The following is a 144,179-nucleotide window of genomic DNA, read 5'->3' as shown; positions in this document are numbered from 1 at the left end:
AGCCATTGGATCTTGCCATGAACACATCCATCTATGCTAGAGTATTTTTAATCTCAGGAATTTCTTCCACTTGTTCAGTTTTGTTTTTCTTTTTGTAGACAAATTAATCTTAGAGCAGCACACATAAAAATGCACTAGAAGCAAGTTTGCAGCAAATTCCTATGTAACCGTGTCAATATAACATTTCAGATTTTTACAGTCCTTAACTTAAGGACACTGGTTGGCTGACACAATTATATTCTTGATCATTTCAAGAAAATTGCTAAATGGTGACCAGACAGAAAAAAAATTATTATGTTAAAATATTTCCATTTCTTAAGAGTATTGCATCTGTTGGAGAAAAAAAGGATCACCAGCAAAGTGCAAATGTGTATCTCATAGCAATTAAAGATCAGAACAGCTGTCAGAAGATTTTAGAGTAAATAATAGACCCTTTTCAAAGGGATTTTATTGTTAACTGCTTCTAGTACTTTACATACCCATAGGGGATCAGTAGATCAGTTTTCCTGGACCCTTTTCTTATATATTTTTTTATATATATGTATATATTATATATGTTCTTATGTATATTCTTATACATAATGAAAGATAAGGAAGAGCAAAAAAGGGAAATTTCCCTCTTAGTGAATTATTAATAGCATTATCCAGTAGTGTTAGTATTACTGACTTCCTTACAGGAGAAGGAAGCTTCTCTCTTAAAGAGCAGTTTCCTGCATCTTTAAGGAAGCAAAATGTTCCTGTAGATAATTTTTGCACTTTCCAAATTCAGAATGGTTTCTGAAAGATATATTGGCAATAATCTTAATAAAGATTCTAAAAATTATTACTGTTGATGTAAACTTAGACATATTTAAACTGTTTCTCTTAATTCTCCTCTCTGTCTTCTCTACGCAGGTTGTCTGCTGTACATTTCTAGTTTTCAATTTATTGCATCATAATAGTGAACAAATGTGTCATTAATGGTTTTTTACTTAAATGGTTTCCATCCAAATCCTTGCCTTAGATACTTAGAACTATCTGAAATGCTTACGTTTCTTTTACATACTTTATATTAGGTTTATTCAAAACTAGAAATACTGAACAATGTAATGCATTTGGTTAGGTAATAAAATATCACAGTTTGAATTAGAAACCATATATTTAAATTATTCTTATAAAATGGTTTGAGATAACTGTTAGGTACTTCATTTTGGAGATTCAATATACAGTTCTAAAAAAATCACAGGGTTTCTACTTGTTAATGTTCCCCTCTTTGCCTTCTAGTAATTACTTTTCAGTTTCAGCAGTTTTCAGTTCTCCTAGGTGGTTTTTTTTTTCCTCCTGCCTAGAGTTATTTAACTTGTGCATTCCTGTGAAGGACGGCATTTGCTTTTTCAGCAGTTACAGTAGACATGCAGCTACATTGCATTGTGCTGAAATGAGAGCTAGAGTCTTGAGGTTTGTTTTCCAAACCTTTTTTTTGCCCCATTCAGCAGAGTTGAATCTTCTCTACTTAAACAAGTCCCACTATTCCAGGTTGTATTTCAACAAAACAGTACAAAGGATTGAAAGTCCTTGGGTATCTCTGGATATTTTCATTTAAGTAAGAGATATAGGGAAGTCTGCCTCAAATCCACGCATGACAGGGGATGCCATTATGAGTCCCTTAATCTGTGCCTGTGTGTCACTAAGATCATTGTTGTGCTGTGTCAGCATAACATTTGGGACTGTGAATTCTAAAAGAAATTTTAATTTGTTGTTTGAGTTTGCAGTAACACTATATCTGTCATTAGAAAAATGAATGCCTGATTGAAAGGGCTTGAATAAGTGCTCAATGCTGTGTTAGATGATTTTCTTCCTGTGTTCATATTATTTATCTTCCAAATTTTTGCAAGTTTCATCCAAGGCAGAATTCCACTTGTTTTCTTTTCCTTCCAAAAGAAAATTAACATTCCTTGTTTAATGTTTTCATGTGCTGTTACTCATTTTGATAATAGAATCACAGAATCACAGAATGGTAGGGGTTGGAAGAGACCTCTGGAGATCATCTAGTCCAACCCCCCTGCTGGAGCAGGATCACCTAGAGCAGGTTGCACAGGATCACGTCCAAGAGGGTTTTGACTGTCTCCACAGAAGGAGACTCCACAGCATCTCTGGGCAGCCTGTTCCAATGCTCTGTCGTGCTCACAGTAAAGAAATTTTTTCTCATGTTTAGGTGGAGTTTCCTGTGTTCCAGTTTGTGCCCATTGCCCCTTGTGATGTCAGTGGGCACTACTGAAAAGAGCCTGGCCTCATCCTCTAGGTATTTACAAGTATTGATGAGATCCCCTCTTAGTCTTCTCTTCTCCAGGCTAAACAGACCCAGCGCTCTCAGCCTTTCCTCATATGAGAGGTTCTTCAGTCCCCTCATCATCCTCATAGCCCTCCACTGGACTCTCTCCAGTAGTTCCCTGTCTGTCTTGAACTGGGGAGCCCAGAACTCCAGATGTGGCCTCACCAGGGCAGAGTAGAGGGGGAGGACAACCTCCCTCAACCTGCTGGCCATGGTCTTCTTAATGTATCTCAGGATACCATTGGTCTTCTTGGCCACAAGGGCACATTGCTGGCTCATGGAAAGCTTGCTGTCTGCCAGGACTCCCATGTCCTCCTCTGCAGAGCTGCTTCCCAGCAGGTCAACCCCTAACCTGTATTGGTGCTTGGGGTTGTTCCTCCCTTGGTGCAGGACCCTACACTTGCCCTTCTTGAATTTCACTTGGTTCCTCTCCACCCAACTGTCGAGCCTGTCCAGATCTTGTTTAATAGCAGCGCAGCCTTCTAGTGTGTTGGCCGTTCCTTCCAGTTTTTTTATCATCAGCAAACTTGCTGAGGGTACAGTATTTCCCTTTGCCCAGATCATTGATGAATATGTTGAACAAGACTGGACCAAGTACTGACCCCTGTGGAACACTGCTAGCTACAGGCCTCCAACTAGACTCTAAGCCACTTATCACAACCCTCTGAGCTCTGACATTCAACCAGTTCTCAACCCACCTCACGGTCCACTCAACTATCCCACACTTCCTAAGCTTACTTGTGAGGATGCCATTAGAGATGGTGTCAAAAGCCTGCTGAAGTCAAGGTAGACAACATCCTCTGCTCTCCCTTCATCCACCCAGCCTGTCATGCCATCATAGAAGGCTATCAGATTGGTCAGGCATCATTTCCCCCTGGGGAATCCCTGCTGATCACTCCTGATAACTACCTTCTCCTCCACATGCTTATTGATGGAATGAATGAGCTGTTCCATCACCTTTCCAGGTATGGAGGTGAGGCTGACTGGCCTGTAGTTTCCTGGGTCCTCCTTCTTGCCCTTTTTGAAGACTAGAGTGACATTGGCTTTCCTCCAGTCCTCAGGCACCTCTGCTGTTCTCCATGACCTTTCAAAGATGATTGAGGGCGACCTAGGAATAACATCTCCCAGCTCCCTGAGCACTTGTGGGCACATCCCATCAGGGCTCTTTCCTCTTTCTGATTTTTAATTTTTTATTAGATTTTTTTTTTTTACATTTATACAAAGAGAAAAAAATTGTCTGTGGAACACTTCTTTGCATTTGTATTTGTTGCTTTGGACAACAAGGTTAACAAGACAATTAAACATTTTTACAATGCCTTTCCAAGATCAATTAGGTAAGAAATTAACTGCACTGTGTGGCAGTTTAACTTAAGTCGGAAGCAAGTTAATGATTTTTTTATTTTTTTTTACAATAGCTAATACTATTTTTTTTTATTATTTTTGTTAAGAATTTACAAGTTTCTAGGAAGAGCTGTTTCACTAAATAAAGTAAGGCATGGAGTTTGTAAACCAAAAGATGATGGAGTGATAACTAAAGAGACTTAAGTGAGTTAAATTTATGACTGTATGTGTTGTGAATGAATACACAAAAGAAGTACGAGGTGATAAAATATGGAGGAAAGTTTGAGACCAGAAGTAAATGAGACCAAGAGGATCACTGGGAAGCTTAAAAGATTAAAATTGATGAGAAACTCTTGTATCTGTAGGGATGAGGAAGATGAAGTGGGGAGGAAATGAGAACTTCGCACTTCAGTCTCCTCTTGGAAAAGGGCAGGTGTCTAGACAGAAAGGAGAATAGGAGATTTGTGAAAGGAGTCATACAGACTGTATCACTTTAACTAGAGAAGTGGAGGTTGGTCAATGAACAAAGAGAAAAACCTAAGTTATAAAAAGCGTTCTGGACTTGACGTACCCACTTGTGCAGTGGTGGTGGGACTTTGGAGGGGGCAGACAGTATCTCACAATGTATGGGTATGGAGAAGGAATTCAGAGTGGAAAGGACCTTGGAGAGATTAAACTGTTCTGGTTTATTGCCTTCCTACTTAATGCCAGCTCCAGTCAGCCCCACCACACCATCTCTTTGGGATGGTTGGTATAATTCAGAAAATTACTTTAACTTCTGCAATGCAGAACAGCATGGTTAATGTTGAGAAATCACGTTTAGGGAGCTATACAGCTGTTCTGAGTTGGTAACTCTTTCTCTCTGTCGAAGAAGAAGTGATGCACTTCACTCAGAGAAGCAACAATATATTTTATTTATCTGAGTCAACGAAGTTCAGTGGTAAATACAACAGTGGTTTAACAAGATCTGATGTCAAAGTACACTTGATTATTTACTGCATAGAAGACAGGGTCTGACAAAACTGTTAGGGAGACCCTCCTGTTGAGTCATGAGGTTCAGAGAGGACCCCCTTGTGTTCTAAACTCCTTCTCAGAGAAGAGTCTAGATGTGGCTGGATCCATACTTAGTCCTGGACTTGGTCAATGGTTTGTATCTAAAGGATTATATATGCACAATCAATCCTTTATGTCGCTATCCTGGTTTCAGCCGAGAGGGTTAATTTTCTTCATAGCAGCTAGTATGGGGCTGTGTTTTGGATTTGTGCTGGAAATAGTGTTGATCCTATAGATATGTTTTTGTTATATGGACCCGTTGATGTTGAGCAGTGCTCACACAGAGCCAAGGCCTTTTCTGCTTCTCACACCACCCTGCAGCGGGATGGCTGGGGGTGCACAAGGAGACGGGAGGGGATACAACTGGGACAGGTGACCCAAACTGACCAAAAGGATATTCTGTACCACATGACGTCATGCTCAGTTTATAAGAAGCTTGGGGAAGGGGGGGTGGCAGCGTTTGGAGTGATGGCGTTTGTCGTCCCAAGTAACTGTTACGCGCAACAGAACCCTGCTTTCCTGGGGATGGCTGAACACCTGCCTGCCCATGGGAAGTGGTGAATGAATTCCTTGTTTTGCTTTGCTTGTGCGCGCGGCTTTTGCTTTATCTATTAAACTGTCTTTATCTCAACCCACAAGTTTTCTCAGTTTAACTCTTCCGATTCTTTCCCCCACCCTGATGCAGGGGAGTCAGCGAGTACCTGCATGGCGCTCAGCTGCTGGCTGGGGTAAACCCACGACAGTCTTTTTTGGCACTCAACATAGGGCTCGAAGGGTTCGAGATAACAACAGATTTGATTGGAATATGCTAGATTGAATTTATAGCTGTTATTAGCTATTTAGTATTAGCTATTTAGCTATTGATTGGCAAGCTCCTGTGCTTGCCATGGGGCTTGCTTGCCTTACTGTATAGTAGAGTCTAGTGCTTGTTAGTGGCTGCTTTTTGCTTTCGCCGCTCGCTGTACTGCTGTACTGCTTATCACTTGACTGCGCTGTGCCTGGGAACATTTTGATAACAGCAATGGCGATGAGCCTGGCCTGGCAGATGGCCAGGGCATCGCTGCTGTTTCTGTGCTGCTGTACTGGACAGGCTGGAACTCCTGTGTGCACTCGAGTCGAAGGGACTGTGACCTGTGGATGATTCCACGCGGAAGCAGGACAACTGGAAGTGTCTGTGGCCGTGGTTGTGTCTGTGCCGCAGCAGGTATATCTCGAAGTGTCTGGGGCCGTGGTTGTGTCTGTGCTGCAGCAGGTATATCTCGAAGTGTCTGGGGCCGTGGTTGTGTCTGTGCTGCAGCAGGTATACTCCTGGAGGGATTGTGAGCCAAGGATAAGTCCATGCTGGAGAAGGTACACCTTGAAGCATCTGTGGCAAGGATAAGTCCATGCTGCAGCAGGTACACCTTGAAGTATCAGTGGCTGTGCATGAGGTCATGCTGGAATATCTCAAAGTGTGTGGCCATGGATGAGCTCACGACAGGGCAGGTTTATTTCTGAGAGGACTGAAGTGACTGTGACTGTGGGCAAGGCCACGCTGGAGCAAGTATATCTATGAAGGCATTGTGGCCCATGGAGAAGGCCATGCTGGAACAGGTGCACCTTGAAGCGACTGTGGCTGTGGATAAGTCTATGCTGCAGCACATATACCCCTGGAGAAACTGTAGCTCATGGATAAGGCCATATCCTGGGGTGCATCAAGCATGGCATTGCTAGCCGGTCTAGGGAAGTGATTGTGCCACTCTACACTGCGCTGGTATGGCCTCACCTTGAGTACTGCATGCAGTTTTGGGTGCCACAGTACAAAAAGGACATAAAACTATTGGAGAGTGTCCAAAGGAGGGCAACAAAGATGGGGAAGGATCTAGAGGGGAAGACGTGAAGAGAGACTGAAGTCCCTTGGTTTGTTCAGCCTAAAGAAGAGGAGACTGAGGGGACACCTCATCGTGGCCTACAACTTCCTCACGAGGGGCAGCGAGGGGGCAGGCGCTGATCTCCCTCTGGTGACCAGTGACAGAATCCAAAGGAATGGAATGAAGCTGCAACAGGGGAGGTTTAGGTTGGATATCAGGAAAGGGTTCTTCACTGAGAGGGTGGTCAGGCACTGGAACAGGCTCCCAAGGGAAGTGGTCACAGCACCGAGCTTGACTGAGTTCAAGAAGCGTCTGGACAACGCTCTCAGTCATATGCTCTGATTCGGCTGGTCCTGTGTGGAGCCAGGAGTTGGACTCGATGATCCTTATGGGTCCCTTCCAACTCAGGATATCCTATGATCCTAAGGCTCCACTTGGAGCAGGTACTCCCTTAAGGGGCTGCAGTCTATGGATAAATGGAAGCTGGAGCAGGGGCAAGAGGAGGTTTTCATTGCAATGGTAAGCTTGATGGTCTGACTCGAAGGGTCCAGGGCTGGAGATTGTAATGGCAATACCTTTAAATTGTTGTAACCCATGATTTGAGTTGCATGTTATAGGAATTACTGTAGCAGAAATCACCTGAACCAATGGAGAACAAGCCTTACAATAAGCAGTGCAAGTGCAGCAGTGGACCTGACCTGGTTTTGGTGCCCAGCAACTCCACGCATCATACCACCTCTCCTGTCCTGAGTGACCATCATGGTGGATGGAGTCCAAGGTTATGGACTGAGTGAACCCAATGGACATTTTATCGATATTTATGGACATTTTATGGACATTTATGACAATCACTTAGCTAAAATTTCAATGTTTCAGCCCACTTATTCCCAGTTCACTTACCGAGTATCTGACATGATAGGAATCTCTCAACCTTGAGAAGTAACCTTGAGAGGTGTCTCTACTTAAGGTGAGATTATGTGCAACCTGCTGCTGTGCAGGAGAGCTCAACGGGCCCTGTGCTATCCACTATTTACGGAGTAAGGTGATTGACTTATAATCATATTTGCATACCAGCAAGACGTCGGAGTCTCTGTGCCAGACAGCCCTTGGCTACTGTGTTGCTATTGGTTTCCCCAAAGTCCAGCTTAAGCAGGATGCAGCCATCACGACCACCACTGATGGTTATTGCTTAAGTGGAGGCAGTGGTGTGGGATGTGGAGGGAGCACACTGCCACACTCTTTGAGTTTCCTATTGCCAGATTGGGAAAAAAATGAAGGTGACATACAGCTAACTAGGTATCTGTCTGAAAATAATGGAAAGCCTAACAGGCCAAGAGTCAAAGCAGGACAATAAATGAAAATATATTTTTCCAATAGACTTATTTACCCTCTGACAGCTATCTGATAACCCCAGGTTTGGTGGGTATCACCTTCCCATTGTGACACATTTTCTGTTTCTTCTTATTTTGAACAACATACAGTAGCTCTCATGTGCCCAGATACTTCTAGTTTTAAAAAGAATGAGGGAAGAGAAGGTGCCAGTAACAGTGTAAATATTTTCCCTTTTGGTTACAAGATAAGAGGTTCTGCATTGTTAAATACATGAATAACTTGCTAGAATCAGTTTTATTTCAGTTTTGTATTTTTTTCTCTAAATTCTAGAATATGTGTCTCAAGGGACTTTAAATACCCTAGAGTGCACTGATAGTTTGAAAAAGAAGCTGAACACTGACAGCAGCCTTTCCAGGAAGTTTCAAATATAGGAAGCAATGTCTTGTCCAAACGGACTATAAACAACTATGTACCACAGATACAGAAGATAAGTCACTGATTAAGCAACAGATAGCTGTGAGCATTCTTATTCCATGTCACTAGTAAATATTCTCATAAAACAAAACTAATCCGATGTTTATTATGACGTACAGTATTGGACTTTTGGGCAGCAGGCCTCTAAGTAACAAAAATTTAAATGAAGAGATCGTACTGAAATTGCGTATATCAATAGTTTAAATGAAGTAATTTTGTCATTCAAAAACAACAAACCCCCCCACACACACACACAACAGAACAGAATGAAAAAATTCTTGCTGTCCTAGGGAAAAAGTTATTGTTTCCACAGATAGAGACTTGATGACTTTTGATAAATTATGTCCCACTCAAAAAATTTTGCCTTTGACTAAATTAAACCAAGTTTTGCCTGTGGGAGAGGTGAAAATTCCTTTTGATCTTTTTTAATAACAACCAAGGTTCATATATCATCTTTCTCTTATTGCACATGATCATTAATGCCACTTTAATATCAATACCCTGTCTACTGTGGATGGTAACCTAACACTATGCTGTACAAATCCAGGCAATGGTTAGTGACAGGTAATGGCTGGTGCTGTATACCAGTGTCCTATCCTCTTTAGCTTTTATTTAACTATTATATTACTATTATATATTTACCAAAAATTCAACTTGAAAAGTAAATCAGAATGCTCATATTACCAGTTTGAAGATGTCTCCTGGACAGCCGAATAATTGAATTTTTTCTCCTGTCAATTGTGTTTTGTAGATTTTTTCTTTCCCCCCCAGACAAAGTGCCATATTTATTTCTGGAATAAGTGTTCTTTGAAATTATGAAACCAAATTGACAAACTATATAGGTGCCGCCTCCCTAATTCATCTCAGTAGTTGTAATAGCTTTAAAGCTTTTTGTAACTAATGGCTCAGTCTACTGAAGTAGACTGAGATAAATATTCAAGATCTCATGACTTGTTAATGCTCCTTAAGTAAAGTTGTGCATCTGTCAAGGGAGAAAATATAGTTCTTTTTTTTGGGCATTCATTCTGTTTCGTATTTAACCTCAGAGCTGAAATAAAATAAGATGTTCATAAGCTAAGAATGATACATGATTAGTAGGAGAACTTGGTTTGAGAGAGTCAATAAACTGAAAACTTTCTAGATGTTATGCTGTCATAAACAATAGAAAATTAGAAATTATATTTATAAGGATGAAGTAAATAAAATTAAAAAAAGATTTTTTTTAAAGAAATAGTTCTCTGAGTTTGTGGAAGACTTACGAGTTTATAGGATGCTAATTTCCAGTGCATTTGTTTCTTCTTGTTGATTGACTTTTTAAGCTAAATTATACTAAAGATTTAGTGTGCACTCACGCTTCATTAGATACAAGAAAATGCTCATTCAGGAGAGATGATAGAAATGTCATAACACAAAGAAAAGTTTCAGTGTGGTGGGTTAACCCTGGCTGGGGGCCAGGTGCCCACCAGAGCCGCTCTGTCACTGCCCTCATTCACCAGACAGGGGAGAAAAAGTATAACGAAAAGCTTGTGGGTCGAGATAAGGACAGGGAGAGATCACTCACTAATTATTGTCACGAGCAAAACAGACCGAACTTAGAGAGGGAATTCATCTAATTTATTACTAAGCAAAACAGAGTAGAGGAATGAGAAATAAAACCAAATCTTAAAACACCTCCCCCACCCCTCCCATCTTCCCCGGCTTCAACTTCACTCCCGGCTTCAACCTCTGCCCCCCTCAGCAGCACAGGGGGACGGGGAATGGGGGTTACGGTCAGTTCATCACACGGTGTTTCTGCCGCTTCTTCATCCTCAGGGGGAGGACTCCTCTCATCGTTCCCCTGCTCCAGCATGGAGTCCCTCTCATGGGAGACAGTCCTTCACAAACTGCTCCAACGTGAGCTTCTCCCATGGGGTGCAGACCTTCAGGAACAGACTGCTCCAGCGTGGGTCCCCCATGGGGTCACAAGTCCTGTCAGCAAACCTGCTCTGGCGTGGGCTCCTCTCTCCATGGGGCCACAGGTCCTGCCAGGAGCTTGCTCCAGCGTGGGCTTCCCACGGGCCACAGCCTCCTTCAGGTGTCTCCACCTGCTCCAGCGTGGGGTCCTCCACAGGCTGCAGGTGGAATCTCTACACCCCCTCATCCTCCCTCCATGGGCTGCAGGGGGACAGCCTGCTTCACCATGGTCTTCACCACGGGCTGCAGGGGGATCTCTGCTCCGGCACCTGGAGCACCTCCTGCCCCTCCTTCTGCACTGACCTGGGTGTCTGCAGAGTTTCTTACACCTTCTCACTCCTCTCTCTGGCTGCAAAAGCTCCCCCTAACTGTTTTTGTTTTCCTTCTTAAATATGTTATCACAGAGGCGCTGATTGGCTCGGCCTTGGCCAGCGGCGGGTCCGTCTTGGAGCCGGCTGGCATTGGCTCTGTGAGACACAGGGGAAGCTTCTGGCAGCTTCTCACAGAAGCCACCCCTGTAGCCCCCCCCGCTACCAAAACCTTGCCATGCAAACCCAACACATTCAGTAAGCATCTCTTGTGACACAATCAGACGTATACATTCGTACTGCCATTGCCTGCTAGGTGCCTCACTGTCCCCTTCCTTTTTGATGCATAAGCTAATATTGTTTCCTGGAATATGAATGATTCAGTATTAATCACCTTTTGCATAACCTGTATATCTTTAATTCTTTTGGGGTTTTATTTGTTTATTTCAATCTAACATGCAGATCATACAGCTTCCCACTCCATCTCAAAATCTTCTGACATTATAGGGATTTTTTTTTATATGTGTAGTACTGTAACATTTTTCTACATGACATTTCATAGATCATATGTGTATGTATTTGTATGTATATAACCATCTTATATTATGCACATTTTTTAAAATGTATCATGAAATAGATTCTTTGAGAGAACTTGTGCATTACTGTGATTTCTTCTGTAAACTGCCAAATGATACATAGCACAAAAAAGTGATCTGTACATACGTATCTAAAAGACTTGAGAAGAATAGAGAAATACCTTGAAAAATTATGGCAAATCTCCTCTGAACTATTTAAGACAAATTGTACATACAGCTACCCGTGTTTTCTTTGATTAAGAAAAAGTATAGCTTATTCAGAAACTTTATTTTACTTTCTACCTTGTCACTCACCTAAAGGGTTTACTTTAGTTAAAAGTATGTCTTTTTGGTTGTTGAAAAGCTGTGAGTATTTTCATCTCAAGATACATAGTATGTACTTATCTTCAGTTCCTTACTGCATCCTGGTTTGGTTCAGTTTTTAAACTAGAAATTAGTTACTGCTGTGTACATAATCATCCTGGCCCAATATTTTTTCATTCTCTACTCTTTCATTTAACTGGTAAGAGAAGGATAAGACCAAAACCTAATAAGAGTTATATATAAAAAAAAAATGGTCACTCTCACAGACACTTGCTTCCTCTTCCATTCTTGATAGAGAAAAACACACTATACGTCCTCTTAACCAGAAAATAAGAGATATTGTGTCTGTATCTGTTTTATGTAGGACTCACTGGTGTAACAAATACTTAGCCATATTAACAGACTTTTTTCACCTGAGTCCGAAATGGAAGAGGCTTTGGGGCATATGTAACCTAACCCTAACCTATTGTATGTGCCTGCAGGTATCCTGTATGGCTGACTAGTAACTTGGGGCTCTGGGAATAGTAATTAGAGAGTTACAGTTACAGAAAATGTCACATCTATAATAGTTTAACACAAATTTTGTAAGTTCTTTTGCCATGTGGAAGCTCTTTTGATTGTGATTCACATGGAAAAGTACCAGCAACTAAAATTAGAAACGCCCTGCCATTGTCCTGAATGGTTCATTCACTCACACACAAGAAATAAGCCTATATTCCCTGGTTATTGATTTGCTTATGCGTTGCTGGAGAGAGATGGAATGATTTCTGCACAACTTGCTTAGACTAGACATGTTCTATTTCTTTAATTCAGTGTATAATTGAGATGAAGACATTGCCTAATTTTGGTTAACATGTAAAAGTTTGACCTTCCCATATTATAACAAATACCTCTATTGTAATGTAGTTTCCCTCTTTATGCCTCTTTGCTCTTCTTTTCCACAGGTAAATATATAAGTCAAACAGAAGTTTTGAAGCAGAGACTGGATGATGGTTCTTCAGAAATGAACTAATCTATGGAATAGAGCTGTTCCTACTCATGGACAGTAGATAATGAAAGAGATTTTTTTAAGGATTAGCTTGCAGCTGGTTTTATGAAGCTGCAATGAAGAAGTCTTTATGAAGACAAAGAATGTTAAAGACTGCTTTCTAGATTGAAAATAAAGCTAAATGCAAATTTCAGAATTTACAAATAAGGCTGAGATCAATACATTTTGAAATTATTAAAATACACTACATAAATTACTGTTATAATGAAGCACTGTTTAATTTTGCTTTCCATCACAATATATTCAAGGTTCCTTTTTGAAATCTTCCACGAAAAGTAAAGGGTTTTATTTTTAAAAACATACCATATTAGAGATGCACACAAAACCAAAAAATGAAACAAAGTAGATCTCGATATGGCTGTTCACTTAGGTGTATGTTCTCAGCATATCAGAAGGAAAGTCAGTAGGTACATGACCTAAATCTAATATCTCTGTCATATGATAGAGATTAACCTTCAAGGCTAACTCTGTAGCAATACCTGTCATCTTTTAATAAAACACAATGTTCTTGCATCTCTCAGTTGTTATTTTCTCCAAATCTGAAGGGACATTTCTAATTTATACCTTGAAAGTAAAAGATACTGATTCTAAAAGGACAGAAACTTCAGAATATGAATGTAATCTAAGAGTGTTGCTTTTGATATTCTGGGTATTTTAACAAGATTAATTTCTGTCTTTTATATCTGCAAAGACTTAAAGTGAGAAATAGGGAATTAAATCCAAAATGCCTTTGAGATATTGCATGCTGTTATGAAAGAACCTAATTGTACCTTGCCTGTATGATGTGAAAGGTAGACCAACAAGGCATACTGCTTTCTCTGGAAAACCTGACTTTCTGTTAGCCTGACCCAGAAAGAATGCCATTTTGAGAAAAGCAGCATGTCTCTAATGAACACAACAGGTGTCTTATTTTAGATTTCTTTTTGCCTTTCTGGTGATCCATAGCAGGATTGTCTAATCCTAACTTTGCAGTGAACTCAACTCTGTAGGCTAGAATGTTTTGTGTTTTTTTTTTTTTTTTTCCTTTTCCTTTTAGCCAGTATTTCCTACCTATATGTTTCCTGACATAGTGAAAAGTTAACTGCTGCTCTCTGCAGGCACTGTTTCCATATCTCTCTGTATAGATTCTCACTGTGGAGTAAAGAGTGTTCTGGAAACATTCCTAGGTTCTGGGGGAAATCTTTTGACATTTCAGTGGGGGTGGGGACCTTTCAAATTTGTCAAATTTACTACAAACCTTAGAATTGTTCTTCCAGCTCCAAATGAAACAAAAATCTCAAAACATTCTTATAAAAATATTATGTATTTTAATACCCTTTGTAAAAAGCATATACTCATTGTAAGTCATTCCTATTTATTTCTATTATTGTTAGCATCCAATTGCTTTCTAATAACATGGTACAAACATTAGCACACACTTCTTACAGTTCTTGGGAAAGATGAATAACAAATAAATAAATTATTATTTGGTAGTATTTACTGAAGGTATTTCATGTTCTTTCATGTAAACTGACGCATTATTTCCCATTATATTTCTGCGAATATTTTGTGGAAGGTCGTTAGGAATTTGTGGATATGTGTGGCTGGCAACAAAAGTTTAATTAGTTAAAAGCTATATTTACCCAATTAAGGGAAAAACCACAGTGTCTTACATGTTTCCAGACAAGATTAGCCAGCATTGCATGAGTTTCAGTGGAAAAAAAAAATTGTCAGCTGAGAAGTTGAGTGATTATGCAGAAGAAATGCGAGGAAACAGTAAGGTTTGCATGAGCACTTTGCAAATTGAAGGTGAAATATATTCATTCTGTAATTAATATCTTCATCATAGTGATGAACACAGATAAATGATTGGCCAAAATTCACAAGAGGCGTTGATGATAGAAATGGAATAGAGGTGATATGGACTTGATATGTATACTTGCTGTTAGACTAGACAGCCTTTACAGTTTACAAGCTATTGTATAATACCTATAGAAGTCATTTTCTGTTGCATCAGCTTCTTCCTACTCCCATTTTTTATTGTAGCAAATCCATTAATAGTGAGCAATATCCCATGCATCATCTTATAGCTTTCAGAGTTCAGTGTTAAACTTTAGATTTTTTGACTCATTTAAGTTACGCCAATTTTTGAAAAATTCAGGAATGTGCTTTTCCTCACAGTGAAACCTAGGAGCAGTCATGGTAGTCTCCTTGTGTGCACTGTATTTTCTGCTCAACTGTCCTAAAACCTATATTTAAAGAAATTTCACACCCTTTTCCTTTTCCTTTTCCTTTTCCTTTTCCTTTTCCTTTTCCTTTTCCTTTCCTATCCAGAGCCATAGTATGTTTAAAATGTTATACAATTATATTCTGTCTTTCAGGGGTTTGGTTCTGTTCTTTCATCTGCATCTCTTAATTACTAATTCTGCATATGACATTTATAAAAAAATAAATATTAGAAATTATTTGCTAGGTCCTAAAAAAAACCTGTGCTAGTAGTCTCCTGTAGGCCTTCATTATACCTTATAACTTCATGTTATACTGTGCAGAAGCATAATTAAAAAATGCCAGAACTTGGAACTCTCAAATACTTGCTTTCTTGGTGATGAGAATGTAGCACAACAAATGACCTAACAGGAGAGTGTACCAAAGCTTCTTGCCTGATACCCAGTTTGAAGATTAGCTGTAAAGGGCTGTTGGCTGTTTTGGGTCTTCCTTGTTTAAGGTGTGTTGTTGTTGTTGTTAGTTTTGGTTTGGGTTTTTTTAATGCTACTGTCCTGAGGCTAGAATTTTACGGGCTTTTAGAAAGCTGTATGCAAAATTCATTTCATGCTACATTGGGACATTTTTGAATGAAAAGAGAGAGCATTAAATGACTGAAGTGTGAATCATTGTTTCGAGGTTTAGGTTACTGTTCTTGCCGTAAATGCCATATTGTGATGAAATGATGAAGGGTCAGAGCTTGAAGGTAAATTCACTTCCTATAACTTTAAGGTCACTTTGTGATTCCTGCATAAAAATATCTCATGAAGAGGAATATGTTTCTAGAAAAGTATATATTTAATTTTAATCAGAATATTTCCTTTTATGTATCAGTGATTTTTCAAAAGATAAGGAATAGTTGGAAATAGCATTGTGATAAAAAATATGCATATAAAGCCCAGAAAAGTTTTACATCTACGTTTGGAATAATATCAAAGTAACAATTCCTAAGCTTCAAGTAGTAATGAAAAGAAAACAATTCACATCTGTTGTTATCAAAATATCTAGAAAAACACAAAAATAACACTTTTAATTTGCTTATGCCTGGAAGTGTACAATTTTATACCAAAAAAGCATAAAGCTGTACACAAAAGTAATATACAGTCATCTTAAAACATAGGTTTAACTGTTTTATTATATTATTTGCAAGAATTTTCCCTTGTCTTGTTGTGACTAGGCCATGCAAACCAGAAAGGAAGCAACACACTGTGTGTATTAGCTTTCATTCTATTTAGGGACAACTAAATATATCAGATTTATTTATTTATTAATTTCTTTCTTTCTTTATAAATTTTAAACTTATCTGATTTCATAGGCAGTTTTCTGTGCCAATGGTTGTTCATCCATATTTCTTTTGGCATCAGACGTTATGTTGTCACCTAAGCAAGTCTCCTTTCTTTTTCTGTTGAGTCTGCCAACAAAGTTGCTACTCTAATTAGTACTGACAACAATTTTTATGTGTGCATATTTATGATGTGGATACTTATTCATTGGGCAGTTGTCCATGGTAATAAAGTGATTTTATATAACCCAGTAACTGGACATTAAATGATGAAGATTTCTCATATTTATTAACTACAGACTAAATTTTAGGATAAGGTGCCTGCATAGTAATGGCCTCAGTTTTATATTTTGCCTATTCTGATTATGTCCATTTCTAAAATGAGACTTGCCTGTAGCTATCACATGATTTTGAATTGCAATGTAATATGCTGTTTGTTGGCTAAAAGTTGTTGTTGTGGTTTGACTCCAGCTGGCAACTAAAGTCGCTTGCTCACTTATCCCCAGTGGGATGAGGGAGAGGATCAGAGGAAAGTGAGAAAACTCATAGGTTGAGATAAAGACAGTTTAATAGGTAAAGCAAAAACTGTACATGCAACCAAAGCAAGACAAGGAATTCATTCACCACTTCCCATGGGCAGGCAGGTGTTCAGCCATCTCCAGGACAGCAGGGCTCCATCACGTGTAACGGTGACTTGGGAAGACAAACACCACCACTCCAAACGTGTACCCCCCCTTCCTTCCTGTTCCCCCAGCTTTATATGCTGAGCATGACATCATATGGTGTGGAATATCTCTTTGGTCAGTTGGCGTCAGCTGTCCCGGCTGTGTCCCCTCCCAACTCCTTGTGCACCCCCAGCCTCCTCACTGGTGGGGTGGTGTGAGGAGCAGCAAAGGCCTTGGCTCTGTGTGAGCACTGATCAGCAGTAACGAAAACATCCCCGTGGCATCAACACTGTTTCCAGCACAAATCCAAAACATAGCACCATGCTAGCTACTATGAAAAAAATAACTGTATCGCAGTCAAAACCTGCACAGATGTCTTATAACAATTAACATATTTCTTTTTTGAAAAGCTTAATGATGAAAGTTCTGCACACATTTGTAGATGCTGATCTTTTAGCCAGAATCAGTAAAGGACAGACTGGCTTGAAAATGAAACATTATTTCGGTGACACTTCAGTAGGATTCTTCTCTCAATACAGAAAAATAAGATTTCAAGGCTTGAGGAGGGGAAACTCTGTCATCCAAACATGGATGGGAACAACAGGTAATTTGCCCCTGGGGTTAGAATTGAGCACATACCTGCACTCTAAGGTCTTTCCTGCCAGGTAAGGACAGTCATTCTTCTGAAGCCTGGAGTTCTGGAGTCTCTTTTGGACCCCACTGAAATAGTAAGAGCATGAACTCTAAGGTGCTCTTTCATACCTAAATCCCTGCCAGTCTCCTGACTGATCTGTCTCTGGTCTTGTATTTGGAATAGAGGAGCTGATGATTTGACTAAATTTTCCAGGGGAAAAAAAAATAAAAAAAAATCAAGTTCATACAGAGGTTAGAAAACAAGAAGTTCTGCTCGATGATGGTTTTGCAAAATATAACGAGTGGGTTTACTTTGACTTTCTCCCTTCCTCAGAGAAAGATACTGCTATTCCTGTAGCAAAATTGTTTGCTTACCTGAGGAAGTTTAAGACATGGTACCATAAGGGTAAAAAAAAAATAAAAATGCTGTGTGCAACAGCATCTATGTTGCTTTACAAAGATGCAGAGTTTCAGTGAATTATCTGGTGCTTTTTTTTTTTTTTTTAAAGCATAATCCTATTTTATGGGAGCCTGTTGTTGGGCTTTTTTCCCCTTAATTCCAAGTAAATCATACAGATGAGAGATTTGGCTTTGTGATTGAGAACTTACGGTAAACTTCAACGTTAACAAAGGTGTTCTTTTTTTTTTTTTGTTTTTAACTCTGGTGCCTTGTTTTCTTTACTACAAGAATACTAAAACTGCCTTCTGCTGCTTGGTACATGTCTTTTAACACCTATCTATGCAAGATATAATTTTTTGGTTTAGAGTGGGACCTAACTTTCCTTCCCCTTCGTTTTCCTTTACTTCAAGTCTAAAATATGTCAGTAGCATTGTATATTACTCTTCTCTTTACAGCATTCACCACTAGCCCAAGTTTTCTGCCTTTATGACACTTATTTATAGTTTATTGGTTTTATTTATTTCTATTTATTCTGGGATATTATCTTTGAATTTTGATTTAGAAATATTATTTAGTCTCTCTTGCAAGCATAACTTCTCTGGGATTATTTATCCTACTAGTACAAGTGCAGAGGAAACTGTAGAGAGGCATATGTAGTGAAAAGGACAGTTCCAGCAGTCTGATGGGCCTGATAAGGCTCTTCCTGATACTGTCATGGTCTGACCTAAGGGCAGAGCATTTAATATCTCTTGCTGCTTCAGCTTCTTGAAAGCCAGCAGGGACAGTAATGGCCTTAAGGATATCCTTCTGAGGAGAAATTAATCATTACCTGTGAAAAAGTCAGATCACCTGACAGTCCAAGCAGAAAGGAAGAAGACAATTTGTAGCCTTTTGGATTAGGAGGAAGTTGTTGTATTGCCAAAGTGCACCATCATAGGCAACAGAAAATTCAAATTATATTCCCAGTTCTATCATGGACCAGTTTTACATTATTTCTTTTTCACCTATTGTCTGTCTTGTTTCTTTGCAGACTATCTGATTACATTTGGGGTCTCACACAGTGCTGTATTAGCTTCTTGAGGTCCCTGTCAAAATGTGAGCAACTTGAAAGCTTATGATGATGAAGTGAGAAAACGCTGAAGGTATTGTCCTGGCTGGGAAAGGTATTGTATTAAGACAGAGTAGGCCAAAGTAAGAATATTTGGTGGGATGGAGATGGAAGATCTGCTCCAAGAATTCTAATAAGGGATGGCTACAAGATCAGACCAAGAAATAGTCAAGAAATAGTTTTCAATATGACAGAATATTGGAGTTTAATGGAGTCAAAAGTATAAAACCTGTATTTGTCTTCCAGTAGGAGAAGAGAAACACACATCCACAATATATTTATATTAGCTTGTTTGGTTCTGACATACTTATAATTAAAACATAAGAAATCAATTGTTACTGATACTTTCTGCCTCCCAGATGAATGCTTTAAGCACAGAGATAAAAAATTTCTAGTAATAATTACGCATTTCATTGAAAACAGCTCTTGCTGAGCATCCTGACTGCTTCCACATTCTGAACATCACATTTGTCAGAATCTGATTTTGCACTGAAGAAAAAAAAAATATAGTTTCTACATGAAGCAGTACTTCCTCCTCCTCTTTAACCCTTTTGTTTATGCAGTGGATCAGATCCCGTGAGGTCGAGGAGCATTCTGACACTGACAATAAGACTACATGTGCATAATCACTACTGTCTTATTGTACTCTAAGAGATGTGTATGCCATTTTCAGGTACTTGAGTAAAATACTTTTTAAAAAAGAGTTTCATTGAAGTTCTACAACATCCCAATTTGATTTATACTTGATATATGTGCATATTCTTGTTGCTTGGATTTTTGCCAAAAATTTTTGGCTTTCAATCTGGCAGTTCTGAAATTCATGCTAATACCATTCCTCATATAGAATATGTGAGTCTTGAAATATAAAATTGAACCTTCAATAGTGATGGTAACAATTGAAAGCATTCAAGCTTTGCTTCCCCAAATTAAAGGAGAATCATATTTGCTGTTTGTACCAATAGTCTAGCTAAGCATAAGTTTTTATCTATTTCTGCTTTTCGCTATCTAGACTTCACCAGGAGGTGAAGTTAAGTAGGTGAATTTACTACCAATCTCTCAGTCCTTACATCTGGATATTGGACTATGTCTTGATCAGTTTGTACACAGAAAATACTTTGTATGCATAGGTAAGCTGTGGGTTTGTGCCTCCAAAAAAAATTTGCATGAAATACCTATAACCAGAATCTGGAAGTATTTGATTTGCATGTTGTTAATCTGACTTGCTTTTGGTAAAGGTCCTACGTTTGGTCGTATTGCTTCTGTACTTTTTAAATGCGTGTATTTTAAGTATATGATCTGAAACTCATGGTTTTCTCTTTGAGTTATATTACCGAATAAGAAATTGTATAGTGAAGTCCCCCCTACACTTATTGTCAAAAGTAGACTTAATTATTGCCCAGATTATCTAAAATAGAAATATTGCCTGAATTATTTGGAACCAGGGCCCAGGTTGACCTTGTATCCTTCAGGAGGGGACTTATCATTACTGTTACTTTTGGTAGGACATGAAACATTAAATGCCATATCGCTTTTCTTTTATTAGGCAACTTCTGTCTCTCTAACCATTAAGTTTATCCTTGTGCAATTATAGATACCAAAAAAGAGACTGAAAATGCTTAGGTTTGCTAACCAAGAACTGATACATCAATCAGTGCTAATAAGAAAAGAAAAAATATTTTGCAACCTCTGCTGTTCCATAGTTTTGTATTCTCAGTCATAACATGAATTCTCATCCAGTCCCTAGTCTAAGCTCTACTAAGGAGGTGTTTCAAAATAAAGGTGGAGTACAAGCACAGGGCTGGCTGCAGTTAGGAGAATTTATAGGTGAAAACTTAGAAGGAATAGAAGAGACTACTAATAGGACTTCCAGACATGCTAGTTGCAGCTGGACTTGGTAGCTGCAAATCATTTAAGATCTGTTAGGAAGGAATTGGGGATAGGGGAGATTAGGTTTTTTGTTGTTTTATTTTTTCTTCATCTACTTTGTGCCCAGTTAATGTCACTCTCTGTGAGACAGGTTCATTGGAAAAAAAATTTTCTCAAGTGTACTGCTTTGCACATTGGAAGCTTGTCTCATATCAGTGACAGCATGAGAAAGAACAGGTCCTTTCTTTGTATCAGTTCTCTTCTGCTATCCTAACTTTAACCTGTACTTCTTGATAAATGAGAAGGTAGCACAAGAGTAACACTTTTCATAATCTGTTAAAGCTGAAAAGAGAGTAAATGTACATCCTGCTAATTGCATACGAACACTTCAATGAATAAGGAGTTTAAAACATCCCTAACACACTCTTAATCAAAGTGTGATATATCAACAACATATGAGAGCTGGGCCCATGCAAACCTCATGAAGTTCAACAAGGCCAAGTGCAAGGTCCCGCACATGGGTTGGGGTGACCCCTGGTATCAATACAGGCTGGGTAGAGAATGGATTGAGAGCAGCCCTGAGGAGAAGGACTCGGGGGTATTGGTGGATGAGAAGCTCAACATGAGCCGGCAGTGTGCGCTTGCAGCCCAGAAAGCCAACCGTGTCCTGGGCTGCATCAGAAGATGTGTGACCAGCAAGGTCAAGGGAGGTGATTCTCCCCCTCTACTCCGCTCTTGTGAGACCCCACCTGGAGTACTGCATCCAGCTCTGGGGTGCCCAACATAAGAAGGACATGGAGCTGTTGGAGTGAGTCCAGAGGAGGGCCATGAAGCTGATCAGAGGGCTGGAGCACCTCTCCTATGAAGGCAGGCTGAGAGAGTTGGGATTGTTCTGCCTGGAGAAGAGAAGGCTCCAGGGAGACAATATAGCAGCCTTCCAGTACCTAAAGGGGGCCTACAGGAAATCTGGAGAGGGACTGGTTACAAGGGCATGGAGTGATAGGACAAGGGGTAATAGCTTTAAGCTGAAAGAGGGTAGGTTTAGATTAGATACTAGGAAAAAATCCTTTACTGTGAGAGTGGTGAGAAGAGGTTGCCCAGAGAGGCTGTGGATGCCCCCTCCCTGGCAGTGTTCAAGGCCAGGTTGGATGGGTCTTCGGGCAACGTGGTCTAGTGGAGGGTGTCCCTGCCTATGGCAAGGGGGTTGGAACTAGATGATCTTTAAGGTCCCTTCCAACCCAAACCATTCTATGGTTCTGTGATTCTATACACATGTTGAAATGTAGCATTTCTTTGTATTTTTGTCTTTTTTTCTGAGCAGGGTTATGCTTTACCATCTACTTTTGTCTACAAGTGTAATTTCTGGTATTATTTAGACTGAAAAAGTATGTTGAATTTGATTTTGTTCTCTCCAGAGATACAGCTTCTTTCAAGTGTGAGCAATTGATCTAAAGCTGTTTAGCAGTTTAGCTGTTCTTAAACATATCACCATCACACTTGCCAAATGCAAAATTGATACATTTAATCTGTGTTCTTCCAGATATTTTAGCAAGGGAGGAGGGATTTCTTCTGTATTTGTTCATTTATTTGCAATCGCATATACATGCACATTCTTATTTAAGTGTAATGGAATGGCACTAAACCTCCTGACAAATTTGCATAGACAGATATATGTATAACAGCATTGGTATAGGATAGTAAAATTAGAACCATGCAGCTAAAGCAAACATCTGAATAAACCCAATGTATAAAAATATTACTTGTGAATGCAGAGAGAGATGTTAATGTTAGATGGGAATCGAACAACAAGTTGCTGGAATTGTTCATAACATTTCTGGTGCAGTTATCACTGAATGGAAACTAAGAAACAGTAAGACCAAGGAAAAGAGAAGATCCAGTAACTTTCACATTGCTATTACTAAGGACATCTTGCATAACTGTGTTGTGTTTACACAGTGTAATGACTTACAGCTGCAGGTAAACTTTAACAATGTTTAAGCCAGTGCTAACAGAAAAATAACAAAGAATCAACTGACTTGAAAAGGGGAAATCCACAGAATAATTTTGGTGAAGTCAAGTAAAGACATTTTCTGTTATATTTATTTTCATAGAATTATAAAGAAATAATGCCTTTTGTCCAAAGGTAGATATCTGTTCTATCAAAGGTAGTTATCTGTTCTATCAAAAGGCTTCTGCTTGGTTGAATTAATATGGCATTATTTCCAAAAAGCACCCTGTCCATGCTGCTAAAAACATGATAAGCGATTTGAAAAACACTACCAATAAATCATAAAGATTTGTCTTTATGGTTGTTTTAATTTTTTTCATAATCATTAGATAAACCATAGACAAGTTTGTATACAGTATAGATGTTTTGTTGACATCCTTCTTAGTAATTTAATCATTTGTCTGTGTAGTCTCTTGTATTAATACTTATATTTGTATTCCACATTAATTGTTATATTGTATTATTTATTATTATTTATTATATTGTATTAATATGAATATTTGTATTCCATTTATACCATGTTATGGATGTTTTCTAGGTAACTATAAACTTTTTTAGTTTACTGTACTAAAATTCACTTGTAGCATCAGAACATTTGAACGCTCAGATACAGGAGTAGGAGGGCACATGATTTATAAAAACAAAAGAGTTTTAGCAGTGTGTTGGGTTTGCATAGCAAGGTTTTGGTAGCAGGGGGGACTACAGGGGTGGCTTCTGTGAGAAGCTGCCAGAAGCTTCCCCTGTGTCTGACAGAGCCAATGCCAGCCGGCTCCAAGACGGACCCACCGCTGGCCACGGCCAAGCCCATCAGCGCCTCTGTGATAACACATTTAAGAAGGAAAAAAAACAGCTAGAGAGAGCTTTTGCAGCTGGAGAGAGGAGTGAGAAGATGTAAGAAACTCTGCAGACACCAAGGTCAGTGCAGAAGGAGGGGCAGGAGGTGCTCCAGGCACCTGAAGGAGGCTGTGGCCCGTGGGAAGCCCACGCTGGAGCAAGCTCCTGGCAGGACCTGTGGCCCCGTGGAGAGAGGAGCCCACAGCAGAGCAGGTTTGCTGGCAGGGCTTGTGACCCCGTGGGGGACCCACGCTGGACCAGTTTGCTCCTGAAGGTCTGCACCCCGTGGGAGAGGCTCACGTTGGAGCAGTTTGTGAAGGACTGTCTCCCGTGAGAGGGACCCCACGCTGGAGCAGGGGAACGATGAGAGGAGTCCTCCCCCTGAGGATGAAGAAGCGGCACAAACAACGTGTGATGAACTGACCGTAACCCCCACTCCCCGTCCCCCTGTGCCGCTGAGGGGGGCGGAGGTTGAAGCCAGGAGTGAAGTTGAGCCCTGGAAGATGGGAGGGGTGGGGGGAGGTGTTTTAAGATTTGATTTTATTTCTCATTGCTCTGCTCTGTTTTGCTTAGTAATAAATTAGATGAATCTCCTCTCTAAGTTCGGTCTGTTTTGCTCGTGACGATAATTAGTGAGTGATCTCTCCCTGTCCTTATCTCGACCCACAAGCTTTTCGTTATACTTTTTCTCCCCTGTCTAGAGAAGGAGGGGAGTGATAGAGCGGCTCTGGTGGGCACCTGGCCCTCAGCCAGTGTCAACCCACCACAAGCAGATACCAGGATGTGTGCACTTTGGAATTGCAAAGAATGAAAGAATGGGTAGTTGATTCTTTGGAGACAGCTATGTACTTATGGCTTTTAATAGTTGGAAAAAAAATATGTGTTTGGGTTAAAATGAGATGCCAGAAACTCAAAGAACTCAAACAACTTTCTTGTTTCTTTTTTTTTTTTTTTTTTCCATTACGATAGATCAAAGGAGTTTTATAACAGAGGTCAGGGCACTGCAAGGCATTGCTGAAACTACACGGAGAATTAGAGGAAATGGTGTTATTGTCAGAGCAGGAGCTGCACCTGGTATGAACATTACTGAATGGAACGGAGTGATGATGTTACTTTTAGAAGAGTAACATTTTGGACTGGGTACTGCTCTGTTGAATTTTTTTTTTTTCCTTAATACATGTACTGTGAAATATTTTGCTCTTTCTTCATTCATCAACAGCCTTTATCTGTGTGTTCCTCCACAGCACTTATGCTGTTTGACATGGGAGCCTCTCCTCCTTTATTACCACCACCTCCCCTCTACTATCTGTCACTATTATTTCCTGTTTAGTTTTGGTTTTGGTTTTTGTTTTGTGGTGCTTTTTTTTTCACTTAGCCACCTTTTTATGTTGTGTCATACATCCTTTCATGTCTTCTTTTTGGAGAAAATCCTCCTGTGAGGGATCAGTTGTTGTTGTATTTTTGTCTGTGCAGTCTCACAGAATCACAGAATGGTTGTGGTTGTAAGAGAATTCTGGAGGTCATGTTGTCCAACTCACACTTGCTCAAGCAGGGCCATCTAGAGTCAGTGGTCCAGGACCATGTCTAGACAGCTTCTGAGTATCTTCAAGGATGTAGACTCCACAGCCTCTCTGCGCAACCTGTGCCAGTGCTCAGTCACCTTCACAGGATAAAAGTGTTTCCTGATTTTCAGAGGGAACCTCCTGCATTTCAGTTTGTACCCATTGCCTCTCGTCCTGTCACTGGGCACCACTGAAAAAAGCCTGGCTCTGTCCTCTTTGCACGCTCTCTTCAGGTATTTATATACATCGATAAGATCCCCCCGAGTCTTCTCTCCTGCAAGGTAAAGAGTTCCAGTTCTCTCAACCTTACCTCATATGTGAGGTCGTCCAGTCCCTTAATCATCCTTGTGACCCTTCCCTGGACTGTCTCCAGTATGTCTATGTCTCTGTTGTACTGGGGTACCCAGAACTGGACCCAGCACTCCAGGGGTGGCCTCAGCAGTGTTGAGCAGAGTGGCAGGATCCCCTCCCTTTATCTGCTAACAGTACTTTGCCTAATGCGGCACAGGATATCATTAGCCACCTTTGCAGCAAGGGCGCATTGCTGGCTCATGTTCAACCTGGTGTCCAACAGAACCACCAGGTCCTTTTCTGCCAAGCTGCTTTCCAGTTGGTCAGCCTCCAGCATATACTGGTGCCCGGGGCTGTTCCTCCCCAGATTCAGGACTTTGCACTTCACCTTGCTGAACTTCATGAGCTTCCTGGCAGCCCATTTCTCCAGCCTGTTGAGGTCCCTCTGGATGGCAGTACTACCCTCCAGCGTATGAGCCACTCCTCCCAATTTGGTGTCAGCAGAAAATTGGCTGGGGGTACACTCTGCCCCACCATCCAGATCATTAAGATGTTAAACAAGACTGTACCCAGTATTGATCCCTGTGATACACCACTAGCTAGTGGCCTCCAAATAGACTTCATACCTAGGTACCTAGTACATTCATGGTCACTTAATGAATAAATAATAAAATTTTCAAATCCTGATGTGCATGCAGTCATTGTGAAAGAACACTACTAAGATTTCAGATTCAAGCTTGCACATTATTACAATGCTGAATGTTTTCCAAACATTAGCTTATCATCTCAGTAAGTGTCTGATGTGGGGCCATGATATTTACCCTTTTCCAAAAAAAAGAATTTGAGGCAGAGAGAGAAACCATGGTCAGAAGTACAAGCTGACTTAGTGACAAGACACAAAGCACCAGACTTCAGTTTTACAATTTTTTCTCTTACTGTAGCACAGTGTGTGCTGAAACTGTGAGTGTTCAGTGCCTCTTTGTATATCAGACCCAGCTCTTCAGTCAGAAACTTAGAAATAATAGGACATAACAGGAAAATACCCATGAATGAAATCTGGTTCAAGTGACATGCTCAGTGTCATAGAGGCATAGGTGGCACAGGATTAGATATCGTCTAGTTCAAAGGAGAATGTTTTCATTGTGAAAACTTATATGTTCCTCTCCATTCACCTTCATTCACTACAAATTTTCTGGCTTCTACACCATAAAAACCAATTTTTTTTAGACAACCAGTGCCATGCTGTGACTTACCCATAGACCAGTCCATTTTGTGCAATGAGGAAGGGTACTTTTGGGAGTACATGGGGGGAGATGGAAATCAGTTAGGAGACATGTATAATAAAGTGGTTTCTTTTCATATATGCAGTGTAATTTTTATTATTTTTTTTGTTTGTTTCCATTATACATAGATAAACAATTCTGGCCTTTGTTAATTTTGGAGTACCCGAGTTTTATTGTTAGGTTTCTGTGTACAATTTTACAGAGCTTGAAAATATATCAAACATGGAATAAAAACAACGAGAAACAGGTTCATCAGGTTCCATACAGATCATTCTAGGTTTGGAGTCTTTAAAAACATCATTGATCACTACTTCATGAGCTCATGAAACACCTCATGTGCTTTCTTACTCCATGTGGGCCAACACTGTGGAGAGATTTCCAGTATGTTTGACAGACATTTGCTGATAGTGATACTTTGGAAAATGGGGTCTAATTCCAGATTTTTTCTTTCTTATCTTTCTTACACCTCATCATCTTCCTACAAATTCAACTGTTGGCTTCTGGGATCTCTGCCAAGTTTGTAACCAGAAATGAAAAGCAAGGAAAGCATCTCTGCTGTAGTCTGAGTAGGTAGCATACTAGACCTATCGTTTCAGAGGATATTGCCTATTGAAGACAGAGATGGCAAAAAGCAACCCCACAGCCCCTGGTAAGGTCTGTATCTCTCTTTCTGACTTTTTGCCTTGTGTGCTTCCTTTTTTAATAGTTTTTTCCTTTTCCTTTTTTTTTTTTCCCCACCCCAGGTTTCCTTGTCAGTCTTCATGAATTTATGTCTTTACACCTATTCTGCCACTGTTTCTTCCTCCTTGTTTCTTTATCAGAAATATGTTTTTTTTTTTCTCTACTGGCCAAGAAGAATACATCTTCCAACCTCCACTCCTTCTGCTCCTACTACTCTTCCTTTATTTTAATGCTCCTTGACCTAATCTGTCCTGATTGGTAAGCTGCTTTGACTCAAAGGCCAGCTGTACCCTGTGGAGTTTCACATTCTGCCTTCAAAGCATGAAGGTTGTTTTACTCCTGTGAGAAAATTCCAGCTGTATAATTTTTCCTCGTTCTCTAAAATCTCGGTATCGTTTTGGCTGAAATGTTTTTAAATGATTTCTGCCTGAGGCAGACCATCAGTGTAGAAAATTTAATTCTAAATAATTTGTTTGGTAAATTTATAAGCAACTATAAAAGGACTCTTCTAATGGGAAGTATTAGGCAGTGTTAAAAATAGGTTATGATGCCACCTTGTTTTAAAGTTACTGTCATGTATATGAATAAGTATATGGTTGAGTAACTGTTTTGCCTTAGATACCCATATGCTATCACCATAAATAAATACTGGCTTTTAAATAGTTGACCATACTAACAGAAACAGGAGTTAGTGACAAAATATGGCTTTTCTAGAGTTAAATCTTAACTCTCAAAGTTAGTCCAATTTAAGAGTGCAAGTGTGACTTGCAGTAACTATGCCTGAATAAATTAATCTCTCTCTAGGATAAGATTGGTTTGTTCTAGCTGAATAAAACCCTAGGAGAAATATACCAAAATACTCTGCAGAAAAGGGCGTAAGCACACCTTTAGTGACTGAAGTTCTTGTTCCTGAATAATTCCACTGGATCATTTTCTTTGACTTCAGAATTTGGTGTGGGTTTGTGCATGCATGTATCTGTGTGCACATGTGTAGAATAAACTTTTGTATATGTACACAAATTGTCATTTATTTCCCACTTCATGGTTGCAACTTAAATAACAGAAGACAAAATATTAAAAGGAACTGAAGCTTTTAACTTCATTTTCAACGCTATTTTGTTCATCACCCAGAAAGGACTCCATCTTTAAAGAGCTACTTCCCAGCCACGTATATACATTTCCACATATTTGTGTCACCTTTCATTATAATTTAATATGTCTCTATTACCAAATTGAAAGTACAACTTTTATTCTAAGACAATCTTTAGCTTTCTACTATAGGGTCCAAGCCTAGATCTAATATTTTAGGAAGCAGAAACACAGTTGTACAGCCAGAAGAGAAAGTTGCATGAAGTTTACCTTCAGATCAATGCGAGAGGATTTTCTCAAAATAAGAGAATCTTACGCTTCCAGTTTTGAACAAACAAATGGGTAAACTTGGAAGACAGTGCAGATGTCTCAATATTGTCAGTTCCACATGAATCACTAGGAACTGTGAATGTATCTTTACATAGTGTAACATCAAATGGTGTCAGAGATTAGGAAGCTTGAGTTTGATTCTGCAGTCTCCTTTCCTGTGAAAGGACTGAGAATGAAGGCCTTCAGAAACCAGGAACAGATGGACATACGGCAGTTCTAATTTTTATATTGATACAACAATGGGAAAGGGAGAAGGAAAGCAATGGAATTTATTTTACAGATGTGTTATGCATTGCACTGTGTATTTATGTGCCCAAGTACAGTCAATGCCAATGAACTTAACTGCCTTTGCTTGAAAGATTAAAAATCTATCATGGTAGATAAACTTTTCAAAACCAAATCATTTCATATATGGTAGTGAAAAGCAATTCCCCCCCACTCCACCCCCTGGCATTTTGCTGCTTTGCTTCTTTCTGTCTCCAGATGATGTGCTCAAATGCTGGTATAGCATGTTGCTTGAACGCTGACTTGCTCATCTGCCGAAAGGTTGTGCTAAGGTGGTGGGCCGTTTCTTCCTACGGATGGTTACAGATCTGGGAAAATGGCTGCAGCTGGTTACATTGGGGAGTGATACTAAGCGTGATAAGGATCTTGCCTTTCTTTTTTATTTTCTTTTCAACTGATAGTTAGCAGCTGAAAACAAGCAAAATAGTTACCACTGAGCAGCATAACAACAGCCAGTGATCTATCTACTCCTGTATTAGATTTTTTAATAGTGAAATAGTTACTTACTTCCTCACTCTCAATTACAACATTTTCCAGCTCCTGTTTTAAGAGAATTTGGCTTTTTTTTTTTTTTTTTACAAAGACATTTTTACAACCAGAGAAAGTCCATTATGACACTTTTTAGATAGAGCAATACTGACATCCATTGGTTTAATCTTATGTGACTGTTTGTTAAATCTCTCCTAACTAATGTACACATAACCCGCTACAGTATCACAATGAAAGGATTGGACTTGATATGATCCAAGGAGGATTGTGCTAAGTCCAATTTGCTGTATTAGAAACATGAAACCAACACAGATTACCGTGATGAAAAGGAACACATTGCATAATGTGAAGTCCAAATGCAGTGACTGAAATAAAATAAAACCAGGCATCGCAAGTATCAACTGGGGAAAAATATTAATAGGAGATTACTAGTGATGCTGACATTTTTTGTTGATAACACTGGAAATATGAAAATACCTAATATTACATGAACCTGTCTTGTTTTATATTAATCACAAAACTGGTGAAGCACAAGGAAAAATGTTTCTAATCTAATAGCATAAGCAGTTCAATGAAGAAAATAACTACTCTCTGTGGCTTCATCTGAGCCCTCTGAGGTTGTAATTTAAGTTGGCACCATGCTTTTTTTTTTAAAATCTATATATATATAATTTTTATAAACATTGCTGTAAGATCACTGGTGGTATAGGAAAGTGGTTATATTTCATCAAGAGAAAAAAAACCCTACAAAAAGTGGTGGTGTTTTCAGTATTTATTATCACGACAAGCTAAGCAGATGAGGCTGATTACCTTAGACTTCAAAAACAGAGAACCATTCTGTCAGCGAAGGGAGGGCGACAGGCTTTAACAAAAAAAAGCTCTCCGTTTGCTGTACCCTCCCACCGCATTCACTTGCAAATCGCTGTGTGCTGGGAAAAGCCTGCGCTTCCCCACTCTCCAGCCTTCCCAGGGTAAGTGCTGCGGCTCCATCAGCAGCGCCTCTCGCTCCCGCTCTCGTCCTCCCAGGGAGAGTGAGTGTGTGCGTGTGTGCGTGTCTGTGCATGAAGGGGGGTGTGTGTGGGGGGGGGGGTGTGGCGGGGGGGGGGTGATGGTGGTGTTTCTTTTTTTTTTAATCAGGAGCTCTGAATGAAAGCCAGTCAGAGGGAGAGCTCCCCCTTAGCTTTGGTTCCCGGCTGTCCAGAGTTAAGTGATGCTGGGAGAAAAAGCCTGAGTTAGATCCAAGTGGGATCAGTCTTAGAAAATAACAGGAAAAAATAAACAAAAAAGGACTCTAATAGCTCGCTTTTCAGTTTTGTTGGGGTGGACACTACTTCACTTTCTCAGAAGCAAAATAGAAGGTAGGAGCCTTTCTTATTGTTATTTCCTTAAGCTCTTTGTAGTTGGTGTTATTATTATAATTATTATTATAACATGAACAGTATGGTGCCTAATGCAATGCATAGAATTGTTCTACTATATACAACTTTTTGCATTTTATAGATATGCTTTAGGAGTAATGAGACAAGGGATAGGAAATAACTGCTGTGTATTCTCTCCTCAAAGTAAACTGATATAATATTTATTCAAGATTGAAAAACTAAGCATTTTACAGTTTGGGGGTTTTTTTTCCTAGTAAGCAGGCTATCTTTTTGAGCAGCAGTTTCCATCTGTATTCAGTTCTTGCACATTCCGTGGGGGGGGGAACAATACAACTTGAATTGAAAAAAGCACAATGTTTCATAGTGTAACTGTTATGAACATAGCATGAAACATACACATATGTGCCCTCACTTTCTGTATACCAGTGCAAATCTGTTACAGCTTTCACTGCCATTCATTCTACCCTGAAATAAATTTCAGAATAATTATACACACTTAGAGCAAATGCTTCTTAGGAAGGAAATCCCTATGGAGATGGATAGCAGGGTGGCAATATTTCAAATATCTGTACAGAGCTATAGACATACAAATGGGGAAAATATTGCCAGGTTTGACATTTCAGTAAAGGGGAGGGGGGGAGAAAGGAAAAGGTGGAGGGAAGAAAAATATAGTCTGCACCTGTGTGAGCATTTACTGTCACTGCTGCAATAAAATCCATATTTGATGTGGTGTTAAATTAATGCAGCACAATGCAAGTCTAAATCCATATTCCCAACTACTATTGATGGCTTTGTCAGCTGCATTAGAAATTTGCAATAGCCTAATACTGCACATGATACTAGTTGCAGCCCTAAAAATCTAACAGTCCTTCAGCTTAAGAGAATGCATCTGCACGTGCAATCAGTGACAAATAGCAACCAGCATTTTAAAACTGACCTATCATCTCTGTTGCTTCCACACAAATGGAGCTGTTGCCTATAATCTTCATCTTTCATTTCAGTAAAAGCCTCTGTATTACCCCAACTGCACACCCGTTGCTTTTAAGGTATTTTTTTTTTAATTATACAACTTGTTGTGTATGCATATGTGAGTGTGTGCACAGTGTGAGGAAGCTGGTTTGTAAAAAAAATCGTGTCTTTTTTTTTTTTTTAAACTAGTAGGCTTTAAATTTACATGGTGATATTACTGGAGGGGGAAAGCAGGGAGTGGGAGACTGCAACATACTTCTGAATCTCTAAATCTTTTTTAAATATGTCATTTAGGAAGAATATTATGAGGCTAGTACCAGCATTTATTGAGATTTTCCAGTTACTCAAACTTTTATATTAATTGGTTACTTCTTGAATGTAATCATAGTCTGTGCTATTTTAGAGGAGGAGATGAAAGAATGAACTTAGGGAACTGGAAAAGGCAAGTAGAAAAGATAAGCTATCTTTCTCAAGAGTTGAAAACCAGCTTTTTAGAGTCGATATGGGTTTACATCAAGAGAGGAATACTTCTTGGATTATAAACTGCCTGAGGGATTCTTCTCATATTTTTGTAAAGTTTGTTAAATAAAAGTATGAATGAAGAGGTCATTTCTGTAGCAGTTTCTGTTAATTTTAGTTTAGCTTTATGCCCATGATTTCTTTGTGTGGTGTCAAGATGATTTGTACACTTAAATAGGAACTTTGTAACGTTTGAGGAGTGTTGATTATAATACAGATATTTAAACTTGAAGCTGCTGATGATTTTTTTTTTTTTTTTTTTTTTTTGTTACTTTGGGTAGCATTGGAGAATGTTCTTGGTTGCTTGCTTTGCCAAAAGTTTATATTTATAATGCTTTGTAACAGTTCATGAAAAAGAAAATAGCAAAATATATTTTCAAGGTGTACGCAGGAATTTGTATATTCTTAAATGGTCTTGTTGGCTTTGCATTAGAGCAAATGAGTGTAGATATGCTAAAACTTCATACTTGCATGTTCTCAGTAGACAAAGGATCTGTGAAGAAACGGATGAAATACTGAAATGTGCTCACAGTAAACACTGTGGTTACTGTTCTTTTCTGTGGCTAGCTGTAGTTGAAAAATGCATAAAAATAATGTTATATGTAAAAGCAAATGAGCTCATTGTTAATTAAATGTAGAGAGATATTTATAAGATACACACCTATACATGCACACCAGCATACAAATTTCAGCTAAGTAATATTTTTTCTTTGTTAAATAATTAAATGTAAAAGGCAGAAATGGTTAATTTGAAAATAATATCTATCTCTGATTCTAAGAAAGTAATCTCCTGATCTCAGTACGATTTCCCAAGGAAACAAGTGACTGAAACAGAGTCTGTCTCATCTGGATAATTCTGTGCAGGTGACTTAGTTTCTGTATCTGTTAACCATATTTATAGCCAGGTTGCAGGTGATAACACACTGCCCTCGAATTAGTACAATTTTATACCTCATCACACCACTAGGTTGCAGCACTAGTGCAGGGGGTTAAATTAAGATTGAAATACTGTTGAATGGTAACAATGGAGTGAAGTTTCTGGCTGTTATCATAATATTATTTTTAATTCATTCATTATTATCACTCGAAACCAAGTTTGCAAACACCAACGCGTCTTAATTGGACTTCACAATATGTCCTTGTTCATAGATTTGAAAAAATCTGCTGTACACTCAATTCTTTGATATTACTTGATAGACAGTAATGGAAGGAAAACACTGATTATTTTGGCAAGTAAATAGGCAGAATATAAAGGTTTAAGAAACATTTTGTGAGTGCCTTTAGTGAATCACATACAATAGTAATACAGAATATATATTTATTTGCTATGGGCTTTTTAATAACATAGTAATTGATGTATCATTTATTATAAAGGAGGAAAATTGAAATTCAGAACTAAAACTTCTTTTCTTATGAGCAGTTTAAGTATGCCACAGTAAAACATTATGAAGGGAGACTTCACTGCACAGAAGGATGCTGTACCATAGCACACTTTCAATTGCTTTGATTAGTGTGCAGCTATCAATGAAAGCTCGTGCAAACTAAAGGTACCAACCTTGCTATGATACAACACAAACACTGCACATCTTGCACCCTCAAATCTGTTAATGTGAGCACTTGTTTTGGAAAAAAAACACCCCTACTGTCCCCTATTGTCTGGAAAAACCTTGAAAGTAGGAAACAAGAAACAGTGGAATTCTGAATTCTCTCTTGAACTAAATGTTTGCCAAATCTCTCATCAGGCCAAGAGGAACTCCTATGTTGAGTGTTGCTTGCTTTTTTCCCTTTCTGGACTTACAGCTCTTCAGATTTGAGTCCTTGGCATGGTGACTTCTGTAACTTGCCTGTTTCTGTGGGTTAGCAGGTCTACAATAGAGCAATAGAAAATAATCCTCATCTCTGGGGAGCTGAGTGTGTTACAGTTATCAGGCTGTATTACTACACACAGAAAAAAAAATCAACTAGACCTGAGCACTGTTTTTTTTCTTTGTTCTGTTTTCATCTGGTGGGAAGCCAGAACACCACCCAACCAAAGAGCTATTGAGCTTATACATTCTGTTTACTGGCTTATCAATCTAATTTTTAGTATGTGGAGGATCTGCCAAAAACCTGCCAGTTGAAGCTTTATATGCGTTTCTTTGTACATGCAGTCTTCCTGATTGTTAAACATCAGAGCCAGTTACCTCAAGAGTGTGTGTGTGTACAGTAGAGGCAAAACAGGGGAAACCTTTGTCTTGTACAGGGATTGCATGCTAGCAAGCAGAATACTGTACATTTTCTTTCTTAATTTATATCAGCTTTTTATTACTTTACTTGTTCTGTAAGTCCCCACTGCCGTTTCTTGCCTCTACTAACTTATATGAAATAGATAATGTTTATCAGTTTTTTGCTAAAGAAGTATGTCCAGCAGGAGGCATAAAGCTATAGCAGTATCTCAGAGGTACTCCCCAGCTTGTACTGTCACAAGGCATCTCAGCTGGGATATAAACTCAAGTTTGCTAGTTGGAAGTGTGTAGTACTATGTCTGTACCAACAGGCTGCATCAAGGGAATACAAAGACTTAGGAAGTTAACTGCATATAATGAAAAGCAACATGGCAGGTGTCCTTTTTAATGTTGTTCCCACATGCACATCATTCTTTGCACAATAGTCTGGGTTTTTTATTTGTAACTTTATTATGGCATTTCTTAATAGGATTCAAAGTTCCCTTTGAGTTACAATTTCAAACAGTAGGAAATCATGTAAAGAAGAGAGCATGTGTATGTGTGTTTATGTAAAGGTAATGATTCAAAAAATGAATTGAAAATAAATGTTTCCAGAATTCTGTTGCTCAAAAGCTAGAACCGTGGTGTTCTGAGTTTTACAGAAATAATAATAAAAAAACTCTCAAAAATATTTTGTCATGAAAAACTGTATATTATGTGATATGTATATGTATGTTTTATGAGTCTACCATTAATATTCTTTTTACTTGCCACATTAGAGATTGGATTTATTGTATTATCCTATTTCAGTGCTTTGCATTACAACCTAAAGAACATGACATACCATCACTTAGTCCGATCAGATCATGATCCTTAGAAATTAATGCAATCCTTATGAACTCTTTGATGCTATAATATCCAGATTTTTAAGACATAAAGAATAGGTACCACTGTAACTTACAGCACCGTGAGCAAGGCTCAAAATGCAATGTCCAACAGGACTGGTAATTTTTTTCCCCCAAATTAGCATAAAATTAGAATATGTATAACCAAACTGTTATCATGTGCTTGTGTATACCATACTTCAGTAGTTCACATGATATTTACATGTGTTTAATGAAAGAAAAGATTATCTTGTTAATTGTTATGCTATCCTAGTAGTAAGCACAAATAAAACAGACATGTCAGCCTCTAGGAAAACTAGATGCTGTGCATTCCATCATTGGTACCTCTAAGTATCACAAGTGTACAGCTGATTTTTACTTCCAGTAGAATCCAGAGAATTTTGTATGCAGATTTTCTTGAATATGTTTCATATCTTGCACATAAGACAAAATACATGGAGAAAATTGTTGAGATTTTAAATGAAGGTGAGAAAAGAGATAGGAACCTAAAGTATTTGTAATTATTTAGAGGTAATATTCAGAACAGATGGTCAAGTTTATCCTGCATATAAGATTTTAAAGTAAAATTATCCCTGAAATTTATAAACTCCTTTCTCTTGCAAATAGTCACCTGCCATTTTCCTGATGCCTTTTCTATGGTGAGTGGAGCTGGGATCATAAATGCATCTAATGTCCAAGAAGCAAGACTCATTCAATATCAGTAATACAGTGCTAGCATCCTTGCCTCTGTCCCCTGTTCTGGGGTGGTGGAATCACCAGTGCCAAGGCTTCTGGAACCCTGCAAAGGTCTTTGTACTGGTACTGCTACCACAGATGAAGTCTTCTGAAAAGGGATCTGAACACCTTTTTTGAAAATAGTTGAGGACAGATGGGGACAAAGAGACCCCTTCCTCTGTCATGACATTGAGATTTTCCTGACAGTGTCTGCGTGGTTTAATAGGCATAATATAATAATTTTTTTTTTTCTTGATATGGTTATCATTCTCATAATGTTCTTCTTACAATGCTGTCCCTTGCTAGACCTTAAAATGCTGTTGGGTATGGCCTTGACAAGCATATGGGCTTCAATTATGAATTGGGACTGCCACGTGTTTTATCTACAAGTTCCTGTTTTTTCAAGGGAAGGACTGTCATCTTTTCTCTATGTATCTTCACATGCCTTTGGCAGAGAGAAAAAGGGGAGAAACATATACCTAACCTTCTTCTAGGCTTCATTGAAAACTGTGGATAATATTACTGTACTTAATTTGAAATTAAAAATTGGCTTCTTTCAATCCACAAGTTCTTTTCTTTTATTTTTTTTAGATACATGCACTTATGTTCTGAAGTTTCATTATTAGAGAAATATCTGAGCCTAAACATATGAGACAAGGTGTGAATCTAGAAGTTTCTATTTGGGTCCCTCTCTGTTTTATGTACATGAGAATATTCCTTGAAGACCTACAGATCCATTTTATCTGTGTGTCATCAGCAAATTAGTTAAAAGTAGACTTAAATGTCATTGATTTCTCTACATCATGAAGATTCTAAGTAATACATTCACTAGAGGTGGACATGTGCTAAATAGGCGAATAAGATTTAATTCTTAAAATAATGTGGGGTGTTTGGTTTTTTTATTGTTGAGGCTACTCAGAAGATGACCTGGATTTTCAGTAGCAGATTGTCAGTTGTTACAGATAATTGCAAAACAAACCCCAAGAAAGATAGAAAGAATACAAAGAAAGAAAAAAAAAAAGGCACAATGTGTTTAAAACAAAAAATCCCAAAAAGTGATGAATTGAAGCAGGAGAATGACAATATTTCAGGTCTTATTTTCTTACCACCTGTAAGAATAAATTGTAATAGGAAATTATGCAAATAACCTTTCACAAAAATTTTACATCATGCTATAAATCATATTTTCATTATCAGTAAAGATGCCTTCTATTTTTTTTATTTCATTTAGTAGGGGGAGGACTTTTACATGCTAGTACTGTTGTGTATTTTTTTTCTTTTCTTTTATTATAATCTTGATCCTGCAAAGTAAGCTATGTAGAGCTACTAGCCTGCCCTCACAATTTTCTGCTACAAAAATCTAAACAAAACCAGTTAATTGAGCTAACTAACCCTTGGGTCATCCAGTACTGAATTACAGTTAAATACATAGTTTAAAACAAAAACCCATCAGAATCTACAAAATCACTGCCATAGAATAAGGGGAGTTTCTGCAGAGATCAACAGCATTCAGCCATTTAACTGATGGTTAAATGTGGTCTTTAAAAGTGGTCTTTAATCAAAATAGTCTTGTATTAAATGGTAATGGTGTAGACCTCAATTTATAAATGAGTTACTGGGCTATGACCAGTCATTTTGCAGCTATATGAAAAAGTTTGCTCATTTCTAAGATTAGGGAAGTAAGACATTTCATTGTGACATGAAAGATAGGTTAAGATCTGCTTAAGCATATTACATCCAAGTTCCCTAAGTATGCCACTGCTTCCCACTTCCCAAGGCCAAGTTTTAAACGGTATTTTTCTCTGTTACTTCTGTTCCCCTTTGGGATAGTTTCCGCAGGCTTTTGGCAGAAATCTGTACTGTCCGTAAAAGAGTAGGACTTAGAACACTATTGTGAGTACCATTTTAGGGAAGTGTGATTTTTTTATTATTATTATTATTATTATTATTATTATTATTTTCCCCTCTGCCAGATGAAGTTTTTTCTGTCATTAATATGCCAAGATGTGCTCTTTCCCTGGAGTAAAAGTATGGTGCTCATGGTCAAGATATCACTGAAGCTGACAGCTTGATTAAAATGAGTGAACCGAGCCCCAGGCATATTAGGTACATTTGGTTCTCTCCATGACTTAATACTTGGGGGCATTTTATTGACAGTTTGTGATTAAGAACTTAAAAGCTTATGTGTTACTAGATCTACTTTTTTTTCTGGTACTTACCTCTGAATGGCAGATGTACAGATACAGATAGATGGAATTTCCTGTGTAATGTTATTTTTTTACAAAATATATACTTTTTTCCTTGCTTATACAATTCCTTCAAATGTCTCTTCCTAAGTGGTTTCAAATGAAGTAGTACCCTGATTTGACTAATTAATTAGAGAAAATCTTTTTTAAGGTGGATGTGTATTACTTTTTTATTTATATTATTGAGACAGCCTTTAAGCATTCTGATGATGAGAAGGAACTGATCTCTTTTCTAAAATTTGTGGAATATACATACAGAATGGAAAATTAAGACAAAATCATACATTTCTTCTTTTTCCAGTCCTTGACTAGAAAGGCACCTGAACCCACTCTGAAAAACATGTGCTATTTCTAAATGTATCCTAATTGTGGCTTGGTTTCATCTAGCTTTTTATTTGAGGTCAGAATAATAAGAATTAGAAAAGAATGATGAACTAAGTGTGTTATAGTAATAATCCCATTAAAGTTTTGATAAGCATAAATCTTTAAGAGAATTTAGGAATCGATAATGTGAATAACAAAGGTCACCAGGCTTGAGCTATTCTAAATAGGATACCTAAAAGCTTGTGACAAAGAAGAAGAAATTAATTATTTCAGTTCTGAAATGCAAATTTCTTTTAAAAAAGTAACAGTATAATTACAATTCGTTACATTTAGGGGTTTAAACTATACTTGTTATGTTAGTGGTTTAGAGCAGAACTTATAAATAGCCATCTCGTCACAAATGAGTTTTTTAGGTTTTCTTCTCTCACACTCACTTAGCTGGAGTTAAACACAAATGGAAAAACTCTAAGTAGTTTAGCCTTCTAATTTACAGGACCAAAAAAACCTTGTTAATACAGCAGAGACTTCTTGCTAAATTTGGGGTTATGTACATTCAAGAGAGGAAATACCCACCTTTTCCTTCTTCCATGGTTGCAGCCAATAAGATCCAACCAGTAAGTGCTTATGTACATAGGTTCGGAGGTGTTTTGCCACTTGGACAGCCTGTGAAAGTCAAGTGTAATGGGATTGGGGCAGCCTAGGTGGATCAGTCCCACAGCTGCCAGTTAAATGGTTCCAGCTCAATCTCTGGAAAAGCACCCAGTCTTGTCTTACAGGTATACGTGACTATGGGGTCATTTTAGCGATGTGACTGGCTCCTTGTTACTCTGGGTATGCTGGTTGGAGTCCATTTCTAGCTCTAGCATATTAAAATCCTTCTTTTCATTCAAAAAGGGCACTGAAGTAAAATCATGACTCTTCTGGACTAATTTAGAAACTATTTGGTTAACATTATAGTGGATTAAAACTAGACTATTGGTTATCGGGACAATAACAAAAAATGTGTCATAATGGCATGATTAAACAAAAAAAGAATATTTTAAAGGATTAAATTCTATTTAAGTAAACAGAATTCATCTCAATGATTCTAATGTGTAATTGAGCACCGACTACTCAAGGGTAATCCATTAGTGCTTTAAAATGTGTGAGCTAAAATGAAGTGCCGTACAGAAAAAAAAAAGTTTGAAGGTAGCTTAATAAGTTTCTGTACAATCAGAAATGGTGGCAATGAAGATCAGGATAGTACTGACACAAATAATTCTTTTATAATCTTGACATTATTCAAGGTCTTTTTAAAGGCAACAATTATAGTGACTTAAATAAATTTGCCAGTGAATTAGTAGTTTTATATTCTGAGATGCTTGGTTTCTTTGCGGCTGAATGCTGTGAACATGTTTTTAGTAGTTGTTTTGTTGGGGGGTTTTAATCACTAAATGAAATGTACTACGTGAAATAATTGCCAATGCAGTAATTACGAATTTGAAATGTTTCCTCCCCCACAAGGCTTTGGGGTTTTGTTTTGGTTTTATGCAGTTAGTGCACTCTGACCTGTTCCTATCATATCATACTGTTCTCTGTGAAGGATGAGGTTGTGCTATGGGAATAGAAAAGCATTCATTTGACAGTGAGTCATCCTGAGCTAGAAATATTGTTTCTTCAGTATTTCTCACATATGCCATGCAGATTTTTCAAGAGTTCTCCAAATTTGAGATCAACTATTTTTTTTCTTTTTTTTTTTTTTTTTAATTGCAATTGGGAGGGAAATTTGCATGGACTAAAAGACAAAAATCTTAAAGTATAATGTGTTGAACTTTGACAAAATTTCCTTTAGGACAGACTATAACTTGTTGATGGGTTTGCAGTTATTTTTTCTTGTATCTGCTTAGTTTGTGTTCATACATTTGCATATGTTCTCACTTCCCTGTCCTAAAAAGGAAATGTATCACTCTCTAAATGTTCACTGCTTGTTCTTTGCAATTTGTAGGAAACTTAAGCTTTAGTAAAAGATTTTTCTCTCCATATTCATTAACTCTGTGGTAAGTCTCAGCATTTCAGCAGTTTGTCAAAGTAAGCAGAATGATGTTTATAACTTGCTAACCAAATCGAAAGTAAAATGTTGATGACATTTCATGTGCAATTACCTGAAAAGTTTGTTCATTTTTTCAGATGGGAACCTTAGGAATGCAGATATTTTTAATCTTTTGGTGCCATCTTGTGGCAAGAGGACAATTATATGAAACCAGGAGGTACTCTAGCCCACAGTTTCTATGCCTACCAGCAAAATATCTTGTTTTGGTGATAGATATGTGTTTATGAATTTTTATAGTGACTGTAAGATACCAAACCAAGTCACGCATAGGACAAAGCTCTCTGGTTGCTGCACTTTTTTTTTTAATCTTTTCAAGTTCATTACTATAAATATTGATTAGAGAAATCTCACAAAAATTGACTATAATTACCACATAGAAATAGATTTTAAGTCTGTAACGCATTAGATCTCTGTAGAATACTTAACTAGTTCAAGGCAATTGTCAATAGATTTTTATTGTATTAGCTTGTTAGATCTCTGTAGAATACTTTATTACTTAGCTAGCTCAAGGCAATATTCACTTCAGCATCCTGTAATGTTTAACAGAAAGCCGAGGTCTGTGCTAGCATTCTTGTTTTTTTCATTTTATTTTCTGGTTTTCCTTGGGAAAATTCATACCAGCCTGCATCCAAAAAAAAAAAAAAAAAAAAAAGGAATAACAGCACAGGAATGCTGTTTATTTTCTTGATATTTTCACTGGGATTCAGCAAGATGGGTGTTTTTGGTTCTGTGCTAAATGACTACTAGTTTAATACCTGGGTTTTTTTGATGATGCTTGTAGATGTCTGCAATCAGTACAGATCACATTCTTGCTCAATTTCCTGAGGAGTTTTCTATGTGATAGTCCATATTTGCTTACTTATTTATCTCAGACTTCCAGTCATGCTGAAAGCCTCTAGATGCAAAAATATTAGTCCCTGTCAATAGCTGGAAATCAAGATGTCAGTCCTGCTTTTACTTAAGCCAGTGGTTCTCATTCTTTCAAAAGTAAGGACAGGGGTGGGGGGTTTTTTAATTATTATTATTTTTAAAGATATTTATTATAGTCTGGTCCAAATAACATCCAACTATCTCGTAGTCATTAAATATCAATCGCAGATTATAACTTTGAGTTATTATAATACTCTTTTTTCAGACAAGGAGCATGAAAGCATATGGAGATTAAAAGTCCTCATACCTCAGGGCTAGAAAACACACTGAAATTTTGAACTTCAGTCTAGTACAATAGCCATAAAAGAAAAAAAAAAAAAGACGGTATTTTTGATAGTATTTCCTCCTTCAGTCGGGAGGATATACTATCAGTCAATATGGGTACCAAATGAGAACACTGTTTAAGATCTCACCTTTGAAATGGAAGTAGTATTCCAAATGGATACACTTGCAGTGGCAGATATTTCCATCACTTTCTGTACACGTGGGCAATACTACCTCGTTGTGTATTATATTCTTTCTAAACTTATACAGAAAATAAATATATGATAATGATCTTAATACAAGATAGGTTTTCTAGCAATTATGTGGTATATATTAATATGTTGGTCACTAGAATGTGATTTTTTTAATAAGCCATCACTAGCTGAGGTACAGTTGTATGCTGCACCAGCTTGTGACTGTGATAAATCAGTCAGCAGTTGAATGATTCCTTTTGGATGGTTAGAGATTGGTGATTTCTCTGATTAAGGTTAGCTGGGCTAGGTAGAGATAAAACTCTGTTAACTATCAGCAGTAATGGAGAGAAGAATCACAACATTAATGTAGTAAGAAATAGAACTTCAACAGTTTTGAACATACATGAGATGATGTGTTTGTTACAATTTTTCCTCCTGATCCCAGTAAAATTCTCTTGACAATTAACACACTTGAATGCTTCTCTCTCTTCCTCTATCTTTTGGTGCCTTCTATAGTATGCTTTGCCTACAAGATTAAAGTAGTAGGTGAATTAATTAAAGAAAGAATTGCTCATTCCAGAGAATTCACATGGTGTGAATTCCCTTACAAGGAAGACAAACCTAAATATGTGTCATACTCTTTTTGAGAGAAAGGTGTGAAGCTTAAGGCATGACTCTAAATAATATTAGTATAAGTAAAGTTATGATACTATGACATATATAATATGCTAATAATAATGAAATTGAAATCCAAAATATAATTTGTATCTTTTGCAATCCATATAAAATTAGTTTCTACATCACTCTATGATTTGCTTTCTAGGCCTAATAGAGACACTTTCTGTCTAGTACCATTTCAGAATATTTTTTGGAAAAAAGTGGAATTGCTAGAATTTCTTCATCTCAGTTGCCAAATCCCTTGTATGCCCTCTCAAAAATTACACCTGTTGAATAGCCAATTTTTCTCTTGCAATCCCAGTGTGCTTAATTTAGTTTGAATTTTAGGTAGGTAAGTAAATGCATTATTTATACTGGAAACTGTTAGATCCTGTATACAAAAGGGAGACTAAGAAGTGTCTGTCACAGAACTTGTCTAGATGATCAAAAGGAAAAAACATTTTTTAAAACTGTTTCTGGGGTTAATCCATCAGATAAGATTGATTGTTGATCTATGGAACTTGTATATTTAGTGTGGTGTTCTCCTGACTGTCAAAATTATTTATGTCTAGTGTGACTACCCGCTAGTCTAAGGAACATGCACCTAGGCTATAGCAGTGAAAGAAGAAAATTCATCCTGCTCTACAACTGCAGTAATATATAACTGACATGTTTCAGGGCCTGAGTGCCTAGAGAAATGCTAAACAAGATATAAAAGTCACAAAAGCACAGAATTCCAACAACCATGGGTGCTGTTCTTACATACAAGACATAGGCGTACCATCTTTTCAGACACCTGCAGAAGCAGCCTGAATGAGTTTGTTGCTATGAGGTTGTCTTTTGGAGATTACAAAGGCAAACCAGGAAGTGCTATTTAAATTGAAAAGAGAATTTCTAAAATAAGAGTAGTGACACTGAAATTTCAGTGTCATGTACTTCTCAGCATTAGGTTAAATGCTCTTTACTTTGCCAAAGTGAACTTGGTTGTTTTCTCATGGAGATGAACAGAGAAGCCTATGTATACATTAGCTGCAAATGAAGTAATTTAAACTGAAGTAGAAGTAATTTAAACTATGTCTGAGGTATGAATATACAAACAAACAAAGAATTAAAATGATATTTTATTGGAATGATGTAATGAAGTCTATGTGCTTCAGAAATAAAACTGTATTTTCCTGCAATGGATTTTTATCCATGTCCTTTGATGCAGAGCAAACTGTGAAACGCTTACATGGAGATAGCTGTCACTTTAAGTATTGTAAAGAGCATTCAGAAGATGAAATACAAAAGAAATTGCAGTTGTAGTTCCTTACAAATGGGAGCAAAAAGTCCTGCCTTAAAAAAATTTTAAAACATTTTTTTTCCCCCTGATTTAACAATAATTTGGCAATAGCCTCCCAATGTATTTTGCAGGAAAGAAAAACTTTCAGAGAAACTAAAACCTTGTGTTTCCCGAACTGTCTCTCTCCAATAGCATTCAATCAAGTTTTCCTCAGCCAAAGGAAAAACAAACAAACAGAACAAAAAACAACCCCAAAACCAACACCTCCAGATACTCCAGTAATCTTAAGGCTGTCTTAGACCAGGCTACAGCTCTTCTGTAGCTCCTCAGAGTTTACATGAGAAAGGAATGGTAACAATGATCAGCTCCCCTGCTTTCTCTTAGTTAGTCCACATTGCTATCCACCAAGAACTCTATGGGCTTTGCACTTTGAAAAGACCATACTGGAGTCTTTCTTGCTGCTTTAAATAAATAAATCCTGCAGGACAGTAGATAATTTACACTGCCTCCTTCTGTGTGTTTTGGTACTTTCTCTGAAAGGCATTTTGGTTAACAGCAGCAGTCAGGTGCTCTTGTCAATTAGGCCACGCTTGAAATATTGCCTACCTGTTCACGCGTAAGAGCCGCGCGTTTGAAGAACCAGCAAATGCGGGGGCTGCACGGCACTGCGGAAGCTCCTCGTTGGCAGTGGATTTCTGATGCCCTCTTCCTAATTAGAGGGAAAGAGCTAGCCTGCAGGGAGGATTAAAAGCCACTTCCTACTATGTATTGCAATCTTGGAGGATGTACTAAACTGCGGTATTGTAAGGGCCACAGTATGTTGTTAAACTAATGTGCTTTTGTGCATGGGAGACCCCAGCATTTTGCAAATGACTTAAGCTTGTGTTTAGTTTCCATTACTCTTGACAGGATATAAATATAAATTACTCTTGACAGGAAGTATATATATATAATTTAAGCACATTTAAATTGTTTTTAACACTGTGCAGATATGCACACACTCATGTGCTTTGGCCAACTTAGTCCTTAATCAAAGCTGTGCCTTGTTCTGAGACTTTAATTTCCTAGCAGAAAATAAGAATAAAATGGCTCTGTATGTCTGAGATGAAATGGATGTTAATCATCAACCTTATCTGTCTTTGTCCAGTTTGAACACAGTACTGCTAAGCTCAGGACTTCTAATTTTTTCAGACATTTTATAGGTTTCTACCTAGATCTTAATAAAAGGGCAATTTTCATTCCTCACGTAATTCTTAAAAGGCGGTGATTTTTTTTTCATAACCGTTCAATGATCTCCAGTAAGTATTTGTCAGGTAGTTGATTTAATTGATTTAGAGACCAAGATGAGCATTCTGCTTTAGTAATGAAATGCAGAGGACAGTTGGAATGAATAAATTACATGTAGAATACATGTGATCAGAGCTTGTCCTGGAAGAGAAGTGCAAAACGAGAAGCTATGCTGAGCTGATCATTCCTATTACCTAGGAAGCGCTTAATTGCACTTTTGTTTCAGGGTATATTAAGAAGAAATTTTTACATCCTAAGCAATATATACAATTACATATTTAATAAAATATCAACATGCTATTTCACTAAAAAGTCCACAGTGTTGTAAGTCAAACACTGCCAAATATTTTACAATTATTAACTCTTCAACATAAGACTATGACATAAAATTATAAGGGAAATCAAATCATGAGCTTTCACTTCTTTGGTTTTTTTTATACACATATTTTACTACTAAAATTTTATTGTTTGTTGTGTTATTTTTATGTGTTTCTGTTCATAAACTTTCCAAAATTATAAGCAATGTTTTTGCAATGTTTCATACATCCTATTTTTGCCCAACTGCTACTCAGAACTTGATCACCTGCTTGCTTTCTATGCTGTGCAGGTGCTGGTATTTTGGTGTTCCTTTTATGTGTCATGTTCTTTGCTTAGGACATACTTCTTATGTTCTTTGCTTAGGACATATTTCTTATGTTCTTTGCTTCTCACTTCATATATCCTGACAAGCACGGATGTTTGGCTTTCATCTGTATAATGTAATATAGCAAAATAAAAGTTGAATACTTTGAAATCCTGGTTCTTGTGAACAAGACAGGGGTTCACTGTGACAGGCTAGAAGGAGCCTGAAGTTCTTTGTGAGAAATTTTATTATGCAGCTGAAACATAGAACTTTTTTTTTTTTTAAACAAAATATATTAATTCTGGCAGGGTATATAAAATTTCTGTTCCAGTGGGTGGCTAAGTACTGTGTCATACTTCTTCCAGGTACGATCTTCCTGGGCTGTATCACCAGGATGGAAAAAATAGGTTAAACTTTGACAGACCTAATTTGAGTAGCAATGCCCTGAAGAAACATGCCTCTTAAGAGACAATGTGTCACACTAGCAAGAAGAAACATTAAAAAATTTTTCATACATAAACACTGATGTGATAAGTCCCTTTACATCTGCCCATAAAAATAGACTATCTCTAGGTATCAGTACACACATCTAGATACTTCTTGGATACTCTATGATACTTTGCATATCCTTACAAATAGTTTTTTTCTTGTGTTTCTTCAGACTCTTACTCATTTTTAAACATGAATTTTATGGTATGCTTTGGAGGTTTTAAGAATGTTCAGTGCTATCAACAGTTCATGCTGTACAGCTGTAGTTCCTGGATAATTTTCAGTATATAATGGATATTATTTATGAAGATTTAATTAACGATAAAGAAAAGTCAGTTTTTATCACACATCACATTAGCTATTAATAGGTATGTGAAGTACGGGGGTTTTTCAAGTTGCACAGTGTTTGTACTTAGGCACTGTCCTCTTATCTATTTGTGCACTGCCTGGTTGTTTGCAGAACAGCAAGGGCTTCAGTGTCACTGAAGAGCTTTAGGCCTTCTTTTTCCCCATATAATACATTATAATTAATGAACACAAAAATACCCCACAAACTATATCCATTCTACTTAGTCTGTAGTCCTATTAACTCCCAGATTTTTTTTGATTTATACAGATGATTGGGCAGCGTACAAAGATTATTTAGAGAAATATAAAATAATTCATAATTCCATAACTTTTTTGGTTTTAATCCAATCTGAAATAACAATCAGTATGCAGTCTAGAGAGGGGACACTGCTGTTACCACTGTATACCAAGTAAAACTTAAAATCAAGTCTTCCTGATCATTTGGGCTTATCAAATAATATATAATACAGTTATGAGTGCATAGATATTGGGAATAGCATTCTATTTCAGTTTCATCTTGGGAATTTGTCCTATTAATTGGGCTGCTTTACAAATAATCACTGTGGCCCTTTCTGTGTAAAGACATCCTGGTGGGACTTGGTTATCCTGTTCAAAATCCTTCCATCTGCCTTGAAGTCCTGTGCCACGATACTTGCTTGTGAAAGGATTGGGAGAAAAGTGTTTGTGGCGGAGAGAAGAACCGGGAAGCCTGAACTACTTAATGGGAGATGAAATGTGTAACCCAGCGTATACATAAAGTGTACAGGGGCATATGGGTCTCTAAAGATGTGCAGCTTTACCCATTTAACACTATGCAGGAGTGAAAAGCAAACAAAAACATCTTATTGTAGTGTGTTGGGGCTTCCAGCATTAAGATAGATGTGTGTAAACTGCTGAGTCTAGCTGCTTGAATTTCCTTGCTCTTTTGGAACTCTTTGTATGGAAATGCTGTGGCCTGTTAGAGACTGTCACAGATATAAGGCATCTATCAACTAAGTAGACAAGATTGGAAAAGGCTAGGAGATGGGGAATAGCTCACAGAGGTTTGAAATAACTTGCCCTAACTGACATTTCACATTGCTTGAAGATTTAGGAGTAGAAACTTTCTTTCAGGTTCATCCCTGTCCACTGGCTATGTATCTTATTATGATTAATTAAAAAAAAAAAAAAAAAAAAACCCAACAAAAAAACCCCCAAAAAAACAACCAACCAAAACCCATGGAAATACAAAATAAAAGTAGGAAAAGGAAGATAACTTCCTGGGACCTTTTAAGGCCAATGAAGACATAGTGTACCAATTTAACAAAATGTTGATTGTAAAAAAAAAAAAAAAATAAATTTTTTTTTAGAATTTTCCTCTAAATGAAAAATATTGATTTGTTTCCTCTGTTTCTTCCCGCCACAATCTCTCTGGAAACATAACATTTTATGTTAGATGATAAATGACATACCACATTAGAACTGTGATTTGAAATGGCTGAAATATCTGAAAGGATCAAACATCATATTGGAGACAGGTCATCCTTAATAGCAATGTGATTACACTTTTCATACTATTTTTCCTCTTTCAGACAGCATTTCTTCTGCATACTTGGAATCATTCCATCTTCCTTTCCTTGAAGACACAGCGGGTATATAAGCATTAACCATTGTGTGTTCAGGCCCTTGGGCTATGTTTCCTGTTTCCAGTGATGTTAAAAGGTACTTCTGAAAATCCAGTAGTCTAAAGTGACAACTCTAAAAAAGCAAATGTAGGGTGAGTTACTACTAAACAAAATATGAGTAGGCATTTAGTTTTTCAAATTATGTTTAATCCCTGGAGGGCTGTGGAAGCCAGCCTGCAAATATTACTTATTTTAAGTTGAATCTAGGTTGACAGACCCTTTTATTATTTTTTATTTCACAAAATAGGGTCTGTATGATTAAGACTGGCTAAAAAAATTTGGCTTTCCTACTTTGTTCAGTTACTGTGTGGAAGTGAAAGATGTCTGAAAGTATGTATTATATAATAGCCTTTTATTACTTTTTTTCAGTGTAAATAAAATAAAGTTCAGGGTTGATCTTCTGGGAATAGCATTTACAAGATTACGGATGGATAGAGGTGGAAAGGGAAGTTAATCTCCAAAACAGTTTTAAGAGACAAATTGTACTATGTAAATGTGTGCTAGTTCTGTCTGTAGATGTAATTATCATTAAAGTTACAAAAAAAATTCATTCACTGGGCTGGGTTTTGTGTTTTTTTTTCCCCAGCTACAAATCATCTCAACCATTACTTCTTGTCATATTCAGTAGATGTGGACAACAGATTATCCCCTGTCTCTTACAGAAATCTTACATAGCTGAAAGTTGTAACTTGTTCTCCCCTCACATGCTTTTCTGTTATAACCCAGTGGCACTGGTTTGTTGGCACTTGTTCAAGGATAATCATGACAATTCCTCTTTTACCCTGACTCCTCCACACCTCCCTTAAGATGTGGTGTTCAAAAATGGATCTATTTTTTACCTGAGCCCCTCCCATTGTTGCCTGAATAGAGAAAGATATACTTTTTTTTTTTTTTTATAGGTAGTAATCCTCTTTATATATCAGTTTCTGTTTTGGATCCAGATGATGGTGTTAAATCATATTCGGTGATTTGTTTGGCTCACTAGCATTAAGATGGCTGACATTTACTGATTTTTCTCTGTCCACAAGACATGATAATTATTCAATTATAGAAAGAACTTAGAGTGGAATTGGAGTGGAAAACATATTTTTAAATAAGAGAATGTCTAATTATTCTGAAACTGCTTTAGCCAATTCATGTTCTATACTAATAGTAAATTCATTAGGCCCAATGCTTTAAAAACCTGTAATTTGCAGTGGGCAGAATGAGATGGTTTTATTTTATCAACACATAAACATGTAGATACTGGGTTGCTCAGTTTTCTGAATGTCTTGTCACTGAAAGAAGAGTCACATAACGTAACTGGGTTGCTTTTGTCGTAGCTGCACACCTTGTCCAGTGTCGTTCCACCTCCTTCAGGCGGAGTTCACATCACTTCTGACCATGGAATTGTTTATGGGTTTCTCCAATCTCTCATAGCTCTTAGTTGCAAGCCTAGCTTGTAACACAGCTAATAGCATTGCAAAGGCTGGTGATTCTGATCTAAGTTCTTCAATTAATCTTTATCCTGACTTTTTCCTATTTAATGTTGAGATCATATTATCTTGCTGCCAATATTAATTTTATTAGCTACCTGCTGTAAATTTACTTTTAGAAACAATGCTGCTGAGAAAAGACATTGCATTCTCCAACTTCCTTCATTCTGTCTGTAAAAGCACTATTTCTTCATTGATTATTGAACCAAAGTTTTTAATCTTGCTCCTGTTGCTAATGCTCTTACAGAATTATTTCATCCTACATGTCTCTGACTTCTCATTTTTGCCTCGACTTTGTTCATTTTACCTCTTTCTTTGCCTGCTATTCCTTTATACTCATATTTAGCAATACAATATATTTCATATTTTTTATGTGCTTGCTTCCCTATGTTTTGAATGAAATGTCAAAGTGGCTTAGCCAAAGTCTGTTCTTTACTGCATTTCCTATCCCACTTTTGCACTAGAAAAGCTTTCATTTGTGCCATATGGTTTCTTTCAAAAACTACCTCCTCCTTTGGTCTTCCTGTCTTTCCTGCACATAATATTATCATAATTTTCCGGTCCTATGGGATACTTCACCAGCTCTCTATTATGCTTATTATATGATTTTTCAACTTCTAAAACAAAAGACTTGATGATATTCTAGGCTTGCTCGCTGTGCTTTTTGTATTAATGTACAGATGTCAAAGATGTTTGACAGATGACTAATGCAGTACCTTCTTCATTCTTTCTGACTTTGTCACCTGTTCTTTTTATGCTCCTTGCCCTCAGACTGGTTTCCAGCTATTTCCTGTTTATACCTAAATAACATGTTTATGTTAGCATACCCATGTTTCATCTTACTTTAAAATCCTCTTTACTAAGTTAGTAACTGCATCTTCCTTCCTTATTTCCCTCCCCTGCCCCGTTCCCATAAGAAGGAACTCTTCTTTATCTAGTAGTTCTGTGAAAAATGTCCCCTAAGTGAGGAAGCCAAAGCAGTCCAGGTGACACCATCAGTCATTAATTTATTTCCAGAATATTATTCTACAGAGCTGATGTTTCCTTCCTAATGAAAGGGTTCTCTAAAAGACAGTGAATAAAAGGAGCTTGCTAATGAAAAGAGAACGTGTTACAGATGTTGATACTGTGGACAAAACTTGCATGCCTTGGTACGGATGAGCATTTGTAGCAGACCACATCAGTTTGCATTAATAAAGCTTTTGGGCGACAAAGTTTCCAAATTAATTGTAAAAGGTTGTGAAACAGGATTTGGAAAAATGCTGAGGCACAGAGGCTTCTGTCCGATTGCAGACCAGAAGAAGGGACACATATCACACGTGCAGCATCCATCCGGACTGAGGATGGAAACGACAGCAGCAGTACTGCTGCTGTGATCCAGTTGCTCTGTGACATGACTTCTTGCTGACCTCATTGTCTGCCGGGTGGTGTTTGTCCTCTTACCTCACAAATTGCCAGACAGGTGCAAAGCTTTCAACAGTGTGAGAGTGACTTTATATCATATTCAGTGCGTGGCCACTTTCTAAACACCTGTCTGTCTTCTAGAGCTGGTGTATTCATTGTGGGTTGGGTTTTTTTCTTCACTATCATACAACTGACTGTCTTAAAGAGGTGCATTGAATAATGTGATGAAGACATTGCAAATTGGAAGGTTTGTTTGTAAGCACAGGAAAAAAATTACACTCGAGTTCTTCGATCTTCACTCATAACAGTTATTAGAGATGATATATCTATTTGACTTTATAATAGTGTTTTAAGGAGAGGGAGGAAATCATTGCTTGACACTTTTTCTAAGTTTTGCTAATGTGTGTATATATGTATATATATGATAGCATTGTAGTTCTGTGCTTCTCATTACTTAGGGAAAAAATCCCCATAGTTTCTTTAAATATGGTAATACACACTTTAAATATATATTACATTGTGCTCTGAGTGACACCAGTGAATATCTTCAGCAAGTACACTTCAGTCACTGAAGTAGCTCGCTTTTTGTTGCTGAAACTAAGAACAGATCCTTGACATTCTTGCAGTAACACAAATATAACACTTTCATTGACATTAGATTCTTATGCTTGCCTGGCTTTCTCAAACAAGTGTTTGGAAGAGGACTAAAGGAAACACCAGGAATAACACGAAAAGGTTAGGAAAAGAAGGGATAGCTGTCAACATACCAATGAAAATCTATGTTCAAAATACAGGCTAGAGCAAGTAACTCACAAATGACACTGGGTGGAAATTGCAAAAGTGAACAGGAGTCGTCATAAGAAAAAAACAGTCAATGGGATTTATTTCCATTTAATTGATGTGACTGTTACAGCCTGTTAAGAATTGCTTTTACTTGCAGGCTGGCACCATTGTTCTTGTGGACCTTAATGAATGGATATAGGACCTCAAGTAACCTTCCTCCCATGTTTGTCTAAAGTCCTAAGCTTCTTGTAATTGCTTGCTTTACTGTAAAGCAAGCTATAAACGAGAATAGGAAGCTTTAAATGTTCAGCATTGCTTCTTCATATGCTGACACTTGCATTGGGTCCATGTATTTTTCTTGACAGGTCCAACAAATAATGTTTGTAGCAGTATGACAGAGATTCAGCCTGAAATAAGAAGCGAGAAGCTGGATGCCATTCTGTAAAAATATCAAGGCAGATCAGATGAAACAACAGTAATTCTTTAGCTTGTAGTTAAGTCATGGTATGCTTAGGACAGACATGGATTTGCTTCCCCAGGAGTGATTTTGATCACAGATGGTCAACATTTCCCACATTGACACTTCCCAGAATATTTTTCCTGCAGAAGGTATCCGAGCACATTGTATCTGTATGTGTACTCTTGTATGTGTATCTTTGTGGATTTATTTCCTAGACATCTTTTAGATGATAGTGTTAGCAGAAGATATGAGATTCAGATTTTCCTGATAACTTTGCAACCCAAGAATGATAAGCAGAGTCTATTACAAATAGTTCTGTGATCTTCTATAGTGCTTCCCTCACTGCAAATGATTTGAAGGAATCTGTTGGTAAAAATGTACAGGTCATCTGGTTCTTGTTATCCTGAAGGATTACTTTTATTTATCATAGCTTTCTGTGAGAAAAAAAAATGCCTACCTAACCCTGGTAGGCAGCTAAGCACCACACAGCTGCTCCTTCACTCCCCCTGCATTGGGATGAGGAGAGAAAGGGAAGGATAGAAATGAGAAAACTCATAAAAACAACTTAATAGGTAAAGCAAAAGCTGTGCACGCTAGCAAAGCAAGGAATTCATTCACCACTTCCCATGGGCAGGCAGGTGTTCAGCCATCTCCAGGACAGCAGGGCTCCATCACGTGTAACGGTGACTTGGGAAGACAAACGCCATCGCTCCGAACATCCCCGCCCTTCCTTCTTCTTCCCCCAGCTTTTTATGCTGAGCATGATGTCATATGGTATATCCCTGTGGTCAGTTGGGGTCAGCTGTCCTGGCTGTGTTGTCTGTCCATCCCCCCCCCGCCCCCAACTTCTTGTGCACCCCCTCCCTACTGGCTGGTGGGGTGGTGTGAGGAGCAGAGAAGGCCTTGGCTCTGTGTAAGCACTGCTCAGCAGTAACGAAAACATCCCTGTGTTACCAACACTGTTTTCAGGGCAAATCCGAAACATAACCCCATACTAGCTACTATGAAGAAAATTAACTTTATCCCTGCTGAAATCAGTACAATGGGGAAATCAATTGAGGCATTCAAGTTTATTATTGTTATGCACCTAGTGGGATTAAGTGGTGAGAGTTCTTTGCTTTTTGCCATGGCTGCGTGAATATCTTAAAGTATTAATTGTTTTGCAGAAACATTTTGTGCCTGCCCAAGCTATTAGTTTATATTGTCAAGAAATACTATGGAAAATCTTTGGTATATTCCACATATATCTCTATATATTTCACATATGCAGATTTGAAGGAGTTTGCCTTTAAATATGGGAGAGCTATCAAATTCCTGTTGTCCTAAGAGTAACACCTTTATTTAAGGCAGTTTTCTCAGGGAACTAGGTGGTATTTACATCATTATTTTTTTCACTTATGAACAGGATGGTATGGAAGTCTGTTCATCACTGAGTAGACACTTTGAGTACACTGTTGACTCTTGGAATTAAAGAATTATTTTTCTGCAGTTTCCTCGTGGTTACCTATTTGTGATCTTTACAAGAGAGATTTCACTTCACTTGCTGTCCTAGACCTTTGGTAAATTTACAGAGGGATATTCTGTAGAGAAAAATGTGTACATATTGCCTAAGACAGCATTACTCATTCAGAAATGATATTAAAATGTTGCATATAATACAGCACAAGGTAGGAATAAGCCCCTGTAAAAACACTTTAAAACTTTTTTAGAAAAAATTGCTTTGTAGTCTGTAAGCCTCAAAGATCAATACATCATTAATCACTGATAAATTGTTTTCCGTTTGAAAAAACAGTTTTTTTCAAAAAAACCCTTAAGCTAAATTATTAGCTGTGCACATCATGTTGAAAGTCCTTAATTCTAAAAAGAAACAAAAAACAGAGACTAGATAATAATTGACAGATATAAAGAACTCTGATAATCTAAATGTCTTGTATTTCTCTTGCACAGTTACTATTCAGTCCCTATGTCTGCAAAGTTTATACATACATCCATGCAAACATACACAGAAACAAAACAAACAAGTCACCGCACCCAGAACTGGATAATGTAAAACTTCATCAGCTGTCCAAACACAAATAGCACTTGTGATAAAGCCATGACTGTCTGAAGAGCTCCAGTTTTGTAATCCTGATACCAAAGCCGATCATGAAATTCAGATTATCTCACAGAATTCAACTGAGAAAGAAACCAGTGTAACACTAAAATCTATCCAAAAATCTAATTGTATCTGTACTTCCAATCACTGTTTTATAAATACCTAAAGCCCTCAGTAAAAGTAGAAAAATCCTTTATTTTTTGAATTGTCTATGGTAAAGTAATTGTGTATGAAATTTCTTGAGTTGTCTGCAAGTAATATTGAAACCTCATTCTTTTTACTACAGAATGTTACAAAATAAAGTTTAAGTTTACTGTGCAGATGGTACTCTATGCCATTCTGTCACAAAACACAAACAAAAAACCCCTTAAAAATGGTCCACAATGAAGGTTATATTCTGTTAGCTATTGCCAAACAGTTTAATACAGTCCATTGGATGATTGCTTCAGAGCGATACTAGTGGTCATTGGGGAGGGGGAAAAGGAGGAGAACAGTCTTTTCTGTCAGAAGGATTGTGATCAACCTGTTTAGGTGTCCACAAGTTTAGAGCACTTCAGTTTTCAAGTCCCTAAACAGAACAAGGTGAGCCTGAAATTCATGGATAATTAGAGCTTTTGTGATTGTTACAGAAAAATTAGGTCCTGCAAGTCTCAAAATAAGTTTTCAAAATGTGTTAACACCTTGGAAATTATTTATGAAAGCACTGCTTTATTCAGGGTTTTTTGCGTGGTTCCTGGAGATACTAACTGGTGTTGCAAGCAGAAGGCAAGAGCAGTGAGAGATTGCCAGAATGCAGATTAGCAGCAACTATAATATAATATTCTGCCGGGCTTTTTCTTCCTCTGAGACCTTCTTGAATGGCATGACTACTGGGCAGCTGTCATTCTCTCTTACCTTTTTTTTTCTATGTTCATCAACTATGGAAAAGTCTACAGTGTTGAATAATTTCAGTGGGAGGGGCTGTGAGAGATCCTGAGACCTGGTGATTGGAACAGTCTTCTGGAGAGGAATGGCCTCGGTTAACATCGCTGCCTGATTAGCTGCCATCTGTACTGAATTTGTGAATGATTTTGGAGTTAATGAAGTCACACTTTGGAGACAAAATATGCTGGGGGAAAAAAACAAAAAAACCCCCACCCTTACCTTTTAAACAAATCCTCCTTTCTTGTATTAGCAATTTTTAAAGTTTGTATTTTGCAATGTTTAACCAACACGTAGCACCTAATGGGCTTAATGCTGTGATATAGGAAAAACTCAGGGAAAATAAAAGAAAATTTAATACCATGACCGTAGGTAAAGCTTTTCTTCTTTTAGCTTTTTTTGGTTTTTAATGCATTCTTGGCCACAACAATAAATTCAAAACTTAAATTCAACACCTCAGATCCAGTAGACTTTTCTTAAGGATCTGTCGCTTTTCCTCCTTCAAGCAGTCTGTGCAGACCACCAGAAAAGATCTCAGATGAATGCCAAGATCTCGGAAATTTCCCAGATATTCTCTTCTCTTCCTTTTACAGCTCTTTTAAGAACAAGTTTATCTATAATTACACAGTACTGTTCCAGGGTTTCTTAAGTCAAATCACTGTGTCAGTTTACTTTGACTTACTCTGGAAGATCTTTACTTCCCAAACTAAAACACATAAATATGCATACATACCAATATAGGATAATAATTCCTTTTTAATTGTACCATGAGTCAGAGCTACTTTCCTGCTTGTTATCTGATCCCCCTCCTTGCAAATGCCATTCCTCTGGAATATCTTCATATTGTACACCATGGATGTTGCTACTTTATTAGTTGCTTTTAAGCAAGGTTTGGGGGTGGGAGAGGAGATTAAGAAAAGCTGGGTGCTGATTCTCTACAGCCTCTTTTTCCTCTGACTCTCCGCTTTGTCCTGTTTGCCAATATGTGCGATGTTTTTTCATTCCCCAGACACTGTCAACCACACTTAGACCTTCAGGATACAAGCACTCATGCACTAATTACAAACTTAATAATTAACTTAATTAACTTAATTATTAACTTCACTTAATACTTCATCTGACACTTAGGTTTCTTCATTTGGGGCAGCAAAGCAGACAGTTTTTGGTTACCTGTACATTGAAGGCATTAACTATTTCAGCGATTTCAGTTTTCAGCAACTTTCTGAAGAACAATGTCTCTCCTGTATATCTCTTTAACAGTTCCTTATACATTGTATGATTCATTCTCCTATTATTTATCAGTCCTTGGCATTTATGTTTTAATAGGTTACCAACTTGATCTTTCCATATGTAGTCTCACAACTTTCATGACAGCCAGAAACAAGTTTTAAATTCATTTTATTCATATTTGAAAGTGACATATGGACACCTCTTGGTCTGCACATTCTCTCTCACATAGTAGCATAGATAAATTCTGTAAAACATTGTTAGTCTTCCTAAGGAACAAGGAGATTCTGCTTGTTATTCCATTTTCTAGTTGCTCATCAGTCCACATTCAATTATGTCAATGCTTTATTACTTGAGTTATACAGCTATAATAATTTCAGTGTATTTATAGCTCTTCAGAGCATTGCTTTATCCTACAGGTAGGACCTTACTATTTTTTTTTTTTCTTGTCTACCACACACCCCCCTCACTGAGCAGCTGAATTATTTCACTTGACTAATAGTAAGTCCATTGCTATTCATAAACTTGATGACCTCATCGAACAGGCTTGAAGCAGGATACCTAAGTACAAGATACAGAATAGAAGCCTCTCAGAAGAGGATAAATGAGAGACCACTCAGTATTGCACCTTGAGACTTCAAAAGATGTAATTTGCCTCCTTGCCTGTCATGTATTTGCTCTGTAATCTCAGGTGATCACTATGTCTTTGCCTCAGTTTCTTATTCATACAGCCTAGAATAACAGACTAGAATAATAGGATAATATTTGATTATTGTGTTCTGTAGAGTAATAGAAAAGAGTATATTCCTTCTCTGCATCTTGGATGAAGCCATAATGAATGCCATAAGGACTGCTAGTGTTGCTGTAACTGTAATGATTCGAGGACTGGATGTGTATTTGTTTATTTTTATTTTTTTAATAAAGTCAAAATATTTTACTAGCCTGTCTAGCTGTACTTGGAAAAAAAAAATACATTCTTTCAGGCATAGAGGCCTTTTTTTTTTTTAGATCTGAAATAGAAAAAGTGGACAATAAGACTAAACAAAAGTTGAGGATAATTTCTCTAATTTTAATTAGATAGCTATCAATTACATGAACTCTGTGAAAAAAAATATATATACATATATATAGTTGCCAGCAATGAAAGAGACTAGTATGAGAAGGGTGCTGAAGAGAAAAAAAAGAGATATTTAGCTTTCAAAGAAAAGAGAGAGGTAGTTTATTACCTGCAGACATACAGAGGTTAGAAGGGAAGGGAGAGAGATTATGAAGTTCAGTAAAACCAGAAACTCATTTGAGTCCATTGGTTTTGGCTTCTAGCTGAGCTTTGAAGTTCTGTTCCAGGTTTATCTTTGAAAGGTGTTTTGTTGGTTTCCCTCGAAAACCGGGCGTGATCAGGTCAGAGCTGGAATGACTGTTTAGAAACCCATGTGTCTCCTGTGGCAGCTGGGTGTAGCCCTTCACCAATTGCCTGGGCAAGTTCATTCCAGTGCAAAGTGGTTGCTGATTTCCACCCATGTATCTATCAGAAAAGCTTACAGCACAGTCTGTGAAACGTGTTACATTATGGGAGAAAACACATGTAGAATTCAGTTATCTATTTCTCCAGAGGAGAAGAGTTCCTCCTCACATTATTGAGGTGAGTACTAAAAGTGTTCTTTAGCACATTGATTTTTTTTTTAATTATTTTTTTCCCCTGAAATAATAATTTTTAAGTATTTGTTTTGTCAAGCAGTGTTCTGCATAGATGACATCTGAATGGGAAAAGGATGCATTTCCTTATTGGCTTTCGACACAAATTCAGTAACTGTCTTCAGACGATCTCTGTAATAGTCCTATACTATTACCATTTTCTCAGATGCTATGGTCAACATCAAAAAACATAACCATTAAACTATAACATGTAGAAAATCAGCAAACCAACATATATATCTCTGTAAAACCAGCAACCATGAAAGATATGTAAAAAAAATTTAAAAATTCTACTATGCAAACATGTTCTGAAATACCATCAGATTTGCTCAGAGAATATTTCTGAAATCCACAAGTTTATCTGACTTTTCCAGCTAAGCTTACTAGCCCAATAGAATCTCTCTCACCTTGAAGACTGAGACAGTAACAGAGATTGTGTAAAACACAGAAATATACCGATATTGCAGGAGGCATTCGGAACAATGATACAAGTGTGGAGCCCAGGGTCAGAATGTGCAGATTTCACTTACCTGATCAATGTCTACTTCTATGTTCTTATTCAGCAGTGCCAGTGTATGTATAAAAGATGATGAGCTCTCTGAGTGCCAGTATAATTAGTGCTGGTGGAGTTTTACAGTACACTGAAGCATTCTTAAGAGAAAATTTCCTTACCTCCAAAGTTTCTAATTGGCCCATGTCCATCAGAAGTTTATCATGCCCATATGTGATGCCTTATTGTAAGAGTGATGCGCTACTTAAGAGCAGATATCTCTTTTCAAAGCTAGTCAAGACACATCCTTTTCATTATTGAGATATGCAAAAAAGGTGAATTTTTATGATGTGAATTGCAGGTCCTTATAGTTAATCCTGGTGTAAATCCAAGTTTGAAAAGATGTCAGTTGCAGCCTGCTGTGTACTGTTTTAAAGCAAAGACTGGGAAAAAGTAGGATGTGATCTTCTAATTAGCTCTTATCATTATACATACATCATACAACTGATAGTTTCATACTGCATAGGCAATATCAAATATTATATTGCCTAAATTGAATACCTGATGTTTATCTAGTTGCAATGCACTCTAGATGATATAATGTTAGGCACAAAATGCTACAGATTATTACGCACTGTGCATATATGTGGTATATTCTTAAGAGTTTTCTCGTCATGGTTTAACATTTAAAACAGCTTACAGACAAGTTTTAAAGGAGACTTTATAATTCTGACCCACTAATGATGAAGAAATAATGATAATTTTATCCAGCCATCGCAAACCATGTATACATGTATACTGTACACAGCAGTATAATAAATAACATTACCACTCCCTACATTTTTCTTTTTTTTTTTCATAATTTCAGGTCATCCTGGCCCAACAAACTGCAGTCACCCCATAAAGGGACTTTTACTTTGCTGTATAAACTGAGAGCAATACAAAGAGTCACCATAGCAGGACTTTGTAATATGCTGAAATAATTATAGAGGAACTGAACACACGGTGAAACTCCAAGTACTTTGAGAAATAGTAAAAAATTTCAATTGCATTCCAAATATGGCTTCTTGTCATTCAAGATTTTTTTTAATGCCCAATATAACATTTATTGCATCTGTGAATAATAAAGTAATTTTTTCAATACTTACACTTTTATTCTAATAAATGTGAGAGAGACAATCATATGCTTTAACAAACTTGCTTAAAATGTGATCCTCTCTTACACTTCAACTGTGAGCTTCCATGAGAAATGGTCGTTTCCATTTCTTCCTGTCTGCTAAGAAAGAATGCAATCCTTCTGCTATCATCTAATTAGCAGGAATGGGACTATCCATGCTGCAGGCACAGGCACTAACACAAGTTTGAGGAGCCACTGTGTAGACATCAATGAACATTTTATTAAATTACACAGTTTTCTAAGCAGGCACGGTCTCTCAATGCCCCAATTCTTTATGCTTTAGTGAACTGCCTCTGCTCTCTGAAGCTGTAAGGTTTCAGCCTGAGCTGAAGATATAAACTCCTGATGAGATTATGGTGAGTTTTTAGATATTTGGCACACTTCTGTGCTTATTCTGTTTCTCTAATAAGGCTTAGAGTTTGCTGGCAGGTGAAAGCATTGGATAGCAAAGACTAGGAGATTTAAAATTCCACCTGCCCTGAAGGAAAAGAATGTCTTTGTTGTAACCCTTCAGCATTACTCATTACAATTCATCCTGTTCAGGAAAACCCTTCAGTACAGGGAGAAAGAATATTAAGTCCCCAGGTCTAGATATTCAATGATCTCTCAGTTTTGGCTCTTGGTAACATCCAGACAGAATTTTCTGATCTTTTCATTTCCAAAAAATCATGGTCTGTCAAAGACGGAATGTAATGCATAAGAAAAAGAAAATGGGGTGTTAACAAAATCTCTTTAGTATATGCCCTTTTGTCTAAATTACAATGTTATAGTGGTGCAAATAGATTTACTTTCTCTGATAAATCACTATTTTTCTCCTACTCCCTACTTCTTCAGAGAATAAAACACATTCTGGAACTTGTTCGCTGCTTCTCATTCAGAATGGGTCTTTGTCCTGCTCTCCACCACCACTCTCTTCTCCTTTTCCCCTACCATACATGCTAAAGGTCAGAACAGGATCTTTTTAAATTGTGAGAGGTGGTTTGGGTTTTGGTGTTTTTTCTTTTTAATGAAACAAACAAGGAAAGAAAGAAATGAAAAAGAAAGTATAATTAAATACTAAAAGCTCTAACCGGTTTTGGGTTTGTTTGGGGTTTTTTTTTAGTGGATGAAGTAGAGGACTACCTTCTTTATCAAAGGAAAAAAGTCTGCTAATAATGGAATGTGGATGTTTTAGAAGGCAGCGTGGCAATGGGCTAAAGACAAAAGGGATAATAATTTAGGAAGGAGTACATGGGATGAATTCAGGGTGGAGTAAGATAAAGCTAAATTCACTCTCTATCTGGGAGAACATAGCAGATAATTGATGGGATAAATGCAACTCCAAAACCTTATGGAGGGAGACTCAGAGGATTGGCACAGACTTTATGTAAATGGGAGGGAACTGTTTGGCTAGGACTGCATCATTTGATGTGGAAAAGTATGCCATGCTCGCTGGCAAGCAAGAGAATTTAAGTTGCTTTCAACTCGCAACAGTAAATCTACAGCTGCTTTTGAGATGAAATTAGATAAACAGAAAAAGACGGAGTTGAGCTGGAATGAATAATACGTATTTGTATATAGGAGGATAGGGTGGCCACTGGTAACAGTGGTACCAGAGGTAGGAAGACATAATGAGGAGAAATAATGACATTGAAAAAGATGGGATAGAGTTCTACAGGATGGAGCTTGAAAAGATCTTGAGAAATCCTCTGGTCACACCAGCTGCAGGCAGTCCATTTCTGAAAGCAGTTCTCTCAGACTGTTCTTCCAAACTTCAGTCACATCTCATTTCAGCTGCCAACTACCCCTACAAATATATAGGAAATTTTTCTTAATACTTAACTTAAATCATCGTTGTGGTTGTGTCCTTGTTTCAGCTGAGACAGAGTTAATTTTCTTTCTAGTAGCTGGTATAGTGCTGTGATTTGGATTTAGGATGAGAATAATGTTGATAACACACTGATGTTTTTAGTTGTTGCTGGGCAGTTGTAGTGCCTACACCAAGTCCAGGACTGTTCAGCTTCGCCTGCCCTGCCAGGTGCACAAGAAGCTGGGAGAGCACAGCCAGGACAGCTGGCCCAGGCTGGCCAGAGGGACAGTCCCTGCCATGGGACGTCGTGCTCCTGATGTAACTGGGGGAGCAAGCCGGGAGGCAGATTTGCTGCTCAGAAACAGATTGGACATTGGATTGTTTTCTTTTCCTTTTGCGTGTGGTGAGCAATTGCATTTGTGTATCACTTGTTTTATTATTGTTTAAATTATTATTATCATCACCATCTTTATTATCCTATTAAACTGTCTTTATCTCAACTCACAAGTTTTTTTTCCATTCTCCTCCCCATCCCCTTGCGGGTGGGGAGGACTGAGCGAGTGGCTGCGGGTGTTTAGTTACTGGCTGGGGTTAAACCATGACAGATGGAAATCAATTACTTATACTATCAGTGGTGTGCATTGAGAATAATTTCTTATTTTCAAAAGTGTTTCTGTTTCTGAAAACTATGGTCTTACCACCTTCTTCATCTTTTTTTTCTTTCTGTAGACTATGCAAATAGGTATAGTAGTTCTTTCCTCAAAAATAACACTTTTTCCTAAATATTTTGTTGCTAGCCTGATTTTTGATTATTTACGTGTTGCTGTGATGTTCAAACCTGGACACAGCATTTTCAATGAGGCTAATTGGAGAGGAAGGTGCAGTGGGTTGACCTTTGCTGGATGCCAGGTGCCCACCAAGCCACTCTGTCAGTCCTGTCCTCAGCTGGGCAGGGAGGGGAGAAAATAAGATGGAAAAAACCACGTATGTCAAGATAAAGACAGTTTAATAAAGCAGAAGCAAAGTCTGTGCACGGAAGCAAAGGAGAACAAAAGATTTATTTTCTACTTGCCATCAGGAGGTGATGTCCAGTCACTTCCCAGGAAGCAGGGCTTCCGTATGTGTAGCAGTTGCTCCAGAAGACAAATTTTGTAATAATGAATGACCCTGCTGCCTCCTCCTTTCTCTCAGCTCTTATTGCTGAGCAGATGGCATATGGTATGGAACATCCCTTTGGTCACTTTTGGGTCAGCTGTCCTGGCCGTGTCCCCTCCCGAGCTCTTGCCCACCCCCAGCCTACTGGTGAGGGGGGTGTTGGAGAGACAGCCCTGGTGCTGTGCCAGCCCTGCTCAGCAGGAGCCAAAACACCGGTGTGTTACCAACACCTTGCTGGCTGCCGAGACACAGCACAGCGCTGGGGGGGCTGCGCTGGGGAAAATTAACTCCAGCTCAGCCAGGCCCAAAGCAGAAAGATTATTTCATGCTTCTTAAGAATAATATTCCTGTTCACATATCTTCTTTTCTCCTTTTCTTCTTTTTTTTTTTTTTAAAGATCGTTGTAAAAAATTCCACCGTATCGATATTGTTCAGAACTATTATACACCTATTCCTCAATTATTTTCTCCAGGACTATGCCTAGGTAGTTTCTTCCTATGTTGTGCAACCTATTATGATCTTTCCACTTCTGTTTTGGTTGGTTTTGTTGGGTTTTTTGAATCACATACTGCACATTTCAGATAATTTCTTTAATTTTGGGGGAATATTTTGAATTTTAATTCTGTTTTGGTTTGCTTTTTTTTTTTTTAATTCAGGGGATATGCACTCTATAAATTTAATAATTCACTCTCTAATTGTTCATCCAAATTACGCAGAAAAATACGGGGTTGCTACCAAGATCTGTGAAAAGTTAACTCAGTATATATGCTCAGATAAGAAAGAATCATCTAGAAGTGCAAACAGGATGTAGCAAGGAATGAAATGCTGTGGGGACCTCGCAGGGTACAGAAATAATAAAGATTTAAATTACATTTTCATGTCCATGAGTCACCTACCATTATGTCACTGCTGCATGCATAACTCCTCTCCCAAAATTTTAGGGACAAATGTAACTTTAAATGTGTAAGTAGAGAATTACCATAATAGTGTGCTACTCTCGGTGTCTTGCTGAGAGAAAAAGTGAATTCACTATATATAGAGAGCTAAGAATTATCAGGTATCCAAGTAATCTAATTAATACAGAAAAGCCTCATTAATAAACAGTCAAAATTATTATGCAAGACAAGTTACTAATGTGTTATGTGTTTTTGCTGGTGTTATGTTCACCCTTTCAATGTCCCGCTGTGTCTTAAGACTGAGGGTCTCAGTCTTCCTTGAGAAGAACAGGGAAGGGTTGCGGTGAGGCATGAGGAGATCTTTACAGGGAGGAGGACAACAGTCCCTGCAGTAGTGGAACTGGGAGGAATGAGGTGTTAATGCTTTCTTCCTTCTCTGTTTAATATCTGCTTGGGTTTATTTTATCCATTTTTTGGATATCACTTTTACTAAACTACCAGTGGAAGGCAGACTGAATCTTTAATCTTCCACTTTGAATCAATGATGTCGTGCATATTAACTTATTTTTTTTAATAACAATTAGGATTCGTACTATATAAATATATACTTAAAAATAACACATAAGGTATGCTTCTATATAATATTTCTGTTGCCTAAAATATTACTTAACTCTTGTAGCAAAAGTTATAATGCTCAGTATTTCCTTTTCCTTTGTTTCCTCTCTTGTTTTCCAGTCTTTCTCCTCATGAACTATGAAATCAATATGAAAAACTCTTACCTGAGTGAAGTAGTTTTGACAATTGGGAAATATGATTACTGTTACTAACTAAAAGACATAATTCCTGAAATGTTAGTTGTTTTGGGTTTTTTTTTAGTTTAGCATCAAACTATGCATACTCCGTTCAAATTCCTAAGTGGATCAAGGGTTGCAGGACTTCATAAAGAGGACTGAGTTCTAAAGTTCAGAGGTATAGCTGACTACTTTGCAAATGTTATAATTTAATAACTTGAAGTGTGGTCAATGTGGTGTGTAAGTGTTCCGCTGGAGGTTATGAAATAAGCAGCTTATTGACAATTTACCTATTATCTCCTTAGTTCAGAACTAGGCAATTACATTATGAATGGCTTTAGGCAACTTCATTGGGATATAATAGATAAAGCAAGGAACATAAATCTGTAATACAAGGAATGATGAGATTAGAAGCCATTAAGAACTGATCATTTGAAAGAGCTCATTTGTTTGCTTCAAGTATTCTTAAACACCTTTATAAAAAGTATTGTCGTCTTTTTCCCTTAAGGGATAACTTACACCTGTAAGTTACCCTTACAGAGGGAAATACTTTGCTGTGTTTTCAATAAAAGTTTATTGCAAAGGTGTCTGTTTAAAGTTCTTGCTTCATCATACTATGCTCTAAAGCATTAGAACTTTGTTCCTCTTTTTGATAAAGAGATGGCAAATAAGTTAAAACAGCTAAGCTGAGCTGGAGGCTCTTCTGAGGCTTATTGAAAATACAGGTTTTGTCCACACTTAGCTGCCTTCCTACTTCCGCTTTACTAGCTTGTTAAATAGTTCCTATTATTTCAAAACCTAGCCAGAATTTTGAATTTTGTTTATGACATCATAAGCCGGGAGTCACAGTTCTAATGGAACAGAGAGGCACCTTACTAAGTTATCCGCTTCAAGGAGGACACCAAAACAGCAGCAATTGTGTCTCATCCCTGACGGCTGTAGCCGCTTTGAAAGAGGGTCTGCAGCCTCTGTGGTAGCTCTATACTGGTGGCTGGAGGGGGACCAAAGACTTGGAGAAATGGGGCAGAAAATAAGAAAAGTTTCTCACTGTGGCTGTAAGAATAGCTTTGTTGGTGTCACCTCTGCAGAGTGAGAACAAAACAAGAAGACAAGATTAGAGATGTGAATAGATAATGGCTTCCAACTGAAACAGAAATGGTGAAAACAGAAATCGCATTGCATAACTATCTTTCTTTAAACAAGCTTTTTGAATTGGTATGCAATTAAAAATCAGTTCAAGCTTGACCAAAGTTAAATACAGAACAAAAATCATAAATGACAGCTATCCTAAGTAAAATGTTTTGCTGTTCAAATTTGCTCTTCACAAAAGAGAGAGGTTTACTAAAATTTCTTGAATGAAAAAAAAAAAAGGCAAGCTTTTGAGCTCTATTACAGTTTTTACTTTAAATTTAATTCTTCCAAAAGCAGCTATACATTAATGCAGAAAGACAGACAAAAAGAGGAAATAGTTTACTAAAGAAATAACATCTCAGTTGTAAAAGATCAACCTCCTGGAGCAACCAGTAAATGAAGGTCTGAGAAGTGCATCACTTAAAGGTATTCATGGCCCATCTTATGTGTTCGTTAAATCTCATGAGTTTCAAATGGTATGAAGTATGTTTTAGTACTATTAGGAGGGTTGCATGACAGAGCAAGCAAAATACAATATTTTCCAAATTTTGCCAAAATTATATTTGAAATCACATGAATAGTGCTTGAATTGCATTAAGATGTTTTCTTCAAAGTTCTGAGTGATATAGAAGTGATTAACCTGAGGAAAGAGAGAGCTGCCTAATTGTTTTAAAATTGTTAGCCGAAAGCTAATCGTGAAATGATTAATAGTTTCAGTGATGATTGATCCATCTCCTCCATATTAGAGATTGTTCCAAGAAAACTCATTAAAAATAATTCCAAAACAAAACCCTGTAGAAACAAGAGCAGAGTTGGGACAATATTCCTCTGTAGTAAATTTAATATCATGTAGAAGATTACACAGAAATATGGAACCTTGCACGTATTTGATAGGTTTTAGAAAGCTTTAAAATAGTTTTAATTGTTTGTTTCTTTCTTTCTTTCTTTTCTATTATGGGAAAAAGTTGAGAAGTGATCTTCTGGAAGAAGAAGTAGAGACAGATTTGAGGAGAAAGACTCCTGAAATAGTTTCATTTTAAACTATTGAAAGCTAATTAAAATTATTTTGGTTCTTTTAAAAATATACTTACTTGAAGCCAGCAAAACTGTTACAATTCTACTGAGTTTTCAGACCGTCTTCTAAGATAAGATTTTCACCAATATTTAGACATTTTTCCAATTAGTTTTCCAGGGAATTAAAAAAAATTAAAAAAAAAATATGATAAATTTATCTTCCTCCATTGACTGTTCCATCTCTGACAGTGTAGCACAGAATGCAATGTCTTACAGAACTGGGACTTCTATTTTCTCTAGTTATATATTAAAAGGTTTCCTTAATCTAATTCCCTCCAAATATTTCTTTTATTCTAGTGCTTTGTATTTAATTGTTGTTAGTTCAGGCTGTTTTTTGTTGTTTGGTAGCTTATTTTTAAAGGTAAATGTTATTGCTTTAGTGTAGATTATTATCAAACTTGTTACATTTAAAGCGGGAACGTGAACTCCAAGAGGAGTCTCAAAGGAGGTAGAAGACCTTGCTGGTATGTACATCCATTAAGCAGCCATGCCTGCCAAGTCCATGTGCATTAGCTACTTTTGTAACTTTAACAAATTTCATCTGAGCTTTCACTCTGCTGACCTAATTTAACAAGTAGGAAATTCAATAACAACCCCTAATATTGAAGCATTATTTCCCAAGAGGAATTTAACAACACTTCTACATCAAATAATAATGTGTGAATAATGGAATATATATACTGATGACAACAAGAAAGTGAAAGAAGAACAAAAAAAAAACCACACCAAAAAAGAAAAAAAAATTATATCACCTTTAAAAAAAAAAAAAATCCAATAGCTTTCCAATTTTTAGAGAAACTAATAATATCCTGAAGAGTTAATTTCAAGTTCAAAATTCCTATGGTCTTTGAGAAGAAACATTTCTAAGTATGTAAGAATAAATCATAGTCCTCCTCTCTCACGCAGTATACCTTTGTTTCAAAAGAACATAAATATGAGTTGTGATAAATAATTTCCAAGGTAGAGGATCACATCTCCAGTTTGTACATGCTGATACAATTCAGCATATGTTATTAGTGGTTTATATTAGAACAGATTGTTCTGGATAGTATTCAAAGTTCATAAATCAACTAAATGTCAAGTTTTAGGAGAAAGGAAGGTGTAAATCATAGAATCATAGAATGGTTTGGGTTGGAAGGGACCTCAAAGATAATCTAGTTCCAACCTCCCTGCCATGGGCAGGGACACCCTCCACTAGACCACATTGCCCAAAGACTCATCCAACCCGGCCTTGAACACGTCCAGGGAGGGGGCATCCACAGCCTCTCTGGGAAACCTGTTCCAGTGCCTCACCACTCTCACAGTAAAGAATTTCTTCCTTATATCTAATCTAAATCGACCCTCCTTCAGCTTAAACCCATTACCCCTTGTCCTGTCACTACACTCCCTCATAAACAGTCCCTCACCATCTTTCCTGTAGGCCCCTTCAGGTACCAGAAGGCCGCCATAAGGTCTCCCTGGAGCCTTCTCTTCTCCAGGCTGAACAAGCCCAAGTCTCTTAGCCTGTCCTCATAGGAGAGGTGCTCCAGCCCTCTGATCATCTCTGTGGCCCTCCTCTGGACTCGCTCCAACAGCTCCATGTCTCTCCTGTACTGGGGCCCCCAGAGCTGGACGCAGTACTCCAGGTGGGGTCTCACAAGAGCGGAGTAGAGGGGCAGGATCACCTCCCTCGACCTGCTGGTCACACCTCTTTTGATGCAGCCCAGGACACGGTTGGCTTTCTGGGCTGCAAGCGCACACTGCCAGCTCATGTTGAGCTTCTTCATCCTCCAACACCCCCAAGTCCTTCTCCTTGGGGCTGTTTTCAATCCATTCCTCGCCCAGCCTATAGTCGTGCTTGGGATTGTGCTGACCCACGTGCAGGACCTTGCACTTGGCTTTGTTGAACTTCATGCGGTTCAACCTGGTGTTAAGACAAATGGAATAAACACCTGTGAGTTACTGTGAACAGTCTTGGAGCTTGAAAGCAGTGGCTTTGAGAAGTTCTTTAGTCTTCCAAATGTTGGAGGAGATGGGAAAACATTCTCCTGAGAGAATTTAACTCTGAAGACAAAAGCCAGTTCCTGAACTGAATCTGTTCAGTTATTAACACATACACACACACAAATGCGTGTGTGCACACAGAGAGTCTTTTAACTGTAAGAAACCACTACATTTCATAGGCTTTCCACACTAAACCCCTGACATTTTACTGCAAACTCTTATAATCAACACAGGCTTACTGGAATTATCTTAAGTAGCACATCAATATCAAACTGAAACACAAAAAGAATTTCTGAAAGTTTTATATAGCTCTACTTTGAAAAAATAAAAAATATTTAAGATGATAGTGAGCTGTAGTACAATGTTATTAAAACCAGAGGACACATGGGACTGCTGTGTGCAATGTTACTTATCCATCAAAATCAGAAAAGAATAGAAAAAACAACCCAAGCGTTTTGCTACTTGAGTTTTGTGCCACGTGTGGAAGAATACAGAAGGAGCTACAGCCACCATCTATGCATTTTTTCTGTGGGCATGCTAAAAAAAAACAACAAACCACTCTGATTAAAGTTTGCAGGAACTATACCCAATTAAGATGACAAATCATGGGTTTTCATGATTTACTGAAGGAAACCATTACCAAATGATCTCATCAGCAAAAAGTGTTACTCTTTAAATCCTGGGATGGAAGTAAAGAGAACCTGGCTAAAATTGTCTTGCTGAAATAACATCTCATGGTTCTATCAGAAGGAAAAACTAAAAGAAAAAAAGCAAATCAAAAAAAGAAGTGGAGACAAAACAAAGATGAGTTAGGAGAGGATTGCCTTCTCACTGCAATATCATAGAATCATAAAATGGTTTGAGTTGGAAAGGACCTCAAAGACCATCTAGTTCCAATCCCCCTGCCATGGGCAGGGACACCCTCCATTAGACCAGGTTACCCAACGCCCCATCCAACCTGGCCTTGAACACTTCCAGGAATAGGGCATCCACAGCCTCTCTGGGCAACCTGTTCCAGTGCCTCACCACCCTCACAGCGCAGAATTTCTTCCTAATATCTAATGTAAATCAACCCTCTTTCAGTTTATAGATCACTTCCCATAATGACATTAATTGCAGTACTTTCCAAAATTAGTTGTTCAGGATACTTGCAAAACAAGCCCTCATTTTTTAAATACTTTCTAACATTTTAAGGCTAAGTTTGCATCATTCCATATTGCAAGATCATCTCAAGAACTTTTTCTATTTAAAAGTTTGCTTCTTGTCATGTTGTATTTCTTCTGATGCATATGATGTTCTCTTTTACCATTTAAATCACCCTGGAGAACTGGTGTTTTACCATTTCCTCATTTCTAAATCTACTTTGTGTTGGCTTTTCAGTTCTCTGGCTAGTAAGATTAATAAAACACTGGAATTCTTGTAAATCAAATCGGGTGGAAAATATTTGAAGCAAAGGCAGCAGTATTTAATGTGTAAGTTTCAGCAATATTAATCCCCTAGTCCATATAAAGAACACCCTTAGAAGTTTCTAAATTGAAAGGTTTTAATGGGGAAATAGTTGATCATCTCAGGGCACTCTTACTCTTTCTGAGGAAACGTTTTGACAGCAGCTTCCTAACGCTTTCACAATGTTCTCCCTATCTGGATAACCTTTACATTCCTGACCAGGTTGTTTTCTATGTCATAATGTTTTGTATCTGCAGCGTACAGTAGCAGGGATGTTGACGACTAGGGAGTGAATGCATTTCAACTTATATTGTCTCTTCCTTGTTTACTTTCAGGATTTGGTTACTATGTACAGTTCAGAGATGAGTTGCTGGAAACTGCTTGGCTGCATCAGCAACTAGAGACATAAAACGCAAGTCAAGAAAAACAAAACTGCAGACTCCGTCGCTGACCAGCTTGAAGAGCATCAGCAGTGGAGAACTATGATAATACAGCAAGCCCTACTACTTCTGTTGCTCTGGATGTGGCTGCCACATCCCTGCCACACAGAAATGCTGTTCAGAAGGACTCCTGATCTCAGACCCAAAAGCTTTGGGGGACGTGCATCAGGGAATGATGGAAAAGCAATTCACCGCCAGAAGCGAGGCTGGATGTGGAACCAGTTTTTTCTTTTAGAGGAATACACAGGATCTGATTATCAATATGTAGGCAAGGTAGGTTTCTCATTAATGTTTCTGTATAATTGTCAAGTTTACTTAACTTCCTACAGAGCCCTAGTTTCTACTTTTTATTCTAATGCAGAAGCAGCAGATTTCCAGGTAGTATGTATGCTGTTTGTCCTGCTAGAATCGCTAATTTAATATTGCTAGTTAAAGTTATTCAGAAATATTTGAATGAAACAAATTAAGACATCTTTGAGAAGTTTGTTTGCTTTAGCACATTGTTCCTACTAGCAGCCCATTCAGTATCTCTTCTGTATCAAAACATATTATTTTATCATTCATTATAAAAATCTTCAACTCTTTCTCTTTAAATATTTCATGTTTCATACAAGATAATGCATTCTTTTTCTGTGCTTATGTTTGAAGAATGGAACCTATTCTGAATAAAAATGTTCTTCCTCTTTAACGCTCCCTGAATTTTAATAAACTGCAGTGAGTAAAATTCATTAACAACTGTGTGATAGAAATGAGGTGGTTAGGAAATGAACTCCAATAGAAGTCAGCAGAACTGCACATATGACTGTGTAGCATACTAGATGGCAGTGTCCTTTAAATTGTTTTAGTTGACACTTGTATTTTGTCATGTGATTTATTGAAAAATATAAAATGTTTAATGCCACAATAATAGTCAAACAGGAATTAATTCAAAATGGTAATTCACTTGAAAGTGGAAATCAGTGTCAGCAGTAATGGGTACCAGTTAGCACCAATGGTTGGTGATAAACACAGAAATTTCATTTTCTATAATCCAGATTTTTATTTTTTACATGGTTTTGAATTTGTAAAATACTGCAGAGAAGTACTGACTTGCCGAAAATCACAGAATCACAGAATAGCTGAGGTTGTAAGGCACCTCTGGAAATCATCTAGCCCAACCCCCCTGCTCGAAGCAAGGTCATCTAGAGCTTGCTCAGGACTATGTTCAGGCAGATTTTAAATATCTCCAAAGGTGGAGACTCCACAATTTCTCTGGGCAACCTGTTTGAGTGTTTGACAACCCACTCTGTAAAAATCTTGTTCCTATATTTAAAGAGGATTTCCTGCCTATTGCCTCTTGTCCTGTCACTGGGCACCACTGAAATGAGACCGGGTCTGTCTCCCTTGCTCTTTCCCATCAGGTATTTATATACATTAATAAGGTCCCTGCTGAGCCTTCTCTTCTCCAGCCTGAACAGTTTCAGTACTCTCAGCCTCTCATGTGAAAAATGCTCCAGTTCCTTAATCATCTTAGTGGCCTTTTGCTGGACTCTCTCCAGTAGCTCCATATCTCTCTTCTACTGGGGAGCGCAGAACTGGACACAGCACTCCAGATGTGTCTCACCAGGGCACAGCAGAGAGGAAGGATCATCTCTCTCGATCTCCTGGTGATGTTTTCCTAATGGAGCCCAGGGTGTTGCTGACTTTCTTTGCTGCAAGAGTACATTGCTGGCTCATGGTCAGCTTGCTGTCCATGAGGACCCCAAGGCCCCTCTTGCAAAACTGCTTTCCAGCCAGTTGGTTCCCACAATGTACTGGTGCATGGGATTATTATATTATAGAATACTTCTTGAAAGGCTTAAGAATGTTGGGGGAGGGGGTGAATTATTAAAATTTACAAAATTTAATTACCAAGTAAAAATTTAAGAGTGTAAACTTATGAATGAATAAATTGCCTTTTTGTTTCTACTTTTTATTTGTTGCTTTGAGCCTGTAATTTTAGCAATAGCATTTGAATAATACAGCCATTTCCAAAGCACTTTGAAAGCTTTGTAAATAGTCCTCATATTTATTCCATACACTTATCAAGCGTAAAGTCATGCCTCCCAAGTGTTCCAAAGTATCTACGCCTGTTCCTCAGTCCAGACCGGATTGATAGGTTATGAAAATTGACCTTGCCCACAAAATAAGAAGTATCACTCTATCAAAACACTATACTATTGTATTTGAAAGTATATTGCTCCCAGAAGCAGCAGGAAATAAATAGCTTTGCAGGGCACCCTGAATTTCAAACTATTTAGGCTCCTTCAGAAACCTGCTGATTACTTGTTTTATTGTTTTTGAATATTTATGATCTAAAATCATAAAGTGTGAGTGGTGTTACTTAATAATTTTCTTCCAGTCATGATGAGTGAGGGAAGACTCTTTACAGGGAAAAGGGTTAACACTTTTATAAGTTAACTCATCTACATTAAAGAAAGAGAGAGAGATGTTAATAAACAGAGTACTACTTTGGCTGAGAAAAAAAAAAAAAATAGTGTTTGCAAATGGAAAGTGGTAAGTAAAGATAAGTAAAGCTGCAAATAAAGAATACATAACTGAGAAAAAACTTGAGGAGCAGTTAAGACTGCACTTTCACCTTTTTTGCTCTGGTTAGAGCAAAAAAGTTGTTAATTTGAGCAAGCAAATTTAAAATTAACCTGAGTATGTAAAGTTGACCTATAGTACTTATCTGACAAGTTTGGGAAAAGTGTAGAAAACACATGTAAAATGAAGAATATCATAGCATTGTATTTGCACAGGAAGAGTTTTACACAAAGGAAGCAAAAGGAAAGAGATTATATGTGGAGCTAAAAATTGATTGTTATGGTAATTAATGTTTTAACAGTCTGATAGTCCAAATTCTCAAATTATTAGAGAAAAAAACCCTTGAAATTAAATTCATAGTACATAAACTTTACGTTAGCTCTTTTCCCTGGTGTTGCACTCACCTTTCCAAAGGCCATCTGGGTTGTATAGTCAAAAATGCTTCTGGATATTTCCTTTTATCTGATATTATCCAAAGCCAAAATGATTTGGATAGGTGGGTGACATAAAATGCCACCTTTCTGTTAATTTCTCTGCAATGTATTTGGAGATGGTGTTTGGAAATTGTGTGAGATAGTAAGAGCACAAGTTAGAACTCAATGATTTGTGGTCAATGACTAGGAGACAATGTTTGTCATAAAGAGATTTCAGTCAAAAATTAGAACTAAGTGCAATTTTTAAAATCGACAATAATAGTTAGATGACAAACATGCCAGTGAAAGGATTAGCAGAAATTCCAAAACTGAGGCTACCAGATTCATCTGGATTTGTGATTTACATCTGCTTGCTTTATGAGCTCATGATTGATATATTTTTTCTTGTTTATTATCCTGCATCTATATATCTGTCAAGGGAGCTTGAAAACTGTTGAATATCACATTATTCTTGAAACCAGTGTCTACAATTCACAATGCAATTTATGCATTCATTTATTCACTGTTTAAGTGAGCTTAAGAATGTTCTACTAGAATAATGATGGAAATGAGGTTCAATGAATGAATGGGATATGTAACCCAGTAACAGCTGAAGAGTTCCTTGTTTCAGTCAACCATGCTTGTGAAATGGTGGCAAAGTACATATTGACTGAATATGGACATTCACTAGTTGCTTCAGGTCAGTAATTATTATTATTATAAGAAAGGAAGATGGTCATCCTTTCCTCCATGTAATACACAGCATCCTGAGGGTAGAAATCAAAACAATGTAAGTGAATTTTGTATATGCAGAACCTCAACTACTAATTACAATGGTAGTTTCTAGTAAAGGTTGAAGCCATAAAAAAGAGCAGTGTGGGAAACCAGACCTATATATGTATTACACAATTTATCTTTGAGCTATATCTTTGCAAAAATATGCTAGAAGACGCTAATTCTGAGAAAAGGTCCTTTTCCCAATTTGAGAGAAACAATTCAGGGATGTTCCAAAACAAGATTAAACCTCATATCAGAAAAGGCATTTTATCCATATTTGGCATTAGAGTTATGGTTAATACTTCCTTCACGTCTTTTTCTGCACAGAAATTCTACGTAGGCTCTACTGTTCTTTCCTAACAGACTGAAAGCTGATTCATAATTTTTATTTCTTTTTCTTAGTATATAGTTTCATGGCAAATTTATTATTTTTCAGATAAAGTTGTGCAATTACAAAGTATTATGTATTTTCAAACTTGTTCTGAAAAACTTCAATTTATTTTGAGTATATCCAGAAAAAATATTTTTCTTTCAAATCTAAAAATTATACTCTAATAGTTGTCACCTAAAGGAAGCACCACTGTGTACCAACAGTGTCTTAATCCATAGTCATACAAAAATAAATTTACAAATAAATTCTTCTTCCAAATTAAAGTTTATTTTCCTTCCTTATTGTTTCACCAGATCTTGCCATTTTTTTCATTCAGGCAGATATTTTTCCCACTTTGCTTTCTGAGATAGATAGTGACTTTTGCCAGCAATTTTCATCACAGTATTTTTATTGCATAAAGGATCAACTGATATGAATTTTTCAGCACTTTGAGAGACTGAAGTTCTTAGTTATACTGCAGTGGTTTTTAGTATCTCAAAAGATAATTTATCATATACTTGCACATAAATTTATATATAATTTTGCATGTGCCATATCAGAACTGTTACCAGAAAGGATTATCCTGGCAGTATTCATAAGTGCATGCTTCTAAGTGCATCCATTATCTTTGATGGTGTAAAGAGCAGAAAATGTCAACCTCACTTAGTTCCTCTCGGTTTGAGAACCCCAACATGGACAGGATTCTGAGGAAAGGACTTGGAGTATTAGCAATGCATGCATACACAGTTTCAAGAACAACACACTGGTTCATAACCTATCTTTTCCTTCTAGTAACTATCTGTGTCTATTGACACTGTGGATGATATACCACGGAACTGGTACCTGAAGGAGGGTCCCATGTCCTTAACTCCATAAATCCTGAAAGACAGCTAACTCAAAAGTGACATTGCTTTTAAACACCTCAGTAAAAGCATAGGGCTTAACAAAAGTGTGAATAAAGCCCAGGACAGCTTACCACCCAGTCATAAAGACAGTAAAGTAGGGAAGCCTCAGATGTTGCTTGTAGTCTAGTTAAATGTATTTGTATTGGAATTAAATATACTGTTTTAAGTTTGTGTCCTGGTTTCAGCTAGGATAGAGTTAATTTTCACCAGAAGCTGGAACAGGACACATTCAGGACAGGTGGCCCAAACCAGCCAAAGGGGTATTACATACCATATGACGTCATGCTCAGCATCAAGGGGCTAGTCGGGGAGGGGCAGCATTGCTCCGAACAGCTCCGGGACTGTCTGAGATGCTGTTGTGTACGGTTGTCAGGTCGTCGGGTGAGAAACTGCATTGCATATCACCCATTTTGTATATTCTGTTATAAGTACTGTTGTTGTTATTTTCTTCTCCCTTTGATGTCCCAGTAAACTGTCCTTATCACAACCCACGAGTTTTACCTTTGTCTTCCCATTCCCACAGCAGGGGGGAGGGGTAAGCGAGCAGCCATGTGGTGCTCAGCTGCCGGCTGGGGCTAAACCATGACAGTTAGTATTGCTAGTATTCCTTCATATTGTTTAGTATCGTTAGTATTGCTTCGTATTGTTTCATATAGTCCATAATCAAATGAGAAATACTTTGCATAGAATTTGGCAACATCAGAGGTAAAAATATGCATTTTCCTGAAAGTCCATGTTCTGTTAGCATAAAAGGATGAAGAATAGATAAGATCAGATGTGCATAGAATTGTCACTGTTGGAGAAACAGTCAGCTTTAAGGAACGATTAAACAAAATAATTTCCTGAGAGAAGTGAAAGCCAGAAACCCTCCTGGGCAGGAATTTTGAATGGACTTTTCCTTCTGATGCAGCAACTACCAAAAATACTGTTTTGGAGAAGGTAATACAAAAGAGTATGTTGTCTTGATTTCAAAGGGTTCGTCATCAAGTGGGACAAAAAAAAGGTCCCAATGAAGTGTTGCTGTTTTAGTGGCAAGATGAAGACTTATCAAATCCTTTTAAAAACTTCTGTATTTTGATTCCTGAAGAGTGTTTCTACCATATCTCTTTGTTTCATAAAGACCTCTTGTGCCATGAGAGACTAAAGAGTAGGATTTTGAATTGGAAGTGCTCATATGCAGGCTTAATATCTGCTGTGAAGATCTGATGGAGCATGAAATGCCTTCCCTTTCATGTGACAGAAATCAGCTCTGTGGCAGTAAAGTTCTGTAGAGGTTGAATGTTCAGCTCGAGCAGATTCTTGTGACAGGGATCAATAAAGAATAATGGAAAGGGAGGAATGATATTATGCAAACTGAAAAAATGAATTGTGATCTGCTGTGTCTAGGACTCAGCTGCCAAGGTGAATGAGGACAGCTTGTCCTTTAACAGCTTCCACTTGGGATTTTTTTGTGGTGTAACTCTACTGGATGCAAAAAGCAAGTTGTTCACAGCTGTGCATCTTCTAAAGTCTGATCTAATTGACAATACTGCAGTGTAGTGGAATCAGCACTTGAGGGACAACATTTAGAAAATCATTTCTTTCTCAGCAAGACTTAACACATAGGCTGTGAAGAGGGTTATTTAAGACACCAATTTATGGCAAGGATATAAAAGCTTGCTTTTGGGGGTACATGTGTGGGCTCCTAGATATTTTGGCACAGGTCAAGAGTGTCAGAGCAAAATATGGTTCAATTTCTTTTCTTTTTGAAGGATGTATTCTTTTCTACCTCTTCTTGTAGTCCAGAACACAGGAACTATGATGGTGTCTCAAAACATACGGCACAACCATTGTTCTTCCATAACAGCAAAAGCATCAAAAGCTTCCTGTAAGATTGTCCTGGAGGCTCACTGATTCACAGTGAGTGCTGAGATAAAATTATTTCTCAAACTGTGTTGGGATCCATCTTATTAGGGAGTTTATGACTATAACTGGTTAGATTCATCATTTACTCTAAATCGAAGTGTGCAGAGGGTTTATATTTTCTGTTTGCAAAAGGACTCTTCCTTTGGAAACCTCAGTGTATACTGGAGTCTCTGACTTCTTGCTTCATTAAATAGCAGCAGAAGGTACTGGTGGCAAAGAGCTGACCTGGCTCAATAGGAAGTTTTTATTCCCATAAAGAATGAATTATTTGTTATCTACTGTACTGGATGTATCCCTACAAAACAGTGGGTTTTCCTGGATGACACAGGACAGAACTAACGGATAGTTGTTAAGGTATGCAAAGGCTTTGTAGTATCCACCAGTCTTTTAGTAAAGACCAAAGAAGCCACAGTTATTGTGTGCCTGAATCCAAAGCCAGCTATAGTTGTTCAAAGGCTGTGGATTCCCAGCCCTGGACAGATGTCTGTGCATATGAGTTTCTTAAAATGTTGTCTGGTAACAAGGGAAGAGGGGTTGGGTCATTTGGGTAGGGCATATTGAGGGCATACTCAACCCTACTGCTTAAGGTGATTATCTCCAGTGTCCAAATTATCTGATGGTAATTTTGGTCAGATGTACCAGGCACTGTAAATGGAAGACCTAAGTGAGCATTCCCAGTTGCCTCTTTAGACTGGCAAATCTTGAAAAGGGTGAGGAAGAAGAGACCTACAGTGAAATTCCAGTGCTTCACAGTAAAAGAGTACTGGAATAGATTACTATCCTTTTAGACTCTTTTTTAGTGGTGCAGGCTGCATCCAACAATGCTGAGAGTAGATGTTTCAAGGCAGTTTCGTCCTTCTCGGGGAGTTCAGTGTCAGTATTTGTGCTGTTAAGGAGAAATGCTAGATGTGTTGAATGCCTCTCTGCTTAAAATCCGTCCTTAAAGCCCAAACAGGCAGATTGCTTTGGGATTGTGCTTTTTCTCTAAAATGGTAAGGTAAATAGGACTGTTCATCCAACCAGAACCACCCAGCACCGCAAGAGACATGTTTCAGAAATCCAGTGAGGCCTCATTGTATGTTGGTAGCTGAAATTGTCCAGTGAGGTATTAGACGAGATACAGCACATATTGGAAAGAAAAGAGAAAGAAAAAGAAAGAAGCAGAAAGAAGAAAAAGAAAGAAGAAAAATGAAAAAGATAAGAAAAAATATAGGCAAGGATAGCAAAATGAAACCAAAAACCTAAAAAGATGAGTAAGTAGGTGGTGCCATTCAAACTCTAGCTTAGCAGAGAAGATCTGGTTTGACAAAACTGAAAGGCAGTGTGTCGTATATTTTTATTACTGTATGACTTGGACACAAAGTAAAGAGCTCAGACCATGCCAATGCCCTTATGTGTGCTGCTAGGGAAAAACTGGCTAACTGTGCTAATCTAGTTGTAATCAAATGGATATGAGTTATACGTCGTATCAGATATTAACAACTGGTATGGTGAAAAGAGGGGAAACACCATGGTTCCAGGTTTGTATCTGCATCAAATCTTCACTGGCAGTAAACTCTGTGCCAGTTCCAGGCTCACATCACATATCCATACATAGCTAATTGCCAGGGGGCCTTCAGTCACATGGCAAGTGAGGCCTCGATGAACAAAGCAAATCACAGTCCCAAGAAGACAGAAACCACTCTCTGAGACTACAAGACTCCAAACAGAGAAGTAAGGCAAACCAAGTAGCAGGAACTCCAAGACACTAAATTGCTTAAGTAGACACATCTATGTCTTAGGTAGACACATGTAAATGTGCTTATAGACTAAGCTTAGTCCAGGGCCTTTTTCACTTTTATAGGTACAGTTTTATACATAGTTTGCATAATTTTAAAAGTCATAATGACTGGAAGAGTTAGAGTGAATGAAATGAGATATATTCTATAACATTTATATTTGCTCAGCTTTCAAGCAAATACCAATTTTACAGTCTGTTCTTATTTCTCCTTGGCTTCTATAGGACCATAAGTATCATATAGTTTTACACTGTTAATGGTCTTTAATTGAAATTCAAAGCATGGACGCTGCAATACATCCTGAAAAACATGAGGTTGTTTTAATCATTCTTTTTTTCCCATTAAGGAAAACAAACTAAAACTGCATGCCATTTTTTGTTAGGAGATGCAAAGTCTAGAAAGCTGCTCATTGAAATAGGTCTTGAAACATTAAATTCTGTTCAGAGTCATTATTCAGTTGAAAATTAAATGAACTTTCTAGTTCTTCCTGACCAAAATGACCCTTCACAGGCATTTCAAAGCTTTCTGTTTCAAGCACAGCTTTTACATACTACTGCTGGTATGTTTAACTTCTGATGTAAAGCACTAAAATGTATTTCATATTTGCTATCGTATGTCACAGGCAGCATTTTTCCCTTTCTTATCCAGGCTTTCCCTGAGGCGCCTGCCTGTGGCTGATTCCTGATTCCTTTACTTCCCCTCTGCTGAGTGGCTCTGGGGGATGGGGAATGGGAGGCTGTGGTCAGTCTGCTGCTCCTTCCTCCTCGTGCTTTTCCCCTGCTCCAGCCTGAGGCCTTCCCATGGGCTGCAGTCCTCCATGCTAGGCTTGCTCCAGTGTGGGCTTTCCATGAGCTGCAGCTTCCTTCAGGGCATGTCCACCTGCCCCACCCGGGTCTCTCCCGGGGCCGCAGGGGCCCCTCAGCGGGGGCACCTGGAGCCCCTCCTGCCCTTCTCCCACTCTCTCCTCGGGGCTCGCAGGGCTCTTTCTCACCCCGTTTCCCTCAGCCCTGGCTGCCGGGCAGCGCTTTGCCCTTTCTGACCCAGGCTTTCCCCGAGGCGCCCGCCCGTGGCTGAGGGGCTCAGCTGTGCCCTGCGGTGGGGCCCTTGGAGCCGGCTGGAACCAGCTGTATCCGGCACCGGGCAGCCCCGGCCGCTCCACACAGGGGCCGCCACTGCAGAGACCCCACCAGTGCCTGAGCACCTGTACCTTATATAACATACTTAGCTCATGTATATTAAAACAATTTTTTGTTACTTCTTTTTCCATGTGTCACTAGATCTCAGTATTGTAGAATCATACACTATGCTCATACTTAATTTCAATCTGCCAGAAACTAATGGAAATATGAGTAGGACTAGTAGCTGAATATTGGTTCCTCTTTTTCTGTCAAGTGAGTGGAAGCTATATCTAATGGTGTTCAGTGCAACAAGGTAGTATGGTAAATGCAAGCCACTGGGAATATATGAATAGTTTAATGAAAACTTGCTAGTTTTGATACAGGAGTGAAGAAGATTATTCAGCTTCTCCATTTTACTCTTTACACATTGATACTTGAGTGCAAGCCATTTATCAATATACTCCATTTTTGTTTTCCAAGATGAATAAAAGCAAGTGTCACCATAATTTAGAATCAGAACCTGGGAACTCAAATTGTGATACGTCAGAGAGATTTTGTGTGTGTTTGTGTATTGTTTTGATGAGCACACTTGAAGCTAAGGCAGACTTTCTTTTTTGAGTGCCGGAGATGTCTACAACAATAGTGGCGGTAGTTACAATAGAAATAATTCATGGAATACAGGCTTGGTTCTGGTCTGAATTTGATGAGAGGTTATGTATAATGAGACTGAATCGTCAATACGGTCCTACTAGTCACTGGGGTAGGTTTCTGAGAAAACTATTTTAAAATATTTGACCTTTTTTTCCCTAGTAATCCCAATAGCAGTGCTCTGCCATTTTGAAACTAATTTCTAAGAGAGCCAATTCTGCTCTCTGCACGCACAAAGTGCAATAGCATCATCTAGTTGTCGGGAAGATTTAGAGGGAGGATAGTCTACGTTATGGGCATCCTTCCAGCAGGTGTAAAATCAGCAGTAAGATGCATTTTGCTGCCTTCACAGAGAAGAATTATAGCTCTCTTGGGTGGTTTCCAAGCTCAGAGTTTGTATATGATTATGCATTGCACTGAAATTACAGCATGCTTCAAAATAGTGTGAGAAACACGGAAGTAGTTTAGTCTGAACTATCCAATTCTTTTCAATTCAATTTCTCTTTCAATTTCAAAATTGCATCTACTTGCCACAAAAAGATACTCCAAAAAGGAAAGAACTGATAAAACTTAAATGATTTATATTCAAAGCCATAGCTCAGGAAGAGTAGAGTCCACTTCATCACAGTACATTCGTTCACTCAAGGAATTAGAAAACATAATAGAAAAGGGAGCTTTAGAAATGTTTGACCTACACCTTGTTTGAAATGATAAATGTATAAATAGCCAATAGTTTCAACAGCAATTCAAAGGCTGATGCTTTAGGGGCTTTTTTTTCCTCTCTTGATTTTTTTTTTTAAATCAGATGCAGATGACCTTTTAAATATCCTATATACACAGAGAGCAAGGAAGAGCCAGGGGTAATACTGAGGGAAAATCGGCGACTTGCAACAAAATACCCATGAGGGAGAGAGTGCTAAGAAGTTAAAAGTTGATGTTTACCCTTTTAGAATGTCTTCCTGCTGGAAGCTTTTCCTTATATTTGTAAGAGTGTTTTTGTCTTTGAAGATAATTAAAAATAAGCTGAACCAAAAAGGCTGTAATGGCAAGTTCTTTCAAACCCTCTAATGCCTTCTGTTTTATGGCAGTAAGTAGCTATACAGTCAATGTATCTGAAGTCCCTGGCAAACAGAGTAGGATTTGTTTGCTGGAGTAAACAAACATCATTGTCCAATTCATCAGTGTTACTTCCTCAAACTAAATTGTGTTTCCTGAGTCTTTTAGCAGTTATTATTTGAGAGTGTTAAAGGAGGACTGGGCCACTGAAGGAAAAAATCGTTCTCGAATTTGACAATATTTTGGTCAATTTTAAATGTTCAACCATAGATGAGTTCATTCCCTCTTCAAGACAGAACAGAAGCTCTCTTGTTTTCATTTCAAAGATCCAATTCACAGACCATTCAATTACCTGAAACGCAGGTGCAAGGTACTTTATATGTCTGAACACACCTAACAATTTACAAAGGCAATAATGAATAATTAGATGGCTTGGCATGCTAGCACACATGTCCAAACAAACTTTATGCAAGCATCTAGATGGAAAATATGAGCTGAAAGAAGGACCATTATGTTTTGGGAAATTCATGATACTGTACTTTTGAAAACTATGTAGTTGTAAAGATTACTGCCTACACCATAAGACTCAGATGGCTGGGCACACAAAATTACTGTGGGAAAAAATTCTAGGTAAAAAAATTAAGAAAACCTCAGTGCTCAGTTGCAATTCTGTTCATCTCTTCTGTTCCCCTTTTCCTAGTTGTAGAAAAGCCTTGCTCTTTCATATTGACTTACACTGATACTCTGTGCCTTTCTTTTATTTCCTACCTATGGTCTTCAATCCAGTTATGCTACCTGGATTTAGCATTATTGTTTTACATGCAATGCAGACCCACACCAAATTAACTGTTCTTGGGTCATTTTTATTTAGGTAAAGTGCTCTCTCTGCTTTTGAACTTCTATTTTATTCCTTTGAGCCTGCATTTCCTTTCAACTTGCCTACATATATATCTCAAAGCAGTGGTGGGAAGACATGAACATATTAAATTTACTCTTGATGTAAAGTTCAGGGTAATCATACTGTCCTTCGATGTCAATATTTTGCTGACTTCTGATTTATTTTTATTGCCCAATGAATGGTTGTCCTTTTTAAATAATCCTCAAGCAAATGACATTTATTAAGACAACAAGGTTGGAAATAGAGGTTGGACTTGATGATTTGAAATATTTTAGGGTGGAACTATGGTGGCAAAAAAACCCCCCCAACAACACCAAAACAAAACAAAAAAAACCTACTTTGCAGAAGAACTTGGAAGACTGACATTCTGAGTACTTTGTAAAGTGGCTGCATGATATAGAAGAGATGATCATGCAGAATACTTTGTCTCTTCCTCATCCAAAACCAGATGAGTAAAGAAGCAATCTGTCTTCCCTCCCATTTGTTTAGAAAGTGATTTATATTATGGAAATGCTTTTCTAGGTTTTCTTCCTAAAAAGTTTTAGTATTTTTTGTTATTACATATAATTTAGAAGTACATATGCTACAATATAATGATTAGTAGAATAAATTACACTTGATATGCAGAGACATAAACTAGTAATAAAGATTTCTTCCTTCTATATTAAGAATCCCATCTTCTAACAAGAACTTTTGCATATCCTTTTTTGAGGTATGACATTTGATGTAAAGTATTCATAAATTAAAATTGCTGAGTCTCCATGTTTATGATTGCTAATACCACTATAAATGGGATCTTTAGGAAGTAGAAATATTTAAAGAATATTATTTTGGAGTGAATATAATAATTAACAACTATTACTACCTAGAAATCATGGATATAAATTTTTTAGCTTAATACTAAATGATAAAAATTATATTGATATTTTAAATGTTGACAGTGAGAAAAATAACTAATGCAGTTGTGTAAGAGGTGAAGTAAACAGGATGAAAAAAATGAGAGTTCTATATAAATTTTATGTTTTAAAGAGTAGGAGTTTAAAGAAATGTCACAAAACAATCCATTTTGAAGCAGGAAACCAAAACAGATAGGGTGCTGTAGTGTTCCAGGCCATGTTACTAAAATTTAGGAAAACTTTTAACGAAGTGGAGGTACTTGTGAAATGCTATATTAATGTGACAAGTAGAATACATGAGCTTCAGCAGAGGCTAAATGGGTATAGCCAAATAGCAGATAAATATGTCTATGAGGGAACAGAGCCAGGAAAGATACAGGACTTTAGTAAATTGATTTTCATTTTTTTACTTGCAAAATTTCACAGAACTCTCCATTCCTTTTTTTTTTCTTTTTTTTTTTTTTCCTTTTTTTTAATTCTGTCACTTATAAGAGCTACGGTGCAGGAACATGGCCACATTTTTACACGGAGATGCGACTGAGGATGCCAGCTCCACAGAGGATTCCTGAGAGGATTTAGAAATACCTTTAGCAATCAGAAGGATGTCTTAGGTTGTTCAAAAAGGATAATGAGTCTACTATATAAATAATACAGTTAGAAGATAAGGAAACTGTTGCTTAATTATCTCTTTAGTTAGGTCAGGTTATGTGACAGACCATTCTCTGTGTCAAAAGTGGCATGTTTTCTAGTAAAAGCCAAGTAAAATAAATGTAATAGCTAGAGGACTACTGAGTGGTGTGACACTGAAAAGAGCTGCATAGGATTAATCAAGGCCTATCATTTAAGAATAATGGTAGAGATTTCAGTAATACTGATGTATTTGCTAGGAAGGGATAATGATGTGCTATAGAAAACAAAAAGTCATTGAAGGAGCAAGGAATACTATTTCAAGTGCACGTAAGACTGTGTACGATAAAAGAGAATTAGGAAGTTTTCTAGGAATAGTGTAGAATTCTTTTTACTGCCAAAAGAAGAAAGTAGGAGCTAATGGTGCACAAGGTAAGAACTCAAGTTTCATGAAACTGGGCCTAATTCTGGAAAAGAGAGTGCAAAAGCTCTCTGTGGTTCTATAGACAAAACAAAAAGAATAGAGGTTTTTGGTATAAATGGTAAAGCAGTAATTTGTGTCAAGACAAGGAGAATTTTTATTTTTTTTTTTTAAACACACACAAAGAAAACCCAAACACCCAACAGCATAACTAACATAGTATATTTTATTGGAAATTAGGAAAAGGGAGATTGGTTAAAGAATGCTTCTGATGTTTTACAAATGCTGGCAAATGTCATAGAAGCTTTATGGAAATATTGACTTGGCCTATCAGCTGATTACCAGAATTCACATAAGTTAGAAATAATTTTTCATCAGTGATGTAGTACACAGAACACGTTTTTGAAAACAGCAATTAACATTGCAAAGGAAAGTAATTATTATGGACTACAGTTCTTAATTTGTAGCAGCGAAGATCAGGTTAGGCTTTCTGTCTCCAGTAAAAGTAGCTGAGGAATACAGGTCACTGGGTTGATGATGCTGTCTTGTATGTATACGCACATAACATGTAATGCTCTGTATGACTTGTGCCAAGATTTATATCCAAATCTGGTTATTTTGGTATCTTACAGTCTGATAGAGAAATAAAATATGCTGCTTTGCTAGGAGAAGTTTTTATTTAAATTTTAATTATACCTACCCAGTCTTAATACAAACACAATTAAATTCAGTTAAACTTCCCTATGTAATTGTAATTCCCTATGTAACTTAGGTGCCTACAAGGTGTCTACAAGGCATCATTGTAGACAAATCCCCCAAACCCTCTCTGGGAACTCAACATGCTGGGATTTCCCTTTTAAGTGCCTGTATACTAATGCACACTGTATGAAGAATAAAGACGAGTTGGACATTTGAATACAGTTGTAGGGCTGTGATCTTGTTGGGATTATGGAAGTCACCTGTTGAGCTTGTCAGCTGACTAAGCCCTCCCTGCACACCCTCCCACGTGAACTACCACGCGAACTGTTGTGCCACGGGCCTGGCTGATGCGCCACACCTGCGCCACCCCGCTCTGTTCGCAGTGCTCCAGGTCAGTAGGGCTCCCTAGGCTGCTTTTTATAGGCATGGGAGTGGCTGCCATTGCTCTGCTAACACCCGGGTTTCATCAGTGGCTCCTGGGAGAGCTGCTGGCTCATGGCGAGTCTCTCTGCTCCTCTGGTGTTTCCCTTCCTCAGGACAACCCCCTGTGTGCCAAGATCTGCCACTCTGCTGCGGGTCGGGCCAGAACCGGAGCAGCTCTCCTCAGGGACTGGGTGCACCCATGAGTACTGAGGAAGCTGGCGAATTCATTACAAGGCCACTCTTGATAATCTTTGACTGATCATGGTGAGTGAGAGAAGTACCCAAAGACTGACAGGAAGCAAATACCACCCCTATCTTCAAGAATGACAAGAAGGAGGACCTAGGGAACTACAGGCCAGTCAGCCTCACCTCAATCCCTGGAAATGATGATGGAGCAGCTAATCCTGGAAACCATTTCCAGGCACATGAAGGACAAGAAAATTATCAGAAATAGTCAGCATGGCTTCACCATGGGGAAATCATGCTTGACCAACTTGAGAACATCCTGTGATGAAGCTACTGGCCTGGAAGTTGAAGGGAAAGCAATGGATATTGTCTGCCTGGACTTCAGTAAGGTCTTTGACACTGTCTCCCATAAACTGTTGATGTTTAGGCTGGATGAGCAGACTTTGAGGTGGACTGAAAACTGGCTTCATGACCAGATCTGGAGGGTGCTATCAGCGGTGCAAAGTCTAGTGGGAGGCCCATAGCTAGTGGTGTATTCCCAGTGATCAATATTGGGTGCAGTCTTGTGTAACATCTTCATTAATGATCTGGATGATGGGGCAGAGTGTATCCCCACACAGTTTTCTGCTGACACCAAACTGGGAGGAGTGCTCATATGCTGGAGGGACCTTCAACAGGCTGGAGAAATGGGCTGCCAGGAAGCTCATGAAGTTCAGCAAGGTGAAGTGCAAAGTCCTGAATCTGGGGAGGAACAGCCCCAGGCACCAGTATATGCTGGAGGCTGACCAACTGGAAAGCAGCTTGGCAGAAAAGGACCTGGTGGTTCTGTTGGACACCAGGTTGAACATGAGCCAGCAATGCGCCCTTGCTGCAAAGGTGGCTCATGATATCCTGTGCCGCATTAGGCAAAGTACTGTTAGCAGATAAAGGGAGGGGATCCTGCCACTCTGCTCAACACTGCTGAGGCCACCCCTGGAGTGCTGGGTCCAGTTCTGGGTACCCCAGTACAACAGAGACATAGACATACTGGAGACAGTCCAGGGAAGGGTCACAAGGATGATTAAGGGACTGGACGACCTCACATATGAGGTAAGGTTGAGAGAACTGGAACTCTTTACCTTGCAGGAGAGAAGACTCGGGGGGATCTTATCGATGTATATAAATACCTGAAGAGAGCGTGCGAAGAGGACAGAGCCAGGCTTTTTTCAGTGGTGCCCAGTGACAGGACGAGAGGCAATGGGTACAAACTGAAATGCAGGAGGTTCCCTCTGAAAAATCAGGAAACACTTTTATCCTGTGAAGGTGACTGAGCACTGGCACAGGTTGCGCAGAGAGGCTGTGGAGTCTACATCCTTGAAGATACTCAGAAGCTGTCTAGACATGGTCCTGGACCACTGACTCTAGATGGCCCTGCTTGAGCAGGGGTGGGTTGGACAAGATGACCTACAGAGGTCCATTCCAACTTCAATTGTTCTGTAATGTAATTGTGTATAAGATTTAAATTATAACTTCTTTACTTAGTAGTTGGTATATAAATAGGATATTTCTTGTGAATACTATTCTCTAGAATAATGGATTTTGTAATTTACTAAAAGGAGATACAAATTTGACAGGCAAATAAAAATATGAGTTGCATTTAATGGTTTATACATATTTCACCTCTCTTCTCTCACAGATCTACCTTTAATTCTTTGACTACTCCTATAGGGTTATAAGACAATGATACATTTCTCCTGGACTATGCATTTATTACATGAATAGCCCCACTGATCTCACAGTGATATAAAATGAAGCCAAGATTGACCCAAGACATCTTTGTCCCTCATTGTTCAAAATCTTATATTATTAGTTATAGCATTAGTTCAGATTCATCAGTAGTTTCCTGAGACATATGAAAAATATGCCTACTCTCTCTCTTTCACTCTCTTCCCTTTCTTGGGATTAAATTTAACAAGAATACTATATTATTATGGATATCACTGTTTTGGAGATTATTAAAATATCCTCTTAATATTTTTTATTCCTTAATGATGATATATACCCTCCACCTTGTCTGACATTTTCCACTACCTGGGTTGACAGACATTACTATTCAGTTCTCTGTGGTATATTTGTTGTTGCCCCTAAAATACCTCTTCCAAAGATACATATACTTTAGAATATTCATGAGGAGAAAATGCACACATAATAAAGGTAGAAAATCTTCACAGCTCTTACCAATTTACGTTACAGTGATTTCAGATGGAAACAGAGACAATCTTGTTTAACGTGTTTTTAAACGGCCTCCAACAGTAGATGAATTGAACTAAGCATCACTATTCTTAATAGTGTTCTGAATTTGTTTAAAAAAATTGAATGCTTTTTATGTATAGTGCAAATTGTACATTAGGACATATAAAAACTAATGCTGTTTTAATGGCTATTTTGTTAATAACTAGGGTACTTCAGGAAAACATATATAAGGTATAATAAAAAAATTATTCTTAACAAAAAAAAACCCAACCCTAAAATTTCTTCTTAATTACCTCTTTGTTGTCATTAATGCAGAGGGCACGAGGACTGGTGGTGACTTTTCATTTCAAAAACCCCCAAACTAAACAAAGAAAACCCAAAACTTTCAAATACATCAAAGCTGTTCTGAATTCAGTAAATGAAAGATCTGTAGTGTTTTAGCATATTAGACTTCCTAGGCTATTCCTTGGTGGAACAGAGAGATTGTTCTGGAAACTACTTAATCCTTTACACAATATTTAGTAAAGATTTTTATTTTCATTCAAAATCAGCCAAACAACATAAAACATAAAATGTATGTTAAAAAAAACAACAAAACAATTCTGAAGAGAATCTTATCAGACACATTTCCATCCTGAGATCATAGATTAGTGTACAGAGATTACTCATGGAAGTAGGAATACAGGCTTGTGCCACATGAAGCTGAGTAGGGGTAGGACCAAATAATGTTTCTTTGTTTAGTCCACTTTTTTAATGAATGGAAACCTGAACAGCAGACATAGGATTATTTTTTTCCCTTTAACACAAGAATTCCCTTCTGCCTATTCACACCCAGTCACCTGAAGAAGGTATTAGGCCAAGCTGCCAGAAAGTAAGGGCGCTTCAGTTTCAGTGATAGTTCTCTACTTTCTGTCTTCACCTGATGAAGAGACTGTATTTATTACATTAAAATTGGAAGAGAACATGCATATGGACTCATGTAAGAACTCTTTCGTGTATGAAATTCAATTAGTCTCTAGCTCATGTTAGCTCAATGCTTGTGTGTCTTCTGGAGTGGAAGCTGCAACAATCTAATGAAGCTGAAACTTTCTTCTAGCTCTCTGAACATCAGCTAAAGACCTTGGCTTGAGGAGGGAGATTGGTTATTGGCACATTGACTCAGTGCATCTATATAAGACCCTCTGCTGTTCATATGATGTGTCATAAAAAAAGAAACTGTCTTTCTCAGCTGAAATCCTAGAAGATTTTGTCAGTGACAGGACCATCTACCTTCTCCGGATTGTGAATCTTCCTTTTAGAATAAGCTACAATAATGGAGAAAAAAATGCAAGTCTAGTGATGAAAAAATACCTTTGCTGTATGATTACTTTGCAGAAACTGAGAATCTTGCAGATGGTATCACTTGTTGTGACGACTGTAGGGAGCTGGGAAAACAGTATTTCTAATCCTGTGATAGACATTGCTTCACCAGGGATGTGTAAAAGAACCCTAAAAATATTATTAATTTTAATTTATCTCTTACCATTTTAAAACATCAGTCCAAACAAACAAAAATCTTGAACAGCAAGAAAATATTGTAATCTTTCTCAATAGAAATGGTAACAATGATTCTTATCTTTCATCTGGATAATGAATCAAGTTAAAGTAAACTAATATAATCTGAAAATGCACTGCAGACTGGAGTTTTTAATTTCTATTTGTTGCTTCTTCTAAGCAAGCAAAAGAATTTCAGAGCACTCCTCATCTTGCATTACTTGTTATACTTCCATTTCAGTTTGCTCTCCCTTTATCTTTCTGAGCTTCACAAAATTTTCTTTTTAAAATGTGCCTTTTTCCTTTCCACCTGTCTCCTCTTTTAAATAACACACAATAGCACAGGACTGGTGAACTGACAGTATAACTGAGTGAGAAAATTAAATGTGTGACATGTCTCATTAAAACTTAGTGCAAATGCTTGCATCACTGAAAAGAGTTGCTTTAAATGTTACCTTAAGGATAAATTGAAATAAGTGAATCAGTTTGGTAAGTGAAATTTGGCTCAAAGCCATGACAGTTAAATCTGGCAACTGAGTACCGCACAGGACATGAGCTAGTCTGAAAACTGCGTCATTTAATAGTGCAGTTCATGATGCTTAAAATAAATATCTCCAATGTGGGAATTCTATATCAATTATTCTCTGCTGATTTCAGACCAAATGTGGCCACTGTTGTGATTATGTTTAGAGAGACTATCATTATTATTCTACAAAGTATCCAGTGAAGGTGCTAATATTATAATATGTGCTGCAGAAAACTTAAAGTGAAATTACGAATGCTTCCACAGGTGTATTTTGGCATCACATGGCTAATATCATTACTTGGAAAAGAGCTAATAGGCTACAATTTGCCCTGAAATTTGTCCTCAGAATTAGGAGAAATTCAGGACTTATTTGAATAAAATCTAAAAGACAGAGTAATTCAGGAGTGTACTGAGGTTTCATTGTTACTGCAATGCTTGGATTAAATTGAAATTTTGACAAATACATTGCAGAAGAAAGTACAAAAAACATTTTCTAGATTATACAAATACAAATGGCTATTATAAAGTAGGAGAGTAAAAAGGTGTTTAGTGAGGTAATATTGAAATAATCTGTATTCGGTAAAGATTACAAGAAACTATAAACTGTAATGGAAAATCTCCTATACATCATAGCATATTAAATTAAGATTAAAAAAACCAACTTGAACTGTTTTAATGCCTACGGTAAGAATTCAAACTAAAGGCTGGTTTGTTAATATAGTCATATTCTGGTTTCTAGGTATCTGAATACCAGTCACTGAAAATGCATAGAGGGACTTCTGAATCTGAAATTCAAATAGAAATATGTGTGACAAATCTTAAAGTCTTTGTCTGGTATTGTTGTAAATAATTTCAAATTCCAGAAGTAGTTTGTATGATATAATGGATCTGACTAACCTAATCTGCTGTCTGTTTTTCACAGTAGCATCTCATGGCTTTTTGAAGAAAAGAGGATAAACGCTTTGTATGCTATTAGAAAAGAAGTCCATGACCTTTATATCAATTAGTAGATTTCAGAGTTGGGTGGAATTCTTAGGGCTTGGGGGGCAGGGTGGAGAAAACCCACACTCCTGTAATTGGCAGTTTTTTATTTGGAAGTCAATTAACATAGAATTCCCGCATTGAAATTTTCAAGTAATTTTTAAAGTAGAACTATTATGCTGTTCATCTAAAGTCTTCTGAGAGATGTTTTACAAAGTTCTTTTACAGATCTAAAAATATATTGAGCTGAATTTGATTGTGACATCTTTTCATTAACTCATTTTATTTATGGTTGCATGGAAGAACAAGGTAATATATTTTAATTAATTCTGGTTTTATTGTAACTGGAAAAAATAATCTTTTAAAACCTGTTTTTCTCTTTGTCTTGGATTGGTAACTCATTTTCTTTTTTTAAGTATTCACATAACACTCTATTTTGTTACCCTCTTTAAGTATTAATTATCTTCCATTTAGCAATAACTTCCTTTTTAATTTATATGAAATCTTAAAAGTTTGTTCAACCAGTTTAGATAGATGATCAAATATGTAAAATTCTCTTTCACAGTAATTGCAATTACTATATGACGAAATGAGGCTATATCAAATAAAACCAACAGGCATTCTGATTTTCTATACTGTGAGAAAAATTATATATAAAGTACATATACCACTGACAGTTGAAAAGAGAAGTATTTTCTGTGGAAGAACAGCAAGAAATTCACTGAAACAAGAGTTTGCAAAATATCAGTGACAGATATGAAAACAAAACCACTTCTTCACAGCTGATCATTTTATGCAATAAAATTGCTAAGTGAAACAGATGTCTCCATTTCTCAGCTTGGCTGACATGAATCACAGATGCCCATTAGCCAAAATAACTATAGGAAACACTTTATACTAAAAGTAGCAGAGAAATATTTCACAGAACTTTTTTTAATACTAGAATAAAGTGACAAAACTTTGCAGCGCTGATTGACACACTGCTCATGCATTTCAGACCTGGGTAAGATTCAGTGTTCAAGGCTGTCAAGAACATAGGGCGGTCTTTAGCCATCATCTAATAACATCTGGATTGAAATAAAGAGCTAAGAAAATTATATGAGCGGTATTCTCTTTTCTTGCATATATAATACATATTTTCACTCCTTTAATTATGTCTGGAAGCCTCGTTCATTGTATCTATAGCTTTGAATTTTCTTATCACCCAAGAAGACCTTCTGAAATGTCATTCTGAATTTGAAGTTTTTCTACAATAACCATGGACTGTTGTACGTATACATAAAATTTAAATTGGATTACCAATTCAAAGTGAAATTATTAACATTTTTTAGAAAATGCAGAGTGTTATAGCTTAAAGTGTTCTAAACTATGCAGATTGGTAATCCTTACAAATATGCTACTCTGAAGTACAACTATCAGTTCTGGAAAAACTTTTATGTGGATGTCTCAAAATCTTATATTCAGCTCCCTTTCCAATCTTTTGTCTAATATAGGTGGGAAAAAAACTATAAAGTTTGAATTTGGTGGAGGTAAGAGGTTAATGATTTTGTGCGTGGTGTAAAAAGGGTATTTTTCACTTCCAAATCAGCTTAGTAATAACATTTGACACACACATAGCTACAGGAGAAGGAATTGAAAACCATCAACATTGGAAGTACCTCACATACTAGACAAATAAGTATGTTAAAAGATGTTTACTTCCTGAATTGGATCTAAATATAGCTGTTCAAAAGCTTTATATTTTGTAGTGTAGGCGTTTACTTCATTTTCTGATTTAGTTCTGTTCACTACACTGTGTTTGTGCTTCTTGTGCCAGGCAACATTCTCAGGCACCAGAATGCGATTGTTGGGATTGCTAAATAATTTTACAAGTTCCTGGTGTGCTTTTGCTAAATATCGCTCTCCAAAACAATTTCCATGCATGATTTGTGAGTTAAATTTGGCCAGATACTATTCCTGGGAACTGTTTGCATGGCATTATGCTATTCTGGAGATAGAGAATTTACTCAAATGGATTTTGCCAGACTCTGCTAACTAATTTCTGAGTTAAAGAACAGGCACTGCAGCCTCAATGTACGATTGTCAAGTTTTGTAAGAATTTATAATACCAGATCTGGCTTTGGAAAGCATATGGGAAAATTGCAGTGTGCCCATTTAAAGGTTCCCCTCCGCCCCCACCCCCCTAATCTTTCTTGCTCTAAAAGCCCTTTATTTTGTATCTTTAGTGCACAAGTCTAAGGAAGAGCAGCCTCCTATAACTGCTCTTCATCACTCTGCCATGAAAATATTGTATCTAGTGGTCATGGACCATCAGTGAGCTCTTGGGACCAAAATGTTTTTGAAGATGAGGTGGTATCCTAGGAAGACCTGGAGAATAAAACACTTAAAAGGCTTTTGAGGACTAGTTACACTAAATTACATTACAAAATGGGCCACAGCCTGTAAGATACTGCCCAGTCTCCTAAAAAGAATGTTACTTAGAAGGGTGAAAGGTCATGACTTTAATGGGCCATCAAGAGAGGAGCATGAGGGATTAGAGTTCACAGTAAAAATTCGTTCCCCAAAAGGGGAGTGAGAATGGCTTGAAACCTTCAGTTTGAAGTCAGCAAGAGAAACAGAAGGAAAAGAATAGGGTTTATTTGCAAAAGATTTCTCTTAACATCTACTTTCCTACTCTTCGTGTTTGGTGGAGCTTCCTATTTCTTTATCTATTATGGAATTAAATAAAGAAAGTAGTAAGAAAATGTGTATTTTGTAAAGTCAACATGCACATACGTAGTGTAAGCAAAATTTAATTTGTCATTCTTTGATAAATATTTCCAGTGTTTCTCAAGGTTTATTTCTGAAATGAAAGAAAATAGGAAAACCTTTATATGGAAAATCAAAGTTCAGAACAATGACAGTTTTCTAAATTTCTACCACAAAGGCTTTGATCCAAGATTCCACATGAACTCCTTCTGTTCCACATATTGCAAGTGTGTGGGAAACATTCAGTGTTTGAATGTGTTTCATGGCAGAGTATTTTACTGTTTGATTTCAGATTATCCTACCAGTCTACTCTTTATGTTTGGTTTCAACACAAAAAGCAGGTAAAGCCACATTCAAAACCCAAACAGTTGAATATGCTACCTCTGATACTGACTTAAAATGGATGCTATGGAAGACGATATAAGGGCACCATAGACAAAAAAGAGAAATATTTCTGTGACTGCGTGTGAAGAGGGATATTTATACTAAGCTATGTGTATAATTGTGTTGGGTTGGCATGGCAAGGTTTTGGTAGGGGGGGGGCTACAGGGGTGGCTTCTGTGAGAAGCTGCCGGAAGCTTCCCCTGTGTCTGACAGAGCCAATGCCAGCCAGCTCCAAGATGGACCCACCGCTGGCCAAGGCCAAGCCCATCAGCGCCTCTGTGATAACATATTTAAGAAGGGAAAAAAACAGTTAGAGCTTTTGCAGCTGGAGAGAGGAGTGAGAAGATGTAAGAAACTCTGCAGACACCCAGGTCAGTGCAGAAGGAGGGGCAGGAGGTGCTCCAGGCCCCAGAGCAGAGATCCCCTGCAGCCCCTGGTGAAGACCATGGTGAAGCAGGCTGTCCCCCTGCAGCCCATGGAGGGAGGATGAGGGGGTGTAGCGATTCCACCTGCAGCCTGTGGAGGACCCCACGGCAGAGCAGGTGGAGGCACCCGAAGGAGGCTGTGACCCCATGGGAAGCCCACGCTGGAGCAAGTTCCTGTCAGGACCTGTGGTCCCATGGAGAGAGGAGCCCACGGCAGAGCAGGTTTGCTGACAGGACTTGTGACCCCGTGGGGGACCCATGCTGGAGCAGTCTGCTCCTGAATGTCTGCACCCCGTGGGAGAGACTCACGCTGGAGCAGTTCGTGAAGAACTGTGGCCTGTGGGAAGGACTCATGTGGGTTAAGTTTGTGAAGGACTGTCTCCCATGAGAGGGACTCCACGCTGGAACAGGGGAAGAGTGTGAGGAGTCCTCCCCCTGAGGATGAAGAAGCGGCAGAAACAACGTGTGATGAACTGACCGTAACCCCCCATTCCCCATCCACCTGTGTGGGTAAGGGGGGCAGAGGTTGAAGCCGGGAGTGAAGCTGAGCCCGGGAAGATGGGAGGGGTGGGGGGAGGTGTTTTAAGATTTGATTTTATTTCTCATTCCTCTACTCTGTTTTGCTTAGTAATAAATAAGATGAATTCCCTCTCTAAGTTCAGTCTGTTTTGCTCGTGACGATAATTAGTGAGTGATCTCTCCCTGTCCTTATCTCGACCGACAAGCTTTTTGTTATACTTTTTCTCCCCTGTCTAGTGAACAAGGGCAGTGACAGAGGGGCTCTGGTGGGCACCTGACCCCCAGCCAGGGTCACCCCACCACAATAATGTTTTTCATGATCTGAAATGTGAGCTTAAATTAACAAAAAACCTACACGTGACTAACTTACTGCAGTTCTAATGGATGTTGTTAATGTGTGTTCAAATGACTATTTTTAGAATAAAAATGCACTGGTTCTGTCTTAAACTCTTTGGAGCATTCTGATCTTTTTGGAGCCTGATTTTTTAAAAAGTCTTTATATTTGCACTTCATTTATGTAATCGGAGCTTCTACTTGATTTGATCCTTCTGCTGAACCCAAAATTAAAAAAAATATATACATTTCATGGTGAAAATAAATCTGAACGCTAGATTCTTTCAGTTAATTATGAAATCAATGGTTGGAAGGAACTTTCCAACAAGGAGATGAAAGAAATTATGGTAAGTGCATCCAAAAGATCAAATGAGCCAACTACATTACTATACTGAACAAAGCAACATAATTGAGTATTTTTTTTTGGTTATGGATGTACTAACGTCAGCCAGTACTACAGATCATTAATAGATGAAGTTAAGCTTTTTATTACACAATAGGTATTAAATCAATATTGAATGCTTAACAAATTTCTTTCTTTCCTTTAGGCTATTTATATTAGTTGATGGAGTGAAAATGATAATGACTTAAAATGACATGTTCTGCAATTTAGGAGAAATATAAATAATATGATTTTTCTTTTTTTTCAAAAAAATTAGTATGACATGGAACCAGTTGTTCTGTTTTCCTTAATTGTCATGTATTCTGCCGTGTTCTTCATCTGCTTAGTGAATTTACAACTTGCACAGCAGGTTGTGAATTTTTAATAGGATCTCTTCAAGGAAGGGAAAGGTCAGCATTAACATAAAAATCTTCTTTAAGAATTGCAGTGCAAAGGTTTCTTAGCAGCGAACAGGTGTTGCTGCAAAACTAAAATCTGCCACAACAGGCTAGTTAAAAGATTCTTGGAGCTCAGTTAGGAAACAAATGCTTCCGTATGACACCATGAGTGCCAGTCAATGGTGACTGAAAGTTACTTTGTTTTGTTGGTATTAAACATGTTCATTGTACGCAGAATGTTTTAATACATAACAATTATTTTAAAAAAAAGACGACCCACACCTTTTCATTACTTCTAAATAAAATGCTCTTATTTTTCTTCCTTTTCAGCTTCATTCTGACCAGGACAAGGGAGATGGATCCCTCAAATACATCTTGTCAGGAGATGGGGCTGGTACTCTTTTTATAATTGATGAGAAAACGGGTGACATTCATGCTACTCGGAGAATTGACAGGGAGGAGAAAGCCTTTTACACCCTGCGTGCCCAAGCTATTAATAGAAGAACTCTGAGACCAGTGGAACCTGAATCTGAGTTTGTCATCAAAATCCATGACATCAATGACAATGAACCAACATTTCCGGAAGAAATTTACACTGCTAGTGTTCCTGAAATGTCAGTCGTGGGTGAGTGGTTTATACTGAGGCACAAATGCCTGCTCTATATTACTTGCTGAATAATTTCCCCATCCTCTGAAAAGTCAGTCATGTTTGGAATTCTACCTCTTTGGTTAAGTGTTTTTCATTTTGGTTTGTTTGTTCAAATATTGGAATTGCATCCAGAAACAGATTTTTGTGATTTGAGATCTATTTCTACTTAGAATATTCAAATTATTAATTTACAGTAATATGGAATATAAATATAAATGGAAAGTAGTTAATGGTGAATCATCCTCCTCCTTAAGAACTGTTAGAATAAGATTACTAAATTAGCCTGTTGAAAGCTCAATGAATTTTTCCTTTCATTTTCACTGGAGGTCCCCCGTGGTGATAAGCACTGCATGGAGAGCTGTCTCCACTTTCATTGTTTCTGTGGCTGAGGAGACTTATATGTTTACTCATGTGCTGTTGATGCACTGCCTGAAGGTAGACACCCTCTTTATTCTCTTTGCTTTCAGTTCTTTAGTGTACGGAGCTTTCAGTTCCTCAACTCACTCACGAATGGCAGCTGTTTGAGTTAATCTTTCTTCTGTTTGCAATGTATTTTCAGTTCCTATCTTAACTACAAAGTTGTGGTCTGGATCATGCCAACTGGTCAGATTCATAAACAATAGCATTTTGGAATATGAGCTATTCTTAATTAGGGCATACAATTCTTTAGGAAGAATTTTGAAAAGCTTCAATATGCATAGAGTCACTGTATAAAAATTAATATTCACTTATTCATTATATAAATGTAGATATAATACTAATTTATAAATATTCAGAAAACACACAATAACTTCGATACCTCTTTTGGCTATTACTGCTGTTTTTCGTTATTACCACTGCCTGAACTAGATCAAACAGTGTTTCGAGATGTTTTATATGTTTTACTTTCCTGGGCTTTGGAAAATGTTAAAAGAGCAGGAAAATATGTAATTATTGAAAGAGAATGGCCTCAGCAAAGCTATGCAGCAATATGTGGAATCGTAACACTAAGAATTTTCTATTCTTAAGATATTTCAATCTGCTTTTAGTTTGTGACTGCATCATTTTTAAAAGTCTCAATGTTCAGCAAGCAGTTTTTAGTATAAAGAAAAATTAGAAAAGGAAGAATAAGGAATCTGCAGATGATTGCATAGGGCTGTACTGGAATCGCATCAAACTACTACACAAAGAGGAGAACTGAAAAACCTTCTTTTTTTTTATTGTTCCAAAATAGAAGAAAATGTAATGCTGATTTATTAATTTACTGATCAGTTCTCTAGAATCATGCATTTCAGTAAATGTATATAGCTTTAGGCAGACATCTTGAAAGAACATCACTGCATTTTCTGGAGACGCATGTGGCAAGATTACAGTAGGGTTGAAAAAAGACATCTCAGAGCTCTTATTTCTCATGTCCTTTCTATAAATTCCAGAAGGCGCTGCTTAAAATATTCTTGGAAAGATTTTTTGAAAATGATTCAGTGTGTTCATTAAATATTATGTTATTATATAACACTCATTTATAATCTATTGATTCCTAATTCTGTCAGTCTCAATTACATAAAGATCATCTTTTTCTTAAGTGTTCTCAAACATCTAAGACATTATTTCAATAATTCTAAAATAGTCAGGATGCGAGGTTCCAGTGTATCTGTATGTCCACATAGATCATACAAATTTTGAAAGTTGAAATTTTGCTGTACTGCAACAAAATAAAAACATAATAAGAAAAAGAGATAAGCTGATAAAAAAAACCCCAAAAAACTACACTGATGGGTAAAAATAATAAAAAAAAACTTGGATGTATTTAGAGTATTAACCCTGTATCTTGCATAAATAGTTGTCCTGAAATGAATAGACTTTATTTGGTCACTAAAATGACCATAATTTAGAGAATTGTAACTAGGTTAAAATCTATCATTTTCTTGGCTTTTATAAATGTGGTCATTCAGCTGCTAGACTACTGACTACCTGGTAGGTAGAATTTGCTTTTATCTTTATGGCTTTTAGCTTTATGGCTGATCCCTAGAGACATATGCTCATCTGTGGTTCATGAGTAGATGATGTGATTTTATAAGGTATTCCTCAAAGTTGATTCATTTCTTCATAACATCATTTTAATTTTCAAATTTAAACAAATCTACTCTGTAATCTCAAAAAGTAAAGGCTGAATCAAGAAGATAAAAAATGTTCTAAAGAAACAAGCTGCATAAAACTTTTGGGGCAAATACAATTAATTAGAAATTTTGAAGTTAAATGTTAAAAAGTCTTCACATATTTGTATAATAATTAAATATAATATCACATAATTAAAAATATTTTTGATTTTTTCAAACATCATACAATTCAGCATTTTTGATACAGAAACTTACATGAGAAATTTACGAAAAAAAGAAACATAAAAACCTATTTTGTTATGACATCACCTCCCCATCAAAAGGAAAATAGGAAGAAATTCCTGCATTGCCCTATTTTGCTCTCTCCAGATTATTTATTTTGAGTTATAGTATTGCAAGTAGCCCATTAGTTGCGCAGTACTGTTGGCCATGGGCTAAGAAAGTGTCAAACTTGTAGATGTAAGGAGCGCACCCTTGGATGTAGTTGTATTGCTGCACTGAATCTGTCTCCTTCTGTGGTACTCACCTCTGTGAGTATATAAAAACATATAACCTTTCTATAAGCAAAAACATTAAGCAGTGTTTAGGATATGAATATTGTCTCAGGCATAGGTACCAGAAAGAAAAATTGCAAAGCCAAATTACTGTGGCTCATACCTGGGCAAGTAGATAGGTGATACATTGCTCTGTAAAAAGTACTATGCTATCAGGACTGTAATATTTTCACTACCTAGTCCAGCACAGTCAACATAGTATGGCATTGCACTATATCAGGAGTCAGAGAGAGAGTTAGTTTACCGGAACCACACCCTACCTTCCCTGGGACGGGCCTGTCAGGCAGACAGGACACACGATATAGAGGATTCCTTATCCTCTCTCCTCCTGGCTGAATGCAGTGACTTAAGGGATGGGGGAGAATGGTGCCCAGCACAGCAGGCACATTTCCTCCATGACTACCCCACCTTCTGAGGTCCCCTTGCATAATAGGTACGAGTCTCTGCAAGTGGAACTGAACAATGATGAGGATGATGGTTCATCTAAGTTAGAGATGTCACCAAGGTTAAGTCGCCCTATGCCCTGCATCAAAACTGCTTCCATAAAGAAAAAGACATGTCATTATCATAGGAGACTCTCCCCTGAGGGGAACAGCAAGCCCAGTTTGCCAACCTGACCCACTTCTTAGGGAAGTCTGCTGCCTCCCCAGGGCCCAGGTTGAAGATGTGAAGAGAAAACTTCCTCCCCTGGTACAGCCCTCAGATTATTATCCATTATTGCTTTTTCATGTGGGCAGCAATGGAGTTGCAACAAGAAGTCCAAGGGCAATCAAGAGAGACTTCAGGGCCTTGGGACAACTGGTTAAGGGATCAGGGGGACAAGTAGTGTTCCCCTCTATCCTTCCAGTTGCAGGGAATGATGATAGAAGAAACACAGAGAGCCAGAAGATCAATATCAGGCTCTGAGCCTGGCAGGATTTTGGGTTTTTTGATCATGGGTCAGTCTACATGACACCAGGCCTGCTGGTGACAGACAGGTACACCTGTCTCAAAGGGGGAAAAGGATCTTTGCACAGGAGTTAGCGGGGTTCATTGAAAGAGCTTTAAACTAGATTTGAAGGGGGAAAGGGATAAACTAGGCTTGCTAGAGATAAGTCTGGGGACAGCAGGCCAATGTTTGAGGGATAGTATGCTAGTGAGGTCCTTCAGTCTGCTCCACAATGTGCTGCTGAGTACACTGGATCACATTTGAAATGTCTTGATATTTATGCATACTGCATGAGGAATAAGCAAGAGGAGCTAGAAGGTTTGGCCCAGTCCCAGAGCTATGACATCATTGGCATAAGTGAAACCTGGTGGGATGAGCCCTGTGACTGGTATGCCATGATGGATGGTTATAAGCTTTTCAGGAGGGATAGGCAGGGGAGGTGAGGCTGGGAGGGTGGAGCTGTATGTAAAGGAGAGGTTGGATTGTATGGCGCTTACAGTTGGTGATGACACCGTTGAGAGACTCTGGGTAAGGATGAAGGGGAAAGCAAATAAAACAGATGTTGTTGTGGGAGTCTACTGTCAACCACCCAGCCAGGACGATGACACTATTGAATTATTCTACAAGCAATTAAGGGGTATGTCTAGATCAACTGCCCTTGTCCTTAGGGCTGATCTTAACTTCCCAGACATTGACAGGGAATATCATACAGTGGACACAAACAGATTCTCCAGGAAATTTCTGAAACTTGTTGAAGATAACTACTTGGTGCAGGTACTAAAGGAGCCAACTAGGAAAAGTGCCCTCCTAGATCTGTTGTTTGTAAATAGAGAGGATCTTGTGGGCAAAGTGGTGACTGGTGGCTGTCTTGGTCACAGTGACTGTGAAATAGCTGAGTTTCAAATCATTGTCCGTAAGACAAAAACTGCCAGCAAAGCTTCGACCCTGGGTATAGGGAGACCAGACTTAGAACTGCTGAAGGAGCTAGTCAGTAAGGTCCCCTGGAAATCTGCTTTTGAATGTATTAGGGTCCACGAATGCTGGTCACTTTTTGAGAGCCATCTGTTAAGAATACAGGAGCATGCAATTCCAAAGTGTTCGAAGTCAAGCAAGTGAGGCAGAAGACCGTCTTGGATGAGCAGGAATCTTCTAGAACTTAGGCAGAGAGGGAAAGTGTACAGACATTGGAAGCAAGGACAGGTGACATGGGAGTACTACAGAAATGCTGTTCAGCACTGTAGAGAGAAAATTTGTGCGACCAAAGCTTGATTCAAACTGGCTAGCATTGTGAAAGAGAACAAAAAGTATTTTTTAAAATATGTTAACAGCAAAAGGAGGATCAGAGGTAACATTGGTCTGTTGCTTGACAAGGTCAGTCACCTCACAAATAGGAATGTAGACAAAGTAGAGAAGTTTAATGCCTTCTTCACTCTGTCTTCAACACCAATGATGCACTCTGGGACCTCTGGAGCCCTTTGTTGGAAGACTGTGACTGGGGGAATGATGAAGTCCCAGCCAACTCTGAACTTGTTCGACACTTGCTGCTCCATCTGGGTGTGCATAAGTCTATGGGGCCCAATAGGATTCATCCCAGGGTACTGAAAGAGCTGGCTGATGTCATCATGAGACCTCTCTCCATTATTTTGCAATGGTCCTGGGAGTCTGGAGACGTCCCAGTCAACTGGAATCTGGCAAATGTTGTCTCAATTTTCAAGAAAGGTAAGAAAGAAGACCCTGGGTAATTACAGGCCTGTCAGTCTCACTGCAGTGCCTGGTAAAATTATGGAGGAAGTTATTCTGGGAGTTATTGAGAGACAATGCAGTCCTTGGTCATAGCCAGCATGGGTTCATGAGGGGAAAGCCCTGGTTAACCAACTTAATTATCTTTTATGAAAAGGTCACCCATCTAGTTGACCAAGGGAAGCTAGGAGACATGTTTGTTGGTTGTTTTTTTTTTTTATTTTAGCAAAGCTTTTGATGCTGTGTCTCACAATATCCTTCTGGATAAACTATCCAGCACACAGCTAAACAAGTCCATAATACGTTGGGTAAGCAATTGGCCGATGGGTCAGGCTCAAAGAGTTATAGTAAATAGGGTTACATCTGGCTAGTGGCCAGTCACCAGTGGTGTTCCCCAGGGTTCGATTTTAGGGCCAGTGCTCTTTAATATATTTATTAATTATCTGGATGCAGGAATCAAATGTACAGTAAGTAAGTTTGCCAACAATACTAAACTAGGAGGAGCTGTGGGCTTCCTTGAGAGTAGAAAGGCCTTATAGAGAGATCTGGATTGACTAGAGAGCTGGGTAATCGCCAACTATATGAAATTTAACAAGTGCAGGATTCCCCACCTGGGATGGGGTAATCCTAGTTATACATACAAATTAGGGGACAAGAGGCTGGAGACCAGTCCCGTGGAAACACATCTGGGGGTTTGGGTTAATGGCAAGTTCAAGGAGCATCTGGACAACATTCTTAGTCATATAGTTTAGTTTTAGGTAGTCCTGCGAGGAGCAGGGAGTTGGACTTGATGATCCTTATGGGTCTCTTCCAACTTGAAATATTCTATGATTCTGTGATTCTATGATAGAATTATTAACTAAAAATGTATCTATATGTTTATAGATGCACTCCTGCTACTCTCTGTGCATCCCAATTTGATAGTTTACTATCAATCACTTTATCAGGTGGAAAGGTTGGAGCACTAGACAGGGACATACACAAACACTGCTTTTTAAAATTACAATTTATTTATATAAACTATAAAAAGAAAGATTTTTTATATATATAAGTATGATTGGTGAGTAGTAATAGCAAAATGGGGTGAATAGCAAATGAAAAGGCATGGCTCTTTCACTATCAAAGGTGAAAGAGGACCTGCTGCCGATAAATGGTAGTATTGGTCAGATGTTGTGCCTTTTATTGGGGGGAGACAGCACTGGAACAATTCTTTTTTTCATTGGTTCCAATTCTTGCAGAAGTTGTCATCGTCTTTTATATCCTCTAGTTATTTTCTCTGTATTTTCACCACACAAGTGATGTTTCATAGATGTTAGATATTTGTTCTTTTTTTTCGTTTTTGTACTTTAAATCTAAGTCAATCTGTAATATGACCAGTAACTTGCAACTTGTATTTATTCCTTTGGGGCCTCTGGTATGTTATTCTGGACTGCATTCTCAAGACCTCTGCTATCATCGGCTGCCTGCACTCTCAATCCCATTACTGAATACCACTGTTTCAAACGGATGGGCTAAATCTTATCTCTATTTTAAGACGTGTCAAAAAGTAGTCAACTATTTTGCAGTTTTGCAACTATGTTGTCTATTTGTACACATCTGTACTGCAACCACAGGGATGAGATGTTCATATTAAATCTATATGCACTCGTCTAAATACTAGAAAGAAGACAGATGTGGTGGCATACCATACTATGTAAGTTTCCTCATATGCCTCATTGCTTTTTGAACTACACTGTATAATGTAGATAGCGGCTAGAGTTCAGATCTATTTGGTTTATCTTCATATATTTTAAGTTTTCCACAAGGTTACATATATTATTCACCAGTATACCACCATAACTCTTTTACTTAATAACTGAGTGAATTGGTAAACTCTTAATCACCAATAGTATTTTACTAATCCATAAATGAAGGCTGTTATTGCCTAATATCCTGCTTTCTTCACCAAAAGCATCAAAAGAAGTGCACAAGTAGCAAAAATGTGCCAGAAGTATCAGCTTGAAATAATTGAAATCTGTGCACCCCTTGGAGTGCAGGGTTTGCTCCATCCTAAAATGTCATTTACTATAAGGTACGACAAAGTGGGCCAGGAGGTAAGAAAAAGACTATTAAGTCTTCACTCCCTCTGCCCCCATTCTTGAGGTATCAAATAATGATGTAGACATACACCAGCCTCTTTCAGACCAGAAACAGCAGTTTTGATTTCTTCCTCAGGCTGTGGTATTAGCCAGATGGGTACTTGAGAATGTGGCTATTTCTATTACCAAATACAGTGTCTTGACAAAGGCCCATCAGTTCTTTGTTGTCTTGTTCATCTTTCTTCTGCTGCTCATTAATCATAGTAAAGGCAGAGATAAATGGGCCAACTTCAGGATCTTGAAGTTGGGTCAATATCCTAGAAGAAACCTTGTTCTCCTGAAGTCTTTGTATGGATTACCATATATTTTCTCTTCTTTCACTTTTTTTCTTTCCTTACTTTCAAAGTTTATGACTCAGAATATTCTTACGGTTTTGACTACAATCTTCTGTTCTGTCCTTCATATTCTTCACCTATTTCTGTTCATTCAAGGGTTTCTTTTCAGAACTGCAGATGAGTCTGTTTTCCTCTATACAGCTTTTCCTGTGGACTTTGCCTATTGGTATCTTTCAGAACTTTCTGCTATTTAGGCCTTTTTTTTTTAATTGTCACATCCCTTCTTGTATTTGCTGATTTTCTCTATTCTTCTGTTGTAGCCTATATATTTCCTAATCATTCCTTATGCTTATTTCATCCTGTACCTTCAGCGCTGTTTCTACTATCTGTCATGCTCTCTAGATGGTCTTTTCTGCTTCTGAATTAGGGATATCAATGTAAGCTTCATAAATGTAACCTCTCTCTGGGTTTACATGTGAACTACAGGTTGGGTGTCCCACAGTTAGCCTATCATCTCTACCTGTGGTCATCTTTTTGTCTTTCTCTTCAGACAGCTTTTAAAGCTACTATTGCTTAGCTTTGTACCTAGACTTTTTGTACACTCCCTCATTAGTGCTGTTCCATCAATTCCTAATGCTTGGTCCTCTCTGCCATAGCATTTATATTGTAATACTTCATTCTTTTTTTTCAAGTTTTTTTAATTTGTTTTTTTTCCTTAACAGTTCTCTCACCAAACCCTTTTGCATCTTCTGGCTTACAATGTCATTATTTCAATAATGACAGATTTTGAAAATGCAATTTTTTAGATTTTTTTATAAACTCCAATTTCACTCTGCACACAAATCCTGCCATAAGGAGAGGGGACAAAAATGGGGGAAAAAAACACCAACACAACCACAAAAAACCCAAAACCAAATGCCCCAAGTTTGTTGTTTGTTTTTTTTCTTCAAAAGGGACATCTTAAAAAAACTGGAAATATCCAGTGACATGCTTGTTTCCAGGTTGTTGTTTTCCAAGTTACAGGAGTACAACGTAGCCAAAGACCTTTATCACACTGACTTCACTGAATATGCAGCCCTTTCCACTTCTCTGTTATTCTGCTGCATTAAATAGTTTATTTCAGGCGAGAACATGTGTCATTATTTCCTCTCTTTTCCGCTAGAAAGAGCAGAAAATTTCTATTAATTCAACTTGTTATTTATATGGATAATTTACTATGAAGGGTACTTGCTCCAGTTAAATATCACATAACTCAGTTCGGAGTACGGAAAAGGAAATGTAAGTTTCAAATTCAACTCTACAATGGATATTCTGTGGATTATTTTTCCTAGTTAATTATCTTCAGTGATTCTTATCTAACATGTCTACATCATAAATGCATTGTGAGGTCAAAGTCATTAATACTTGTATGATGTTTGAAGATGCTTGCAAGGAACACATTAAAAAGGCCAAATATATTAATTACTATTATAGTACCAGACCCTAGGGAGATTCAAACTTTACAATTAAAATTATGTTAAAATATGCCTTCTGAGAACTACAATAATCTGATAAATGACTATTTCTGGGCCTAGCTCACGACCGTATAATTCTAGTTTATTATATAATAAAATTTGCAATTATACAAGGATAAAATTACAGAATTCATAGGTGTTACTAAAAACATCGCTGGTGCCATATTCTCCAGTATATTATTACTGTCTCCTTTGTGCACTCCTATGGAGTTCAGATTAGGCTTTAGATCCTGAAGGCCAAAGGCTCTTACCAACTTCATCAGAAGCAATCTGTGCCAATGTAAGAGACAGAGCGAGGCCCAGACCAACTAGTGCTCACCAAACCACACCCACACTGTAGTTTTTAAACCCTGTCAGGACTGATCATCTTCAATGCCTTCTGATTTCTGGTCCCGGTTTTAGACCAGAGCAAACAATATATTCGTAGTATTGAGATCAGTGGTCTTCAGTGACGTCAGTGAACTGAAGCAAAGCAACAAAAGCTGATGGTTTGACAGCTGATGTGCACAACATAACTGATACGCTGATATACTGATATACTCCTCCTGTTCGCTTCTTTGCATGGTTTCTGCCAAGTTTTTCATAGGAATCACTGATCCCTTGGCAGAAACCTAGAGATCATGTCCTCTTCTGAGCAAGGGTCAAGATCAAAGTGGTGACTTCTGCATCCTGAATGACAGGCAGAAGTGTCGCAGTGCCCTTGCGCTTTTCCTGCCAGTGTCTCGCCAGCAAAAGCCAAAGAGCTGAGGCAACATTAAAAAGTCTAGTTCTTCCTAACTGCTTTTGGGTAATGTGGTGTATGTTACCCTGGGCACAACCCTCTGAGTAAATTGCACTGTGTGATAGTGATGAAACTAAGAAGCCCAAGTCTCTTCCCAAAGACTTTAAAAGGAACAGGATCAAATCTACAGTTTTCAGAAGTGTATGATAGATTTTATTGGGTGTGTATGCAGCCATGCTCATTGGAGCTAGATAGAAGGATAGCTGATATGATTTGTTCTGTTTCATGTGTATGTGTATTAAAAATTAAATTAATATATTATATGTGCATTATGACACTTATAATCGAGGCAGCAGTAACTATTAGACACATACTATTATATTGTGAATGGATTTTTTAAAAATTTATTTTAAAGCTATTAAACATGTCCTTCAGTTTTCTTCCAAAATATCCTTCAAAGTCAATTCTGCGTATTTTCTAAACTAAAATGAAATAAAAATCTCATACAATTGACATATAAATAAATACTGCTAGTTTGAACATATGAAGGAAATTTGAAAATTAGAAACAAGAAATAACTATCTGTAATAGAGACAAAATATCACCTTTCATGGGTTTGCAATGTAGACTTTTCTGATTAATACATGCTGCTGTTGTGATAGATGCCTTGATGATGACTGTTCTTTGTTTCTATGGATATAAAATGGAGGATTTGTAAACTTTACTTGGATAATGCTACGTTGACATGTTGATCAGTGTACTTGGTGGTTTCATTTTTTTTCTATTGCTGTTTTTTGTGGGGTTTTTTTGCTCACAGCACTTAAGTTACTGATCATGATTTGTTCTTATCGTTCTTTTACACAACACCTCTTTGCTAATTCAGAGCAAATATTCTTTAGGAGCAAGTATACATACTAGCACTGCAGTTTGCCACGTAGTAGAATGGTCCAAAAAGTGCATTTCAGAATCAAGGCAATACTCCTCAGAACTTAAATGTATTCAACAAAAGGGCCTCTGTATCTTTTAACAGAATAGTTATATAGACATATATCTACAATTGGAGTTCAGTGTGGCTGGAGATATGAGATATTTGTGAATTGGAAACAGAGAAATTTTTTAGGACAGCTCTATTACACCTACATTCTTATGTTTAAAAGATGTTCAGATTTTCAGTTTCAGCCCTAGTCTAGAAGATCACTAAAGCAATCGTTAGAACAGTGGAAAGTATTCAAAAATTTTATCTTATTTTTTTCATTATACTTGTGTACCAATTTTTTTTTTTAAATGTTATTTTGTGTTTGAGGCTTTGTTCTGTAAATCAGTGATTCATTCAATTTTAATATCAGTAATAACATAACCAGGAACTTGCCTATTATGCCTTCTTTATGAGATGTGAGGACTTTTAGGGACTCACTGAAACAAGTGGTTCTGCTCTAAAATGGTTGAAAACTGAATATTTTTGAGAACTCATTTCTGATTCAGCTGTTAAGCACACACTCATTCCACTGACTTTGGTGCAATTCTTCACATGATTGAACAATTGTCAAAAGCAGATTTGTCGTCATCTGGTGAAATGTTGAACGAACTGAGGAAGCTTAGCATTTACTTCTATTTGCCTTTCTAGGTATGTTAGAATAAATATGTAATGTAGTCAAACTATGAGAAGGAATAAATAGTTGTGCCAAGTGTCTTGGATTTACAGGTGCTTTATTTCACAATATTTAGCAGTGTTTGGTGGAGGGAAAGAATTCAGATGAAAGCCTTCTGATCCTCAGAATAGCCTGTGGCTAACCAGTCACGTGCATATGATGTTTTATCTTCTTTTCCTTGTTTTTTCACTTCTTTCCTATATACTTAAAATCTTATCTGCACTTTATGGAGGTACAATAGGGGAGATCCTTGTTGATATTTATTTCTCTGGTGGAAGAGTTGAACAGGATGTAGAAACTATTTTGATTCAGCAAGAAATGGCAGAGGCAATGGTAAGCATTTCGTGTTTTGGAGGACTGATATATTCCACTAAAATTTAGATATGGTCTTTAAGGTAGGAAAATTTTCTGGAGTCTAAATAATCAGCATATTTCAAAGTCCATATGGCAATATTTCTTCTGGTAGTATCTATATTAACACTTAGAATGTAAGGAGAACTGATGACTAGTTTTTCCCAGGTTTCAATGACCTATTTAATCATCTTTTTCTGTCATGTTCCTGCATGTGTAATTTCATATCATGCTGACATCATTGGACAAAAAACTCACCCCTGTTCTAGGTAATGGAAAGCAGATATTTATTGTAATAAAACCAAATAAGTCTTCTGAAAAGAGGACATGAGTACATAAATATGAAATGATTGTAGCTGGGTAAGGATAAAAATTCAGCTCAACCAGAGCTATTGTTTACCTTTGCTAATTAGATCTTAATCACACTTGTTGGGATTAGGGAAGTTTAGATTCAATTTATGTAGAATGAGATCCTGAAATAGGGAAGAATGTACCCATAGTTGACTATAAGATCATAAATATATTTGAAAACTCCAGTCGACATTAGCTGAAATTTTCTTTGTGGTCTGCTTGAATGGAAATTTATGTTCTTGGGCCTCCAGCTAGAACCATGTGAAAATAAGTTGACTTTGATTTTTCAGGTACTTCTGTGGTGCAAGTTACAGCTACTGATGCTGATGACCCTTCATATGGAAACAGCGCCAGAGTAATTTACAGCATACTTCAGGGACAGCCATATTTCTCTGTGGAACCAGAAACAGGTCAGGAAAATTATCATTATTTCCATTTACCATAAACTGTAAAATATTAGGTCACCTAAAAAATATTTTTAAAATCTAACTGAAATGAAATAATATTTCTTGTTTTTTTCCCTCATAATTTATAACATTTATAATAAGTATAAAAGCCTAGAATTATTACACCGGACACTATGAAGTGTAAGTAACTTTACAGTGGTACTATTGATAGCTTAAGGATCTAAGTAACAACATTTCTAGTAAAGGCAAGAATAAAGGTTTGTGTCCTAGAAAATGTTGGGTTTTTTCTTAATGGTTCTACTTGGACTAATAAAAGGTGTTCTTTCTACTCATAAACCTTGTGCATAAATACCTTGAATCATTTTTAGCATGAAATGTAAACTGGAAAGGGAGCTGTGATGTAGAAATAAAGTTTGTTCAACAAAGAAATAGCCTGTACTGAAGACTATTTATAAAGCTTATGGACAGAAATTTGTACTTTAAAACATTAAATGGATGTTTTAGAAATATATTTCACAGACTAATAAAAAAAATATGCAGCAGATTGCTGCACACAAAAAATACAGACATTATTAATAATTATTTTTTTCCTTTATTCATTTAAGGCATCATCAGGACTGCTTTGCCGAACATGAATAGAGAGAACAGGGAGCAGTACCAAGTAGTTATCCAGGCAAAGGACATGGGAGGCCAGATGGGTGGATTATCAGGGACCACCACGGTGAACATCACTTTGACTGATGTCAACGACAATCCACCTCGATTCCCCCAGAGTAAGCTCCATTTAATAGTTGCCTTGCACTGTAAGAGCTTGAAACTAAAGAGTTAAGCAATCACCATCTGGTTTAATTTAGAGTAAATCTAGATTATGGGGCACACATGAACAAAAGGCTTATGTACTGATTTAGTCACTATTATTAAAGCAGTGTATTAAATGTTACAGCATTTTCTTGTTAGGAAAACAGCTACATGGTCAAATATAACTGCAACAAACCTGGAATACTTTCCAGTACTATGGGAGGGGGTGGTAGGTGGACTCATAAGAGCATTAGAGCAATGTTTTTCTTTTCCCTTGCCTATTACTTAAATCCTACATATTCCCCCACAGAAAAATAAAACATGTAGTAATTCTAGATATGCAGAAATGTTTGAATTGTAGTATCTGCTTAAATATTTAATCATGAAGAACGTGGAAAATAACTTACTTGAAGGGAATCAAGTAGATTTGTACTTTTTCAGTTACAGTGCTACAAAACCTAATAGAAAAATTCCCAAAGTAAATGGCATTTAACTTTTTTCTTTTACAGCTTAAGTTTACCAAAGCTTTTTATAATGCTCTTTAATTTCTTTTAGTACAGCTATCAAGACTTTGTATCCTCAAACTAAAATATAAAAACATTCCTAGTTTCTATATACGGAAATATCAAACTGTGTAACATCAAACTTGTAGAGGTTAAGCATTTTAAATACATTTGAAGCCTTTTGCATATACTGAAGTTGTAATATTTACAAGAGAGTTTGGACATACTTAATAGCTAAATAATTTAGACTATTCTCACCAGCCATTTTTTGTTCTGTGTAACTCTGCTGATGTGACTGATGATCAGCCTTCAGGCTCAAAATAACAAAATCAACTACAAATTATTCTGATTTTAACATGCTCTTTATGGCATAAAAGGAGTACATAATTGTGTTCAATTTAATATTGTAGTTAATATGGATGTGTTTAGCTAAGATGTTTATCAGCATGCCATTTCATATACACACTCAAAACAGAAAAATCATGAATAATTGAATGCTTAGAGTTTGTGCATTTACACACAGGCCCTATTCTGGACAGAATTTATTGTTAATTTTGTCATTTTATGTTCTTTGTATTTGCACAACTTTTTGATTTATTATTTTTCTTGTTTCCATTTGTATATAGAGGATTATGGTAGTTGCAGTGCTGTGTAGGTGAGGAATGCTGTATTAGTCCTCTCTGGACCTATTGAGGAAGACTAGTCAAAGAGGTGTCATGTTCAAAGCTTTATGGAAAAGTTACTTTCAACAGTTAAATTTATAACAGAATATAAGCATCAAACATGCATATATATGCTTTTCTTTGTGGGTTTTTTTCCCTTGTTTTTTAAATAGTGCATTAAATTAATACTTAGAATGATGGAATCAACTTTCTAGACCATTTTTACATGACTTATCTGGCAGTACAACATCATATTTGAGTCAGACGAGGATCTGATGTAGTATCCCAGAAATATCTCTGCATTTTTGTATTAATGTCAGTTTAAATCAGAGGCGAACTTTGCTTTAAAGAAACTTTTAGCTTTACTCTCATGGAGAGTTTTTTCATTGTTGTTTTGTTTTTCTCTCTACTTTCTGCCGATAGCTTTGCTAGATATAAATGCAAGTTTCATTAAAAATGAAAACTAAAACATTTATAAAGCTGACTCATTTAACTAGGTATATGAAAGTATAAATAGCTATTGACTTTAATCTCAAAATACAAATAGACATTATAATGATCCCTGATTTTAACAGAGTTCAACAAGACTACTAGAATTGATACTGATTAAGTTAAATTATTCTTATTCTGTTCCATTAATAAAAATCAGATGTGCATTAGGTTCATGAGACAATCATGTTCATATCAGATTTATAAATTACCAGGAAAAATATTAAAATGTCCATTATGTTTTCACAGGACTCAGCATATTATGGCTATATATTTCAATAAAATGTTTCATAACAGGTTAAACTGCTCCCACAATAAACTCATATTAGAATTGTAGAAAATTATACATATTGTATTTTACCATACTTTCTCAAAAAAGCCCCAGAAGAACCATTAATTCCTCTGTTGTTTAGATTACAGAGCAAGGATTCTTCAGAATATTTTTCTCCTCTTAAAGGTCTCCTGAAACCCATATAGGTAGCAGTGACTGTTCTTCCAAGGAACATGATAAAATTTAAAATGTTATCAAGGTTGTGCACAGAAAGGCCACCAAAGACTTTAGAGATTGGATCTCTGTTTCAACTGTAATGTTTCCAAGTGTTCTCAGAAGTAAGGAGATGGTGTTGACCAATGATGAATGGAAAAAGTCAGGCAGACTTAGGAGCCGGAGTCTGACTGAAACTCAGTGCATCTGAGTTATGGTAGCCCATGTCTCCTGTGAGACTCTAGTCTGTATTACTCTGTAAAAATATTTACCTTTACATTATATGCCTATTCAAGAGTAAATGGGAAGAGTAAATATAAATAAGACTGCTTTTTCATTCTTTATGACTGACTGAAGTATTTCCAGACGCACGTGTGTAGACATTAATCTTCCAGCTGATTTCCACTCTTCTTAGTATATGGAAAAGCTTTTCCTTTCCTTGATTCTCCCACTTTTATTCCTGACAGACAAATGAAAGAACGTCACTCGTTGGAGTAAATGCCAACAGTAAATCATTCTCCTTGAGGAAGAGGAGAAATGAGAGAAAAAAGATTGACAGCAGAGTTTTGCAATAATAATTCTAGTTTGGTGTACTTTGTGTTCTGATACAGTGTTTAATGCTGCACTACATCCCATACTTAGGCAATGACTTAAATGTCTTCAGTGACAAAAATAGTAAAATAAAGTGTATCATGCTATGGTGGAGATGTCTATAAATGGATAGGTTAGACATAAAATTATCTTTCAGATTATCGTTTTCTGGTTATTTTCATTGTCTGTTTCCACTACCTTATTTGCAATTCAAGATATGAGCTCTTACCACTTTGTAGACTAAATGAGTTGGTTACTGCAGTGGGAGTCAAAGTAGTGTCCACAAGGCATAGCTTGGGGATGCAGTTTTAAGCACTCCAAAAAAAATGTGAGGAATAGTTGACACACCATAAAACTAATTATAACATATAAATATTAACTGGGGAAAAAAAAAAAAAGTGGTCTTTCACCATAGTCTCACATAGAACTGAATGAATACTAAAAGGAAGCAGACACTATTTTTTCTTCTGTTTTTTGACCATTAGGTGATTACAAAGAGATTATATATTAACATAGCGAAGTACACAGATTTAAGTATTAGAGAAAGGTAATGAAAATGTCAGAGCAAATGCAAGATAAATCACTCAACTGAAACACCAAACTGTAACTGAGCGAAAATAAATTTGTATAAACACAATGTGGCGGGTATATGGCCATAAAGTATTAATTCTGCTGCTGTATATCAGTTCCATATCAAAAGCTGCCTAAGTGAAATTTTATGAAGAAATTAAATTTCAATATTTTTCATTCAACATTTAATTACAAACTATATGTGAGTGTGTTTATTTTTTTGAATTTTTGCTGCATTTTTATTTTTATTATTTTTTAGGTTTGACAAAATATAACATAGCAGAACAGAAAAGACTAGTTCTGTAGAATGAAAGTCTCAAGCATCCCAATGAATAATAGGTTGGGGTTTTTTTAGTGAGTGTACCCAAAACCAAAACCAGTTCCTTTGTCACACTAGCTTGTATTATAGTCTATTAGGAGGCACTGATAATCCTCACGACTCACTTGTGCTTTCCTGAAGGCATGGTAAGATCATGCTGTCAGTGGCCTTTCCGTACTGCCTTGCCACCGCTCTCTCCCCACAATTCTTCCTGATCGCACAAAACTAATAACTCACTTTATGGACTTTTCTGTACTTCATATTTGTAATGAGGTACATATGTGCTGCCTTTTGGGTAGCCTGTTCAACTTTTTCCTGTTGTGGTTGCTGGCCTTTACTACTTCCACTTTTGTGTTACTGTTAACTGAACTATCTTTCTAACTCACTTTCCTTACCTTAGGAAGTCTCTAAATAAAACAGCTAATCTTGGAACACTTAACTAAGGCCAGAGACTAAAATGTTTTTAAATAGATCTTTGATGACTTAACTTTCATCTTTGGAATGACAGTTGTATCTGCATTCATTTAAAAATCTTTTTCTGAGAATTCTTCACAGCACATTATGTGTCCCACGTTTTCATACCGTATGTTCTGACAGATGGGACCAAAGATCTTAAGCCTTATTTACAGTTTTCACAGTAAGGCTAGGACATAGAATACTAAAATGTATGGTAAGATATTTATTTCAATTTATTGCAGCATGTCTGAGTGATGAGAGTTTTATTCCCATGTTTTTTTATCAGCTGTATGACGCCACAATAAAGGGACACAATTGAGCTAGGAAAACTAGCACAAAAAAAAAAAAATTGCAATGTTCATAAGCCTTATTTAAGTACGAATTTACTGCTTTAACAAGCATAGGTACACCTTCTGCTTGTGGATTTTCAAAAATCAGTCCCTGCATTAAGATGTCATTCAAATTTATTTAATATTGTATCTAACTATCTGTTTTTGAAAGCTGAAATGTCAGTCTGCTGCTTAGAATTCACCAGCAAAGTCAGGGGATTCTGTTCTTTTTATTGCTTCCATGATAACATAGATGTAAAATGTATCGCAAAGATTCACCTTTGATATTAAGGGGAAAAAGGAGAGTGAAGCTTGAAAAGAACACAGAGCAGTATTTCCAGATGGTGTTTCAGGAATGACATAGACAAGAAAAGTACTGACATAGTTGATTCCTCTTTGAGATAGAATAGAGGTCCCTTTCAATCTTATTTTTCTATGAATTTGTTTTTCTACAATTTTGTTTTCAATCTTCTACCTAAAGTTTTCCTCTGCATAGTTCTCTGCCTCACATTTTGCCCATTCTCCCAGTTTTAAACAGCAAGTTCCCTAGAATAAGAGATACACAAAAATATGTAATCAGTTATCGTGTGACACAATGTTACTTAGTGCATGTCTAATGGCTTGTGGGGCTCCTGAGTGGCTCTTCATCTCTTTGACAGGTACCATCCACCTCCGCATCCCCGAGTCCTCCCCAGTTGGGACAGCCATTGGCAGCGTCAAAGCCACAGATGCAGACACTGGAAAAAATGCAGAAGTAGAGTACAGAATTATAGATGGCGATGGGACAGATATGTTTGATATTGTGACACAGAAGGACACACAAGAAGGCATCATAACTCTGCGAAAGGTGTCTATTAACAATGTTCGCTAAATGATTTTGGTGTCAATGTTATGCCAGAAATGCTCATTTGAAAAAAGTGCTTAGATCATGTGATGACATGTTCTAACTGCTTAACGCTTGCAAGCATTCCCCCATCAGTGACTGAAAGGTAGTAGTTCCTTTTAAGATGAACTGGAAATAACAGATGGTAACAATATCTGAGACGTAGCATAGGTTTAAAGCATTATTGCCAGCAAAGTATGTAAAAAATTCCCCCAGTACTAATTATCTCTGTGATTTCAAATACAGACTTCGATATTCATGTAACCTATTTTCTTCAGCAAGCAATACACCGTTCACTCTCACTGCTGAGAGACATAGGTTTTCCTTATCTAGGGGATTCTCATCAATTTAGGTGACCAGTGTATGCAAGAACACAAACACGCTCATGGAAGCTGAATCGCAAGCTATATTGTGTTGTTCCTGTTTCCAGCACATCAGCTGGTTAACACATGAGTGGTGAATAATGATGGTGTCCCTATTTCAGCACTACCTTTAGTTCTGCCCTGTCTTGCATGTCAGAGTACTTTCAGAGGTGTAAGATCTCACACTTAGAAATGCCATTCTCCTGCTCCTCAACAATTTCCCTTCCAGAAGTCCCTCAGTCCTTGTGTTTGGGATTTTAAGATGTGTTGCAAAAGACTTCGGGCAGCATTTCTAACATAAAGCATTGTTTACATTAGCTTCTGAAACAAATCCCCTTAAGCATAGAATAAGGAATTAAATGCTATATAAAATATATCTCCACATCTGTTAATAATAGCAACCAAGAAAAAGATAAGTTCTGCAAAGACCAGAGTGTGTTCCTTTTAAAACTCTATGTTCATAGTTAGCATTGTAGTTTATCTGGGAAGAAATGAAAATACAAAGTTCGAGGACCAATATTTTTCCTTTTCCTAGTAGTTTGCAAAGGCTTCTCTTGAGATGCCTCTTTCTTGCTTCAGATTTTTCACTCAGACTGCTACTATATTAAATCAATAGAGTCTTGAAAAAACAGTCTAATAACTGGGTCAATCATAAAAAATTCAGAAGTTATGACACAGCAGCTCCAAAAAAGTCACGTATAAATACGAATGAACAAGATCTTCTCATTTTGTCATTAGCAATCTGACACATTTTGCAATTTTCAGGATGTTTTCTCATATCGATAAATAAGTAGTTTGTTCGGATAGCACAGACAACACCATTAATGAGCAAGGAAGAAGATATGCTCAATTTATTTATGAAAATGTTCTTTATTTTTTTCTTATTTAGCCATATTGATTATAATTTATGTTTTCAGTGGTAACTACAAATAGCTGGTTTTCCTTTACCGAGCCCTTCAGTTTCTAAGTCTGAATTTAATACCTGCTGCAAAAGAACTTTTTCTATACAAGTTTTATTATGCTAGTTCTCATGGACAAAATAATTGCTTTGCCACAATTTCATATATTTGGGCAACACTTTTGTTCATTACTGGTGATATGTTGGAATACCTGTATAATCCACACATTTCATATCCATGTTTTTGAGCATAGCCTGAAGAAATGTCCAAACTGGATGTGAATGTACTAGTAACAAATTAACTACATCTGCATGGCACACCTTCTGGCAGATTAAGCCAGCTAATTAGAATAAAGCAGGACTAACATGGCTTCTTTGATTCTAGGCTTGAAGCCAGCGTCCCTTAAGAGCAGCATGCTGCACTTCGTGGACACACCAATAGTCTCAGATCTAGGTTAAATAGCTGCACCGTGTTGCATTTCTCAATTACATTCATAGATATTCTCCCTTCTGCTCTAAGTACTTTTTAAAAACAAGTTTGGGGCAGTGAGGAAACTCATTCTTTCACTGGACTGCATCTTTCTGCTCTTAAATAGAATATTTAAATTTCTAGGCTGTCACTCTGGCATCTTTCATGAACATTAATTTGTATTTAAAAGCAGTTAGGCAGAAAAAACAAGTTTTCTACCACCCATTTTGATGAATGAGAACCACCAGTTTGATATCTCCCTGAGACATTGGGCAAGTTAATGAAGTCTTCTTTGTGTCAGAAAGGTAAATTCTCAGCTTGCTCATTTTCTCAGTATCATTAATTAGCTAACACATTTCACCTATGACAGACAGAAAAATTTGAAGGAATAGAGGTTCTTTTCTATTCAAAATGGTTTCTAATTATAACCCTGAATCTTTCCTCTTTCCATTTTAAAAAGGAACTCCTGACAAAAATGTCAAATCTATTTTGCTAAAAAAATCTCTGATGTTTGATTCATTAAATGAAAAGCAATGAGATTAAGCTCTTACTGTTTCTCCAGAGATAGAGAACTTTAACACATCCACCCTCCTTAAAAGAAACATAAAACATTTCTGATATTTAAGGCCAGGTATATTTGTTTGACAATAAGGATACTCAGGCCATTTTGAGTATCCAAAAGTTTATAGTATTTCCTAAGAAATACAGTATTAAGTACCTTGTTCTGAAATGTCAGTATTTCAAGGCTGTATTTCAAATATTTTAAATGCTTATATGATTGTTTCAAATCCATATGCTTGTGAAACAGCTGCAAAATTCTTTAAAAAATTGATAAATTTGCACTGAAAATCTTTTTGTCATTGCTGCTATTATAATTCATATTTAGGAAGAGAAACTTCCTCTAAAAACAATGGAAATTTCTTATTAGACAAAGTGATCCCTATGCTGTGGAAAATGTGAACTGTATTGGGGTTCCCCTAACCCAGGGCAAAATCAGACAAGGCTTGAGTCCTCTTCAGTTTCCATTACGTATATAGGTCAAAATTGGTCAAAATGTAATGTAATTTAATAAACTTTAACATCTTCATTTTTAGCCACTGGACTATGAGACAAGACGACTTTATACCTTGAAAGTAGAAGCTGAGAATACCCATGTGGATCCACGCTTCTATTATCTTGGGCCTTTCAAAGATACAACTATTGTGAAAATCTCTGTAGAAGATGTAGATGAAGCTCCTGTCTTCAGCAGATCTTCTTACCTTTTTGAGGTGCATGAAGATATTGAGCTGGGGACAATAATAGGAACAGTAATGGCACGGGATCCTGATTCGGCCTCAAGTCCCATAAGGTAATACTCCAGTCTCTGTAAACACAGAATTTGCTACAGAATTTAAGAGAAATATTAATACAACATGAATTTGCATGTATACATTGTACACAGAAGATGCTAATTTTCTTTTTCTGTTATTTATTAGTGTCCCAGAGATAGACAGAATTGAGAACGATGCTATCTGTAAGCCTCCAAACACCTCATTCACTTGCACACACGAGACAAAGAAAAAGTTTTCTAGTACTTCAAATCACAGAAAACTTATAAAATTACACATTGATTTCAAGGAGGCTCTTCAGGACTACTTTTTCCTTCACATTGTGAAAAAGTGCCAAATCAGTCTATGGCCCAGGAAGGTGACATAACTTTCTAATGCTTCCTCTGGTCAGCCCTAGAAAGTATGCAGTGCTGATCTCACCTGCTCTGGTTGGTGCCTCCTGCTTAGCAGGCTTACAAGAGTGATCGCTATACAGGATAAGATTATCTTTGTATGTGCTCGAATCCCCAAGAAATTAGACATTGAAAGATTAATATCTTTTAAAATCTTTTCTATGTATGCTACTAGATATTACATGCTACATCACATCTAGCTGAATATAGTAAACTATATTTTGGTATGGGGTTTTTGTTTGTTTCTCTATAATGCAAAAGCTTTAAGAAACAGATAAGACAATGCTCTCCAAGTGTGTTGTCTGAAATACCAAATAAAGTAAAAAAATTGCATTCTGGCAGAAGAACTTTACTTACTGATTTTGAAGTCAATTGCCACATACTTATCATAGAATCATAGAATGGTTTGGGTTCGAATCGACTTTAAAGATCATCTAGTTCCAACCCCCCTGCCATGGGCAGGGACACCCTCCACTACACCAGATTGACCAAAGCCCCATCCAACTTGGCCTTGAACACTTCCAGGGATGGGGCCTCCACAACCTCTCTGGGCAACCTGTTGAAGCATTTCACGACTCTCACAGTAAGGAATTTCTTCCTAATATTTAATCTAAGTCTACCCTCTTTCAGCTTAAGGCAATTGTCCTATCACTTGTCCTATCACTACATGCCCTTGTAAACAGTCCCTCTCCAGATTTCTTGTGGGCCCCCTGCAGGTACTGGAAGGCCACAATAATGTCCTCCTGGGACCTTCCCTCCTCCAGGCTGAACAACCCCAACTCTCTCAGCCTGTCTTCATAGGAGAGGTGCTCCAGCCCTCTTACCATCTTTGTGGCCCTCCTCTGGGCTTGCTCCAACAGCTTGATGTCTTTCTTGAACTGGGGACCCCAGAGCTGGCCACAGTACTCCAGGTGGGGTCTCATGAGGGCAGAGTAGAGGAGGAGAATCACCTCCCTCTACTTGGTAGTCACACCTCTTTTGATGCAGCCCAGGACACGGTCGGCTTTCTGGGCTGCAAGTGCACACTGCCGGCTCATGTTGAGCTTCTCATCAATCAATACCCCCAAGTCCTTCTCCTCAGGGCTGCTCTCAATCCATTCCTCGCCCAGCCTGTAGCTGTGCTTGGGATTGTACCAACCAATGTGCAGGACCTTGCACTTGGCCTTGTTGAACTTCATGTGGTTCGCACAGGCCCACCTCTCAAGTCTGTCAAGGTCCCTCTGGATGGCATCCCTTCCCTCCAGTGTGTCAACTGCACCACATAGCTTGGTGTCGTCGGCAAACTTGCTGAGGGTGCATTTGATCCCACTGTCCGTGTCACAACAAAAATGTTAAACGGTGCCGGTCCCAATACAGACCCCTGAGGAATGCCATTCATCACTGGTCTCCAGCCATTGACTGCAACTCTGTGAGTGCAACCACCCAGGTAACTCACCTTGAGAATTTCACAAGTGTTTATGGAAACTAAATATATGTCTTCTCAAAACTAACCTTTGTAATGTACTATATAGAACCTAAGAGCTATATTGACTTGTTGTGAAATGTATGCTTTCTTCCATTTTCTATCATTTTGACTATACTTTTTCTTCATCATATTTAGGTTTTCTTTGGATCGTCATACTGACCTTGACAGGATATTTAATATTCATTCTGGAAATGGGTCTATCTATACTTCTAAGCCACTTGACCGTGAGATATCACAATGGCACAATCTTAGCGTTATAGCAGCTGAGATCAGTAAGTCAATTTGGTCTCTTTTTTCCTTTCAGTTTTCCTTAGCCTGCAAAGTTACAGCTGTGACTTCATGAGGAAAAACCCTCCCCTCCTTCCCTCTCACCCCTTTCTATTAGATATTCTGGGCAAGTAAATTGGGGGTAGCTAACAACAGCTGTCTGGTCATTGCTTTTTTTCCTCACCTACTTCCACCACTGACCTTTAATGTCCAAGTTACTTCTGAAATGTTACCCAATTAAATAATAACATGGGAGTAATTCTGTTTTCTTCCTTTTTTTTGAGGACAATGACATGATTTTGCTGTTAAAGTAGCAGAGTTCAGGATGGTAATCTATGTTTTTGTCTCTATTGTTTTCTTCATTTCCTTAGAAATAATTTCATTATCTCTTCCTATGATATCTACACCTACAGCTCTTGGAATCAATACATCTTACAAGTTAGGTTCAATTTGATCCCTAAGCTGTAGCATTTCTTGGACTATTTAAATCAGCTTTCTGTAGACATTTGCATGTTAAAAATACAAACAGGAAAGCAGAGATCCTCCTAAACCTGCTACGTTACTGAGATTAACTCTAATCGCCTGACAGAAAATTTTCTAAAGGGACAAAGGTCTGATCTTTGAAATCTGCTAGTGAGGATCACTTGCTTTCAAAGACACTGTTTTTTTAGGGTTAATTCTATATCAAAAAAAAAAAAAAAAAAAAGAAGCTGATCGGCAGTGAAACATGGCTGGCAAGAACTGCACTGCAGAGAACTAAATGGAACATCGTGTCCAGCCAATTAACCACTCTTAGCCTGCCTGTCCCCATTTCTGTCCAGACTAATAGGCTGGTTGTATCAATCACACTCAGCAGCTGTACTGTTTTTTTTTTTAAAACTCTTTTTTTTTTTTAATCTTGTCATGCATGGTCCTGAGCTTACAATCCCTCACAGTGCTGCTCAATGTTGTAAGAATATATTTCAGAAGTATTTATAGAATAAAAAAACTTAGTATCCTTGTAAGATTATATCACAGTGCTGAACTTATTTCCTTGTCAGGCTACTTTGAGCAAATTTACATTCTGGACCTAGTTGGCGTAGCTAGCATTCTCCAAAGAGGTACCTTAGTTTTGGAGAAAGAAGTGAAGGGGGAGATTTAGGTCTTCAAATCTTTAAAAATATTACCTGTGAAGCACGACACAATCGGAAAGCACTGGTAAGAATAGAACTTATTTGGAAAGTTAGTACAAAAATGCAAAAGGAAAACAGTGCCCTAAACCTGCCGTTTCAAACAATTCAGGATGTCAAAGAGATCCACATCACACCCTTTAGCAAAGGGGTTATTAATAAGTGAACTTAATGTCAGCTACTCCTAAATGCTTGCTGTTTTATTTGAAGCATCATAAAAGGAAAAAAAAAATTAGTAATTTTGAATCATCTCTATTGTTACTTATCCCATTCCATTGAAGTTGCAAAATCAGACCATATTTAGCTACCATCAAGCAGAATTCCAAGAAATGGCTGCACTTTTTTACTCCCAGGTATTATTTCACTTTCTTGGTATGGCAACTAGATCAGCAAGTGAGAACAAGGACACTTTAATTCTTGAATCAACCTATACTAATGAGAGTGTACTCTGAATAATACTAGGGGTTTGACATTTGGCAAGGGGGAGGTAACTATTCTTGTTTCTTAACCTAAGGTCTGAAAATCTGCATTCATATTTTTTAAGGCAATTTAAACATACAAACTCTGATTCTAATCGAGCCTTTACTAGATTTTTTTGGGGATACTTGCATTAGCTTTGTTGGAATTTCTCACTTGTTATTAAGGCACAAGAGAGGAAAGTCAGACTTGAAAAATTTTCAAAATATGTACCCACAAAGTCAATAATGTCTTTTCTATGTAAAACAAAACATCACAAATAATTTTAAAATTAAAAATCAAAACATTTCAGCAGAAAAATACTCATGAGCCCACCAAATAATCAAATTTGTCATTGTAGTAGTGGGCATACTTTTCATATACTATATTTTCATAAATTCTTAACAGTTGCAGCCCCTATTGTCATGTAAAATCTTAATTGTTCACTAGATACCAATACTTTAATTTATTTCTTACTCTAAGCAAAACATTTCCTTATTTTTTAGGAGGCCTGATTCTTAGCTGGTATCAGTTTGTATGCTAAATTTTGACCAGTTTCATACCTAATCTTGCATGTCTATTGCTCATTAAATTTGGAAGAAAACAGAAAACTTTTTGTAGGAAAATAAACTCACTCTTCTTCTCTCTTCTCCTGTCAGACAACCCCAAAGATACTACTCGTGTTCCTGTCTACGTAAGAATTTTGGATGTTAATGACAATGCCCCACAGTTTGCTGTATTTTACGATACTTTTGTCTGTGAAAACGCAAGAGCTGGACAGGTATGCCTTTGATAAACACTTCCCGCTATCCAGTTTTGCTACAGTAATCAACTATAGATCATTCTTGCCTGTTGCTTGGGAGAAATCATGTCCAAAATCACATTTGAAAGGTTAAAAATGAAAGCAAAGTAGCTCTAAGGTGAGCCTTAGAGTGATGTATCAATATTACAACAGCATCAGTGTGTGAATTACCACTTTTCTTTACCTAACCCTGTCCTACTGTTAAATCCTGAATAGATATGTCCAAGAGACAGTCATAATTAGTTTTGCTGTTATCTTCACAAAGTAAAATGTTATATGTAACTACTGAGAAGTTTGACCTATATTTTCAGTAACTCTCAAATAGCAAAATTCAGATATATTTCAATCCATGCTGATGGTGATCACAGACATCTACATCTGTCACACCTTTTTTGTTTGTTTGTTTCTTTGTTTCATGATTGTTAGACTTATCTTTTATTATTGCACCAGAAACATTTGAAAAGAAAATATAAAACGTACAATTTTTGAACTGGTAACATAATATTTTGTTTTGTCTCTTAGAGGCTACAGAATGTGTACTTCAATTTAAGCAAAATGACTGCACTGCTTAATATCTAGTTCTTAATAGGCAGCTGCTTATTAGAACTGTTAAAAACATGTTTTCCTATTACAGCACAGCATGTCCCAAAGCACAATCAGCTAATAATACATCCTTTAAAATGGTAGCAGTAGTAGCTCAGTGCAATCATTTTAGCACCTTTGAATAGAACATGGGAGAAGTGCCAGCTTGTCTTAACCGTTTGAGTCCTACAGGTATGGCATTCAGGTTTTATTACAAATTTCACGTTCAGATTGCCGTTCTTCTTTCTAGAGTAACATCAGTTGGAAATTAGAATAGAGGATTTAAGGCCTAAATTTATAATGCATAAATATCTAAAGGTACTGAGTAAGGGCATTTGTCTGTTATGAGGGTTATAAGAGAATTCAAGCTGTTAGATAAATAGAAATCACTGGCTCAACATCTAGAATTTTTGACAGTTGCAGTTTCATCTATAAATACTAAAATAATATTTAAATAATTTTCAAGATATGAATTAAGAATTGGAAAAGTAGAATGATGAATTTTCCTCTTCCAGTTTCACAAAAAAGTCCTAGGTAAAAAAAAATCTAAATGCATTAATCTACAAATCTTACTCATTTGAGGTTTTAGAATCTGTTCTGTCCAGGCTACTAACTATAGAGGGCACAGGAAATGCCTAACAGCACAGTTATATTTTTCATGTAAATATATTTTGAGGAACTCTATATCTCTGAGCTATCTAGAATATTGAGGACAGTATAATTTAAAAGTAAATATAAAATTTATTTCAGCATTACCTGGTTTTCTGTTTACATTCAGAAAAGGTTGTCAGTTAAAAAGTTGAAAAAACCCACACCAACCATTTATGACTAATAAATGAGAAGCTAAATAAGTGTACATATCCATAAATGTTTATTTAAATTGCTGTAGAGCTCAGTAGTGTCTCCTTTATCAGAAAAAAGTGCCAAGTTTACTAAAAGGGCTCTAAATATTTTTAAAAAGAAAAAAAACACCTGAGTTGCAAGTGATTATTTAAAGGAAACATTTCACAGGAAATGAAAAAAATGCAATGCAGGATAACATGAATGATCTATTTGAATGTAATTGTATTCTTCTTGCTTACTGGTAGATCATAAATAAGACTTTTTATTTTGGAATTCAGTCTGTCCTGAGAGATTGAATCTAATTAATCCATACTTGAACATGATTCTCTAAGTTTGATTCCTCCCACATTTGTCCTATTTTTCTTTCCTTTCAGGTTTTCATAATTCCATTTGATCCATGATCAAATTTAAATATTCCATTAGATCACTGAAACTATTACGATACGTAATCAGTCACAGATTCTGTGGAATTCATTTAAATATTGCCTATCTCCTACTGATAAATATGTTAATGAATATTATAGTTTTCCAGTTTCTTAATTTTCCCTTAAAATTTCTATTTACTTGATTTATACAGAAGTATATAAAAATATATAGACATATATATACACATATAAAGACACACACTGTATATAATATATATAGGGGTGTGTGTATATCCATATATACACATATATGCATAAATATAGCAAGAGAGGGAGAGTACTTTTTCTGCAATGTGATTTTTGGAGTCTGAGTGACTTAAAGGGCCTGTGATTGTTTTCCTGCTTGCTGTTACTGCTGGTGTCAGATGGTACCATGACCTTCCAAACAATGGGAATACCCTGTTCCAAAAAGCTCAAGCCACAAACAAGCAGCACCTGTGACAGAATGCCATTTTGATGGTTGTTCTTTCGACCCCTGCCCCGCCAAAAAAATGAGGACAATCTTGGTATGATGGCATGAAGGGGCACAGTCATTCGCGTGAGCTATACAAGGCTGACTCGGTAGGAGTTGACGGGAAGAAAGGAGTGAAACGCTCGGACTGCTGCAGCCCTGTACAGAGAGTTCAGCTGTCCTCCGCCCCCAGGTGAGAAGAGCCAGGAGCTGGGCATCTGGGCAGATGGATTCCCACTGGTTTTGTCAGCTCTCAGCTGCCACACGTCTGGCAGCTCAGCAGTCAGCCTCCAAAGATCCTCTAATGTAAAAGACAGGAATCAGTGTAGAAAGCAGAAGTCAGTCCTACTTTTGAGAGATTTTACACGGAAGCTCAGTATATTTTTCCTACATATTCACTTTCCCTATAGCAAATGACCTTTCCCTTTGTAAATGACCTGCCAAAAAACAAAAGAAGACATGAGTTGACCTTGAACAGCAGCCAGGTGCTAACCAACCCATCCACTCTCTCCCTCAACAGGTCAGGAGGAGAAAATAATATGAAAAAGAAAATGAGATAAAGACAGGGAAATCACTTACCAATTACCACCACTAGCAAAACATACTCAACTTGGTGAAAATTAATTTAATTTACTGACAGTCAAAAATAGGGCGGGATGGTGAGAAACAAAGATAAAAGACGTAAAACACCTTCCCTCCGTTCCCATTTCTTCCCAGGTTCACCTTCATTCCTGACTCCTCTACCTCCTCTCTCTGTGGCTCCTTCCTCCTCATACTTTTCCCCTGCTCCAGCCTGAATCCTTACCATGGGCTGCAGCAGTCCTTCAGGGTAAACCTGCTCCACCATGGGGTCCTCTCCAGGGCCTGAAGGGAAATATCATCCCCAACGGGGTCTCTCCTGGGGCCACACAGACATCTCTGCGGGGGCGCCTGGAGCCCCTCCTGCCCTCCTCCCGCTCTCCCCTTGGGGCTCGCTTTTCTTATCATGTCATTTGACCCATATAAAAAACTTTATCAATCAGGGATATTTTTTCCACCATAACCTTGCTTAAACATGACTTTTGGTGTCTTTATATATCCAGTAATTTTCTCATTGTATTCACAGAATCGCAGAATCACAGAATCACAGAATGGTGGGGGTTGGAAGGGACCTCTGGAGATCATCTAGTCCAACCCCCCTGCTAGAGCAGGATCACCTAGAGCAGGTTGCACAGAATCACGTCCAGGAAGGTTTTGAGTATCTCCAGAGAAGGAGACTCCACAGCATCTCTGGGCAGCCTGTCCCAGTGCTCAGTCAACCTCAAAGTAAAGAAAGTTTTTCTCATGTTCAAATGGCACACCTGTTCAGCAGGTGTTTTTCCGATCATTATTCGTTTTATTGAAAAAATAGCTATAATATATATATATCTATTGAAAAACTAAATGTTTTTACAGCACTTTCTTAGATCCTTCAATACTGAAGGGTTATTTTATCTTTGTTTATTGCATCTCTCTCATTTATTTTGTCATACTACAATTTCTGGTCAATTTACTTGAATATTTTTTTTCCTCCTTCTTTTTCCATCTCTTCTGATGTATTCTTACATTAGTTCCTTTAGTATATTTCCATAGATCTTATATCTTCCAGTGGTTTTAGTAGTATCAGAATTTTCTTCTTGCTTTACTATTTTTCAAAAATGCTCAAAGTTTTACATTGTTTTACTCTGGCAAGAGAAAGTTTTAACTTTATAGCTGCTCTAGCTATAAAAGCTATGGAGAATAATTTTTTGACAATTCCAAGGAAAAAAAAGACTTCCTAGATTTCTATTTTTTGAATAGTATTGATAACTTCTAAACTTCTTCAGATGAACAGCTATTTCCTGGTAGTTCATCAGCTTCTTTCTGAAAGTCTTCTTTCATGGATAGTTACTGCTGCTTGTTTAATTACACTTTTTTAAAAAACATAGTGCAAAATGGTATAGACAAATTCAAGCATCTGAGGACTAAAATCTTTAACGATTCAGTATTATTCAGTTTTACTAAGAAATAACAAAAATGTACATTGAGTAACATATTCTGAAATACCCATTTTCTATATTTACATTGTAACACTGGGTGGTAGATGATCTATAAGGCAGAGTTTACTCTATGCCATTTCAGTTCCTCTCAGTTGTAGGTTTATATTTGAAAGCCACTGAGAAAGTGAAAAGGCTGCTGATGTACATGCTGATTACAAATAAAGAGGTGTACCCAGTAATAAATATTTCTATTTTCTTCAATTGAATTTGCATATATTTAAGAGACTCTTAAGTAGTTACCCTGCTATCAATTACTGCCTAGAAGTTCAGAGTCAAGCAAGGAATGGCTAAAAACTAGTATACTGAAGACTTTATCAGTCTTTGAAGCTTCAACACTGAGTCTAGATTTGGTAAAACACAGGTAGTATTGCAAGTGGCTGCCTAGCAACTGTAGCAACTGTGCAAAAGGGAAAGGTCATGCAACACAGCTCCCGTGGTTAATTACATTCTTAATTACTCCTGTTTCTGTGCCCACAAACAACTAGATAATAACCAGATAAAAATTGCAGAGTCATTGGATTTACTCATCAGACAGTGGTACAGTCTGCTTAAAGTGGTTAGATTTGTGAAAATAATTAAAAATTTGAGCAAAGACCCGCTTTCATGAGATCCATAGGGTACCCCAAGATGTCTGAGACTGGAATGCTGAAGGAACAAGACACGGAGCAGGAAGCACAATGCACTGAAAGTCCGGAAGATAATACAGTGTATCAGTCTTAGGAAACACTTTGTGTCACATATTGAAATTGCTTGCATGAGGGAACAAAAGGAAGAGTCAAACACAAAAAACTGACTGATACAAATCCTATGAGATGGAAAGGTCTGACATCAGTCCAAGTCTTGATTAGACAAGTATTGGAGAAGAGGCAGAACTCTTAGAGTTCAAAAAAACCAAAAAACCCACAAAACCCCCACAAACAACAACCAAACAAAAAAAACCACACACCAAAAAAAAAAAAAAGAAAAAAGAAAGGAATGGAGCTGAGAGGGATTCCAGACCTCAGCCTACTCTCAAACAGTTATGATAACTTTTTGCTCAAGTCAACAATCAGGAAGTCAAATGTGTCCTATTTAGGATCCAAACCTGTGATGCTGCTATAATTGTCTGCAAGAGAGATGGAGCAGGCAAGCAAAGAAATTACCAAAACAATATCATTGACTATGACTTACATCTGTACGTTTATTACTTCCCAGCAATGCAGGAGGGATCTGCTTTCCCCCTTGCTTGTTTGTATGTTGTGTCTCCTGTCTGAAGCTTGCTTCATGTACAGGCCTTTAAAGAGCACAAGAGAACATGTAGTGCTTCAAAAAGTTATCAGGAAGATGCTGCTCCCCTCAAAGACCAAAGGACAACTCTAAATAAACTTCACCCACACTGAGGTCCCAGTCTCGTGAATAGCATGGTCCTTGTGATGACATACAGGACAAACTTGCATGCACCAGTGATACTGCAAGGAGAACTTTACAGGCTCACATGAGAGCTGAAGAGTACTTGCTCTATTGGAATATGTACATGGCCTAATTTGATGCAATTTCAGTGTGAATTTCCAGTAATATCCTCATTTGAAAAAAAAAAAAAAAATAAATTAAAAGTTTAGGTTCTAACTGAGAATAAAAAAAGCAAATAATGCTTTGGTTTGTGATGTGTTGTACAAATTATTTTAGATGTAAATGTGACAAGGTATCTGCATTGGGTTTGCATGGCAAAATGTGACGAGGTATCTGCATTGGGTTTGCGTGGCAAGGTTTTGGTAGCAGGGAGGCTACAGGGGTGGTGTCTGTGAGAAGCTGCCAGAAGCTTCCTCCATGTCCAACAGAGCCAATGCCAGCCGGCTCCAAGATGGACCCACCGCTGGCCAAGGCCGAGCCCATCAGCAACAGTGGTAGCGCCCCTGGGGTTACAGAGTTAAGAAGGGTGGAAAAAACCCTGTGCAAGAGAAATGGCAGCCACAGAAAGGAGTGAGAATATGTGAGAGGAACAGCTCTGCAGACACCCAGGTCAGTGCAGAAGGAGGGGGAGGAGGTGCTCCAGGCACCGGAGCAGAGATTCCCCTGCAGCCCCTGGTGAAGACCATGGTGAAGCAGGCTGTCCCCCTGCAGCCCATGGAGGGAGGATGAGGGGGTGTAGAGATTCCACCTGCAGCCCGTGGAGGACCCCATGCTGGAGCAGGTGGAGGCACCTGAAGGAGGCTGTGACCCCATGGGAAGCCCACGCTGGAGCAAGCTCCTGGCAGGACCTGTGGCCCCATGGAGAGAGGAGCCCACGGCAGAGCAGGTTTGCTGGCAGGACTTGTGACCCCGTGGGGGACCCACGCTGGAGCAGTTTGCTCCTGAAGGTCTGCACCCCATGGGAGAGACCCACGCTGGAGCAGTTCGTGAAGAACTGCAACCCATGGGAAGGACTCATGTTGAAGTTGGTAGAGGACTGTCTCCCGTGGGAGGGACCCCAGGCTGGAGCAGGGGCAGAGTGTGAGGAGTCCTCCCCCCCTGAGGAGGAAGGAGCAGCAGAAACAACGTGTGATGAACTGACCAGAACCCCCATTCCCTGTACTCCTGTGCCGCTGAGGGGGAGAAGGTAGAGAAGATCAGGAGTGAAGTTAATCCTGGGAAGAAAGGAGGGGTGGGGGAAAGATGTATTTAAGATTTGGTTTTATTTCTCATTATCCTCTGATTTGTTTGGTTATAATGTATTTTCCCCAAGTCGAGTCCATTTTGCCCTTGACAGTAACTGGTGAGTGATCTCTCCCTGCCCTTATCTTGACCCAGGAACTTTTTGTTATATTTTCTCTCCCCTGCCCAGCTGAGGATGAGAGTGACAGAGTGGCTTTGGTGGGCACCTGGTCTCCAGCCACAGTCAACATGCCACTGTGTCTAAGCATAGTTTCACGAAGGTCATCATTAAAACTTTGCCTTTTAAAGAAACGTATCAGCAAATAACTTGAAACTGCATAATATTTAGGCAGCCAAATGTTTGCTGGCATTTCTGAATTATCCTTATATTTTAATATTGAAATGATGCTTGCAAAAAAACCCCACAAGCAAGTTCAGGTTTTTTTAATCCCTAAGGTAAGAAAAGTATCTGCATTTTCTTGCAAAATGTTTCATAAGGTTAAACATGATCAGTATTTGAAAAGAGAAGTTCCCAGAGAACTTCAATTGCTACAACAAATGATGGATGGGGGAAATTAATATTTTCTTGCTGTCTGTTGTTCTGCTATCAATCAGACACTGGTCAGCAGTGCCATAGTAGGTGAATAATCCCTGTAAACTATAGAAGATGTTAGGCTATTAAAAAATTTACATACTCATTTTAAACTACAAGTATGCACACTCAGAAGTGGAGGAGTTGATTTTCATCAGCTTAACACCAACAACTGACTGCATTCATGGTCTTCAGTTGTGAAGTAAAATGGACTAGTGTTTTCTTGACTTAATTTTGTGAAAATCTCTAAAGATTTATTTGCTAATTACTCACTAAATAATTAAAAGGTTCATTCTTTAAAAACGAATAATATTCTATGCTTCTATTATCTGTTTTGTTCATCTAGTAAGTTATTGGAGGTTTATGTGAGAAAACAAATTTAGAGAAAGACAAAACTCCAGTTGAGAAAGCAAGTGAGCTGCTGTATTAAAAGAAATCCAATCCTTGCCTCATGAAGAAGAAATTTATTGCTGTATGGAGAAGAGAGAAGTTGGGAGTTAATCATGCATTTGTTAAGGCAAACAGGAGTACATTGTAACTGTTGATGTTAAAGATGATCAGTCCTGACACAAGCTGTGATATGAAGAGAAATGGCTGTATTTGGAAAAACTGGAAGAGGAAAAACAAACAGGGTTTAACAAGAATGCCACAGGGAAGGAGCAGTGTCAAAAAATTAGATGTAATTCCATGCTTGAAAAAACACTGCAATTTAAAATGATGGATCAGAAATGAAGAATAAAAATGACCTAGGCTAAAGATTAACCTATTTTTGGAAGTTAAACTTAAGAATATAACTGAACATTCACACATGCATGCACAACAATTCAGCCATAGGTACAGTTTTTATTGCTACGGTAAAAAAAAAAAAACAACAACAAAAACACAAAACCAAAAAACACTGAAATAAAGCAATAAATACGTCAAAAATGGTATTTTGTTTGGGAAATGACATTTTGTCACCCTTAGGTATAGAAACTTCATTGAAAAAAAGGGACACGTTCATTTGCCTGACAGATTAACAAATGTTGATATAGAGCTTGCCATTACTTTCCTCAAAAATACACAAACTTTTTCGTAGGCATTGCAGAAAGCATTCAATGCAAGTATTGAATTGACCCGCTGCACCTTACTCTAAGAATTGGGACAACAGATTCTCATCCCACTCTGAGATGGTGCATCTGGGGAGTATGCTACAATGTTTTACAACAGTTGAAATATAATCTCACTGGCACTTTTCATCTCAGGAATCTTATTGGTGTATCTTGCTATACTAATAAACAGAAAAGTCTTGGTTTAGAAACAATTTTTGTATTTTGAAATCTAATGTGAAACTTTAACTTCCCTATCAGAAACATCTATTTGATAAAATACCGTTTTTATCACAAAAATATAAAACATTCTCTGAATTCCTGTCTTAGGTGTTGATTTGACTTTAAAATGATGGATCAGAGATGAATAAAAACAGCCTAGGCTAGAGATAAAACTATTTTTGGCAAGTTTTGTCCTCTATGTAGTTACAAAAGTATACAAATATGTATTGAAGAAAAGAAATAGAGGAAGACTGAGGCAGAAGCTGGCTATTTTATATGTGTACGTGTGCCACCGCATGAAATGTATGGGTGCTTTTGTTGGAAAAACTTACATGATATGCTTAAGTTAATACCCTGTTCAGTTAATATGTTCTACAGATTAAGTCAATATGTGTATACTTTGAATATGAAGTTGTCTTAACACTTCTAGTCTTCTTAAAGTAATCAGACAGCTGTATCAAAAACCTAGGTGTATTTGGTTTTTTGTTGTTTGCTTGCTTTTTTCCCTGCAGCTTATTCAAACCATAAGTGCAGTAGACAAAGATGACCCTCTTGGTGGACAAAAATTTTTCTTCAGTTTAGCTGCTGTTAACCCTAACTTCACTGTTCAGGATAATGAAGGTAAAATTCATGTCTGTTCCAGAGAAGGAGTTTTATCTCTGCTGTCTGAATATTTCCTGAAATAGATTTACTTTTGATGTTTATCAATATGTAGAGAAGCTGTTAAGGCTGCTGCTAGCAGGAATAATAATTTTACCTGAATGTTTGCAGTTTAGGATTTCTATGTTTTTATCTGTGTAAGGGAGGAAAAAAATTAGCAAGGCAAAAATGTGATAAAACAAATTATAAAGAAAATCAGTAAAAGCGTTGGTTTGGGGTGAGTAGCCAGATGAAATGCTTGAGTGAAGGAGAAAAAAAGGCTTCAAAAATTACTTCAGCTGACAAGTTCAGATTTTTCACTTTAGCCTTCTGTCACATAGTTCTGATTCCCCTGGTCTTCTGATTTGCTTCTTTCTGACCATTAATGAAAATAATGGTTCTGAGCGCATAGCCACTTTGGCTTTTCTTTTGATCCTTTGTCAAACTTTCTTTATTAGAGAATGTTTACAGACAATTCTGTTGAGGAAGGGGCACTATGCACTCATTTTGGCCTTCATTATCAGTACGACTAACTGAGAGGACTCTAGATTACAGAAGAAATAAATGAGGAGGGACATGGTATCAGCCCTCAAATGTGCTGAAGGCATAAAGGCAATGGGAATAATACTTTTTTCCTGATGAAGATTTCAGGAAGTAATAGGCTACAAACAACAGGAAAAAAATTTAAAAAATTCTAACAGTAAGGAAAGTGAAGAATTTAAATCAAATTATTTGGGTACCTTATAAAATGCCCAGCAGCAGAGGTATTTAAAGATCCGTCAGATACATAGTTTTTGAAGTTGAGTGAAAACAAATAGCATACAAATATCCAAAACAAATGAAGGGATGCAATGAAGGAAAATTTTGTGTTTCACATCATGGAGGCTATGAAAAAATATATAATTCAATATCTTAAACAAAGATTATATCCTGGTGACTAGATCCTGAGGTGTAGACCTTGCCATTCCTTTTCTATCTGTAATTAATTTCTTTCTTTTTGCACATGGGTTATTTTAATTTAGCCTGAAGTTGGCTGGGAAGATAGCTAACCACTTATCTCAAAAGATCCACAAGTAAAATGAAAATTAAATTTTCCTTCTAACAGAGACTAATTCTGTATATTCTCTCTTTTGGACTAAGAAGTTAGCAACTCTAGTGTTGGCTCACACTCTAGTGTTGTGGCCCTAACAACAGAAGAAATAATCTCTCCCTATTATTTATTCCTTCTCTTCCTTTTCCTCCCTCTGGCCACTCAGTGAACAGCTTTTGATGCTGAAGTATACTGCATACAACTAAGATTTGTTTGCTACAAATAGAGTTTAGTAAGTTCACTTCTCAAAACCATGCAGGAATACCTACCGTCTTTCACATTTCTGAATTCCTAAGACAATTTTTAGCCCAGAAAATCTGCTCCATGTGCTAAGGTACATAATTCATTGTTCTACAGTATGTTGAAAGTGTTCTGGTGTGGAAAATCTCATACTGGGTTTACAGATAGAATTCCCGTGGGTGTTGTCACAGAAGATCCATAGAAAGGATCTTTCAGAACAGAGCGCTTGTTGAACAGCGTGAAGTGGAAGGTTATTTTTTCTCAGTTGGCCACTTCATTTCAGGGCTGCAGCCCTGAACTGGAACTGTGTCATGCACTGCGTGCATTAATCTATAAAACATTTTAAGCTTTGAGAAATCCTCTTTTCAACTCATGCTCAAAGGTGGTGCAGAGGCACAGAGGAGCAGGCCAGATGTACATAAAAAATTATAAATAGCTTTCTGATCAAATGGGAATGGCATTAGAAAAAGATACCACTATGATATCAGGAAGAGTTTCAAAATGCTACCAGTGATGTAAAATACGATGGTTTGCATGTACTATAAATGATACATTTTATATTCATATACTCTACAACAGTATGTTTTAATCAATCTAGATAACACTGCCAGAATTTTGACAAGAAGAAATGGCTTTAGTCGACATGAAATAAGTACTTACCTTCTACCAGTGGTGATATCAGACAACGACTACCCGATCCAGAGCAGCACTGGCACGCTAACCATTCGAGTGTGTGCCTGCGACAGCCGGGGCAACATGCAGTCCTGCAACGCGGAGGCCTTGCTCCTCCCTGCTGGCCTCAGCACGGGGGCACTGGTGGCCATTCTCCTCTGCATCATCATCCTGCTAGGTAAGAAAAAGAAATGCAACTTTCCCCCCCCATGAACAAATGCTTCAGGCCTGACTCATTTTAGAATACTACTCAGGTTGGTAAAATTAATGATTATGGATTTTGCAAGAAGAATGTAACTGCAACTTAAAAGAAAAAAAAAAAAAAAAGGCAAAAACCCATTTGTCTGGGAATTGGATGCTGGAAATAAGAATTCAATTCCCAGACTCTTAAAACTGTCAGTGTGTAACCAGAAGCTTATTTTTATTCTTTCATTAAATTATCCAAAAGAAGAAGATCAGAGAGGAGGAATAGAATGATCCAAAAGAATTTTCATGTATTTAATTTTAAATTTACTTGAGGGAATGTCTTTTTTTATATAATTTAAATAACTATCTGAAGTCAACATGCAGTATATATTTTGCACAGACTATGCCAGTAAATAGTATTTTTACTGTATTAAAGCACTGTCTATCCAAAGGTTTCTGTCCTATAATTAAAAAAAAAGTAAATTTTGTAAAATGTCCAGTTTGCAGTTTTCAGAATTTCACTTAATGCCCTGTAATTCACCTCAAAACCAGTTCTTAATAGTATACTTTGAGCTTAAAAAAGGGGAAAGATCTTCAGAATAGACCTGGCTATTTAAAAACTCATTAAAGTTGCAGAAGGAGAATGTAGACAAACTCATGGTTCTGTAAAGCAGAGCACACAATGTATGTGCAAAATAGCACATTTTGATATCATTGTGGTTTAACTCAGCAGGCAGCTAAAACAACCACACAGCTGTCCATTCACTCCCCCTCCCCAGCGGGAAGGGGGAAGAAACTGAAAAGAAAAAAGGTAAAACTCATGTGTTGAGATAAAGACAGTTTAATAGGACAGAAAAGGATAATAACAATAATAATGGTAATATACAAACCAAGTAATACACAGCACAATTGCTCACCACCCAAAGATGATGCTCAGCTAGTTCTTGAGCCACGCCACCTCCCGACCTACCCCCAGTTATATACAGAACATGACGTCACATGGTATGGAATATCCCTTTGGTCAGTTTGGGTCAGCTGTCCTGGCTGTGTCCCCTCCCAGCTTCTCGGGCGCCCCTCACCTGCTTGTTGGCAGGGCAGTATGAGAAGCTGAAAAATCCTTGACTGCTTGGCAACAACTAAAACCATCAGTGTGTTATCACCATTATTCTCCTCCTAAATCCAAAACACAGCGCTTTACTAGCTGCTAGGAAGAAAATTAACTCTATCCCTGCCAAAACCAGGACAGATATAGACCTTACTGTGCTACCATAATACAGATAGAGATGTTTATCCATTTATCAGACAGAAATTAATTGCTGAAATGTAGCTGAAGTAAAGCTTTTGTACCTGGTGGATTTGCTTCTCAGAAATTGTTAAATAGAGATCTTTACCCATTCTTTGTTTCTCTCTTTAAGTTATAGTGGTGCTGTTTGCTGCTCTGAAGAGGCAACGAAAGAAGGAGCCTTTAATCCTCTCTAAAGAGGACATCAGAGACAACATTGTGAGTTATAACGATGAAGGTGGTGGAGAGGAAGACACCCAAGCCTTTGATATTGGCACACTGAGGAATCCTGCAGCTATCGAAGATAAGAAGCTTCGACGAGACATTATCCCTGAAACGTTATTTGTACCACGGAGGACTCCTTCAGCACCAGATAACACAGATGTCCGAGATTTCATTAACCAAAGGCTAAAAGAGCATGATACTGATCCTTCTGCACCGCCGTATGACTCGCTTGCAACCTATGCCTATGAAGGAAATGATTCAATAGCTGAATCCTTGAGCTCCTTAGAGTCGGGTACTACTGAAGGAGACCAAAACTATGATTACCTCCGAGAATGGGGCCCTCGGTTTAATAAGCTAGCTGAAATGTATGGTGGAGGAGAAAGTGACAAAGACGCTTCTTAACCTACAGTAGGCAACGTATTTGTTTCCTTTGAGCAGAAGTAATTTTACAGGCACCTTCTGCACTCAACAGTATTTAACATTCAGGAAAATTTTCCTGTCACTCAGCACAATGGTTTCCTTTTAAAGTTTGTTTCAAATTTGTCCATTAATGTCATTCATTCTTTCTAGTAGGATGCCACTTGGAATATATACAGCATTTTATTTAATCACCTTCCAAGAGCCAAAGCTATGGAAATTCAGTGTTGTCCATTTTAGTAAGTAAAATAATATCTTACCTTCAGAAATTTGAACAGGGTGATAATCCCTTAAGCAACCTCATGTACAAGCCGCTTCTGTTAGGTACATGTCCTATCCTTGCAAGTGCAGCTTTTAAGATGGCAAAGAAGAAAAAATCCAATATGTCCTGTTCTGTACATTAAAATTAAAACAAAATGTACACGTGGTGTTAATAAGTGTAATATGCAGCTGGTTTAAAAAAAAGTTTGTGCAACTTCATTTCATCAAATTCTATCTGCCAATGTTTTATATTTATATTTTTGTATTTATTTTTAAGAAATAAACCAGTTTTTACAACTATGCTGATGCTTGCCTGCCTGTTCTGGCCATGAATTCCAGGCTTGAAGAGAGCATGAAATTTCTCTGATGATAGCACAGCCAACTGCTGCAGTATTCGTCACACGTCTAACACAGTCTGAAGTGCTTGTGCTCACAGGGAGAGGATCAAGTTATAGACCTATTTGCTTGCCCAAAAGTTCTACTTCTTACAGTTGTTATGTTTAAAAGAAAATTTGTTTTATTTTTGAGCTGAATTAATGATATTCTATTCTAGAAAGATGAACTAGTATTTTGTCTCAACTTGAATTACTTTAAAACCATGCTGGTACAACTAATTCATTCAAACACATAAAATTAGGTTCAAAAACGGAGTTTATCTGTTCTATAGTTCTCCATTTTGAATCATAATTGCATCATCAGAGGTGATCTGTAACTGCAATGGATAAAGTGTAAAAAGTGTAAACACCCATTTTTAAGCACCATCCTTTTCCAAAGACAAATCATTTGATGACAAACCAATGTGTGTTTTATTGCAACCACCTGAAGGTAACCTGATCTCCTTTAAAAACTGTCAGGCTGAAGGCTGACGATCTGTCAGTAAAACTAGCACACCCCGCACCCAATTTACTAAGTTTTCTGATAGCTTATCATAGAATCACAGAATGGTTTGGATTGGAAGGAACCTTAGAGATCATCTAGTTCCAACCCCCCTACCATGGGCAGGAACACCCTCCACTAGACCAGGTTGCCCAAAGCCCCATCCAACCTGGCCTTGAACACTTCCAGGGAGGGGGCATCCACAGCTACTCTCTGGGCAACCTGTTCCAGTGCCTCACCACCCTCACAGCAAAGAATTTCTTTCTAACATCTAATCTAAATCGACCCTCTTTTAGTTTAAACCCATTACCCCTTGTCCTAACACTACCTGCCCTTGTAAAAAGCTTGGAAAAGTCAAGTAAAAAGAAACATGAGCAACTACCCAACTGTAACAGAAATTATACTTTAGCTATCACAAAACAAAGTAGGTATCCCAGGACATTTTAAGATGTCTCTTTTCTTTCAATCTTTAGATTACACAAATCTATTTAGTAAACAAGCACTGTGATTTTGAAATATTGCTGAAATGAAATAATTTCAGAGAAAAAGCAGAATGTCATAGGGTCTGTATTTACTTATTTATTGTGGAAGAAACACATCTGAAGGATAATCCTCCCCTCTGTCTCTCTTAACTTCTTTCTGACATAAAATCAACAGATACTGAAAATATATTAGTCCTTTGAAAAGTGCAATACTGCATTCTCATTTGATCAGATATTTCTTCTTCTTCTTAATGGAATGATTAAACCTAATTAAGTTGAAAGCTGAATACAGTGCCATTATGCAAGCTATTTCGGTACAATGGAGACCAAATTTTTATTGACTTGGTATCAAGTTAAACTATTTGATCTCTTAAGAAACTGTGAAGATTATGGATTTTTCTTCATTTCACTCAATAATACTTTCAGCAAATAAGGAATTTTAAATTTTCTTAATAGAAAATAATTCCAAGAACATTAAGAAACATCTTAGATAATCAGCATTACAAAGCTTTGTAGAAGTCTTACAGACCATATAAACCATTGTTTATGATTCTTCTTAATGATTATCTAGTGAAAGGGACCTATTTTTTAATTCCTTCCTAATCTCCATTTGTCCTTCAACAACGTGTAATAGGAAGAAACAAACAAACAAAATTCATCCATTAAATACATAAATAGCCAAAAGGCACTCTTTCAATGCTGTTTTTTGTCTTAGCAACATTGAGATCAGTGACACCCTACATATTTAACTGGGTATCTATTAGGACAGAAGATAAAGTAGGCTGTAATACAGCTGGGTTTTACCTCTTTGTTAAAAACAAGATTTTGGTTAATTAGTTCCTGCCAACACTCAGTGAGAATCTCTGTTTTGTTTCCAGAAAGAAAATACAAACACATGCAGCTGCCTCACTCCGTAAACATATCAGCAAATGTCAAATAAGACTATTATTTTGATTTGTATTACAGTACTTATTTCTGAATAATAACTATGTGGAAATATTTGTCTATCACTACATTTAAGGAAATTATTTTATAATTGTTCAACAGAATCTGAACCTTATGTTTAAAATTTAATCCTGTATGTATTATTAAATAAAATAGTAGTATACACTGTTGAAGTATATAATAATATATAAACATACTACTAAAATTATTATATACATAGTATAAATGAAAATTTGTTTTACCTTTTGCCATATCCTTGGAGTTTTATTTCCCAGTACATTTTAAGAAAAGGAAAGGAAAGTCCATTTCAGCACTATAGGCGTTACTGTGCAAATAGCATTTCACTGTACAAATATATACCATTTTACTGTACAAATACCTCAGCCCAGTGAAAGTGGACATAGGAACATGCAGTCACCTCTGCAGACAAATCATAAAAAAGCATTCAGGGAGTCATAATGCATTGTCATATCTAATTTATTTTACGAACTGGATCATTTAAGCAACTGAGTCTGGTCCTTAATATTACATGCAGTCACAGAATAGTCCACAAACAATGTTCTCCATGCTCTTACATACCACAGATGCATCCTAACAGCTTAGCCAAATGTAAGGCCATATAGTAAAACATAAAAGCCATGAGTATCAGATGTCATGGAAAGGGAAAAGAAAGGAATCAAGGGCACTATCCCAATGTCTTTATTACACCTTTACAATAGTGAGGAATTGGAAAGTGAAACTCCCAGTAAATTCAAAGTGGAGAAAATGTAAAATACAATACCTGCTTCCCAAGTAGTACCTGCTAAGTCTAGCCACATGAAATTGTCTGAAACCTAACAAAATGTAAAAATGTAGTAAATGAGACCCTAGTATTGTTTAGTCTCAATGAATTTTCTATACGTTCTTATAAGTAAAATGCCACAGGACCACAGAAAACAAAGGGAAAATACATTAATATTGCATTTCAGGTGGAACCTATAAATTACTTACAAGACAGATCTTATGAATTTTTAAAAATTTAGAAACATATAAAAGCTATTGCAGCCACTGGATCCCCAGGAAACAGTGAGTTCTTAGAGTGCGCTAAAATAAATAAATAAATAAACAAACAAACAAATATTTTTTTTTTTTTTTAAATTTTGTGAAAGGAGGTGTGTACAAGATCTTATGTTAACAACAACAACAAAAATAGTAATATTTCATAAGGTCTTCAGGGAAAAGGTCGATGGTAAGAATTGTCTAAGCAGACTATAAAAAAAACCCAGGGAATAAACCAAGCACCTAAATCAACAAAATCCTCATATTGCGCATCATCAGGTCAATATCCACCAGTTGCCAGCATGTATATATATTTCACTCATTCACTGTTACAAGGTGTCACATTTCCACCACTTGTCCTTCAACCACATGTAGTACTACTCCCAGGCCAAACTATTTATCAATTACATTACGGTCTGTCAAGAGTCTGCCCTTCATTCCTCTCACTCATTGTCCAGTGTGACTCTATTGCCCTTGAATCAGATGTTCCTTTTTTTTTTTTTTTTTTTAATTCTTCTTATGCTACCTATCACATAAAGTTGGAATAAAAAGAACCAAATTTGCTACATTAGTCTCCTTCAAACCTCCTCTTATAATTTGCTCCTACTGGATAACTACAAAAATACATGTTAAGGGCTACAGAGCTGTTCACTGTGAAAACCATGAATGATGAAGATAATTAAATCCAGTCATTGTTCCAAGTTGTTTCAGACTGGTTTGCCTTTATTCTAACAGAAGTCAAATTCTTTGATGGTGTTCCTCTAGGTTTATCCAACATTTGGGAAAAGTAAATACTTTCTTTTAGTCCATCACTCACTACTCAAAAGAAAAATCTGTGAACATTTTAGGAAGCAAGTTACTAAAATTTATCTGATACAAGCATATCAACAAAAGAGTTTAGACTTCCTTACTTTTTGTCAAATTAATGAGATAGAAATCTGGCTACAAAAGTTACCAGAAGCCTTCAAACACTGTATTATCATTATCCAACTCACTTGAACAGCACAGAAATCACCCAACAGTAATCTGTTCACAGCAAGATGAGCAGAGAGATGTTCAAGCTAAAACAATTTCACTTATTCATAACAGCATTATCTATTATGTCCAAAACCATTATGTAAATAGTAAACATAAGGAGATAATAGCAAATATAAGGAGACATGTGAATATAGGGGTTTTTCCCAACAAAATGTCATGGGCTTCTCTATTTTCTCCAGTTTTTCAGAGGCTTATTCAGACTCCATTCTAATATGGTTGAACTGGACTTTCCACATAACTGAAGACTGAAAATCTAGTAATAACAATATGGGAATCAAAAAATACAATAAGCCAGATAAAATTATTTTTTTAAAAAAATAGTATTTTGTTTTCTCTTCTTTATAGCTAATTATGTTTTCATTTTAAAGGAATATAGTCACCTATGAAATCAAAGGGACAGTTTTTAACCTAACTTAGTCAGTTTCTCTTTAAAAATTAGTTTCTCTTTAAAAAAAAAAAATTCAAACCAAACATTTCAATTTCGAGAAAACTTAATTGTCATTACATTGATGTCAACCTTAGTAAACAATGACAAATAAAAAACTCTTTGACAAGAAATATGACAAATACTCTTTCTTTGATTTTTGGCTACAAACCAGAGATCAGATATCTTTTTAACATATACTTGGCAAAATGCTACTTAACATTTCCATTTATGTTTGGAAAACACTATTTTGATTATTGATTAAGCATCGGAAGGAGAATAGTTTCTAAATATATTTTCACCCGTGTTTAGGCCCTGTGTGTGGAAACTCTCAGCAAGCTTTACTCATATTTGTCCTTTTGAGGGAAATGGAAAAAATTCTAGTTGTATAATATTCATTAAAATGCCAGAGGAAAGCTAACAGTTATCGGATGACAAAGTAGTGTGACTTGCGGCTGTACAGTCACAAAAAGTGCAGCAAATCCAAGAAATAACTGATAAAACTCCTGAAAAGTTTTGGAAGTCATGGCAGTGTTGACAAACTTTAATTTACAGAGGAACTTTGGTATATTTAACAATGGTGCATAAAGAATGTCTCCATCATAATGCACATCTCTAGTATGCATCTCCCCTCATGAATTTCATCATTATAAAGAATTACAGAAGTAATGAACATTTGTAATTTTGTCTGGTTTCAGGATAGTGTTCCTGAGGACAGAAGGATTTGATCACATTCAGGAATGTTATTTACTTCCTATGAATCAAGACAGTCACAATTTTTACAGAAAATCAGTGATAGTAAATATTCAATAATCTTAGTAGAGAAAGGCCAAAACTGGAATCCTTCATGACCTGATCTTTTGATCTGGAAAAGGACATGAATAATGGGATACAAGAGCTTATTTGTCATTGTTATTAAGTTTAGACCAGTAAATAAAAGGGCCAGTCACAAGAAATGACGGGACGCATTGCAACTGTAAATGACTGGACAATAAATTAGAAGATAAAATCGCTATAGATTAATGTGAAGTGATGCAGTGATGGGACATGGTTAGTCACAAGTGAGATCTTTTAGTTATTACAACTATTTGCAGGAAAACCTTAGCTCAGTATTAAGTAAATAAAGGAAATAAAATATTAAGAATTATTATG

At 37.4% G+C, this 144,179-nt stretch overlaps 1 protein-coding gene across 3 annotated transcripts; it reads left to right on the top strand.

Annotated features, from left to right (window-relative positions):
* Positions 1 to 27,299: 27,299 nt before the first annotated feature.
* CDH10 (cadherin 10) lies at positions 27,300 to 138,524 on the top strand. Of its 3 annotated transcripts, none has more exons than XM_075744854.1 (12): positions 27,300 to 27,396; positions 71,027 to 71,404; positions 97,608 to 97,902; positions 110,534 to 110,653; positions 111,256 to 111,423; positions 116,511 to 116,698; positions 119,558 to 119,811; positions 121,784 to 121,920; positions 124,200 to 124,321; positions 133,725 to 133,833; positions 135,780 to 136,031; positions 137,455 to 138,524. In XM_075744854.1, exons 2-12 carry the CDS (start codon positions 71,174 to 71,176, stop codon positions 137,946 to 137,948), a joined length of 2,370 nt encoding a protein of 789 aa, XP_075600969.1. In that variant the 5' UTR covers positions 27,300 to 27,396; positions 71,027 to 71,173; the 3' UTR covers positions 137,949 to 138,524. The 3 variants fall into 3 exon arrangements, with proteins under 3 accessions (XP_075600969.1, XP_075600966.1, XP_075600968.1); XM_075744851.1 differs by lacking the exon at positions 27,300 to 27,396 and adding an exon at positions 30,585 to 30,974; XM_075744853.1 differs by lacking the exon at positions 27,300 to 27,396 and adding an exon at positions 31,944 to 32,041.
* The last annotated feature ends 5,655 nt before the right edge of the window (positions 138,525 to 144,179 follow it).

The sequence above is a fragment of the Balearica regulorum genome, chromosome 2, assembly GCF_011004875.1.
Source record: "Balearica regulorum gibbericeps isolate bBalReg1 chromosome 2, bBalReg1.pri, whole genome shotgun sequence".
Lineage (NCBI taxonomy): Eukaryota > Metazoa > Chordata > Aves > Gruiformes > Gruidae > Balearica > Balearica regulorum.
This window is presented reverse-complemented; position numbering and strand designations above follow the sequence as displayed.

What these genes read in the sequence shown, in the direction of transcription:
- CDH10 (XM_075744854.1), top strand. Translation starts at nt 71,174, where the DNA reads ATGATAATACAGCAAGCCCTACTACTTCTGTTGCTCTGGATGTGGCTG. An exon ending in ATTATCAATATGTAGGCAAG is followed by an intron (nt 71,405 to 97,607) that starts GTAGGTTTCTCA and finishes CTTCCTTTTCAG; the next exon opens with CTTCATTCTGACCAGGACAA. An exon ending in AAAACGCAAGAGCTGGACAG is followed by an intron (nt 124,322 to 133,724) that starts GTATGCCTTTGA and finishes TTTTCCCTGCAG; the next exon opens with CTTATTCAAACCATAAGTGC.